The 121,591-nt window shown below is 42.0% G+C and overlaps 9 protein-coding genes across 17 annotated transcripts; 7 read left to right on the plus strand and 2 right to left on the minus strand.

Moving 5' to 3' along the window:
- Positions 1 to 2,322: 2,322 nt before the first annotated feature.
- On the minus strand, positions 2,323 to 17,977 carry sbk1 (SH3 domain binding kinase 1). Its single transcript, XM_086196499.1, has 4 exons — positions 17,087 to 17,977; positions 10,243 to 10,484; positions 8,402 to 8,604; positions 2,323 to 7,989 (listed from the first exon to the last, which is right to left on the minus strand). Exons 1-4 carry the CDS (start codon positions 17,122 to 17,124, stop codon positions 7,162 to 7,164), a joined length of 1,311 nt encoding a protein of 436 aa, XP_086052625.1. The 5' UTR covers positions 17,125 to 17,977; the 3' UTR covers positions 2,323 to 7,161.
- Positions 17,978 to 18,304: 327 nt separating this feature from the next.
- On the plus strand, positions 18,305 to 23,925 carry LOC147239511 (retinol dehydrogenase 13-like). 4 transcript variants are annotated; one of them, XM_086196503.1, is made up of 7 exons: positions 18,305 to 18,407; positions 20,809 to 20,927; positions 21,014 to 21,169; positions 21,273 to 21,377; positions 21,542 to 21,754; positions 21,895 to 21,996; positions 23,438 to 23,925. In XM_086196503.1, the coding sequence occupies exons 3-7, from the start codon at positions 21,028 to 21,030 to the stop codon at positions 23,743 to 23,745; spliced, it is 870 nt and encodes a 289-aa protein (XP_086052629.1). In that variant the 5' UTR covers positions 18,305 to 18,407; positions 20,809 to 20,927; positions 21,014 to 21,027; the 3' UTR covers positions 23,746 to 23,925. The 4 variants fall into 4 exon arrangements, with proteins under 4 accessions (XP_086052629.1, XP_086052626.1, XP_086052627.1 ...); XM_086196500.1 differs by lacking the exon at positions 18,305 to 18,407 and adding an exon at positions 19,369 to 19,550; XM_086196501.1 differs by lacking the exon at positions 18,305 to 18,407 and adding an exon at positions 20,314 to 20,496.
- A 1,264-nt stretch (positions 23,926 to 25,189) lies between these two features.
- On the plus strand, positions 25,190 to 29,523 carry decr2 (2,4-dienoyl CoA reductase 2, peroxisomal). 3 transcript variants are annotated; one of them, XM_086196505.1, is made up of 10 exons: positions 25,190 to 25,244; positions 26,285 to 26,389; positions 26,527 to 26,595; positions 26,948 to 26,999; positions 27,081 to 27,216; positions 27,581 to 27,705; positions 28,370 to 28,463; positions 28,581 to 28,685; positions 28,823 to 29,011; positions 29,198 to 29,523. In XM_086196505.1, exons 2-10 carry the CDS (start codon positions 26,286 to 26,288, stop codon positions 29,230 to 29,232), a joined length of 909 nt encoding a protein of 302 aa, XP_086052631.1. In that variant the 5' UTR covers positions 25,190 to 25,244; position 26,285; the 3' UTR covers positions 29,233 to 29,523. The 3 variants fall into 3 exon arrangements, 2 of the variants coding, with proteins under 2 accessions (XP_086052631.1, XP_086052630.1); XR_015111692.1 differs by lacking the exon at positions 25,190 to 25,244 and adding an exon at positions 25,251 to 25,401 and having other exon boundaries at positions 28,823 to 29,104; XM_086196504.1 differs by lacking the exon at positions 25,190 to 25,244 and adding an exon at positions 25,251 to 25,401.
- Positions 29,524 to 30,317: 794 nt separating this feature from the next.
- On the plus strand, positions 30,318 to 57,676 carry rab11fip3 (RAB11 family interacting protein 3 (class II)). 2 transcript variants are annotated; one of them, XM_086194491.1, is made up of 14 exons: positions 30,318 to 33,065; positions 40,290 to 40,383; positions 43,291 to 43,367; positions 45,792 to 45,964; positions 48,747 to 48,947; positions 50,853 to 50,990; positions 51,865 to 51,900; positions 52,049 to 52,142; positions 52,292 to 52,536; positions 52,974 to 53,055; positions 53,342 to 53,479; positions 53,619 to 53,774; positions 53,849 to 53,989; positions 54,081 to 57,676. In XM_086194491.1, the coding sequence occupies exons 1-14, from the start codon at positions 31,500 to 31,502 to the stop codon at positions 54,192 to 54,194; spliced, it is 3,255 nt and encodes a 1,084-aa protein (XP_086050617.1). In that variant the 5' UTR covers positions 30,318 to 31,499; the 3' UTR covers positions 54,195 to 57,676. The 2 variants fall into 2 exon arrangements, with proteins under 2 accessions (XP_086050617.1, XP_086050618.1); XM_086194492.1 differs by lacking the exon at positions 50,853 to 50,990.
- A 949-nt stretch (positions 57,677 to 58,625) lies between these two features.
- telo2 (TEL2, telomere maintenance 2, homolog (S. cerevisiae)) lies at positions 58,626 to 65,979 on the plus strand. 2 transcript variants are annotated; one of them, XM_086194494.1, is made up of 20 exons: positions 58,627 to 59,495; positions 59,568 to 59,845; positions 59,967 to 60,035; positions 60,418 to 60,565; positions 60,651 to 60,753; positions 60,836 to 60,904; positions 61,001 to 61,142; positions 61,241 to 61,377; positions 61,474 to 61,565; positions 62,315 to 62,419; positions 62,530 to 62,618; positions 62,717 to 62,808; positions 62,939 to 63,055; positions 63,161 to 63,232; positions 63,310 to 63,480; positions 63,558 to 63,649; positions 63,728 to 63,827; positions 64,020 to 64,084; positions 64,210 to 64,325; positions 64,892 to 65,978. In XM_086194494.1, the coding sequence occupies exons 1-20, from the start codon at positions 59,161 to 59,163 to the stop codon at positions 65,011 to 65,013; spliced, it is 2,514 nt and encodes an 837-aa protein (XP_086050620.1). In that variant the 5' UTR covers positions 58,627 to 59,160; the 3' UTR covers positions 65,014 to 65,978. The 2 variants fall into 2 exon arrangements, with proteins under 2 accessions (XP_086050619.1, XP_086050620.1); XM_086194493.1 differs by having other exon boundaries at positions 58,626 to 59,495; positions 60,836 to 61,142; positions 64,892 to 65,979.
- Positions 65,980 to 66,196: 217 nt separating this feature from the next.
- Positions 66,197 to 90,145, plus strand: ift140 (intraflagellar transport 140 homolog (Chlamydomonas)). Its single transcript, XM_086195239.1, has 30 exons — positions 66,197 to 66,332; positions 66,999 to 67,162; positions 67,667 to 67,888; positions 67,970 to 68,091; positions 68,180 to 68,310; positions 68,729 to 68,904; positions 69,085 to 69,176; positions 69,262 to 69,368; positions 69,482 to 69,624; positions 69,697 to 69,900; positions 70,016 to 70,088; positions 70,236 to 70,327; positions 70,548 to 70,675; positions 70,753 to 70,870; positions 71,004 to 71,125; positions 71,206 to 71,341; positions 71,459 to 71,590; positions 72,176 to 72,411; positions 83,558 to 83,735; positions 83,976 to 84,166; positions 84,250 to 84,345; positions 84,477 to 84,609; positions 84,833 to 84,976; positions 85,163 to 85,291; positions 86,283 to 86,465; positions 86,545 to 86,748; positions 86,843 to 87,055; positions 87,156 to 87,322; positions 87,478 to 87,619; positions 88,263 to 90,145. Exons 2-30 carry the CDS (start codon positions 67,016 to 67,018, stop codon positions 88,440 to 88,442), a joined length of 4,341 nt encoding a protein of 1,446 aa, XP_086051365.1. The 5' UTR covers positions 66,197 to 66,332; positions 66,999 to 67,015; the 3' UTR covers positions 88,443 to 90,145.
- On the minus strand, positions 73,603 to 82,729 carry tmem204 (transmembrane protein 204). Its single transcript, XM_086196026.1, has 4 exons — positions 82,393 to 82,729; positions 81,417 to 82,272; positions 80,520 to 80,675; positions 73,603 to 75,816 (listed from the first exon to the last, which is right to left on the minus strand). The coding sequence occupies exons 2-4, from the start codon at positions 81,694 to 81,696 to the stop codon at positions 75,572 to 75,574; spliced, it is 681 nt and encodes a 226-aa protein (XP_086052152.1). The 5' UTR covers positions 81,697 to 82,272; positions 82,393 to 82,729; the 3' UTR covers positions 73,603 to 75,571.
- A 2,637-nt stretch (positions 90,146 to 92,782) lies between the features above and the next one.
- Positions 92,783 to 100,310, plus strand: LOC147239517 (pre-mRNA 3' end processing protein WDR33-like). Its single transcript, XM_086195240.1, has 13 exons — positions 92,783 to 92,803; positions 93,742 to 93,909; positions 94,103 to 94,171; positions 94,378 to 94,482; positions 94,971 to 95,066; positions 95,535 to 95,686; positions 96,352 to 96,449; positions 96,580 to 96,706; positions 97,618 to 97,772; positions 98,038 to 98,852; positions 98,936 to 99,030; positions 99,361 to 99,497; positions 100,054 to 100,310. The coding sequence occupies exons 2-10, from the start codon at positions 93,784 to 93,786 to the stop codon at positions 98,133 to 98,135; spliced, it is 1,026 nt and encodes a 341-aa protein (XP_086051366.1). The 5' UTR covers positions 92,783 to 92,803; positions 93,742 to 93,783; the 3' UTR covers positions 98,136 to 98,852; positions 98,936 to 99,030; positions 99,361 to 99,497; positions 100,054 to 100,310.
- Positions 100,311 to 102,365: 2,055 nt separating this feature from the next.
- On the plus strand, positions 102,366 to 107,570 carry ccdc78 (coiled-coil domain containing 78). Of its 2 annotated transcripts, none has more exons than XM_086195271.1 (14): positions 102,366 to 102,854; positions 103,089 to 103,220; positions 103,298 to 103,384; positions 103,694 to 104,050; positions 104,169 to 104,219; positions 104,331 to 104,419; positions 104,666 to 104,744; positions 104,831 to 104,956; positions 105,034 to 105,230; positions 105,428 to 105,602; positions 106,171 to 106,226; positions 106,311 to 106,392; positions 106,520 to 106,617; positions 106,700 to 107,570. In XM_086195271.1, the coding sequence occupies exons 3-14, from the start codon at positions 103,331 to 103,333 to the stop codon at positions 106,785 to 106,787; spliced, it is 1,452 nt and encodes a 483-aa protein (XP_086051397.1). In that variant the 5' UTR covers positions 102,366 to 102,854; positions 103,089 to 103,220; positions 103,298 to 103,330; the 3' UTR covers positions 106,788 to 107,570. The 2 variants fall into 2 exon arrangements, with proteins under 2 accessions (XP_086051397.1, XP_086051398.1); XM_086195272.1 differs by having other exon boundaries at positions 102,367 to 102,854; positions 106,186 to 106,226.
- The last annotated feature ends 14,021 nt before the right edge of the window (positions 107,571 to 121,591 follow it).

Below are 121,591 nucleotides of genomic sequence, written 5' to 3' on the forward strand. Positions count from 1 at the left end.
TTTTTGAAAAGAGTGAACTAGATGCTTGTGTAACTTAGGCAGGAAAATTCTGGAATTCTCCAGCTTAATGAGCCACAGGACCACATGTTTTTGCCTCATAAAGCTAAATAAAAATGCACAGTCAAATATAAACGCTTGTAATGCGGCGCTGGTTTCTTGTTTTTCTGAGCTCTTCTCGTCTCTGTTGCTATAGCAATGGTGGCAGACGACCACACACTGTCTGAGAGTTTATGTCTGGAATTGACGAATTTTAGCGGCATACCTCGGGCAGCACACATACTGTGAAGAAGGGGTTTTTAATGGAGTTTGCAGTGACCTAAAAACAGCTGGCAAGGATTTGTCTGCCTCTCTGATTACTATGCTGCAGTGAAAATGCATTATTCTGCACACACTTACTCATGTTGTCCATGTGTGACTCTTTCTCCTGCACACGCAAACACATTTGTCCCAATTGACATATCCCTTCCTGCTTTCACTCTCCTCCCTCTCTATCTCTGTTTCTCTTTTTCTTTCTCTCCTCAATTCTCCAGCTGTGAACAGATTTCACATGAAGCCTCAGTGTAGATCTGAGAGAGGAGGGGGGGGGGCATCCCTTCCACAGTAAGCCCCTGCTGAGATCACTATCCGTGTTTCCGACTTTCGAATCGTCTGCTGCATTCTCAGCGTCATGCCTGCAGCTGTTTTTGTAAAATACATCAGGGACGGAACGGTGGTTCACGGTGCAGCCGTCGGTTTCAGGGCTGATTCATCTTGTAGGTGCAGACGCAGGAAGCTGAGATGTACAGTCTGTTCCCTTTGGTGTTAAAATAGGTAGAAATAATCTCCCCGCAAAGTGTGCAATTTAAGATATCGACCATCTTTTGTTTACTATTTTTAATTACACCATTAAATTCCACTGTAGAAAACATCTGTAAAGACAAAACAACTGCATCATTTTATTGTTAACCGATGTAATGGAAACGTTCCACAGTTACGTGCCAGTGACCTCTGATACGCCCTCATTTTCATCTGTGAAATATCTCTTGGAGGGATTTCTGTTGCCACAATTTCTAGGATGGGAGCTCTGTGTGCGGCTCGACGCTCCAGTTAAAAATACTTCACCCAGCTCCATCTGACCACGTTCAACTTTTCATCGATTTCCAATTAAATTTGGTTTCACTTTGCGAAGAGAACATTTGAATGATTAATTTCTTGTTGTTCACTTCCATTCATATACCCCAGGGAGGCTACATAACAATGACAGCCTCTTTTATTCTGCCAAACATTCCACGCTGCGCCGCCATCAAGTCGAGCATATGAGTGGGATCCAGTTCTATTATTATTTCACATCTGCTGGCAACTTCCTTTAAATGTTGTCATATTTGTCCCAAGCAGCGCATTGTGAAATAAACCTGCGAAAGTGACAGTTGAAATTTAGCGGCGTGAATCAGGATATAAATGGTCTGCCTGCCCGTCACACAGTCACCTCCTGTTAGTGACATCAGAGCAAAACTGAAGAGGATTTAACACATGATCTCATGCAGACAGCTGCATCCTTGCCGATCACTTTTCCTACCCGTCCCTGTTCCTACAGAGGGCTTATAACCAGCTTCCTCCAGTCCTGCGAATCAATTTGCTTTAGCCGAGGGCCACTTAAGCGCTGCAGCCGAGGTCTAATCCAGCGTTTCTGAACCTTTAAAGGGTTTCTTTCCCCCAAATTGCAAAAAAAGTACTTTTTTTTCCCCTGCTTAACCCCAGAGGTATCAAGCAATGCAGATGTGGAGATAAACAGCATCTGAACTTTTTTTTTTAAAATCAGCTGGTTTTTGGAGCTTATGCAATTAGGACTGATACGCTGCAACAATGCTGCTATAGCCCCCGAAGGGAGAAGCTTCCACCTAAGCCCCGTGCGTCTTGGATGACCTTTCCTTTCTCTTGCACTGTCTGAACTGATTAGCTTTTCTCAGTGGCAGATACACCATAGCTCTCCACTGCTATTTAAACTCAGGCTTTAGCAAACGATGACACCCCAGCTAAGGCGCAGCATGAAAGGGGCGGTGGGCTGATAACTCTTCTCATCTTCAGTGACATACTCGAAACCACCCGTGAACTTATTGGCTGTTTGAGGGCAGTTCATGATCTCCTATCTGCACATGTGTTAATTGGGGCTTTCAGAACGGATGTCGGCATATTAATGTAGTTTGGAGGCTCATTGGCGGACGAGACCAAAGCCTCAGGAAATCACACGTGATTCAAGATGACCTTCATCTCATGTGGAATTTGCTTTGCCAACACTGGCTAAAACAAAATCCCACCATACAAATACCCAGGGGCCAAATGATGTGGTGCATAATTTTATTTGAACATATATTAACATTTCGTTTAGTTTTTGTTTTATTAAAGACACAATACATACAGTATTTACATACTTAGTTTCAACAGCAACACCTGCTGGCAGAAAAAAAGTTGGATTATTAGATCGAGATAAAGTGGGTAAATGGAAGGCTACCCTCTAGAGTTTGTATAAAATTTGTCACCTTATCATTGAATTTGACAATTCCTGTCATAACAGTCCATGAAGAACAACACTGATCTACGGATTGTATTACAGAGCCGCAGCTGCTCACATCAGAACGCTGTCACTCCAAGTTGGGGGCTTCATGTAAGTTTTATGTTGTTTTGCATTATGTAATGATTGATCATGAAGTTGTGTCATGTGGTGATTGGTCATTTTATGCACCAGTGTCATCAATGTAAGACATATGCGTGCCGTCTAATCTGACCCTGGCACCTCCTATGATGTAAGTCTGGGCTAATTTACAACCTCTACAACCGATTTAAAGATTAACTTTTGACAAATCCGATGAGATTCACTACTTCTCTCAGACAAAGTTTCACTATAGAGTCAAGAGTGAGGATTTAGAGCATCAGAAGGGAGGATTCTAAGTCATGCGGGTTATCTGATGAAGGATATTCACTCATCCAGGGGGGCTTCTGTTTCACACTGCCTGCAGGAGAGTCTTGGGTATTTAGCCTGTGTGGGGTTGTTCTCACAATCGTTCAAATCAGTTGGTTTGTTTGTGCTCCTGGCTGTTGAAATGAGATACAACAGCCATTAGCATCATCGGAGTCACCAGAGGCCAAGTGTAAACAGCGGTATTCAGAGCATATGGAGCAAAATAACTCCAACTCATTACCCCCAACTATGGAAAATGAATTACCTTCATAAACATTGAGTTTTAATACCTGAGACTCACTTCCTTTCAGCAGGTGGTTTGATCAGAGTATTGGACTTGGATGAAAGGTCCAGCCACCCTCAATTCACTCTTCCTAGGATAACCACGACTAAGACGAGTGAGAGCCTTCACAGAGATCTTGCTAAGCGTACGCATACCAATCAGCCTTCGTCCAGCTGAAATGATCCTCAAAAGAGTGCAGAACCAGCCATCAAATGAGAGACACGGGCCAACTTTACCACTGAAGGTCTAACTAAAGATTTCCCATATGCCAAGGGCAGTCTTGGTCATGGACACTGATTTAATTGAGAAGGCACAACTATCTCAATATGCCCAAGTAAGAAAAGACAGACATAGGAATTACAAACCTTACTGTTATGAGCAAATAACACCAAAAATACACAAGAGCTCACCTGAGGTCAACTGTTTCAACACCGAAAGATACAAAAGCTTGGCGAGGAACCTGTCAGACAGGGAACTTATCCAACCATAGAGATATTCTAGCCAACGAATTTACTGACAGGTGGCAACCATTTTCCAGAATTGAGGAGAAAGGTGGTTGAAGCACCTTCCAATGCAAGACACCCTCCTCGAACCCTAACCCTTCATAACGGAAGGCTGTGGTGTCAATGGATTCCCCATAATTGACAAAAAAGGCCAATCTTGACATTCAGTGAGCAAAGTCAAAAACTGGACAAAGACGAGGCCATGTTGCTTACCTGCATCTCAAATATGGAGGCGTTAAAAAAGGAAGGAAACGGCTGTTACCCAGAACCACATCAGAACAATTCTTTGACCAGATTAGGGAACTCTGTCTGAATACATCCTGGTTCTCTGTTGAATCGAGGGACACTGGACTTGGTTGGAAATACTTGCAGACGTGTCACCTCTCATCAAAGATGCTTCTTCAGCTCTATTTGACTAGACTGGAGGGAGCGCCAGGTCTTTAGTCTTTGTGGGGTCATCCTCAAGGTGATTGATGCCACCGTTCATCAGTGCTCCCGCAATCGCTGAGGTTGTTTGAGTTCATCCTTTCCCACGGGATTCATCAGACACATGACTCCAAATAGTGGTATGGATGACCTCGATTACAACACCACAGAAACTAAATACTTGCCGAAAACTGATCTTGAGTTTTAAGTTTGTCTCTCAGCCAGTTTCCCTCGATTGACTTTATGTGGGAGAATTGCGTAAAGCCTTTTAGACTTAATATCAAAAACAGCACCTTAATTAGTTAGCTTCTCTAAGCTGGATTTTAAAGCATTTCAAAAGAAGATAAAGACAGCCAATATTTCAGATGAGAATGTTCTTCTCTGTGAGGAAAAATGAAAGAATGTGATGCAGCTGTAGAAATTTGCTCAAGCAAAAGATGTAGGAAGAAGTAACAGCCAAAACTACCATGAGAAATCTTACTGTCAAGAAAACCTGGGAGAAACAGTTGAGAAATATGAAAATACAGTAAGTCAGGACCAACAGATTTCTTTGAAGGACTGAAATTAGGGAAGCTGGTTAGGTAGCTAGCTTCTTTAGTTGCTTGAGTGATCAACGTGTTCACATGGTCCTCCGAGTTTGGTGTTCAAGGTTTATAGAGATATTTATTATAGACTGACTGTTTAATCTCTACTCTATAACAAGCTGTGTATTGCTTGTTGTGTCCAGAGGGGTTTTCTCTGCCTTGAAATATGCATCTCGTCATCTTCCCCTCTTCCCTCCCTAAATTCAGCAGTTTGACTGCTGTGATTCCCTCAAAATGGCCTAAGGGAAACTTACTGATGTCTAAATTTAAGGTTTTAAGTTAAGGGCAAACATTGACAGATCAAGGTTGTTTTTTTTTCCACTAACAACATCTTTAGGAAATCCTTATGTAACTCATTTCTTCTAAGTCATCCTTCAATGAGAGTTTGAAAGCAGACCTTAGCTTAAGTGGTTTTATGCAAGCCGGCACTGGGGCATGGGACACCTCTCCTTTCCGTTTGAACTGAAGAGGCCACTTGGACGAGAGGTGAACATCTGTCTACAAGCAAATCTAGTTTCCCCATATTGGATGATGAGTGAACATAACAGGTAAAATGATTGTGACCATCAAGAGCTTTCGATAAATACAAAGATTGGTAACCTGGCTCATAGAATGAATTCCGCAGGTATGTCTTACCTCCTATAATAAGGTAAGTGACTGTCATGAAAAACAGTGGAAGGCTGGGAGAGGGGCGAGTGATTTGGTCTCAATTAGATTGGATGTTCAAGAGGAGGACAGAGGCTGAACCAGAGGACCACCGCTACTGTCACTATAGCAACAGAGCTGATGGGCTGTCAAGGGGAAGGAGTGGGGAAATGAAGACAAGCACACGCAAATACACACACACACACACACACACACACAAACACACACACACACACACACACCTGACTGGCATAACAGCGATGCAATTCAAGCAAGAAAAATAACAGTAATGAGCACTCGCTGATGCATTCCTGCTTCGCCTTTTACATCTAGTCATAATTAGCAGTAACTCGTTGCTAGCTGAATGTTAGGCGCTGGTCAGGATCAATCACAAGGTGAATTTCATTCCTACAGACAAACACTTGCTGCTTTAAGTCATACATTTGGATGCACTTTCAGCGAGTGAGCACGGGAGATTAGAAACATATGTCTTGATTATCAAATATCAGAAAACCTTTTGTTAGTTGTCAGCGTGAAAAGCAGCCCCTGCAGACAGAGCCGACTGAACGTCGATGGAATGGGCTGCACTCAACCAGGAAGCACTGATGATTGTACACAGGAAATTGGTTATGGTGACAAGGAAATGCAAATGTCTACTCGCCAATGAAGCTTGGTCAAATGCAGATAAAATCATTAACAACTGCAGTGGCTACCATATTATACATCATGATAGATCATATTTTTCATCGTGACGTACAGTACTGTACATTCTGTCATATTTTGTTGCTACATACAGTGCATTGCCCTGACAGTAACTGCAAAACCCTTTAATCCCTGTTGTAGAAAATTAGTACAGCTACATAGTTGAACTACCTGATATTACTGTGCACTCCTTCAAATATCAAATTATTTACAATATATTTTTCTCTTCTTCTTTTACAAAAATCTTGTGCTTTAGCATTTGAAACACACACACACACACACACACACACACACACGCACACACATCCAAACAGCAAGTAGAAAAGAAACAATAAAAAGACATTTCTTCTTCTCCTCCTCCTCCTCATAAAATGTACAATCCCTGTATTCTATTGTGTCTCACTGGGAATGGATCTCATTGAGAGGAGTTCAAATGTGACAGCTGTGTCTTCCAGCCAGACAATGAATTTCAGGAAGTGACCCACTGAAGTGTCCTGAGGTGATGTCGATCACTGAGAACCTCTCAGTCTAGACACAGAAAACATGTTCTTTTACAAACTGCTACATCACAATTCCTTTTTTTCTCTTTTTATGATGCTTTTTCTAAAAATACCGATGACTAACGTTATTCGTGACATGTTGAAAAGAAGTGTGAGAAATGGCAGTCGAGTTGCGTAGATTGCCCTCAGATCACTGGCCGCTGCATCGACCTCCTCAGTAGAACTTTGGCCTCCTTGGAGCTTGTTCTGATACGTCAAAGTAAAATAATGTGAAGTGAAAATCAAGGAGAGTTATTTTTATGGAGTACCTAATTATAGAATCATTAGCACCACATATGGGTGAAAAAAAACAACAACAAATGACTGGATGGCAGAATGAGCTGCAACATCAGTAGACTCTCAGCTTGTGGAGTTGTCTTTGGTCACAAATCAAAACCTAAAAAAAAAAATGTGCCAGTGATGTCCCGTCCGAGTCCGCACAGCTGATTGATGATGTCCATTTCCAGAGCCAGGGGCTGGAGTCTCTTGATAGCTTGTTTTTACTGTGAAAAGCCATCTAGGTCCATTGTCAATATCACTGTGGTCACACACAGATTTCTATGGCCGTCGCCATCACCATCTGGCTTTTGTTCTTATCTCGGCCCGGGGACTGGTGCTGTCCAGACTCCTCTCTGGGAGACAGTGGGTCAGAGAGAACACTACGCTTGAGAGGTGCAGGACGGAGACAGGATGTGCCTGGAGGAGTGGAGGGCTCAGGGTGTCTCTGCGAGGAACGTGATGAAGAGGATGATGAGGAGGACGTGCAATTGCCAGTGCACACACCTGAGCTTGACCGTTCACTCCTCTTGGCTCTGCAAGACGCTCGACGCCTGAGCTCGCTGACCAGCTCATACTTGACGAAGCAGAAGACGTCCTTGACTCCGCAGCGTTTTTCTGGCTCAGCAGCTAGCAGCCTCTGAAACATGCGCAAGGCATCATCAGTGAAGCGGCGCCACTGTGATGGGTACGTCCCCACAGGACACCCTGCTTTCTGCCAGCGCCGAAATTCCTCATAGAACGCATCTGCTGGCAGTGCTGCCTCCCAGGGGAAATTACCCGTCAGCATACAGAAGACCAGCACACCAAAGGCCCACACATCCAGACTGGTGGTCACCAGGAAGCCTTCGGCACGGCTAGCACGGCACACCTCAGGTGCTGTGTAGGGGATAGTGCCGCTCACCCGTTTCACACGGCAGCCTACACGTCGAGTCATCCCAAAGTCGGCTAGCTTGATGCGGCGGCACTCGCGGTCGAATAGGAGCACGTTCTCGGGTTTGACATCCCTGTGTACCAGGTTTTTAGTGTGCATGAAGTCCAGAGCCAAGCCTAGTTGTTGCATGCAGCGTTTCACCATCTCCTCTGGCAGACCCACCTGAAAAGAGAATGAAGGGAAGAAGTTGACAAAGATAAATTAATTAGCCTCATGAAAAGAAAAAGAACATGATGGGCCGGTTACTGGGTTGTTGACAACACAACTGTCAAAAGTCCAGGGTGAAAAAAGAAACGCTCCAAAAAAGGAAACCCGATATAAGAGTATAAGTTCCGTTGCAACTATTTTAATGAGTGCTTAGAGGAATCATGAAGTCTAGCGCTCAGAAAACATCAATGGGTGAAGCACTAAAGCGAAGTGAGAGCTCTATGCAAAAAGAAAACTGAAGATGAAGACGAGGCACCAATCCCAGGAGAGCTTGTTAAAATCGCCGTGTCGCAACATGGCGACTGATTGGAGCTTCTCAAGCTGAGAGAGCTCAAGCGATTGGTGGAAGGAAGCATGATAACATTACCTGTGGGGGAATGATGTCGAAAAGGTCCCCGGCGGGGGCATATTCTTGGCCAAATACATAGCTGTCCTCCGTCTCAAAAAGCACATCCAGGACTTTGATGACGAAAGGGCTGCAGCTTAGTGAGCCTGTTAGACTGTATTCCCGCAGGAAACTCTTCAGCTTTGTCTTGTTCTTGGTAACAAATTTCAGAGCCATTTTGGTACCTACACAAATGAGATAAAATCATGAAAAAAAAAAACATGTATACAGTACGTAAACTTCCCATATTAGCCTGTTGGTTGTGCTTTCCAAACTACACCTGTTATTTAAAAGTTCAACTGGGAAATGATTCTCTGAGGGAGCCGGGAGATGACAACGAAATCAACCCCAGCTGCTTCTTTCATTCTTGTATGTATGTGCAGTTTATATATGACTGAGGGCATCTTACCTCTTCTTCCCCATTAAACACATGCAAAAGAGCCTGTGTAAAATGTGTGTACAGCTATTCTAATCTCACACGCCCTCTCCGACTCACTCAGCACTGCTTTCATGTTCGACTCAGTCGCACTGCCAAACTTTTATTTCCTAACAACCAAGGGTTAAACAAAAGATGTTGAAAAAAAATCCTTAACAAACCCTTTTAACTGTGTCTGGAGACTTTCTGATCCAACTAAAATATACTTACCGACCACTTCATTAGATTCAGTCTAATGCGATTGAATACAACACAACGCCTGTTTGGGATTATAAAGTTCATGTTTGATTGATGCAGTCAAAATTGAACTACATATTTATAATTGAGGTCGTAGTTTGCAGTTGTGTGAAGCTGAATGGATTTCTATTCGTAGGTGTTTCAGATATTTTGGCCACCCCATTTACATAAATGAAAGGGGCAGAATCTTACAAACACCGTTCATACGGCACCCCCCCCCCCCCCCCCCCCTCACGATGACCTCAATAACAAACAAGAGGACACCCACAGGGGATTTGTCTCATTTGTTCATGTTAGTAAATTTTTGTTTTTACAGCAGCTCTGACTTTGGTTTTATTATTTGTGTGGATAATTAAATGCAATTCCAAACCCTTTTTTTTTGGGGGGGGGGGGGGTTCACAAGTGTTTATATGTGAAAATTAGTAACTGGCTACTATTCAAATTTCTGCATTTGAAAGATTTTCATTCTATAAATGTTTCATAGTAAGATCTTGGAATCTGCGAGTAATTTATAGGTCTTTATTGGCAACTCGAGGTGCCAAGTAATGACTGTAATTCAGGTAGATTACATCAAATTTAATTCTAGCTATACGAGATCAATACACTTGCACGGTAAAACAACAACAAAATGTTGGAATTTATTTACAACAATCTATTTAATGCACTGTATTTTCATTTTACTGCAAATTGCAACAATTTTATATGATATAAACTGGCAACTTTTTGCCAGATATTTACTGTATATTTTGTTTACAGTGTAAAGTGTATACCTCTGCAAAGTATAAAAATCCCATTTTTTACTACACTTCCCTACTATCTCATAGGTTTTATTTTAAATGTAATCCTGCTAACAAACAACTTTGCCCATTGTAACGGTCACAATACAGCAGTTCTTGGAGACTGTAACCAATCTATTGCAAGTCACCTATGATGTATAGATATTTGTGTAACTAGAGAAAATGTACTACTAAGTACAATCACAGAATTTGATGAGGCAACATACAACAAAGTGTACATTTTTAGCTTGTTCATATGCTGTGCAACAGTCAAAATGGTGAAGGGGAATCTGTAAAAAACACCAGCTGTTTATCTTGATATTTGGCACCAGTGTATTGATGATGCATCAGTATTTTCTGCTCTCTGTTCTCACCCTGCGTCCTGTGTGCCACCAGATCCACCTTGCCGTACGTTCCCTTCCCCAGCTCACGAATGTGCTCATATTGTTTGTTCACATCTGCTGCTGACAGAGAGGTGATAGCCAGGGCCTGCATGTCCTCCACAGGAACCCCTCCGCAGTAGCCCAACTTGGATGTCGGAGAGCCCCCTCCACTGCCCACCCGTCCTGGTCCGGATGGAGAAAGAGACAGGCTCGCCTTGACGCTGTGGGGCAGACTGACGAGAGAGGAAAACACTGCTTTGAGTCAAGTTTTGTTCTGTTGTGATGATTGCAGGTGATATAAATTTTATGCGCATGTGTTTATGACTGAGGGCTTATTTGCTGGCATGTATCCATAATGTGTGTCCCAGAGGATGGCTAAATCAGGATGGCTGACAGTCATTTCTATATGATCAATTCGGGGAAGGCATCAGCAGAGGGAAGTGCTCTTAGTAAATGTATTGGACTTCCTGCTGTCCCTCTAGATCACTTTGGCTGGCTATAGATGCTAGAAGGGCTGGTGTCAGACTGCACTTACTGGCAGGCAGCTATGGGAAAATCAATACCACCAAGTAGATGGAACAACAAATGGAAACACATGGAAAAAGCTGAAAGCCTCAAGATGCATAGATGCTGGTAAGGCATGCCATGTAGGCTTTGACACGTATGTTTGCTAAAGCTAAAAGAGCACTGCAACAAAAATGTAATTGCTGAAGAAATGAATCAAACTGATCCTTGGAGAGGAGAAAAAAAGAGGTTTGAATTGCCATCTAAGATAGAGTCAGACACACAAACAGCTCTGTTACAGAGCCAACGGTAAGTAAAGTGGAGGAAGAATAACTCAATTTAACAAACGACACAACATCAACCTTTTGATGAAATGGAGTGAATCCCACTAATGATCTTATCCATTGTCTCTGTCTCACCCCCCCCTCCCTTCACGCAAAAATCAAATTTAATCATCCAATCATGCACAGCACGCATATGCACATACGCACACTAATAGGCAGAAAATCAGCACAAACAATTTTGCTGATGGCCTATTTCATCCATCATTCAAAGCCAACCGCTTTGCTCTGCTCTGCTTTGTTCCTCCCTCCCTTTAATTTCTCGGCAGCACCAGATTCGAGATGTGTGTCAGCCATGAGGTAGATTTAAGGAAATAATGCTGAATTTCCGCACATCCTTTTATATACAGTGGCACAAAGATAGCACAGCAAGTTTTGTTCAGACATTCTGGAGGTGTTGAGGTTCTTCAGCATCGGATCATGTGGGAAGAGCATAATAAATATAGCTATTAGATGGGGAAACAAAAATAGGATGTGACCAGCCTTGTTCTTGGCTCCTCATTCTGCTGCAAATAGAAAGAGTGGCCCCGTGTACCATATGTATCTCTGCAGATCACACTTGCTTCTTGATTTTATCATAAGCATCGAGATGGTTATGTAAGAGACTCAAATATTGTAGCCTACTCATGCTCTGTGTGCCCACTGCGTAAAGCCTTCAGGGAGTCCAAAAAAACAAAAAAAAAAGTTGATTTTTTTTAATCTACCAGTCTGTGGTCCAGGTTTGGTGATTAAATATTTAAACAGGACAGACAGACTGGAAGCATTTCCTATGACCGCCCACCCCGCATGGCCCCACACCAGTCACACCAAACCCAGCAAAGGGAGCGCTTGTTTACTGGCACCCTTTCCAATCTGCTCCGGGGCAGAATGTGCACCGCTCCAGCATGGATCTTAATCACATTACTCAGCTCCCACAAAGACAAAAGCCCCCCCACCCAACAGCACAGGATGCTTTGCACTCATTTCCTCTGCAGAACTGGATTAAGAGTCCTGAAATGTGATGAGTGGTTGGGAGACGGTGCTCTCCGCAGCTGCGATGACGTTGTAAATATGAACCAGAAACTGCAGTATTGTGCCTCGGAGGTGTGAGGATGAAGTAATTTGGTTTCTTGAAGATTGTTGTGTGTGAGATTTGGAAGAGGAGTCAAAGGATCTGGTGGACAGTCACACAGTGACACACTATAAAAGACCCTTTGTGCTCTTTCCTCTGTGAGAGAGCAGCTGTAGCCTCCGCTCAACCCAGCACTCGTGCTAGACCACAGCCACATGCCCCACTGAGCTCTCATTCTGCCCTGCTGTCCACTCAGGTGTCTCAAGACAAGGCAGCATTAGCATTCTCCACACTTTCGAAATCATCAGCAAAAATTTTAAAAGCAGATCCCCTGCCTACTTGTTTATTCATGTATTGTGTGTCGCGGTTGCTTGAGCAAAGACCTGGTGGACCTCTAACAGACACTTGCACCAAAACCAGCTAAAAACTCTAATTCTAAAATCTGAAAACAAGAATAGTCTAAAAATAAAGCTATTGTCTTAATTCCTGAAAAGTGGAGACATGGGGTTTGCTCTTGACAAACAATCCCCTGATTTCTCTAAAGCAGATTGAAAATCTCACTCCATTTAGCAATAACGCAAATCGAGATGTGGGCATTCGAAGTGAATCCCTCTTAGATGTAGGTTGTTCCCAGAAAAAGGCTAAAACATCATATTTTACGCCCTAATAACCACAGTGATACTCTCCCAACCTGTTGGGCTTGACTCCACATGTTTCCACATGAGATTTGAATGCAGAAGCAGTTTCATCTCTTTGAACGCTTTAAGATGTGGACAGAGATAAACCTGTGATGCCAATGGGATCTTTTGTGACAGATTTTTCAGTCTTTCTAACCTCTGGGTGCGCTCTCAACACGAGCCTTCCTCAGTGTGACCCAAACAGCTACCTCTGACTTTAAAGGTACTATATGTAGGATTGAAAACCAGCTAGCGCTTCATATGCTTCATAAATACACAAGGGGCAGCAAATGTGATACATTTTATGAGGCTCGGCCTAATGAGCACTGCTGGAAAGACACATTTTTATAGGTCAACCTGGAAGTTTGCATTACCTTGTACTCCCTTGAAAAAAAAGCCACTTTTGATCAATGCTCTTTAAGTCAAGTTTAAGTTTCTGAGACTTGAAGCGTAACTGCCATCATTTGAGGTACAAAGCTAACATTAAGCTACGGAAAAAAAATTACATGGCGGACGTATGACTTCACCACGACTAGCATTGCACAGCCTCTGTTTTTAGCTCATGATTTCTGTAGTCTTGTTTAGGCGCCTTATCGCAACCGTCACAGGCTTCTAAATTCAATAGTGCAATATTGCTGCCGGAGAACAAAATTTTATGCTATTGTGAACCACACATCATATTGCAGGCATTTAACTGAAAATCCATCTGAAAATCCCATTGACTTTGAAATGAGGAAACCTGCTGTTCAACAATGCTAACTTATTTCCTGGCTTTAGGACTCATTCCCATATCACTCTATAGAGCGTGACACAGTTAAGCTCTAAACAGCTCTAAACTACGTGTAAGATGTTAGCATATTTTGAAAAAAGAACTTTTGTGCCAAAAGGCCTCTAGCAAGGCTGTTCACATTATTCAAAGTTCCTAAAGATTAACTTTAGTAACATTTATCACCATGTCTGCTAAAATCCTATATTCAGTAAGATAGTGGCTCCCTGAGAGTGATACTGCTACAGTTAACTGTGGCTAACATAAAGACTCAATAACAGAGAGGTTTCGATATTATATTAGAATATCGTAAACTAGTTCACTTGCAGGTTTGGAAATGATAAAATGTTGATTACACACTTTCATCCGTAACAAATGTATTTTACTGTTTAGCAAGCAGATTTAAAAGGGGGATCAGCCGTTTTGCACACACATTATTATTTGCCACTTTTTGTCCGGCCAGCCCTCATTTTTCATTTCCCTTTTTCCCTCTTGTCTGTTCCTGAAAATGTAAACAAGGGACTAATGAAAGAAATAAATAGATTTCAAGGCCTGCCTCAGTCTCTACCTCTCTCTATTACTAATGGACTACTTGCTTTGCTCTCGGCAGAAGAGTCATTATGGAGGAAGACTGATCTCTTGTGTCCAATTTACTGTCAAAATGCCCAGTGTGCCTTGTCTCCAGGTCCCATTTATATGAATTAGGTTTGACAAAATATTTGGAACTTAGTATAACCCAGCACAGTTAAACAGGACTCCAAATCAGCCCCCAGAATGAGCCTTAAAATCAATCAACACCTCTCTAAAACAATAAAATCTGAACATAATAATCCTCTTGTATTGCAGGGTTGTTATATTTCGTAGTTTTATCTACCTAGTAAAGTGGCATGGCATGTATTTCTGTGCATCTGTCAGTGTCCCTCTGTCTCGCCGTAAACAGGTTAAATAAAAACAGGCTTTCTTGTGACAGTCAGCTGCAGTCGGGACACTCTGTTCCCAATTCAGGCAGGGGAAAACTGAACCACCTTCCTCAGCAGCACAGAGCACCAGGACTGGGTCTCCATCAGCTGAAGATATACCCCCTGCTGTGTGGTGATAGGTGATCTTGCGGTCCCAGGCACGGACGCTCACTTTGACAAATCACCTGCACTCAGCTGTGCCTGGCTGCCCTTATGGAGACACCCTGCTGGGACTGACTACTGTGTACCCCGTCCCTGACTTGACACAGACTACCTCCTATCAACCCTGCCTTGCTAAATCCCTTTCACACACACCCATGGAGCTACTACGTGTGGTAACACTGGCAGCTATTGGCCTCCTGCTGAGATGACCTGAGACCCAGGAATGGATAAACCAAGGGTGAATGAATCCAAACAAAGACTGAGATTAGGTTTAGGTGCAAGTACTGTCCCTTGAGCATAAATAAGAAAAAAATAAAGAGACGGGGAGACACACACCGAAATCATCAACACTGAAGTTTGAATTAAAGCTAGACTGCACAACATCTGAGTGTAAATTTTGATCATACTCTGCGTAATCATCACCCTCATTGTAATTATGTCCTGCAAACATGACTGCAATAAGCCACAAAGGGAACATACTGTACCTAACCCCCCACTCTCACAGTTCAATAGCCTCAAGTTCTAATAGGGAGGCTTCATGAGAGAGAGGGACTGAGATAGTGTCACTAGTGAAATCCAATGAGCTGAAGCATCCCTCTCTTTGTACCACATGCTATAAACCGCATCCCTTTGATGTCAAATTCGTGGGGGTAGCGTTCTTCTTGTAAGAGCTCAGAAAATGGGGTCTAAATGGGGGCGTGGCTAAATGATATAACAGCTAAAGAGGACATTTGCACATTAAAACTTGTGTTGATTTGTGATGCTGCACGTATGCAATGACCTCTACACTACAATCGATACAAAAACGTTGATTGCTGCATTAAACACCTCCCTTGCCATCTTAAATCTCTAAAATGCCTTGATTGTATGTATGGTGCAAAAACAGGTAAAGGAAGCATCAAGCACATTATAATACAAGAAATAATAAAGATGCTGCATCAGTCAGTTATGGTAAGTAAAATATATAAATATAACATCTAGTGAATGAATATATGAATGCAATTTACATATGGTATTCACTCAGCGAACACACACACATGCAGGGCCAGAGTTTGATTGACAGGGCTATCATTAGACAGCTGTTTTTTTCATTGATGATGGTAGGTCGGTTGGGATATAATCCGCTTTTTCTTTATTTTCACCCGGTACGACACACACGCTTTGCAAGTCTTATTTGATGGGAATAATGAATTCTAAAAACACATTTCCTTATCAGACTTTGTTCAGGAGTGTCAGGAAGAGTCTTTTATGTATGTTAATTGACAGTATCTTATATCTTTTGTCATTTTAATTGTCTTGGACTGTAATTGTTTAATCTTTTGTTTTGCTACAACTCATCATTACGCTGTTAAGCTGGTGCTGGCGATTTCTTTGGAGCCGGTGGCTAAAAAGGATGATTTCACAGGCGTTTGTGTGGTCCCTGTTGGATAGAATCATCTGTTGTTTTCACTTCGTATGAGCTTCATATTGCAGAAGCCATTAAACCTACATGAGGCTAGAATTAAAAAAGATGTAAAATCCCGTTTTCATTAAGGGTCACCTGCTTAGTGATATTAATAAGTAGAATTAATTTCATTGTTGCTGAGTATTAATGTGATGGTTAGTTATGAATATTCTATTTTCTTGTCATTTAGTATCAGGAAATGACAACATTCTGTCTGATAAAGGCAACATCTCGCTGGCTATTAAGTCGGAAGCTTATTTCCATGCATTACATGGCATGAATAAAATCACCTCTCAGACCTGGATGAAGTATACAGGCGGACATTAAAAGTGAAATGCCACGTTGCCCTCACATCCATCCAGCACAAGACAAATAGGCTACATAATATAGGGCTGCTGGATTAAACGTGACATAATGTCAATTCACACATCTAATTCCTATTTCTCTCTCATAAATGAGAGGTAATACGTTGATATGTTGAAGTCAAACACTGACATATGTTTGTTTAAAGAAAGAATGGTGAGGGAGAATTTGGATTTTTACAGGGGAAAAATTGTGATATAAATAAGGATTACATATAATGAGGTTGAATATACAATTGAGGAAACACTAGCTTGTTAGTCATAATGTTAAATTATTGTTATTATTATTTTTTTACCGTTATCACTGCCGCTCTATGAGGCTTTACACCAAGGTTTCCATACTGATGAACGGCTGCATTTCAATTCAAATATAGGTGAGTGAAAATGGGTCAAAGTTCAAAGAAGAGAAAGTTATAAAGAATAAAAGTGTGAAAGAAATTCATGATAACTCCAAACAGGTTCCTTTCCTTATCATCGACCCTTTAAAGCTGATCAGTCTGATCAGTCTTTCTGCCTGCTGATGACAGCATCTCGAGGCACCCCAGTGCATCTAGGTGTTACTCGCTCACCTGCTGGCGACCTGTCTCTCTCCTCCATGGTCCTGCATTGAGCTGACTCGCTCCGCACAACGCCGAACCGCCGGAGTCTGCAAAAAACTGGACCAAGTTATCGATCTACTAGAATCTCTAAGAAACCCGTGCAGCTCCTCCAAAGACAGCTGATAAACTGATGAGGTCCGCCGCTGCGCTGTGCTCGCCGACTCCTCGTCCAGTTTCTGGAGATGCTGAGATACTTGTTTGGTAGGCGGATTAAATCACAGCATCACTCATCCAATGCTGGATGCTGAGATGAGGACACAGGCTGGGATCCCTCCTCTGAGCGCCCACCATCTCAACCTGCCGAACAGCGGGGGGAGGGGGTGTGTTTATCTCGCGCTCCTCCAGTGGTCCGCATGACCCAGTTCAGCACCACACACACTGACACGGACCCGCTCATTCACAACCTTCTCCCCGCAACCTCACTGGACTCTTCTGTCTTCCAGCCCAGCTGCTGTCTACTGTCACTGTCAATCTTGTCGGTCGGTTCCGACAAACTCTTAGGTTGAAGGGGGAGAGGGGGGAGGAGGAGGACGGGGAGGTTCTGTTCTCAGATGCTCCTCTGCTGGTCCTACCAGTCAGCTCCTTCATTGTTCACGGTCTCCACCCTCTGGCACATTAATACGCTCACGTGTCCCGGGTCCTAGCGCCGGTGCTAACTTCCATTTTATAGTTTTGATTCATTCTGAAAAGGAACAAGCTGCTCCACTCTTGCATAATTCAACAGCTTCTGGCCTCAAGAACTTCACAGGGTGACTTTGCCAACTTGTTCTTATTATAGATAATAGCGAGGCAAGACGTTCAATTAATTCACAACCCTGGCATCTCCCCTCATACTGTACATGTTTGGTAACAGGACTCCTGCCAGACATGTTTGCCAACAACAACAGATTGGACTGAGAAAACAGCACTGACATAACAGGGAGAACCTTGATGCATCATCATCATCATCATCATCATCACCGTCAGAGGGCTGATCAGATGGGTGCAGGTTTGGAAGGATGAGATGCTGGGAGGCTTCTTTTTTCTTCTTCTTCTTTTTTTCAAAGGCCATTTTAAACACATGATGTCTTTGATGTTGGTAGATGATTCTGTGTCACCTTCTGCCATCTTGGTCACACCGAATCCGAATGCCTCTCACTGAATGACGTTGCTCTGATTTCTCTGTCTCCTTTGTTTGTGTGCTTTGAGCTGAGGATCCACCAGAGAGAAGGATTAGCCGCGTTCCAGGAGTCCGTGATCAGGATGAGATGAAAAACGAAGCCTAGAAAAAGGGGTCGATGTAGGGGATTAGGTAATTTTTTTTTTTTTTTTGGAAACAAACTTATTTCACCCAGGGTGTTGTGTTGCTTGTTGAGCAGAAGGGTGGGAGGATACAGAAGAGATGCATCTTTGCACCATCGTCACATTCAGGTGTCGCACACTGCAGATTCAGGCCAGTATCCTTGGGGATATCGTGGGAACAGGGCTGTTATAAATCACACTGAAGGTCAAGCACTCGGGGCTGACAGAAGAGATCACCACGGGTCAAATACATTGGGACAACCACACACACACACACACACACACACACCTCTGAGCAGTTTACAAATACAGCAGGGCTGCTCCTCTGCTCCTTCTTGCCCCTCCTCTCCACCCTTTCAGACACTCACGTCCTAGTTTTTACTTTTTATGTGTCACCTCAAGTTTCCACCTCTTTTGCAAAGGGGTGGCCTTGTTTTTTCTCTGTTCACAGGCACGTCTTGCCGCAGAGTGTGACCTAGTATGTCCTAGTTGCCCCGTAAGCTTAGTTTCTAAAAAGTTTGTTATTTGTTTCTCTACCAAAGTGCTTACTGTGGTCCACAGTTAGATTACAGTTTCATGTATTCTGCTCTTCTGCTAGAATATATGGATAGAAATACAACACCAACAGGAACTCCAATTGGCTGATATGCAATGTGCTGCAGAACAAGCTTTTTCATGGTTTCATTAAGAGACAAAATCAGTTTTAAATTATGTGTAGTAAAATACAGGAAAGTTTTTTTTTAATACAAATATTGATCAGTTATTACAAGAGACCAGAAAAGTAATATTGTCCGAGTGAAACATCAAATTATCGTAGTAATTTCTGGGGGCATGGTACCTTGATATTTCTTTCATCAATGATGTAAAAAACAAATCTTTTCAAGCACATTGCTTGCTTTTGAAGTATATTTGTGACATGGAACTCCATTTCCCACAATGCCTCACGAGTTATTATGGCTTGATGACGCCGAACACAAACGCCGGCGTAACCTTGTGCTAGCTGGCTAGGAGCGTTGTAAAATCATCTGTGGAGGCAAAGTTCTAAGATTTGAAATGCTGTATTTTATCGTCGATATTATTACGAAATAATGAAGAGGTATATTTTACCAGTTTCTGTCTTTGGAACATTTATTGGAACCGCTGTCTTACTGAAGTAAGTGAGCAACTCTTCATTGGTTACATAGCGTTTCTACTGTCACGTAACTGTAACGTTACAGTACTCAGTTACTCGTGCTGCTTAAAAAAGTCAGACATATATCGAAATTCAAACGATAAACATGTATTTTCACGTTTTGTACCGTTGCTGTAGCCTGTTACCTTTCTGTGTCAGTTATTTTCACATATCTTCCCTGTACTATAGTTGCCCTGTTCGTGAGCCTTCTGCAAGGCAAGACTATAATAGAGCTAAATTCGAAATATATCCAGTTTGAATTCGTCATGGTAGATTACAGAGATCAAATCACTTGTTAATGGTAAGTATGCGCTCTTCACAGCATTTCTCCACCTTTTAGCAGGTTAACACAGGTGGGGGCGTAATTGTTATTAATTTCACCTGTGTTCACCCTGCTGTGACGTGTCAAATAGGCTCCTCCTGTTGCTTCTCCTACTCCTCCTCCTCCTCCTCAAAGCACAATTTTTCTCACCTGCATATGAAATATGTGACCCAGGGTTTGCTGAGAAATAAAAAGTAAAGATAAAGGATTAATGCCAGACATAAATATACAACAGAAATAATGAGTGTCTCAGATTTTGACACAGGTGTTCTTGATTAAACATTCTCCTGAGGCCTGTGGATTCTTGATTGACAGCCCCGTCGTTCCCTTCCTCCTTTTATTTTGCGTGTGTGACAATCTTAATTGGTACCATTGTTAATTCATTGAGTTTGTTTATGTAATTTAAATTATCTTTGTATGTGAAGTCAATCCTGATAAGGGGTGGAGGCAGCCAGAGCAATTTAAAACACCTGTGCTGGGTTTAAAGGCTCTTAACATGTCAATTCATATTGTGTATTCACAACTTTAATTAAATGGGCAGAACACGGTTTGCACACTGGATGCTGGGAGCTTTTGGAGCCTCTGGAGCCCGTTTGCCTGCAGTTGGTAATTCAGCCTTGGCTGGATTAGAGTTTCATAATTTTTTTTTCAAGCATGTAGTGGGGAGAATGGTTAAGATTGAAAAGGAAAGTGTAATGAAACAAATGTTGAGTCATGGTCTAGCGGGCTGGGGCGGCACGGTGGTGCAGTGGTCAGCACTGTCCCCTCATAGCAAGAAGGTTCCAGGTTCGAGCCCAGGCTGAAGCACGGGGTCTATCTGTGTGGAGTCTCCATGTTCTCCCTGTACCTGTGTGGGTTCTCTCTGGTACTCCAGCTTCAGTAAGACGACCCTAAATTTGGATTTGACTCTCCTCACAGGAACTATGTCACTGGTGGCCGCTGTCCTAGTAAAGCCAAAATTGATGGCAAGACTGTGATTATAACGGGAGCCAACACAGGCATCGGCAAACAGACGGCTCAGGAACTGGCCAAGAGAGGTGTGAAGAGACACTATGAGTAAACATATAAGATCTTAACTGTTTTGTTTCCCTCACTGACATAATTCCTTTTCCTACATGATCAGGGGGCCGGATCATTATGGGATGTCGAGACATGGAGAAGTGCGAGGCGGCTGCTAAAGAAATCCGAGGCAACACTCTTAATCCCCACGTCTACGCGTGTCACCTGGACCTGGCCTCCATTAAATCCATCCGAGAGTTTGCGGAGGTAATCAAACAAAGTAAGCAAACAAGAATGTATTTCACAGTTATGAGTTCTATAAATAAACAAATAAATACAGCTCACTCTGAAACACTTCCTCAAATATTATTGTTGCCTTGTAGAGGAGCAGCGTGTGGATATACTAATAAACAATGCAGGGGTCATGAGATGTCCACAGTGGAAGACAGAGGATGGCTTTGACATGCAGTTTGGAGTTAACCACTTGGGTACGTTGCTTGAATTCGTGCGATTAGATTAAGTTTGACTTCTGTGACCTGAAACTATTTTCCCCCACTAAGTTTTGCTCTGTGAGGTCCAGTACATCCCAATTATAATGAACAACTCCTCGCTCCTTCACTACCTGATTCCAATAGTTTCTATCTGCCTCCAGGCCACTTCTTGTTGACAAATCTTCTGCTGAATAAGTTGAAAGAGTCCGCCCCCAGCAGAGTGATCAACCTGGCCTCACTCGCCCACATCGTTGGAAAGATTGACTTCGAGGACCTGAACTGGGAGAAGAAGAAGTTTGATACCAAGCAGGCGTACTGTCAAAGCAAGCTTGCCAATGTTCTGTTCACCAGAGAGCTCGCCAAGCGATTACAAGGCAAGTCTAGTGGCTGCTGCATACGTGGGCATGTGTGGGAGGGTTTATGGCCTGTTCTTATTTGTAATTGGCCCATGGATGCATATTTTTAACAATTGTGTGTGTGTGTGTGTGTGTGTGTGTGTGTGTGGGGCTAACAGGCACAGGAATCACAGTGAACACTGTACACCCAGGCGTTGTTGCCTCAGAGCTTGGGAGGCACACGGGCCTGCATCAGTCCCTATTCTCCAGCTCTGTGCTCAGTGAGTATCATCCACCCTTTAACTGAATTCTGAATTAGAGGGATGCAGAGGCAGCTATCAAAAGCTCTCATTTTTGCCAGACGTCTGTTCAGGCAATTCCTGTCAACCTGTTTTCATTAAATGAGAATAAGTTATAACACAAATGACCGTGACTTCTATCATGAATATCTTTGTGTCACGTTAGCGTCTTGATTTGGGCCTGTTATAATTCAAAGGTTTTAGCAAGTCCTGTCAAATAGTTCAAAAGCATAAAGTCTATACTCGTGAAAATCTGCTTCACGAGGTTCTTAACCCAAATACCCTTGATGTAGAGATTCTCTTATAGTCCATAATACACCAGTGCTGCCAGCGTTGCTGCTGACACATGTTTGCATTGGTCGTTCAGTATACACGTTTTCTTCTGTTTTTTAGTGACAGTGTCATTTTTTAATTATAGGCGATCAGGGGTTAAAAACAGCCTCCTCTTTGGTGATTAAAGTCTTTAGTGTTGAAAAAGATATTAACAGTCATCATGCAACTTGAGCCAAATTTCAATATGAACTAGAGGGCACTCAGAGAGCGCCTACATCTGCCAAGATGAACTCAGCCAAACCCGATGTTTAAAAAAAAAAAAGTACTCTATAATAGCTGTCATGGGCACACAATGAAGTTATATTTTCCTCCTGCATCACTTCTTTGTGACTCACGAATGCAGAAAGAGCCAACCACATGCATTTAACTTGAAGCTACTGGTTTTTGTTCAGTACTATCATGATCATCAAACGGGAAGGGCTGTAGTTTGTTTGTTGTTGTTGTTTTTAGCTCAAATCAAAGTCTTTGTGGATGATTTAGCATACAACTGAATTGAGAAGAGATGGATAACACTGGACAATGCACTTGAGAGTTTCTAAACAGGTTATTTATTTACTGTACTGTTTTGTTGTCGTTTGTGATTGGTGGGTCCAGGATGCCTTAGTTGAAGCTAAATAAACATGGCTGGCTCGTTCTGCGCCCAGGAGTCACAAAAATATGATGCAGAGAGGATTTGTTAGCTAAAAAAACAAAACAATTTATGACTAATTTAAAGACAAAACACACTTTTGGGTGACCTACTGCTATAAACAGATCCCACCCACAGTTCAGTGGGTGCCTCTTTGGCCAAAGCTACACCCTCCACCATTAGTTGAAACTTTTTCTCATGGTTTTTGTGGAAACCTGCTGAAAGATAGAGAAACACCATCAAAACCTGACCTCCTCATCCGCTAATGTGATTATATTAGCTCCTTGGCGGAGGTATAAATGTAATCAACATAGTCATGCTGTCTGTAGTACTCCACAGACAGCATGACTCCATTGACTCGATTGGTACTTGACAGCAGCTGATTCATCCAATGAAACGCTTGAATCGAACAGTGATATCCTATTGAGTTAAAACCATCGAACCTCTCTCTGCTGCCTCCAGGTCCTTTTTTCTCCCTGTTGGTGAAGAGCCCAGACTTGGGGGCCCAGCCCAGCGTCTACCTGGCCGTGGCTGAGGAGATGGAGGGGGTGACGGGACGCTACTATGACGTGATGACAGAAAAGGAGCCAGCACCTCAGGCCCTGGATGACGAGGTAGCTCGCAGGCTGTGGGAGGTCAGCAGCAGGCTGGTGGGTCTGGAGGAGGAAGGACAGGCCAGCAAGTCAAACCTGCCAGCAGAAGGCGAGGGTGAAGCTGACCAGACACATGGACAGAGCCCTGGACCAGCTGTCAGAGCTGTGGGGTCGTAGATCTGCTCTGGCCTCTGGGCCAGCGGGGGATAATGGACCTTTATTACTTGAGCTGTGCCAGACTCAACAAAACAATGAAATATCTGAGGCTGCGATGCTGGGTTTTTATATGAAACAACCAAGTTTGTACATGTCTTTATCTTCCTGTATCAGGATATTATAAAACATGTAAAACAGCAACCTCTGACAATGGACTTTTTTTTTAAGTTGGGTGCATTACAACAATGACAAACGAAAATTAACTATACAAGTACAGAGTTGACAAAGAGACGTGTATAAAGGAAGTTAAAAAGACTCAAATAAATATGATAAACGAAAACACCACTATCATCAGACATTTGTTCAGATTATTTATAGATATTTGTTATCATGCTGGAAGCTTTCAACTCTACCATTTTATTACACATGAAATCATAACAGGAAGAGGACAGTCTGAGGCCGCAGTCGTGTGAAGCGTCTTTGTATTTACAGAGAGAGGCATTCCTGTCCAATCTTGTTACAGGTACACAGAGTGCTGCAAAGGGAAAATCTGCAGAAAATACTGACTGACAGCGCCATCTGGCTGTTCAGCATGAGCTATTGTCAGCCTGTAACTTTTCCATTTAATGACAATATTAGTTTTTCATGTTTACACTGTGATTTATTGAAAACTTGTAATGTTCCTCCTGGTAAAGCCACCAGTGGTTCAACATTTTAGCATCCATTATCACTTATTGTTGGTGCTTTTTCACATGCATTCCTCTTTTGCCCTTGTTTACTCGTGCCTCTTGAAAAACAAATTAAGTTACAAAAGCACTCCTCTTACATTGATCTGATCCTCTCGGGATGATCTGCAGAATCACTGCGGGAAGAGAATATCCATCCCAAAACTATTTGAGAGATCCGTTGCATGGCTTCTTCCAACAGTAAATCCCAAAGCAGAGATCAATAGAGGTAACTCTGCACTAATGCACTCTGATCAGCATCGACCTGGAAACTGTAGACCCTGGATCGTTGAATTTGGTGTTGGTTTACCAGTGTAGATGGTCGTGGATCAAGCTGAGGGTTATTGGAGATCAGCAACATAATTATCAGGCTTCCCTTTCCTCAGTAGGAAACCCCTGGAGTGTCTGGTTTGAGGTTTGTTATTCTGAGATAATTTGAATACATTTCGACATCTAAACCTTTATTTACACTTGTGTAGAAAGATAATTATTATATCATTTAGAGCCCTGCCGCTTTGAAACTCCTACCTGCGTTAGCAGACCAATTTTAGAGCTTATTTTAAATTTGTAGCATAAATCTGCTACTTTATGTGTTGTACTAGTTTTACATGCACGTCATTTATTGATTAATCAAGTTTCATGATATATGTTTTTAAAGTCTTTTTTTTTCCATTTTGGCCTGCGTCTTAAACAAATGGGGACAGGGGAAACGATTACGCTCTTGAGCGTACGCTCGGATGGACTTCATTGCCCACAATGCATCACCACATGACGTGGTAAAAATAAGCGTCCAAGGTACAAAAAGTTTCTACTGATAGACGCACACAGAAAGTGAAAAGTTGATGCAAAATTGTTCGGCTACACATCGACAACCGCTTTGTGTGCAATTTTTTATTAAAGTGAAGTAGTTCGAGTGATTTTTCACCGCTAACTAACGCGTTGTCGTCCAAAGGTAAGCTAAAGTTAGCTACGTTTCTCTGCTCGGTCATGTTAGTTTACCATGATGCTGCTCCCTGACACTGCTAAAGACTTTACTTCAGGGTAACTATTTACTGTGTTTACCTGAATAGTCAAAGTATCCCAAACATTATGGTTGACCTACAGTATGTCAAAACTCTTGACAGTCGTTTAAAATCAAATCAGTCAGGTTTTTACGTTGCAGTGATGTAATACAGTAGAAATGTCTTTTGCGAGTTTGCTAATGCTTGTGTTTCTTGCACTCCAGGAAACAAATGAGCATCAACAGAGATTTTAATGCTAATTAAATGATCAAATGATAGTCCCATTTATAACACCACTGCTGCTTTAAAATGTTATTCATAGTTATGCTCTAAAATCATTGGGGCGCGCATCTCCAAGTGCTATTTAGAAAGTAGTAGTGGTGGAAATCGCTTTTTTTCATCATGACACGATAGTTTACTGATTTTCTGAACAACTATTCAGTGTTTGCTGATATTATAAAATCTGATACAATTTTGATTTAATTCACATGCCTGCAACCGATAAATGATAAGCTGCAACACAATTAGTTACGTATATATCCTCGGCACACATAAACCAACGTATTTTATTTCCTGAGCTCTTGAAAACATGACAGTGAAAATATAAACAGTAAATAAAAATGGGAAAACTATCGTCTTTGAAAAGATTGTAAAAACAAAAACAAAAAAAAAGGTTGATTGTTGAGCTGCAGAAAAGGTCAAGTGGTCTTGTCACATAAATTTCAAAATAAATGTCAACTTATTCCTTCTGCTGCAGATGTTATTTTACAGTGGTCTCGGTTCTGCTGGTGCTGATTTGATTACAGACATTCACCATGCATTGTTTTTTATCAGCATGGCAGAACCAGTAACCAGTAAGGGAGAACTGCTGCCGGAAGATGTTGGTACAGATGACTGCCTGACTTCATACACACACATCTACAGCCCGGATCTCCTAAAGTAAGCATACAAGTAGCAGTTGAAGATGTATTTCCACGTTTGATCGCTGTTTTTCTGATAGTTGACTGCCTTGAATAGTTTTTTTCTTCAAATACTTGCCACAGCAATAAGAACATGAAGTAACTCTGCACTTTCAGAGATCAGGTTGCATTCATCACAGGGGGCGGATCTGGAATTGGACTCAGGATAGCAGAGATCTTCATGAGGTGAGGGGGATTGACCGTTTTGTTTTTTCCACGTAAAGTTTTACTCATTTTAACTTCTCTCTTTTGTGTTTAAATCAGTGCTGTCACCATTTTGTCATCACTTGTTCACCTGAGCTAGCAGGCAGGTGTACTTTAAACCTTCTAGTTGAGTTATCTGGAAGTGTGTGTGCATTTGTCATTCATGTACCTCACGCCCTTTTGACCTTGCATTCCGTACATCTAGTCTTTCATTGTACATGACTTCCAGTGTTGTCACTTGTGTGTCAGCCAACCAGGGAATACATGTTTGCATTTATCACTTCAATGCATCTTATGCAATGTCTGAGCCTGCATTCTTGTGTGTGTTCTGCAGACATGGCTGCGACATTGTAATTGCAAGCAGGAACTTGGACAAGCTAAGAGAGGTTAGGACGTCTGCATAGTGTACACCGATGGTAAAATGGCGACATGGTGTCCTCATGTAATTTGATTTCACGTGTCCCCAGGCGGCTAAGAAGCTGTCCGCTGTGTCAGGACGCCGCTGTCTGCCTTTGTGCATCGATGTGAGGCAGCCTGAGAGCATTACAGCCGCCGTGGATGAGACTCTTAGAGAACTGGGCCGCATTGACATCCTTATTAACAGTATGTTACCTCTTAGAATGGATAAATCTTGGCTGTAGCACATTTCAAGGTCCATTTTGAAGTGTCCAGAGGATGAATGGGTACAAATGTTCTTGGGACAAAGGTCAAACGTGAAAGGTTTGGGCTTAATCAGCAACTTTGTTGGTGTTGCATCTATCTTTATCTTCCATCTTTACACCCCACGACCCCATGACTAGTTTCCTCATATCAAATACAGATCAGTTCAAAGTAATCATTGACTATATCACAAAATTATAGCATGTCTCATTTTTTTTAAACATTAATGAAATATGGAACATCTTAGCGAGGTTTGTCAGATTTTTTTTGTTTTGTTTTGTTTTGTCTTGGTTGTGTTTTTGAACAGATGCTGCTGGGAACTTCCTCTGCCCCGCTACCTCACTCTCCTTCAATGCCTTCAAGACGGTTCTGGAGATCGACACTATGGGCACATTCAACACTAGCAAAGTGGTTTATGAAAAGTGGTTTAAGGTCTAGTATTTTATCTGTCTGCCTATTCCTAAGTGATCAATACTGGTCAGGGTTGTACAGACGGCCGGAGTGTGCCATATTTGTTTAGTTTTTGTTTATTGTTTTTTTTAAGGCATTTTTATTCATTCGTTGTGATGATGCAGATCGTCGTACTTTACACACTCAAGAAAACGCCTTTGTTTGATCGAGAAATACTCACAAAAAAACACACCATGATCATTTTAATGGGTTTTTCAGTCAATATGAGAATAATTACGTCAAAATTAACACATCCACATACATCATGAATCATATCGCAATTGCAATGTCAGTCAAAATAACCGCAGTTACACTCTTTCTCATTTTCATTTACGAAAACAAATTACTGACAGTTGCACCTTGACACTCATAAAATCTGATAGTATATTTATTTGCTTAGTGGAGATCTAAGAATGACTGAACAAAACTATTAAAAAACTATAACATGTTATAAAAATATTCTTATATTAAAAAGATCTTATTGAGCAGGCTGCTGTATCACATAATTTGACACAATTATTACAATTCTCCCTGTTCACCAACAGAGGGCAGTAGAAATGGCACATCTCTGAACAACTTCTGCACTCTTGATTTATTAATTTACGAAATGCATTTATTTTTGGTCTCCTGACATTTTTGTATGCAGGATCATGGAGGCAACATAGTCAACATCTCTGCAACACTTGGCTACAAGGGACAGGCCCTCCAGGTGCATGCTGGTTCTGCCAAAGCTGCCAATGGTAAGAAGATTTTTATTATTAGGGCCTGAGCCTGAAGGTACTTCTGTTTTTATTATTATTATTTTATGGTATCAACATGAAAGCCTGATTACAGCACCTTTCCTCTCCTATACCCAGATGCCATGACAAAGCACCTGGCTGTGGAGTGGGGGCCCAGCAGGGTGAGAGTGAATGCTGTCGCCCCAGGTCCCATCTCTGGCACGGAGGGCTTCCGGAGACTTGGTAATGTTTTAAACAGGAGAGGTTAATGTTCATGCAAAAAAGCTAATCATTTAATTTGTGCATTTTATTGTCTCATCCATAATTTTGGCATGTCAAGAGAATCTAAATGTGGATTTTTCTCATTTTCAACCTCTCAGGTGGGCCCAGAGGGGAGGCTGCTGGTGCCTTCCAGTCTATCCCTCTGCAGCGAGCAGGCAACAAGACCGAGATGGCCCACTGCACTCTTTTCTTGGCCAGCCGGGCGTCCTCCTATGTGACAGGAGCCATCCTGGTGGCGGACGGCGGGTCGTGGCTGACCTCCGCTAATGACGTCTCCATGCTGCTGGGTATAGCCTCCTCTCAATCTGCTAAACTCTGAAGCTGTCCTCCTCCTGACCTGGGTGTGTGTAGGAGGAGGTTCAGCTTTCAGGATTCATGTGGTGAGAAAGAACGTGAATGAAAGTGGCTAAATTCTGTTTGTTTGAGAGAATAATTCATATTGATCTATTATTGTTCTTTTGTGTCTCTTTTAGGTTATTGGTCATCTGAAATGAAAAGAGACAAGTAAAAGCTGAAAACACGAGTCATTTTTAAGCTATCTAGCACTAATATGCTAGTATTTGATTGTCTCCCCACCCACTGCTGCCTGATGTTTAACATGAGTGGCGAGAGGAGAACAATACCAATATACCAAGTGAGGGAAAAAAAATCATGTCTTTACAGTTTTAACAATGGCTAAATGATATAAGAATTATTTTTTTTCATCTCTTGCAGTGTTATTATGCATTGCATGTACAGTCATGTTTATTTCATGCCCTTTTATGTGATTATTACTGCCTATCTGTTAATAAACCATTTTTAAAAATTACATTTCAAAGTGTCTGTCATTATAATTTTATTTTCTAAATAATATTTTCTGGACCTAGAACAGGGTTTGTTTGTTTATGGGGGGGTTGTATTGTATTTAATGCACGAATAATATTGATAATAGATTCAAATGTTAAAAATGTCAACTTTGTTTTTTTGTTGTTGTTGTTCAGTTTTGTTCTTGAAATATGTAGGATTATGCATATCAAGAAATGAAGAGGCAATGCTTGTTGTATATATTTTACTCTTGCTATATCCAAATATGAAACAGCTAGAGAAGGAATAATTATTCATTTCTGCTTGCAAGTCACGTTGACGCCATTGAATCGCCAATCAATACCATTGTAAGTAGGGTGGGGGCGCTGTAACATTACTCTTGTAAAAAATGACAACTCGTGTGTCCACAGCGGTTGACCTATCACGTTAATTGGCTCTACATGTTGTTATATACAAATACTTAAGTCAGGTTTTTATTGAAAAAAACGACCCTTTGCTTGATTTAATGGCCACGAAAACAAGAAGCCAGTCTGCTGAAGTGTTTTAGAGCAACACACCAGTCCCTGCCAGTGCCTCACTGTCAGACTCAGATCGTCACAACAGCGTCAATTCCCATCACATCGGAATACATAAATTCATTCATCGGTGAGCTTGTATGTGTAAATAAACCATAATGTTCCCACTGCTATAGAGCCAGTGATCCTGCGGTCTATTTTGTACGCTTGCGTGAAACGTCAGTGGTGTGTATGCGGCTGGAGGAGGAGGAGGAGGAGGAGGAGGAGGATGGAACACTGCTGATGCTGATGCGAGAGCTGTCCGTGTGTCTGTGACCAACGTCGGCTGAGCGCCTGTCAAATGATGGAACTTTTTGGACTCCATTAACATCTTTTTCGTCTGAGTATGATTGTCAACGAGGGGCACAGAGGCAGATGTCTTCTCGGGGACGAGAATAAGAGAAAAATTTGTGGAGGAATGAACGGTTTCGTCTCGTCACTCGTCTGGCCTGTCTTGTGACTGACACAGGTGGATTTCCGCTGGAATACGGCAAATGCAGATATATTGGACTGTCGCCGAGGTGACATTTTCCGCAATTAGACTTTGAATCGTTTGGTATTACTTCTAACATTGGTTTTCATTTCATTGACATGGCTAGAAGGTGGACTGTTTGGCCTGTTAGCGAGCTAATAGGCTAATTTCGCTAGCTAGTCAGTTAGCAGCTCGCCTGGCCAATGGTTGGAAAGACGAGGGATGCTCGAAGGAGGAGTTAATGGTAGTTGCTAGCATAAATTCATTTGAGGATAGCGTTTGACAGTCGGTGTTATTTTAGGTGACTCTGACAGCCCGGTACTGAGCAGCTTAATGTTGCAATTTTAGCATAACTCATGTATTCGTAGCGTCGTTCGCACCGTTTCCTCGCAGCACTGTTTGCCCCTCGGCAAATTAGCTTGCGATGGATAAGATTAGGTAATCGGCTAAGAAAGCTAATGTTGACAAACACCATCTTAACTCGTTTCAAACTGGCCTCTTAGCAGAGATGCTGTCAGTCGTGTTAGCGACTTTCCAGAGTGATTTCGCAGTTTTCCCAGCTTTCTGACCCAAGTGAAGCATGTTGACGTTGGTTGCGATGAAACGGAAAGATTTGGCAACAACCAGGAGTGGACCTAGTGTGACAGAGGGGAACGAAGTGAGTCAAATCAGATTTATATAAGTAGGATTTGGAATAAGAAGTTAATATGACCTTTGAATTACCTAGCAGGCTTACAGTATTTCTATAATCTGTCACAAAACCTGCCGCTAACCTTATATCTTGAAATTTACAATGACTGCCAACGTTTTTTTTACTCTTAGACAATTAAAGCTTTCCGTTTAAAAACATGACATTAAAATTAAAGAACTGGATCTCGAAAACGGCTGTGAGATAAAGGCGTCACCAGCTTACTCTTAGTTTGCAAGGGCGACCAGCCAACACAAATGGAACCAACAGTTGTGTCTGGCCCTCTGGGGCACACACAGTGGGAGCCAGAACAGCCATTTCCTCTGGGATTTCTCACTCTAGATTCAGACAATGGAGGTGTGCTTTGTCAGAGCACAACTGGTCAGACAGGTTTGGATTTCACAAACGATGACCAGGATCTGACATCAGGACAAAGCAAAGAGGTTTTCCAGGACAAACCGATGAAGTTGGACAACCTTATATATATTTCAGATTATTCTTGTGAAGATTTATTATTTGAGGAAAATTCCCAAGCTTCTATTCATAAAAAACAAGTCGAGGAATTGTCCTGCACAGAAAAAAAGGAAGGGGCTGATGAAGTCAGTGACTTTACTCTGTCATGGTTATTTTCTCCAAGCCTCACTGATGTGGTTGGGAAAAACTTTGCCTTTGAGGAACTGAGTCTGTCAGAAGAGGCCTCTCTCAGGGGCTCAAGTGCCCTCAGTGGTCAGGCTGAGGTAATCCTCTGTGAACCGTCTTCTCCAGAAAAGAGGAATTCTGAGACAAACCCAGAGAATCCAATTTTGTTTCTCCTCTCGGATGAACAGTCTTGCGAGTCCTCAGATGTTTTGGATCCACAGGGTGTCAGTGAGGAGCTGGTAGACCTGCCACGGGAGGATCAGGCAGATACCCCTCCCACACAGAGCAGGGAGGCTGTGTCACCTGAAACTGGAGACAAAGGTTTATTCCCTGATCAAGTGACTGATCTGACTGTAACCAGTAGCTCAACCCTGCAAGGTCTACCTGAGAGTAGTCTCCTGCATAACCACACCAGCTCCCCGTCCGAGTGGACTGAAGGATCTGTGCCTTTGTTGGATTTTAAGATTCCAGATTGTGACAGCAGCATAAGCCTGTGTCCTGCTAGTCCTGCCTCTGTTACCTGTGCAGGTGCACCATTAGATTTGTCAGCAGTAGAGTCAGAGGTGGAACATGCTGGAGCTACCCCAGTTACAAGTCAGACTTTAGAGCAAAAAGGTGAAAGTGACTCATTCGTTCTTAGTTCGCCAGCTGAACTTCCATCGCCGTCAGGGCCTCTGGCTGAGGATGCCTTCATGCTGGAGGAGTTGACAGAAACCAAAATATGTTCTGAAGCCAAAAACCAAGGGGATGAAGCAATGGCCTTGGATCCGTGCTTAACCACTGAGGTCCATGATGACGAAACTTGGGACATCAAGCCACTGGAGTGTGTACAGAATAAAAGTGTTCATGATCTGACAACCGAACTGAACGAGGAGGAGAGGTTGGCGGATATTAACCAGCTCCAAGGATCAGATGATCATGAAGTGGCTTCCTTTGAGTTTTCAATTCAGGAGTTAAACTGTTCTTCACATGAGGCTGGATGGACTACAGAGCAACCCGTGGAGACAGTTTCCCTCTCTAAAACGGTGGTAGATGACTCACTGCCGATGGTTTCATCTGTGAATACGAGGGAGGAAGATTTCTCCCCGCTAAAAGCTGTGTTCGATGCTTTAGACCAAGATGGGGATGGTTTTGTTCGCATTGAGGAGTTTATGGAATTTGCTGCTGCCTATGGGGCTGATCAGGTAAGATGCCTTTATTTTTTTATTTTTTTAAAAAAATTTAGCCGATCTCCTTTTTGAGCAAGGAGCTGCATGCTGAGTGATACTCCTTGTAAATCATAAAGAGCACCACATCCATAAATGATTTATCATTGATTTTTCTGCTGAGCCACAGAGAGCTTCCTGCATCAACCACTTTTTAATGGCATCATTTAAAATCCATCTGGATCATGTTGCTCAGTTGTCCGTGATCTTAATCAATTTCCATTTTCTAGTCATGTTAAAACAAGTAAATCAGGTTTTACTCGTCTTGATTAATAAACCTGATACATTTTGTTAGAGAGGCGAGAATAATTGTGTTAATATTTCTGTTGTTTCCTCAACTTATCCCTTATTGTCTCTCAGTATGTAAAAGAAAAAAAAAACCTACATCAGGTTTACATTGCCCTGACTCATCCTAAATTAGAGGTAACACAACCCCCCCCCCCCCCCCACTAGGGTGCTGTTGCATTCCATTTGTTAAGTTGGCGCGACTAAGCAGCTCACTCCAAGTTTGTTTATTTCTTTCAAGTGTCGAGTTTGTATGTTTAGTGACAACTCCTACCTTCAGCAGCTCTTACCCTGTTGACTTTGTGGAAGCAGCCCTTGAAATGTGCTCCAATAGATTTGGCCTCACATGATTGAAACCATTCCTGGATTAGTTCGTCGTGTATTTGGTGACCATTCAAAAGCTAGGATTGGGGTTATCGCCCGGATAAGTCTGTCAAGCATATTGGCTGTTGTGAATTCTGTCAGACCTCCATATGTCACATGACTTAACACTCATTTTGCTGTTTGCATAGTGTGTTGATTTGGGGTAATCTCATGAGGCGGTTGATGCATCTCAGTCCACCTGGGACCCTCTTGCACTTACAGCGTCTCACCCTGTGCGCCAATATTCCTTTACTATTTTGTAACAATAAAAAGTAGTAACTATCTGGTTATGATGGAACTAGCAATTCTTAAAAAAAAATCAAACCTGATTTGCAGATGCCCCATAATATTTATGTTATATTCAAATTTATTATCTTAATCAGTGTTTCTCTTTTGTATTTCCACCTCATTCTTGACTCCTGGGGATAGTATTTTTTACCTGGAAACTTATATTGATATTTGTTGAGATTCGTATAAGCTGAGCTGACAATAAAAGGACACTGTCACTGTGTCCCTGCAGAATCATTTCATTACGTAGCCAAGCTGCAATAGAGTGCTGCAGGGCTATGGTATATTTTTTTGGGCTGACACGGTAGTTAGCATTGCCACGGGTTTCCTCGATCCACAGCTAATGGCATTTTTACATTTCCTCTGTATAAAAATGAGCTCTCTGGCAAAATAGAGTTTATGTTTTGGGTTTTGTTTCACATGATAATCTTCACTAATGAACACTGTTTCTATGACTTTTGAAGTGTAAATCCAATCATGAGAAGTCCAAAGCTGACGTTAGGAACCAACCACACCACAGACGCATGACTCTCTTTGCCCTTCTTCTTGTTTTCGTTATTATGATGTTTAATATCCACAACAACTTTTTCAAATATGGTGATAATTTCCCTGAGGTCAGTCAGGGAAATTACTTTGAATGCATTTGGTGATGTAGCCAAACTACTAACTTAAGAAAAACAACATTTGTGCCCATACGAGCACATATTTTCAATTTCTTGAGCGGTTTCTGAAATGTTAAGAATAATACGATCACTTGCTATGTTAATTAATTCTGCAGCATCTCCTCCATAGTCTTCAAATGCTCGTTTGAAGAAGAGGACACTTTAGGATACATAGATTTAGAGTATTACTTAATATCAGTTTAACACTGAAGAAAACATGATTTTAGGGAAGGTACTTGTTGGTACCTCACATACTAATGCTGCCTCACGAAAGCTTTTTAATCCCCTCTCTCTCTCAGTTCAAAGCACCTCTGTTACTCTTATCTGTCCCACGTCCAGCCATACATACCCTTGGCTCCCTAGACAGGGAATCATGGAGGATTTAAGAGTAAAAATGGATTTTGTTTCATGAGTCAGACAGATTTCATGGTTCGTTTGCTCCCAACAAACTACTCATGACTTTATTTTTATGGACTTTGGTCATGTTTGTGGAATGGATCTCAGTTCCACCTGTTATTGTGTTCAGAGCGCTGATACATTTCCATGACACCGGGTGAGAAATCAGTGTGACAGGTGGGGCCTGAAATGACTGTTTTTCTTGATGTTTCACTTTAGATCTCAGATTATCAGAAGTGTAGGAGCCAACTTCGACTTCACTTAGAATTGCCACTCAATTTTCTTTTTGTAGTAAGACAGACACACCGGACTTGGGAATTTTGGGCCTTTTTCATTCACATAAACCTAAGTAATGCAGTGTGTACTTTTTCCAGACAGAATTACTGGAATGTTACATAAGTGATTATTTGAGAGTATTTGGCAGAACTTGAATCCAGGGATCAGAAAGAGAGTCACGTCTAATTGGGTGTACATGCTTTTGCCTGAAGTCAGACTCTTATTGTTTCTTTGAAATTGTAAAATCAGTTGGACATACATATGTTTTCTTTTTTTCCCCCCATACTTTTTTAAGGTTGTCCCTTATTTGAGGTTGTGTTTGTCATCTGGATGCTAAAGTGGTTTGATCACATTAATTACATTTTACAGTTGACCGTGGTGGTAACGCAAGTATTTTTGCAGTTTTTCAGAAAACCATCGAGCTAATATGCACTGACTCACGAGGACATCCATAAATAATACTTCGATATAGTTATAGGATTTAAAGTGCCAGTAGATATGCATGCCAAATTGAAGTGGAGATTATTGGGCTCCAGTCAGGGTGTCATAGGAAGGTTGATTAGGAGTTATTGTAATAATTATTGCTGTCTTAAAGGCAATTCTCTCTGCCAGACATAATCAACAACAAGCATTTGTCACTTAATTTCTGGCATAGTTAGTCAAGGCCTCGGATAAGGTCTTACATTTGCAATATCTTCTACCTCTTTGCAAATATCCCAGTGACATGCCAGAGACTGCACGAAGGTATTCACAAGGTATTTGCATGCATGTTCAATTTCTGCTTGTATGCCAAGCATGCAAATGTTTCCTCCAGAATTATTCCAGGATGTCGTAGTGCCCATGTGCATATACACATGGTGCGTTGTGCCTAGTTTGAATGTAAGAACAGTGTGATGTAGAATCTCTAAGCATTTGGGATCCATTGATCCCGTCAGTCCTGATAGTTGTAGGAGAGTACATGTATCAAGTAATGAGCTCTAGGCCTCAACGTGTCTGTGTGGAAGAGATAACTGTTCCAGTGTCAAGGAATATGCAGGTCTATACTCTACCCTGATACAGACCCTGCTACTTTCCACTCTTAGCTCTTTTATCTCTGCCTAATAGTGCACACAGGAAATCAATTCCTCTTCACCACTCTAGAACAGTTCTGCTTTAATTCCGCTGGCAACTCCTGTTTTAGTACCGTAAATAAAAATGAATGTCCTGTTTTGTAACATTAATTGGACAGAACAAAACAAATGTCAAAGGTGCAGTATTTTACACTGGAAAAATCCAACAAATAACACAGCAAGCAAGCATAATTAATCCAGTCCCCTGTTTAACAAGCATGTCAAAAATATTTTTTACTGATTAGTTTTTAAAGAATTGTCATCAACATTAATGAAACCCAGTTCATTCAACCGTTTGATTTAGCATAGTGAGTCTTGCCTGTGTTCGGAACGCTAAAAGCTGACCTGCCATTACAATGTTTTTGTGGAGAAAAAAAGAAAACTGTCCTCAAACATGCCATGTTCTGCAGGCATGTGCAAAATCCGAGTTAAACTGTTGAAAAGATCTTCAGAACCAACACACACTGGTTTTAACTCCCTGGTTTTGACCCCGATTCTGCACAAAAGCCACACTGAACCCCATTGTGGCGGCAGCTCTCATGTCAGTCGACACTCCCAGCCCTACTTTAGCCAGCCAGCCTGCCTCCCCTCACCCGCTGCTTTTATGTGCTGCCCCTCTAATCCACAATGGAATGTCCCATGCCCTGAAACCCTGAAACGTCCCCCCCCTCTTGAGTTTACTTTCTGTTAGTCCATTAGTGTTTTATGCACTGAGATTAGTCAGATTTTTCCCATCATCTTTTTTCTTTTTTCCATTTACAATCATGTTATCAGTCCTTTTTGAATGGGAACTATTGTGAAATCCCCACTACTGTAGGAAACTCTGACCAAAGAATATTCTTCCCCATGGGGTTATACACAACAGTGGTCTGTGTGGAGGCGGTCAGGCGTGCCCCATCATTGATTAGACACAAATAGAGGAAACCTAAAAACCACAATGCCTTCACTGCTCCGCTAAGCAGAGCGTTTGAAAGGAACTCCTATTTTAGTTCAAATCTTACAACTATCTCTCAGGGCAGTGCTTGTTTGGTATGATAACACAAGTTATTACACAATATTGTAATGCTGATGATACTTCAAAAAAAAGAAAAACGAGTTAAGATTTCACTTTCGGCATTAAATGATAGAAAAGCAAAACAAGTCTTTTTTTTTTTGTGTATTTTGGAGAATATCAGAATTACGTCTGTAGTCGGTGTCGGCCTGCTGGAGAGGCGTATCAGTTGTGTTTGACAGTGCAGGTGTTACACAATACAGGGCAGAGACAGTAAACAAACTGCTGTGCCGTCAGGTTGTGGGTGTACAGTACTATGAGTTTCTAGCAGGGATCTTGATGCACAACTTGATGTGGAGCATCTTGATTTTCATGCCTGCGAAATTGATATTGGCAGCGCAGTTTTTCCCTGGTGTGTGTGTGCGTGCGCTCGCGCTCGCGCCCGGGGGGGGGGGGGGGGGGGGGGATGTGATTCAACTAGCTAAGGTGCAGGAATTCCTCTTCATGAAGAACATTTTCTGCTTCACTTTACAGTCATATCTCATTATATCTTGAGCAGATTTCCTTTAGGGAGTAATGCTTAAAGCATTTTTTTTCTTTGCTCCTTTTAGATTTTCCAAAAGTAGGTTCAATTGTGCCAAGTATATACAACTGTTTTGTTTTTGTCTTTTTACTATCAGCGTTAGTAGGGTTGTTATTTGAAGTACTCTGGTTTTTCTTTTTCATCCCACTTGTGCATGTTTGTAAGTTATTTTATTAGGGCCCCAGTTGTGAAACTGCTCGTCTTCTTCTGTTGTGAGATTCGATGCTCTGCTTGAGAACACTTCCTTGATTCTTAAGTTTTGTTTTACTTTCTAAAACTATGAATTGTCACACTGCGCCTTGTATTATGCATATTGTATTGGAACCATTTATTATCATCAGATCCAGTGGATCAAGCTGAGTTTAACACACCCAATGACATCACCTGCGTCAATATCAGATTTTTCCCAGTACTGGATTTCAGGGATGAAGCCAAATCAAAGGGAAAACAACCCAAACTCTACGTGAGCTCACATCTTAGCTACACCCAATCTTTGTTTCATTGAAATGAAAGCCATCACTGCTCTGCACATGATCAGTTCTGCCCTGCTGGAATGTTTTGTCCTCTCATAACTGCTTGCAATAAATGAAAAAAAAAATTAAGAGCCTAGCCAGCTAGGAAAGAGACTTTAGACTTAATGTAGGTCGTTATTCTCAGTCTCAGGCTCTTGTTTTGTGTAGCAGGCTACTGTCTGACTCAGTGTGACCATCTGCTCTGCTTATGAAAGAACAACACTTTAATGCTTCATGTAGATTTGATTTGCTCTACAACTCTTTTTTGGATAACAGAACACCTGTTTAAGTTTATTATCTCTTAACCAAAATAGTTAGTTTAACTTTACACTCAGTTATCCTCCTCTTCGTGGTTTGTTCCACTCCCCCCGTCTCTTCCTGTAGATATAATCACTAAAACCTGTTCCCTGATGATTGTAAATGCTATGTAAAAATGTCTTCAGAGCTACAGATTTTCATGGTTAATTCTTCATCATAACTCGGTCTTCTCACCTTGCCCTGCAGAGGTGTTTCTGAATAGCTGCATGGAACATAATTACTTCCTGTCAGCTGTGAAATGGAAAGCTAAAAACTGTAGCCACATTTATTTTTACATGCTTGAGAACTTGTCAGACCCTGTCTCGAGGATGGAGATGTTTTAGAAGAGCAATATTAACTACCATTCATTGAGATCAGCTCCTCCTCTCACTAAATTCAGATGTTTTTGATTCATCAGACTTGCACCGTAAGCCGTCAGAGTGACTGGATTCAGTTTATTAGGAGTTTTGAGCCTTCTTAGCCTCCTGAGTGTGAGATCAGTGTTACTAAGCAGATCAGCTTGTTTGAATGTGTAACAGATATAAAAAGTAGAGGACGGAGAAAGGTCTCAGTGAAATGTTTTCACATTGCGTGCTTCCTTCCTCAAGAGCAAGCGAGCTGAAACCACTGAAACCTCACCCGACATACTCTCGGGCTCCCTCCCAGCTTATTTTGTCAGTGATACACGCCTGGAATTATACTGTAATAATGGGTTTGTGTAATTTTGTGATGAATGGCATTTGGCATAGTCTCTTATTTGTGTAAATAGATTTGATTGCTTGGCGCCACTGACATTTCTGGAGATGCATGTGATGCAAGTATTGTTCCCAGGTTAGATCCTTGTGAAGTCGGGAAACCGGCGTTATCGTCATTGATGTGTTGCAGAATGACTCGGCTCTCAGGATTAGATTAGAGAAGATTTCTTGTTGCTGTCTTTTTTTTTTTCTCTGAGGATCTGTAGTTACTGAAGCCCCCATCTGCTTGTTGCCAGGTTACTACTGGAATATACAGTACTGTATGTAGGTGCTCTTACATAACCCATTTAATTCTTGAAAGCAGAAACATTCCTGTGCACAAAGGGGTATATTGCTTCATATTGTGAGTGCACACGCATTTAAAAGCAAGGCCTTGTATGCACATACCCTTATGAGATAATTTAAACATTCTGCAAGCCCTCTTTTACCTATTGCTAGAGATTGTAACCCATCTGCAACATTTATTTCCTTTTTTTTGGTTTTGTTTCTTGCTGAATACAGAGTGCATGAAAGCGGTGCTCTTGGTACAGTTTAAAGTCCTCGTAACCTTATTACTACCCTCTACAATCCAATAAAAGCCAAAAAGCATGACACCTGCAAACATTGACTAAACCCTGGAGGTCAGCCATTTTTCCTACCTGTTACATCATCTATACCTTTTAGTCTTAATTATTTTTGTCTTCCAGGTGAAAGATCTGACCAAGTTTTTGGATCCTAGTGGCCTGGGAGTAATCAGCTTTGAAGACTTCCACCGTGGAATCTCAGCAATTAGCAATGGAGGTGAGTTACTTTTTACCGCTTCGAGAATGCTTGTCTTTGCTGTATACTTTTACTTTATGTGGTACAGCTGGAGTGTCTTCTTTCATTCATCTTAACGATGGATGTGGAAACAATTCAAGCTCAGTATTTCAAGAAGGCATCAGCTGCAAATTCACACACCTACAGGACATTCACTCTCCAGCAGTTGGCTTCATCTTTTTTATACCCCATATGGTGCCAAATGTTGTTGTCAACACAGTATGTTCAAATCTATTATTCAGCTGAGGTGACGGTTTGGTAGACTGACCCAAATACTTAGAAAATGCTGTCTTTGGTTTCCTCTTCTACAGATCCCTTTTTAATTTTGTAAACCTGCTGTCATTTGTACTGAAAAAGTAGAAAATCTTTTACTGTGGTGAACGCCATGTCATCAATTCAATAGCAACCAGTTTTAGACTTTCCCTGTGTGCAGAATATGTCAAGATTAAATTTACTTTTAAGTAGATCCCGTTTTCTGTTGTCGTACCAGAGTGTGGAGTGGGCATGTTGGATGTATTTATTCACATCCCCAAAGAGACATCATTACAAAGAATTCTCCGCAGCAGCCCAAGCTGTCTGTCGGCTCCGTCCAACTTGTGGTGACGTCAACACAATAGTCACAGTTTCTCCCAATCTGCTTGGCTATTGATATGCAGAACTCTTTCCCCAAAGCTTTCAGGGTTGCATAGCTCCGGTTACTCCAAACATTAATAAGTCATGCATTGGAGGGCAAGAGCTGCACAGACACATGGGCTGCTTGGTGAGGTTTTGGAGCTTGAGCGGGAGAGAGATGGCATTTGAGCAGAGAGTCCTATTCACCTAAATTATTCACTGTCCTCTCTGTCTCTCCCTCCATTCTCTCTGTGCTCACCAGTTGCTAAGCCTGGTTGTAAAAGGAGCTTCAGAAATCTCAGACATGTCCGTGATGTTGGCAAATCTGAAAAAAAATATGGATCCTTCGAAAGTTTTTTTTATTTATTCATTTTAGAAATGTAGACAAATATTTTCAGTAATACAGTACAAACTATTTGAAGACAGGCTTTCCATCAGCTTTACAAAATATCCAAGTCCTTTTGGTGTGAGCTTGGGTTGCTTGTTTGATCATGTCACCATGATCCTGTCTGGGGTCACTGTGGTATGTTTGGGCTTAAAATCATCTCAAAATGTGCTGCATGTTCCTTATTTTTGTGATTGAAGCATATCTGTCCTGCACTCAGGCAGGTTCCCATGTGAGCCTGTGAAGCTTTGTCACTGCCAAGTCACTCACTCACAGCTGTGAGAATTCCAGTAGGCGCCCCCCCCCCCCCCCATCCTTCTCCACTCAACTATTGATTTTCGGTGTGCTATGTCCATGTGATGTTCTCTACCTTTGTTGCTCCTGTAATCTGAGAACTAAACCCTCTCACCCAGCTCCCAACTGGCTTTCTAGTTTAACAAAAAATAAACTTCAGTCTGTTTCTTTTTGATTTTTACTTCTGCGCCACTTGTTACTGGCAAGAACACCTTTCAATAAAGTCATGGCCTCAGGTTATGGAAATGCCTTGTCCCCTGTAGTGGCGATTGCATGTCTGGAACAACAGAGGTTGGTCTTGGGAAATATGTGTTCCCTGATATTTTGACATCATGCCAAGAGAGGCTGCAGGTCTTCTGCTCAAATGGCACCAACTTGTTTCACTCGGAACAGCTTTCGGTGTGTGTACGAGTATCAAAGACTAACAGGTTATATAAGACCGGGGGGTATAAAAACCTTCGGGTCTACTGGCTTGCTTTCAGAAAACAGTTTGTGTTCTATTCTCTCAGCTGGGTGCTATTCACAGCTCTGTTTACTAGATACAGGAGCTGCAGTGGCTGATGGGGCTCCCATCTTAGGTTACACCGCTTCTACAGGTGCTTTCAAACAGAGGTCTGCATTTGCACTATTGAAAAGGATATGTGGCGCCCTTTTCATCAGTTTACTCGGTTCAATCTGTTGTTACACAACATTTTATATCCCCTGAAATGCGAGTATGAAAGTTACATGTTTACTGTCACATCAAACTTAGATTGCTGACTGTAAACAAGCTGAAGCAGGGCAGCAAGGGTACAACCTCTAAAATGTGCTGATTGTGTACTTGAACAAACACAGCGGAGGAAGATTGTTAAACATGAATATCTCTAATTACACTGTTAACAGTGGAGTCCCTTTTACTTCAACAATGATGCTGATAATCAGAACAAGCAGAATGAATAAAACCTTAGATTGCTGTGTCATTGAAGCACTTCGGGAATAATGCTGGTACGTTGTGTCTGTCCATGTTTGACACGTTTCAGTTGTTAATCCAAAGAACATTTATGATTTCATTTGAAAATAAGAAATATAAATCTTCAGTATGCAATTTGCGTAAACTCAACACTAAAATAATTGCGCAAGTATGAGCATGGTGTCTTTTTACGTAACATTAGTGCTGGCAAAATAACCGTTTGATTTTGTTCCATCAATCATGGAAGTAAACAAAGAAGACATCATTGAACATCTTGGGTTTTGTCATGTTGACGATTGTCTTGGCCATCATTGATCATGAACAGAGAAAGTGTTCCACCTCTAAGATTTGTTTATGCACAAATTCAAACATTTATCAGTTATTTAGATTGAAATATTTTAGATGCATTTCACTTCCAAAATTGATTTATGTCATTAATTAATTACAGAATACGTTATTAGATGCATTTCTTAATCGCTTGACAGCCCTGTAAAACATTCAAATGAATAGATCAACATTCAGCTTCTTTCTCCTTCCTCCAGGGGTTGTTTGTCCACACAGTACACAGTTGAGCTAGTTTTGTATGTGGACATTATACATTTTTATCCTGCACACAGTAAATCTGTCCTCTTGCTCTCATATCTTCCAGGTCCAGAGCCACAGCTCTACAGTGTAAACTACAGTCCAGGGGATGGAGCTGTGGGCTGTCCAGAGGAATACGATGAGGTGAGGCGCCACACAGGAGGCTTATCCTCGTTCTGGTTGTGAATGCGGTCCAGTTTTTGTCCCTTCAGTTCCCATTGGTGTACACAGCAGTGCAGTGTGAAGGTCACGGGCTGAACTCCCAGTGCACTCTCACTTTGGCCGCTGTAATTCACAGAGCGGCTTGCAGAGCTATCATTACCACTGTGTGAATATTCCACACGCTGAACAACCTGGTTTGGCTGACACTGAATAACATCTGGCAAGGCAAGGCTTTTTAGTATTCTTTGACAAATATTGAATTAGGTGGAATGTGCCCCAGTTTTTACATCTGTGGTTTTACAGTTGTGGGGAGCATATCTGGAATTCCTGCCTCCCCTTGTGCACGGAACTTGTATATTTAACTATCATTTTGTTGCTGGCCTCTGCAAAATTGAAATATTTCTGCTATTGTGCGCACTTTCAGCCATGTAGACCTATGAGTGCAGATTACATCTAGTGGCACAGTATCAGCGCCCTCACTTGGTATGACGTGGAAGTGCAGGCACCTATAGTGAAGGCAAGAGTAGAGACAGTATTTGTTACTGCATGATTGAACTGAGTGATGATGTGAAGTACTGTGCCACTAGAAGAAGCACGAATCCAATGCCTTAGGGATTGCAGAGCATCCAGCCTCTGCTCTAAGATGTACAAGGTGTTTGAGATGAAAAGTCAGGCTTTTTATTTCTTACAATTAATGAAGTATCACCATGTTGACATGGGGTAAAAAGAGCTCGTTGGTGTTGGACAGTAAATTGATGTTTGAATGTTTTCAGGTTGGTTCATTAAGAATAGAAATTACCCAGTTGTGTTGCTGTGGATGTTAGAATGTGTGCAGAATGTCTAATTATTGATAACTAGCTGTGTTTATGCACATTATGTTGGGAATTTAATATTTCCTATACAGAACATAAACAAACAAATGACTAAATGTGAATCCGAGTTACCGTTGTGGTAGTTACTCGGATGTATAATATTGCGTGGCTGCTGTTTACTGGAAACTATAAGCACCATTTAGGTTTTGTGCATCTTCTTAAGTAAACGCCACACCTGTGTCCGTGCCCTTGTTTTTCTCTTGGGTTTCTGGCAGAAAAGGGTTCCTCTCTCTCAATGGCTGCACTGTTCCTGCCCTGTTTGCTTTCAAAACAAGCAAGGTGAGACTGTTCAGCAGAGGCCCAGTATTGGAGAAATTCAAGGACCCAGCCACCTAACTTTTCCCTCTCCAAATGTTCTCTCCCATTGCAGCAAACTTTCCTCTGTTTGACTGCTTAGAACACTAAACTGTTATGGCAGCTTGTTCTAATGTAAAGCCATAATTCAGCGTGCAGCTAGAGGCATGAAGAACATGGTTTAATGATTTATTCTGTAACACTGCCAGGAAATTAAGCCTTCAGGATCTAAGAAAGATTAAAGAGTTGTGTGGTGTTTTAACTTGGAGCTGACAGAGAGGAAGCTGGTTGACCGAGCATTACAGCTGACTACTGCTACTACTTTGGACTTTGCCTTCTTCGTTCAGCTCCACCGGGTGGTCAGGGGGTGGAGACAGATTTTACAGTATTCCCCCCTCAAAACACTCTCTCACTCTGAGTGTGGAGGTAAGGAAGCATTTGTACTAGTGATCAGGATGCACTAATGGCAGGCTAACCTTCCTGTCACTGAGCCGGGGCAGAAGGAATGGTTTTGGGCATGGTGGATAGCATTGTAGGCCTGGCGTCCCCTGACTTCAGACTGGTACGTTACATTTCCTCTCAAGAATCACCTGTCTTTCCTTCAGTGCTGCTTTACAGCCATGACTGAACAGCTTGGTCTAGTTGCTTCTGATCATTTTCTCTGGAATTTATGCTGAGCATGTTCTATGTGTTGTTTCAAAGCTGGCTCATTTTGTTTGAACCTGTTGCTCAGGGGTGTCGATGTAGCAGGTTTTGCTTGGAAGGGCCATCTGAGAGGGAGCGGGCTGCCTCTGAAGTGTATGCTCTCTGATTTGTTTGGTTGTTGGTTCATCACTGGATGGACCAGAGGACTCAAAAAGACCATCTGTGAAGAGTTTTGTTTTGTTTTTTAAGCTCTGTGATCAACACAGGCTTGTTGTCAGATTTTTCTTTCATGAAATGCGTTTTCAGATACACTTGATGACAATCTACAAATTTCAAAATTCTTTAAATTTATGGATAGTCAGTCATTGTTAATATGTCAGTATGATAAATACTCGCTGTATGAAGTGTGAAGGTAACAGATTTTTTAATTCTGTGACTAATGGACTTCTTGCAGCATGTTTTTTTCCCTGAGGCATTTTAATCATCATCATTTAATCGAAGGATATTTGTTTGTTTGCGATATAAAGTTTGTCCAGAGTCCAAAGTTTAGCCCAGAAATAAGCTCTGCTCTTACATTTCTATTTTCCCTCTGCAGCAAAATGAGGTGACGGACAGTGCGTACCTGGGCTCAGAGAGCACTTACAGTGAGTGCGAGACCTTCACTGATGAGGACACCGGAGCCCTCGTACCACCTGAGATGCACGAGGATGTTGACACGGATAGCGGTATCGAGGCAACGCTTCATGACACTGAAGATGCCGTGAATAGGTCAGTGTACATTAAAACCCCAACTATGTGTACACAGTTGGCTTATTTGTTTATATTCCCTGTGAATATACTGTACACTCTGTCTGTGAAGACTGGTCATGTCATCCACCGCCATCTATTTCTTATGTGGACAACACAACATAATCCTCATAACAATTTCTTCTGGCTGCTTTAGTAAATGTATGTCAAATGCCAACTAAAGGTTATCGCTGGAGTAGCCCCACACTGACCCTTCACGTGATTTGCGTGCCAGCGCTGGATCAGTGACCACTCGTATTCTATTTGGGTCAGCAGACGAGCAGATTAACAGGAAGCAATAAATAGACAGCAACCACTTAATTGAACTTACGCCTGGATATGTCCGTTTGTAGGATGTCTGACGTTCTTCGTTCTTCTTGACGTGCATTGCATCTCCGTCTGTTCTCGTGCATCACCTGCTTTCACAGGCAGCATCAAGCATGTGCAGCAACAACACTGACAGTTGATGTTTTTTCTTTGGCTGAACCGGACATCTTAGGGATAACTTGATTTTCACTGTGAAAGCGCCAAAGACCTTGAGCGCAGAGGTCCGCCCCTCCATTCCCAAACTATCATAAATTGTCGCATCTTTTTTGTTTTTTTTCTATTCTAAATTCTCAGAGTTTGACATAGTTTATGAGGTGAAATATTATTATTATTATCTATAAGTAGGTAGATGTTTGATGAAGTGTTTAGCACAAAGGCGAGGGAGGAAGTGCTGACTGTGTGACCTGCCTGTTAGGTTTGATGATGGATTGGAATGATCCTGGCATGGATGTGTTAGAACTTCCCATTCCGGCTTTGAATTCCTGGAAGTGTTGAGTTCAGCTATTTTTTATTGTCGTACCTTTTTCTTTTTTTCCCTTTTGACCTGGAATAAGCTGATCCTGCCTCCTGTTCACTCATACGTCTCGATGTTGTGCCTTTTGCCGACACTGTGACAGTATGATGTTATTGTGACGTTTTACCAAAAACGTTGAAACCTGTTGCTCATTAGCTTGCAACAATGAAAACATGCTCCCTCTTGATTCACCAGAGGCTTTGTCATCAACAAGATTATTTCTTGTCTTAACCATGACCTGATTTCTCAGGTGTGTAATTTACGAGGATTTCTTAAAGGATACTTTGAAGTCACAAACAATTTGCTGCTTACAGTGATTGAACGTTGACTGGCGTTAGGTGGAGAGAGGAATAAAAGGTCAGGAACTAAGTTGAGTGGGGTTTAGCCAGGCAACCTGGTTAGCATGGCTAACTAGATCCTGCAGCCAAAAACATACTCTGTGTAGCTGCACATGCAGTGGACTGGGGATTAGGAATCTTAACAGGATTAGCCTCCCTCACCCCTCCCTGTGCTACCCCTCTGTCCCCATACATTCGGCCCTTGGACAGTCAGCAGGACTGTCTGTTGGCTGTTGCTTAGCCTCAAATCTGATTAACCCACTCATAGTCAACCCTTCTGAATCAATCCGAAGTCTACCGGGTGGCAAAGGCGATGCACTGGCCATCATTGGGAATTGTAGACCGGCAGCTCATTAGGACCACAGACTTCAGAGCTTTAGTTTCCTCCGAAGTGGAGCGTTGTGGTTTTATTTTAAATTGGTGTAACCCGTGAAACATCAGGATTCCACTCTGGTTGTCTGGGGTTTTAACTCCAGTTGCTCCAAGGCTTTCACGCCAGGGCAGTGGAGGGCGTTTAAAGATGCGTTCTCTTTCCTCGCCATCCCTCTGTGTGAGGGAACTCAACATGGGGCTCAGTAGTAAGAGCCACAGTAAAGGGTAAGTGGCTTTACGATTGGTAGTGCGACTGTTTAACTAGCTCAGCCTTATTTTTGTCCAGGGTATTACCACCACTGTCTGGCTGACTGTTGAAGAATCAGTATGTTAGGGCAATTGTAATGGTCACACTTTAGTTTGAGATGATGTTTCAGCTGTTTGAACTGGGCAGCCAAATGACATTCTTCTTGTAAACAGACAAAATGAGCTGTGTCATCGTAGGCTGAGAAAGCAAGTTTTTTTTTTTTTCTGCTGATTTTGACATCCTCATCCTTTGTACGCTTAAAGGCATCTAACATATCCTGTCGGAAAACAGGATGAGCCAGCTTTCCAGCTTTCCTGTTTAATGAAGATCAAGGAGCCGTTTTTACTGGAACTCTTGAGACCATGTGAAATGTATCCTCCTGATCGTCCCGTGCATTTCTGATGAACTTTTTTTTTTAATTTGGTCTACCTCTCTGGTATTAAAGGATACTTATTAAACTTGACCCACATCCCACCTCCGCTAAGGCTCCTCTCACATGTCTGAAGTATTGCCACCATGGGTTTACATTGGCAGAGCAGTTCAAGACATTTTGTTTTAACTAAAGCAGCCTTTGGGATTATTGTGAATTAGCAGATTACCTGTAAAGACTAGTGATTGTCGAATTTGTCCAGATTGGCACTCTTCCAAGATTAATTGTACATGTTTGGGATTTACAGTAGGTTCTCTTTATGTCAAAGCTTCAAGGGCTAACATACAAACCAATACTCTCTCTTTTTAGCTAAAGCACTGTTTTCCTTGTTTAGCTGCAGTTGTGGTTTCTTAAATACAAAGTAGCTGTAGCTACTGTAGCTGTTTTTATGTCTAGCAGAATAATCTGAGGTCCATGTTGTCTGAAATTGACTCTTCGTCCTCATGTTTGTGCAAGAGCTGTTGTTTACTGCCCTGTTCTTGTATACACAAATGAACACTCACAGTAAACCATTGTTTTATTTGCCCCTTAAAAAGGTTTTCCCTGAACCCGGAGCTCCATAACCACTCCCTGGTGGGGGTCATTGGTGGAGAGGAGGAGCACTTTGAAGATTTCGGGGAGAACAATCATTCAGAGCTGCTGCTAGAGAGCAGCGTGGAGGGGACTGAGGATGTGGGGGACTCCCCTGTCTCCCACCCCCCAGAGCAGGTCAACGGCTCCTCACTGCTCTCTCCCAGGTACGAGACCTCACACAGTGCTAGAACATCTGGGTACACGTTTAAGGAAGTCACACTCAATCAAATTAATACTAGTTGAGCACTAAATCCATTTAATCTTGTTATGGTTACTGTCAACTTGAATGTATTTAACTGAACATGACTTTGTTGCGGACCGTCAAATCTTGACCGTTTTTAATCAGTTCTACCCATTAAAAGATGCATCATTGTTCCATTCTGGGCTGGGTGCTCCTGTTTCTGTGTAAATACACCAAGGTCATCGGTCGATAGCTATCTGGAGATGTCCTTTGCTCTCCTATCGGTCTCCTTTTCTGGCGAAGGGCGAGATAAGTTTAACAGAACAAAGTCCATTCCTTTAGTCTTACCCTCACTGTTGCAATGTTGCTGAAACTGTACCACACACTGATTCAGAACTGTACTTCCTTTCATTAGCCGCTGTCATATGACCCCGAGTAAATGTTTTATGCTCGAGCCTTTCAAGGGGGGGTGCTTCATTGCGTCAAGCTAGTACATCTCGATAATATCTCGCAAGCATTACTGCCAGGCTGCTAGAGCACTGATTGACTCAGATCGACTCCAGCAGTGAATGACATCTGGCAGTAAACACAGGCTCCCAATGGCACCATCAGAGCCATACTCTAGTGTTTCCCCAGTCCAGTTTCCTCCCTTTTTACCCTCAACTTCAAGCTAGATAATGCATAATTCACACGTGCGATATTTCTGTGATTTGCCTCGCCAGGAAGTTCTTAGCAGCTGATTACTTAGGTTTTGTAACCCATTTGGTGATTTGGCAATAAGCTGGTTTAAATAGCACTGTTGCAATGATAACTATTAAAGACCTCATAAACAGCAAGACGCTATAAGACTATAGTGAAAGAATAATTAGATGAAGGAGGATATGATATAACTTGCCACCGGAGGAAGTATGTAAAGGCCGCATGAGATAGGATGTAACAAACTTTGGTCAAAAGACAGATTTAGAATCACTATATTATCCAGTTATGACATGACATGAATGTTTATTAATTGAACGTTTTAAAATGGAAATTCACAGCATGTAGAGGACGGCATCACATGCCGAAATCTGCTCAGCAGTTAGAAATCATACACAAGTAAAACTGCAACCCACAAACTTCACCCACTCAGTGTGAATGCGTCAGTGTTTGGAACTAATCATGCACACTGTTGCCACATGGAGCAGCGCCTCCTACACACACTCCCACATGTATCTAAAATATTCCAGCACTTTGTCTACATGTTCGCACCGTTAACTTTCCTCTGTTCTACACACACACACACACACAAGCTGTGGCAGTTCTTTCCCTCGGTCGATAGTTTACACCACCAGAGGAAAAGTGACCGTCAAGTGACACTTTGACAGTCTGTTTTGTTGCACTGCATTTCTGCCGACATAAACGGGAACCTGTGCCAGTTTGTTGCATAATTCAGACCTGACTCACTCCGTGAGTGAACAATCAGCTGGTAGAGGTGATGTAAGGAGAGGGTACAGGCTTCCGCACTGGAATACACAACTGGCTTTAATTTCTATTGCTTTTTGTTATTTTGATGTACATTAGTAAGTGGTTTGTCATTTATCTGAGCTTGCTACTAAGATGCCAAGGTTGAAAAGACAAGAATGTGAAGCTCCTGGAAAGATAATGTTATCAAAACTCAAGAGACAGCAACACGTTCTTTCTCCTAGAATGTTTTGTTTCCTTACACTTTGCCCCGGCAGCCACACTGCTCAGTCTGTTTCCTTCCCCCTGTAGCCTTCGCACTTCACTCTGAAATTCACCCGCACCCCCAGAGGTGTCCTTTCCCACCTTGGTGCACCTCTTCTCGTCTTTCACTCACCACCTCCTTATCTTCCTCCTCTTCCCTTGTTTCCTTGTCCCCCCCCTCCAGTGCACCTGCTCCTCTCCCTGACTGCTTTCAGAGCTTCCTCAGGGAGGAGGCGCTGGACTTTTTCTGTAGCCAGTGTCACAAACAAATAAGTCGTCTTGAGGACCTCTCTACTCGCCTCAATTTCCTAGAGATGACTAGGTAACACTTTGTTCACAACTCCCTCAGATCATAGGCTGTGTGAATGTGTTTGCAGTGTTGATTAGCTCACGCATGCGCTCATAATGTGTGCACGTTATGTTGGATTTACAGATTGCATACACACATTATGAGATATTCTCATGTCTATTTTAAACCCATCTTACCTCAAGCTTTTCCTTTTTCATTTGCACCCTCTTTTTGTGTGTTAGCATTTTAGTTTTTCATTGAAAAAAGTGGCTAAGTTCCATTTTTTAGATGGTTTTTGATTTAGTTTTTTTCCCAAGTGTACTCATTGACATTGACCCCAGGTGAGTGGTGTGTTATGGTTTTTCCACGTTGTTTTCTTCATGCTTTATTTGAGTTGTTGCAGAAGAGCCGCTGGTAGTCAAGTGCAGTTTTTTCTAAGGACCTGCTCTTATGAGAACAGACTTGCTGATCCAGGATTACTGGCTTCTTGCTTGATCATGGAAACTTACACCAAAAACCCCAAAATCTGGTTTGATCTGTTCCCCAACTGCATAAATTTGAGATGGGACAAGAATTGTAGCTTATTTAGAAAATTAACGTTAACATCTTTATGTCGTGCAGTCAGAGACCCCTCTGATTTAATATGGTAAGGAAAAACTGATCCTAGATCAGCACTTTGGCAATGGTCTATGTTAGTTTGCTGTGACGTGTGTGTATTCTGCCGCTCTGCTTAAGATAAACATTGAGAATCCAGTTTTAAAGAACCTCCCCATCATGCACCCTTTTTCTAGCGGGGGTCTTCTACTATCAGAGAGAGGGATGGGGGTGGACATGAGCCCTGGTGTCCCTTTCCTCTCGCCTTCTTCCCTTCCTGACCATTTTCCTGTTGTTCTATCTCCCCATCCAGCGCAGGCAAGAGGCTCTCCAGCAAGAAAGTAGCAAGGTAAGCAATATGGTGTCAGTGTTCAGTTTCAGTGGTTCGCACGGTTTTGCAGTTGTTAATAAATGATGTCTGGCATCAGGAACAGAGGTCGTAACATTTGAAATGACTTCAGGGGATGTTGAGTTACAGCTTTTTTCTCCACCTACAGACATCTACTCCAGAACAGCTCCATAACTCTGGACACCGTCAGCGACTTGACACGGGACATCCTGGAGCTCGCCGACAATGACATCACGGATAAGGTGAGAGCAATTACAGATTTCACCTGATCTTTTTCAAAATCCCTCACTTGTTTCAAAACCTACACATGTAAACATACTGAGTTCTCCTCACGTGTCGTCATTGTTAAGAAAATGTAATTTGAATTCCCGTCGTGTCAATGATTTTACAGGTGCTGCTCCTGGAGCGTCGAGTGGCAGAGTTGGAGAAGGAGTCGGAATCATCAGGAGAGCAGCATGCTCGGTTACGCCAGGAGAACCTTCAGCTGGTGCACCGGGCCAACGCCTTGGAGGAGCAACTGAAGGAGCAGGAGGTCCATGCTGACGAGCAGCTACAGCAAGAGACCCGGCGTCACAAGGAAGCCATGAGCAAGCTGGAGAGGGAGAGAGGTCTGGAGATGGAGAATCTGCAGGCCAGGTACATTAAGAACTGATAAACTCTGATCATCTGTTAGTCTGTGTAAGATATTTATGATAAAAACTCACAAGGAAGTGATCCCAAACCATACTATTGCCTAATTAAGAGCTTTCTTTGTAATGTAATAAAGGACTTCTACAATTTCCAAACAAGTGAAGTCACAACAAAAACCAATTTGAGGGTTTTCCGGTTTTCACTCATTTGACATGTTTTAATCACATTACATAGAAGCCAGACGGGTGCTTGTTTATCAGTGCATGTGTGTGAGACTGACTGACTTTTTTTTGGAGTAAGAGTGGCTCTATACTGCCACCACCTGGCACTGATCTGCAACTGTCTAAGACATCTCTGTACCACTGAATCATCACCAAATCATCCGAAAACAGCACCGAGGTGTTCTGATTACGCGTCTGAAACAATTCGTGCTTGTTCCACAGAGTGCAGCAGCTGGATGAGGAGAACAGCGAGCTGAGGTCCTGTGTTCCGTGTCTACGGGCCAACATCGAGAGATTAGAAGAGGTGAGAGCAGCGAAACTGTCCCAGCTCTTGTGTGACCTGGTGTTCCTGCTACAATCCTCACGGTCCACTGGGACAATAACTCAGCCCTGGTCTTTATCTAGACCAGCCCACATACAAGCCCACGATGGCCTATTTTCTTCTTGAATTTAATGGGACAATACTTGATAATATAATGTACTTATTGGACTCATATACTTCTCTACACCTACATTTTAAACTCTACTACAACTCTCAATGGTTTTAACGGTCCTTTTCATTTTCCTCTTTTTATAATTTTTTTTCTTAGGAGAAGAGGAAGCTAGAGGATGAGACAGAAACTCTGACTGACAGGTTGAGGGAGGAGATGGAGTCCCGCCAGAAGATGGCCGACAAGCTGAGCCACGAACGCCACCAGAGCCAGAAAGAGAAGGAGTGCACACAGGAGGTGGGACTGTCTACGTTACATCACCATACACTGAATTATTACATAACGTTTCTGTTGAGGGGCAAACGTTCCTGTTCGAATTGATTGCCGCCTGATGTATTGAATAAGATTCCCACTGACTGATATGATTACATCATAGCTTATTGAAGACCTGCGGAAACAATTGGAGCACCTACAGTTGTACAAGTTGGAGGCTGAAGCAAAGAGAGGGCGCTTACCTGGCGCCGGGCTGCAGGAATATCAGACCCGCACCCGTGAAGCTGAACTGGAGCAAGAGATCAAACGACTCAAACAGGTAGCTTTCCTCAACTCTCGTATTCTTCACTTGTTAATGAGGAATGAGTTACATCTCGTCTCACTTCTGCGCAGGATAACCGCAGTTTAAAGGACCAGAACGATGAGTTGAATGGCCAGATCATCAACCTGAGCATCCAGGGAGCAAAGAACCTGATGTCGGCCTCCTTCTCCGACTCCCTGGCAGCAGAGATCAACTCAGTGTCTCGTACTGAGGTGGGCACCAAGACTAATACCGGTTTTAACTCACCTTTGATCGCCGGTGTCGTTCAGACTAAATCTTACTCCTCTGTTCTCTGCTTTCTAGTTAATGGAGGCCATCCACAAACAGGAGGAGATCAACTACAGACTCCAGGACTACATTGACAAAATCATTGTTGCCATCATGGAGTCCAACCCCTCCATCCTAGAAGTCAAATAGACACCAGCTTGATTAAAAGGCAGTGGCTGGTTAACACAACAGAGACTCTACTATAAGAAAAAAAACCAATAGAAGATGTAAAAAATAACAACAACAAAAACCATTCACTTCGATAGTAAAAACAACAACGCACTCACCCCACCCCACCTCACCCCACCCAAAAAAAAGAGGATTTCTAAGAAGGTCAGAGAAAAATAAGCTATTTTAATTAGAAATCCCTTGAATTTGTTTTTGTGAGTGTATGTGTTGGCCCTCCTGAGTACACTTGGGTTCTTGTGACGTCCATGTTTTTGACTGAAGGGACCTGAGTCCTCCCCTGCTGTGTGTGAGTGTGTGCAGTAACCCGAGGAGTTGAAATCTTCCCCGTCCCTCTCAAAATGTGTCAAAAAAACAACAACCAAAACCCGGAAAAATCTTCCAACAAGCCTTAAAATCAAAGGTGATCACATTAACTCTCCGTACTAAATCATGCCTCAGTTCATTCATCACTGGAATTGTGGCGTGTGCGTGTGTTTGCGTGCGTTACCTCCAGAACCAGGCTGAATCGTGTTTTAATGACAAAACCGTATGAAGCCCTGGTGAGGAGCAATAATTTCTCTTTTTAAATAAGTCTTGAATCAGTTTGCTGTGCTGCCTACGAGCCCCTAAAACCGTGTGTGTGGGGAGTTTCTGTCCTCTGACAAATTTGATTTTCCAATGAACCCAAGTGAGGGACATTTCAAGGGGTGGACGATTAGAAATGCCCGGAGGGTTTGCTCTGTGTGTGTGTGTGTGTGTGTGTGTGTGTGTGTGTGATGGTTGTGTCATTGCAAGCTTCTGCGTCCCAAATGAAGGATCTGGGTAGTTTGTAATTTGCTTCATCTCATTAATTTTTTTGCAATGAAACAGGGTCCTGGAGCTCAGGTGGGCTGGAAAACACTACATCGTCCTATCACTCACGTAACCCAACTCCCCTCTGGCACAAAGGAAAGTAGACTTGGTACTTCAGCCTCCTCATACTGACAAGTTCACTCTCCAAACAAAGAAGGGAATCTGTCGAGTGATACATCGGGAGTTGTAGTTTTTTTGTTTTTGTTGTCTTGTTTTCTTTTCTTTTCTAAGTACAGCCCACCTGATCCCAGTTTTCTCTTGCTGAGTGAAAACAGGAGCAAGTTGATCCAGGTGAGAATATGGTCAGTAAAACTGTTCAAACGCTGACATATCGGTTGTATGTGAAGAATCAAACGGTTGTACTTTTTTTGCACTACGTTTTGTTTTGATTTTATTATCGTTCTGTTAAAAGATTTAAAAAAAAAAAAGTTTTGTGAAGGGATCCAATCGTTTAAACCAAGATGGTGTGGGATTTTTTTTTTTTTTCCCCCCCCCTACAGGTGTGAGTGCACAGCACCAGCAAAGACGTGGCTGGTGTGGACTCCAAACATCCCACTTGTGTTTTAAGACTAATCATAATGCTATACTTAATTGGAAATATTCACTAATACTTCAAAGAGTTGTATAGCCATGTCTTAAGATGAGAGCAGAGGAGACATGGCGGACTTTGGTAGCAATAACGCTGGGCGAGAGACTGGACACTGGTGGAGGGCAGATGAGCTCCTCTTCCCTCTATCTGCTTTCTACTGGAGGACGTGAGGGGTCTGCCTGTTCCGTGCAGCCATCTCTTAACACTTCGGACATCTCTTGACACTAAAAGCGGACATTTTGTGTCAAATTGACCAACCAGACATCTTGGAAAAGGCTCTCTAGTGGACTGCTGTTTGTCTAGCTTGGCACCGACACAGAAGAGTTTCACCTCTGTTCACCTCACTGCTCCTCACCTGCCGCACCACGGAAAAATGGCCTTGGATGTAAATGACTTGTACATGTAAAGTTTTTTCTACACTCATTCTAGATTCTAGGTATTTTTTTAGTCCGAGGGAGAGGAGGAAAAAAAAGAAGAAGCATTTCTCATGTTAACGCAGAGAAAAGGCTGCCTGTATTCTTCTCTAGCATGTAGCGTGTACAGTACTTGTTGGGTTGTTTTGTTTTTTTTCTTTTCTTGTTTTTGATCACGCAGATATATTTATTCAACATATGACACCACGACAACTCGCACTCTCTGATCTGTTTTTGAATATCTTTGTCAGTTGGTATTTTTGAATTTACAAGGGAAGTCAAGGTGAAATGTCTTTTGAGAGAGAATTTATTGAATTTAAAAGAATCAAAAGTTCTATGGGTGACCGGACATGGTGTGCACAAAGCTTGAAAGGTTGGTTGTCAAAGTCGCTGCACTCTATAATGTTGATGCTGCTGTGACCTCTTCAGTACTTTTTAGGTATACATCTGCAGTTTCTAGAGTTGTCTTCCCAAATGGAGTCAGGTGCTGCATGGAAATGCTGATTTTCTTCTCTTTTTTTTTAAAAAAAAAGGTTGTATATCATATTCAGTCGTTTTTCTTGACAAATCATACACTATAACATCCGTCAGTGGAGTTGTAGGTTGTGAAACCTCATCATATCGCCACCGTGGAGCTAATATTCAGGCTTTTGGACTTGTGTTTCCTTCCGTTTAGTGTGACTGGAGGTTTTCCCCACTAGATTTATTACTTATGATAATTATTCTTGCGTTTAAAAGAGGAAACTGTCTGACACCTGAACACAGCAGGCAATATAGCAATTAACTTTCTCCTAGATTGATATTACAGTGTCTGGTTCTGATGGTTGGACGACTAATTACGACGAGCAACGGGAACTAGAACGCGTATGATGAAACATTCCCTTTTAGCAGAGCCGAACGAAGGTGATTGCACTTTAACCAGCTCAAGTTTCATTTTAACTCCTGCTTTCAAATAAATAAATAAATAAAATGACCAAAGACAGATGTTTAATCAGTTAATCTATCAGGGTCCACTTGATTTTTTTTGTTTTGTTTTGTTTTTGTTTTTTTCCTGAGCTAATTCATCATAAAGCACCAGACTCTTGTTTGGATTCACAAAACTGGCCCGCTAGTCTGAACACTGTGCCTCTGTGTCTCAAACTTTTGCCTCTAAACTAACCTGATGACGAGCCCTTGGGAAAGCACTGACCACGTGACTGTCAGTTTGTTAAATTATAAATGATGAAAACCTTACTGTATGAATTGTTTTGTAATTTCTCTCCCCCCCCCCCCCCACACACACTCACTTCCAGTGTCCAAAGAAAGTTTGTTTAAGGCACAAACATCACTACTAGTGTAGTGCATGACTTGCCGTTATGTGACATGGGAAGGAAGAAAAAAAAGAGAGAATATTGTAGAAAACAGAAATTGTAAAACTTAAATTTATTCCTATTTTCAAATATAATGTATAAATTATAAAAGTATTGGTTACAGTTGTATATTATTTTTGAAGTTCCCCACATGATCTAATCCTAATTGTTCAGGGGAAATGTAATTTCAGTTGTTGTAAAAGAGAAAATATAAAGGTAAGCAGTGAAAGTACGATTAGAAAAATAAATGGATTAAAATGACCCTGTTTGGCTGCCTCGTTTATTGCCGAGTTTAATTTTGTGTCATATCTGCATGCATGCAACTTGTCTTCCACCACTGAAACTTGTCTCACTAAAACACATTTCTGTCTTAGCATCACTAATTATATTATTTCATTGCAGGAAGTATAGTTTTCAAGTAATTTTTATGATTTTTTTCACATTATTTGTAGGTTTTCTGTTCATTTTCTTGGATCAAAATTCTTGATCAGTCTAGATATATTTTACTCCAGGTTTGTTCTTTATATTTTTGAATATATATACGTATATAATCTTTAATAAATTTAAAATAGTCTGGAATTGATATACATATCCATCCATCCATCCATTTTCTTCCTCTTATTCCTATTAAGGGTCGCGGCGGGGCTGGAGCCTATAACAGCAGCTTTAGGGCGTGAGGCGGGGTTCACCCTGGTTATATCTATCTATCTATCTATCTATCTATTTATCTATCGCTAGATAGATATATCTATATCTATATATATATAGATATATATATATATATATAGGTATATACAAAATATCAATTCCAGACCATTTAAAAATGATAAATTATATATATCTATATATAGATATATATACTGGTGAATAAAGGTTGGTAAATAAGCAAAACAATTTAAAATATTGACAATAGAGAATTAGAATGGAATGGGGAGGATAAAATTATTTCAGCCAAGGCCAATATCAATAATCACATATTCATTGTCCTTATTCACGATAATACATATTGAAGGTGATGCGTTGAGTTTCTTATTGAACATCATAAGGAGTTGTTTTAGGCAAAACATATTTTTTGTCAAAAACGATTCAGGCCATTATTTTAAGAAGGTGAAGAAAGAACGGATAGATGTACTGCAAAATAAAACGTGTGCATCTTGAATGCCACATCGGACGGAGTGCCTCGGAACCTTTCTTTTCCCCTTGCCAACCACGACCATATTTTGATGGAACACCCAAACACCGAAGTGACACGGCGGGACGTTTCTGTCGTAACGTGGGCTAACAGTAAGCGGTGACATTATTGAAGGGTTTCACCTGACTTCTCTTGGCCATATACGTCATCGTCGCAATAACTTCGAGGTCTCATAGCCACTTTGAACATGTATTCTCCATTTTAACTTGTACAGGAGCGTGTGTCGTTAGACAGCGAATGTTAGCATCTTTGCCAACTCACTGTGCGTTTACCGGTGTTTTGTGTTTTTTTTTCAAAGAAAATCCTGTATTTGTTTACTCATTACAAGGAGTATAAAGAAAATTGTATCGTTTGATATTAATGCGCGATTTCTGCTTTGCATATAGCTATGATTTGTTCGGTATAGAGCAGTCAGTTTTCGCCAAATCCATTTATTAAAATCACTCATGGTTCTTAACGTGGTATCTTAATATTTTTTCTGTCCAGATCATTTCTATATTCTCTATAATGTTCTATTCGGGAATATACGACTAGCTTTTAGTTAGCATGTAAGATGGAACCCCTTGCCCCAAAGACTGAGGTTCGTCAAACAGTGGCCCAGTGTTTCCGGACCCTCACTTCATCCACAGACATAAAGGACATTATCGCTGCTCTTCAAGTACTCCGGTCATACTTGGATGAAGGACCAGAGAGTGAAACAGCTCAGAAAGCAGAGTTCAGGAAAAGTCAATTCACTCGTACCCTTCAGTTTCTGGTTAGCAACATTCATGCTGACTGGGTACACCGCCTGACCCCAGACCAGTGCAGTGACTTCTGGGATGGCCTGTTCCTCCGGGGCCCTCCAGATCAGGCGATAGTGGTGCTGATGGATGGAATGGGACAGCTAAGGTGGGTGCTACTGAAACTGGGCTGTAAAGCGTGTTCATCAGAACACACTAATGGCTGCTTCTCCCCCTACAGACCCAGCACACATCTGGACCATTTGATCAGCGTCACCGAGACGTTCCTTCACAGCGGGCGACTCGCTGACCTGCTGTGGTCGTTCTGCCTCGAGACAGGTCCTTCTGACTCACCCCAGGTCCGAGAGGCTCTGCTGGGACGTGTAGTGGCAGTGCCGGACTTCATTGCCAACAGTTTACATCACAACAACAAACCCCTTTTTCTGCCTCAGCAATACTACCCTCTGCTGGCTGCTGAGATGCTTGCCGCCCTGGAGCGGACATGCCAGGCACTCAAAGGTTGTCAAAAAAGTTTTCTGTAATGCCTTTTTGCACAATGTCCTTCATTTAAAAAAAAAATCATCTGAAAGTTGTAATGTCACTGTCTTTTTCTCTCTCTCTCTTTTTTTTTTTTTTACAGATGGCATAAACTGTTCCTTGATTTTTCTGGCTCAAATACTTGGAAAAGTGTGTATTCAAGGACATAGTGGTGAGTTTAGTGTTCTCATTCACACCCTGATGAGTCTGCAAACCTGCCCACCAGGAACAATGAAGGGTTCAATGTGTTCAGGACGAACTAGAAATCTTCCAGTAAGCAGGTGGCCATGCTACCTCCTGAGTCAAGCTAACTATGTGCATTTATGAAGCTTTTTTATTATCCACCACAATAGAAATTAGGATGCAGGTGATTGTCATTCCACATTGAAATGGACTGAAATATTCAATCGCAGCAAATGTTTGTTGGCTTTGGTATGCAGCTAACCTCTGTATATGGAGTTTTTCTTTTTTTTAACCTGGAAATTAAATAGGCTCTTGTTTTGTTTTGTTTTTTTAATCTCTGACATCCTCCTCCTTGCTTTTTCTCTCTGCAGGTTTGGTGCTGGCAGTGATGGCTCCTCAGCTGTCCGCCCGCACGCGCTCAGACGTGCTGTGGCAGAGGGTTTGTTGGAAGCTGCTGGAAAATGTTCCGCAGCGATGGATGGAGAGCGTTCTCACCGGGCTGGTGCAGGCTGTCCGTGGGTAAGGATGGCAGCTTCGCTCAGCCAGTGAGAGTCAGCTAGCAAGCAGTTGTCTAATGATGAAGGTCTGCTGGCTTTTTTTCCAGGCCTGAAGCTTTGGGAAGGATCGTAGGGAATCTGGTGGTAACTAATAAAAAAGCCCAGTTTGTCACCACACATAAACTTCTGTTACTCCAATACAAGTTTGAGGTAGGAAGGCACTTCTAGCTTGATAATAAACTGAACATGCAGCTCTTAAAAACCGCATGAAGAATTGGTTCTTTCGCCTCAGACTCGGGTCTTGAGAATTATCCTGGGTTACCTTGCAGCAGACAGGGATCGAAGACCGCTGCTCATCCAGGTGAGCGTTAAGAGTATTTTACCATTTCATGATATCGTGGTTTTGACAAGTGGCGTGTGTGTGTGTGTGTGTGTGTGTGTGTGTGTGTGTTCTCAGGTGTTACGGTCTGTGTCCCAGGCCTGGGCTAATCCCAGTGCAGTCAAACACACACCTCTAGAGCAGCAGCTGTATGTGAGCAAGGCTTTGCTGCTGTGCGTGAGTCTGCTGAAGGACTCTGAGCTGCAGGAGCTGCGTTCAGGTAATCTATCATTTACCCATAAACACTCACGTGATAATATTTGGACAGCTATATAGCTGCTCTCTGCTCTCCTCTCATTGTTGCGTGTCTGATGTCAGAGCTGCTGCAGTGCATGCTGGGTGGCATGCAGAGCCACCTGGACAGCAACTTGGTGCGTATCAGGCGTATGGGCATGGTGGTGGGGGAGTGTCTCAGCTCTCGCATGAACATCAGCGGGACCAAGCTCACATTCGAGGTACAGTCAGGGTGAGATGCGGTGGTGAGCTGTCATAACACAACCCAGGATGTAAAATTCCATTTTTTAAAAATTAAATTACATGATGTGTTGTAGTATGAGCAGGATGAGGAAACTGGAGAGCTGCTTTCACTGATGACTCCGATGACCGATGACGAACTGGAAGCTGAACTTGAGCCTGAAAGCGGGTAAATGTTCAACGCCTCTGTGACTATACTTCCTCTTTTGCCAAGATTCTGTGTTGAACAATTCAGAAGTATTAGGACAGTCCATATTTTTTTGCACATACACGATAAGGGATTACTTTTTTTGCCAATATCAGACAACTGATGTTGCTGATAGTCGATGTATTACCTTGATAAAAAAAAGAAACATCTCTGTTCTATTCACATTTTGTACTCCCTGAAATGCACATGGAAAAAAGTGAAATTTTTAAAATTAAAAATTTTTGATTGTTGAAACAATTGGATAAAACATGAATCATATAATTACTCAATTAGCCGTTGTTTAGAAGAAGAGATTTAAAAAAAAAAAAAACTAGGCCTGTGCTCACGATGAATATTCGCAGGTATGTACTAAGTCTTTCCTTCCTACTCGTGTAAATTCAGCGTGTGATAATAGACAATAGTTATCTACTGCTGCTCAGTTGTTTTTACATGGTTTTTTTTGGGGGGGGGGTCTTTTTACATGTTTGAAATAAAGATTTCGATCAGTACCGATAAACCCGTCAATATTAATGTACATTCCTACCATTTCATCGTTTCAGGCAGTTTATTCGCTCTAACTCCATTTTTAATGATGTGAAGATTTTACACGAGATAACGAGCCATTCTGCGAAGTAACGATCATATCTAGAGGTTGTGGGTAACGTTTTTGAATAAAAGCAACAGTTATTTGAGTACACAACCTGCTCCCCCATTTTGTCTCTCGTCTACAGGGTCATCCTTTCACAGGACACCGTGAATCCGTGTCCTCTGAAGGAATCCAACCAAAATCAGTCAGAAACGCCATCAAAAACTGACCCTGAATCTGACCTAGATAGGTGAGTACCTGGTCTGTCACGCAGTCAAATCCGCTGTAATATTTACACGTGTCGTGGGTGGTTTTGTGTGTATTGATGAGATTACGAGACATTCTCTTTTCACGGCGCAGTGATGATGATCTCACTCCCTACGACATGTCTGGAGATAAGGAAATAAATCAAGTGTCCCCACCTCGCTACCTAAGAGACTGCCTGGAAAGTATGACTCCAAACTTCTGACTTCATAGGTCATCGAATTTGTGTCTTTGTTATTCGTTCTCACTGTTGACATCATGTTATCTGCCCCCACACACGCAGCCTTAATTTCCTCCCAGGACCCGGAGCGTGTGGAGCACAGTCTTAGAGTGTCTGAGGGTCTGGTGAGGAAGAACGTCTTTGCAACCAAAGAGGTACGAAGACTCTCACCTGTAGTCGATCATAGGATGACTCGAACAAGGCAAATCACAAGAGCAGTACTTTACTTTTTTTAGAAATGTCAGATTCTTAACTTTCTACTGTGTTCATTTGTGCTGGTTTCAGGTCAGTGTCGAGCTAACCAAAGTGCTTCTTCACATGGAGGATAAATACAGCATCAGCGGCTTCCTGCCTCTCAGACAGGCCACTATGGTGGCGCTCACTGTCACCGACTCTATCCCTGTATGAACCTCCACCTAACTTTAACACCTTCGCTCAGCAACATTTGGGCTGATAACCTCGTCTGTCGCTTAGTCTCTGCCTTTTTTTTTTTTCTCCCCCAAACAGGTGACTCAGTATTTGACCACAGAGTTTTACTCTCTGAACTACAGTCTTCGCCAGCGGCTGGATATCTTAGAGGTGACGGCTTCTCCAGTTTTGTTCACGTCTCTGTGCTTTTACCAATAAATGCTTATTAATTTCACCAATGTCCCAAGGTTCTTGCTCTGGCAGCTCAGGAACTCTCCAAGCCAATACCTGATAGCAGAGACTCGTCCCTGCTTAGAACCACAAGCACTGATTTGACCCCATACTCTGGTAATGACCCTGTCCACTGGCGACAAGTTGTTGAGAAGCGGATTCAGAGTAAAACCAAGCGCCTGAATAAGGTAGCTGACGCACATTCCCAGCCACTCTCAGTCTTAAACTGAAGGCTTAGGATCAGTTATGTATCCTTTTGCTACAGGGAGCCACACAACCTCCAGCCAAGGCCACACCGAACCGCTACGCACCTGTTGCCGGACACTTCTTTTTTCCTCTTCTCAGGAATTATGACAAGTGAGTGTGCTGTCGGCTTTTGTCCACATCATTTACAACAACATGCTCCCAAAATGAAGTACAACACTTGTCTTCTAGGCCTCAGGTGACCTTTGACCTCATGGGCAGTGACCACCTGGTACTGGGCAGATTGATCCACACATTGGGCCTCTTCATGCATCTAGCAGTCAATGCACCGGTACTGTCCTCTCTCTGTCTATGCTAGGACAACCTCATCAATGACCCCCATGCTGTTACATGGTGGATGCTCTTATATTTCATTAGGAACTGTTCTTATTCTTAAACTGAAGCCTTTAACTCTTTATCATGTTCCTAACCTCGTTTTTAAATCACTATGTTTTTCTCATCGTGAGCTATTTTTATCTTGCAGATAGCTGCACAGATGGGTCGTGCTCTGCTCGACTTCGCGTGGGCGATACGCTACCACGTTGATCAGTAAGTACCGCGTATTCCTGTCTTGTGGTGCTTTTTAAAAACATATCTCACATGCAACAAATTCAAATGAGAAAAAAACAACAACATAGACATGAAGATTTTAACTTTGAACGTGTTTGTCGAAGGGTCGTGAGACGAGGCGTCCTCTTCGCTGTCTGCTCTGTGTTCCTGAGCATGCCCTCCCCAAACCTGCTGGTAGACCTTGGCAACCAGTTGTTTGAGACCAGATCCTGGTTGGCAGGTAAGAAAAACAAAAAACAAAAAACCCAGAACATCATTTGAGGAAATGAGCCATGTCCTCCTGGATGAAAATGTATCGGTCAGAGCAGAGCATTTCTTCTAGTTGTGTTATTTCAGGGCCTTTTTTTATACGTGGATATAAAACTTTCGCAAGAATAGAGTGATAAGTAGGTTAATGATGACGTTAAGCGCACTGCACCTGCACCTGCACCTGCATCATGTAATTCTGTCAGGGACTTCCCCTTTGGTCAAGCACATGGCTGGACACCCACATGTACACATACACAGCTGGACTGGACATTTCTGGGAAACGAGTGAGAAATCAGGATGTCCTGTAGTACACGGATAGTCCATGACGTGATTGGTTCATCAGCGGTTGGAATTTTTTATATCCCTCCTGTGGATGAATATCGTTCCACATTGTCATAACCAAGTGCAAAGAACACATTTTCCCTTGAGCGTTGGAACGTAACTTTGTAGAAAAATATGCAAGGACAGCAGTGTCATATCCCAGTACTCACAATTGCTAAAATCTACAATTAATTTTGTGTTGTGTACTGTTCCCAGACATGGCCGAGGGGGACCTTGATGCAGATTGCAGGAGTCTAGCTATGCAGTGTCTGGTCCTGCTGGATAAGAGCCTGAGGAAACATCTACAAGATCCACAAACATTAAGCCTGGAGTCTTGATCCACAATGAACAGGGGACTAGTTTATGTGTCGCACCACCACCTGATCCTCACAGAGCTTGAAGACTGAAGATGATGGAAATTAGATTCTGGCTGTCACCTGCGAGAGGACCTGGATGATGCCGGACAAGGACAAATGTATTTTCATTTCCTGTAACACACAGCTGATCAGAGGAAAACACACCTGAACCGTGCTTGTACATAAACATGTTTATATTCTGTCTTGTCTAGATGAATATCATTTATGAAATCTAATTAAAGAGTGGAGAAAAGGATGTGATTTTTATCGCCCAATAAAATGGATGTCAAGCGGATATCCTGTCAGCCCACTTTCCTGCGCAAGCAGATCTCAGTTCTGTGGTAGTTTGTTTTGAAAGGACATCCTGTTCATATCCATCCTGTGAAAATGTGTAAACCCATGCAAAAATAAATACTACTACTGCTTCCTCTTAGGACATAAATGATTAGTTTTAAGAGAGAGTGGGCATCCTTTTAAACACAATGGTTTCTCTGAAATGTCATCCCCTCTATTACGGGAAACTGCAAACAGAGTTTTGCAACCAATGAACATACTATATCTTTGTCAATGCGGAAAATAATTTGGAATAAGAAAATTTGCACAATTAAATACTTCAAAGATTATATAATGATACACAAACTGAAATATGAGCTACAATTAACTTGTTTTTATTTAAATAACTTAAAAACAAATATAAGGAAAAAGAACAATTCAAGCATAGGATACTTACATGGAGTAGTGACTTGAAAGATTTAATGTGACTCATTTTTACCATTTAAAATCACTGACAGCAGTAATGATACAGCAGTACTGTTAAAAATGTGTACATAGTTGATAAAAAGCGCATAACATCACAAGATTTATTTTAGAAAAGGTATGTTTTAAGTACGATCAGCTTCCTCTTATTTAGACATTATTCTTGTTTGTTGCTCAGCGGTTGATCTAACCAACATTGTGAATATTACTTAAATATTGAAAACAACTCATGAACAATGAAATGAAAATGCACAACATTTTTGAATTTGTGTTTTTACTTTTTTGAGCTGATAATTAATCAGTTGAAATAATTAAAATTAATTATGCGAACAGTTTAGTCTCCATTTTTAACATTCGGCAATGTTCGTACGTTTCCGTAGCTCCTCCCTAGTTCAGCCTTCGAGGTTGTCAGGGGCAACTGGCAGAGACGCTCTTGTACCTACCCACGGTAGCTAGGTGGCTACACAACGACACGAAGTTAATGTTTTAGCCCATTTAACTTTTAACAGCTGAGTTGGCGAAATAGTTGGAAAAGCGACAGTGAGGTAGGTTTAGAATAGCAAAACTCGTTCTCCTGCTGCGAGGGCCAGGAGTGAATGCTAACTTTAGCTAGCTTGGATAGCTAATGCTAGCAGCAGCTAACTTGTCTTGTTTTTTGTAGAAATAATTCGTGTTTTGATCGGTGTGCTTTGCCACTGTCTGTATTGCTTATTTTTTATCGTTTAATATTAGTGAACTACCAAAGTCGGCAGGTTTTCTGTTATATCAAGCCAAATGATTTATTTTGAATCATTCAATGCTTTGTGAGTGTGGAAGGGTTTAGAGTTAACTAGTGGTTTGCGAGTTTATACGACGTAAATTGGGTGAAGTACTCGAGAAAATAATTTCTTTCAAGAAGTTGATTCAAGTAGTATAAAATATCCCAATGTCATACATATCCTAAGTATTAGTATTATTGTTATTCAAGTACTGATTTTAGCTCCCTTCCTTTCACGCCATATCTCCTGCAACCTAGCATTAGTGGTATTGATTTAACACTTGGAACCATTCATGTCTAATGATTTCTAGCAGAATTCTTATTTATTTATTTATATATATCATCTTAATGGAACTCTGTGTCAGTTGCCTTGTAACTCATTAGGCTGTGCACCCAAAAAAAATTGTGTATAGTTCTAACTACCTTCCATTGTATTTCTACTTTTCTTACCTAGAGAGCTACACTGGGGACATGGCAGTGTATTTTGACCACCGTATTGAGGCCCCTGAAAGTAGCGAGGTGCCCTCTCAATTGACTTGGCACTCAGCTCTGACTTTACTTGCTGTGGCCTCTAGCAGCTCCACCGCTGGAGGCAACATAGACCTTTACTTACAGCAGGTAAACAATGGGCTTTGTCATTGCACGCTGACATACATGCTGAAACATTTACTGTCTGTGTTTGAACATGACATATTGCAGCACACTTCGTGTTTGAGCTATTAATAGTCCTTCCTAATTGAGCAATTATATATTTTGTTGTTTTTTTTTTAATGATATGGCTGGGTTAGATGGAATTTCATCATTATTTTAGCTTAACTACTTCTGAAGGTGATAAGCAATCTGGGAAGTCAGGGAAATCCATGTTTTTTTGTTTTTTATCAATGCAAGAGAGGATACTGACGTCATTGTTTTTGTTTGCTTGCAGAAATGGTTAAATATAAATTGTTATGCTTGCCCTAAACAAAAGAGTTTTTTGTGTGTGTAATATTTGTTCCTGAGGGACCTCAGCGGAAATTCACTTTGGACTTTTCTTTTGTATGTTTTTTTTAATGTAGTTTGAGGATAAATATATCTTCTATAATTAATGGAGCTTTTATAATTTTCTTCCCGGTCCATATGCAGGGAGAGCTTGTGGAGAGCTGCCACACTGAACGTCCTCATCAGCCCACAGTTTTGCGCTGGCATCCCACAAAGCCAGTGCTGGCAGTTGGCTGGGAGAATGGCGAGGTGCTGCTGCTGACGTACCCCTCTGGAGATCAAACAGTCTTGCCTAACACACATACAGCCCCCATCTCACTGCTTGAGTGGAGCAGCTCTGGCAGTCGCCTGGTTTCTGGGGATCAGGTGAGTGATCAATCATATACAAGCATGCAATTAGACACTCTATATTTTGTCTTGTAAAACCATATGATTGTCTAATGTCAGATTGGAGCTCTAGCAGTATGGAAGATGGATGCAAGAGGGAGACTTCAAGGAAACCATCAAGTGAAGCATGAATATAACAAACCCCTAACTTGCTGCATATTCAGACCTGCCTCACCTGGGGAGTAAGTCAACAGAATACTCAGTGTAACACTGCTTATTTTTTTAAAGCACTTACTAGTAAGATTATCTTGTCGACAACTGTTCTTACAGTGACGTGGCGATGCTAGCACGAGCATCAGTGAGTGGAGATGAGAGCGCTTTAGACATGTTCAGTTGGAAGGGAGCACCGCTGAAGATGGGGCCACAGGAAGGTCTCGCATTCTACGTCAGCACTGCAGATGGCAAGAATTTGTCTTTTGCTTCTGTTTATTACACTTCAGTTCTGTATGAGGCGTTAATCATTATTTTTTTTACCATTTCACTGATGACTAACAATTTCCAGCACTGTTTTGTGGCTTCAGAATGTGACTAGTTTGCCACCCTGTCCTTTATCAGCAGACTGAAACAAGTTGGCTAAAACAAATGTTGATATTTGAGAAACTAACACACTGAATGAAACCGATTTAATTCTGACAAAGATATAAATGACATCCAAGTTCTTTATTCCACAGAAAATAATGTATTCCCATGTGATCATTTTTCCATAAATAAATGTGATTATTCTTTTTAAAGAATCCCCCAAAATATCAAATGTTCGTGATATGGCAGTGGAACTTTTGCTTGTTTCATTTTTGAACTGTGAGTCCCCTGTCTATACAGGTAAGGTGCACAGTGTGGATGAGCATGGTAAAACAAGCATGCTCCTCGGTGTGGACGGCGCCATCAAGAAACTCTTCTACCTTCAGACAAGAGAAACGCTTGCTGTGATCACTGAGACCCTGATGCTGTCACATTACACTCTGGGACTTGAGGGCGGAGCACAGGAATTTACGAAGGTTTCAAATAATAAACACTTGTATTCAGTAGAAGACCAGTATATGTTTGATGAAGATAGCGTAAATGCCGCAGTGAGATGAAGTACAATTTTTGTGATCTATTTGATATTGCTGATTATATAGAAATCAATAATAACAATGTTGATGTAACTCAGGATTCGTTATTTCATTTTACATCAGGTCAAGCTGAGCGGCAAGAGTGGACAGAATGTAGACATTGTGTGGACTGAGAACGGTCTCCTCATCACAGCAACAGGAGAGCAGTTCATCAGGTTGGTACACATTTATACCCTACATGCTCAGAGATATACAAGTCACTGGACACTTTAATAATGTTCAGTTCTGATCATTTTCTAGGCTTTGGGATCTAGAGCGAGACGAAAACCACGTATTGTCTCTTGATGAGACTCTGGGGTTTGAGAAAGGAGAGTTGATCAACTGTGTTTCATACTGTGCTGGAAAAGGTGACTGAAGCGTTGGTGCTTCTGTGCAAACTGAACTTCTTTTCTCTAATGTTTATCGACACTTTATTTCAAACCTCCAGAGCCTACTCACTTATATATTGTGTGCTCTCCAGAAATCCTGGCAGGAGGCACCAACCATGGACGAATAGCAATATGGAGGATGGTGGTGCCGCCAGACAGCAACAGAAGTGACACCAAAGCTCAGTGGAAGCTACAGACGCCCACTGAAATAGAAGGAAATGTCACTCAGCTACAGGTAGAGTTGACAGAAGCATTTAGTCATTGTACCTCCACCACAAATGAGTAACATTCTGACCTTACTTCTCAGTGGGGCTCCAACCTGAATCTGCTGGCGGCCAACAATTCCAACGCTGTGCTAATACTGCATGAGCATGTGATGTCAATGCACTTTAGCCAGCAGGTGGCAGCAGTGCAGCTTACTCCAACCCAGCTTAGTGTCACTAATTTCAACACGGGAGTGCACCTTGCTTTGCAGTCGGACATGCACATCAAGGGAGTCTGTGTAACCAAGGTGAGCCATAAGAAATTGTTGTTGTTTTTTTTAAATTTTATTTTGTATTTTCAAACTCTACAATGGTTTATTCAAGTAGAAATGCAGGAATTTTAAGTTAATGTCATATCAACAGGATTCAGTGACAGTCTGGAGTGGCAAGCAGGTCAATGTGTATGAGCTTTCAGGCACGGTGCTACGCAACACAGGTACAACACAAACCAAACCCTCATTCAGCAACGCAAACAGCATTTTGCAAATGTGACTCACTGCTCTGATTTGCTAGTTCTTCATCTCTCCATTCCTTTGTAAACATTTTATTTTCTTCCCCACCTGCTTCTCTGCTTATTTCTCAGGATCTTTTCCTTGTGACTCCCACATAGTAGCTGCACATGGCGAGAACCTTTACACCGTGGAACCGAACAGGGTCCAGATCCGCACGCCACAGGTTTGTTCTTAGAAACTACTAGCTTGTAAAAACTAATGATTGAAAAATGTTTGATCTAAAAATTTTAAAAGGCATGACACAAGGCCACATTTAGTTTTTGGAGCTAAATATTGTCAGCTGGGATGGCTCCAGCCCTCCCTGCAACCGTTAACGGATAAGTGGTATAGAAAATGAATGGATGGATGGAATAGGAACTGATTTTCAATTTGATTTTTGATAGGGTACAGTGAAGCAGCTACTGACGTTCTCCAAGGTGGAGGGTAACCCTGTGCTTCTCAGTGTGTGCCAGTCTTACCTGGTTGTGGGTACAGACACAGCCCACATCAGAGTCTTCGACCTCAGCCGCAGGTACGAGCAGTGACAACAATGCAGGCTGAACTCCATCATGTAGTTCTGAAGTACTCACTGACTGCTTGTCTGTATAGAGATGCTAAAGCTCACTGCAGTGCTAAGAACCTGGCAGAGCAGATTGCTAATGTTGGAGCTCTGAGGTCAGTCAAGTGTAGCGCTAACGGCAGCCAAGTCAGCATCCTCATCTCTCAGGTGAATGACCAAAATGCAACAGTCACTCTCCTTTGTTTGTCTAAACAGATTTGATGGTATATTATCCACCTGTATTCGACGGTCATCAGCATCATTTGAACACATTTAAATCTAATCTTTCCACACTCATCAGGTGAACGGACGACCTGATCAGAAAGTTTACTTTTATGATGTTGAGATGGACACTGTGACACACTTTGACTTCTTCATTGGAAGACCATCCAGTGGTGTCTCTCAGCCTGAGGACAGTGAAAGGTAACAGGGGTTCCATTCTGAGCATGTAGAGTGAATTTGCTCAGGTTTCATGTTCTCTGCATGTCTGGTGTGTGTTTCAGGCAGCAGTTTCAGGGGACGGAGCTCAGTGGTCGCTGTCCTGTTACTCACTTCTGGGACGAGTGTGAACCTCGACTGTTTGTGTGTGAGACGGTGCCCATCAGCTCTGAATCATCCTCCTCTACTTACCTGGATACGGTAAAAAAATATATATTGACATCGTAATGCACAGCTCAATACAACAAGTGTCATCAGAGGATTATATTCAACATAAAAGCTCAAAACTTGTCACTTTGCTCCCTTCCTTTTTCCCAGGTGGATGTATCAGTGGTTACACTTTTCTGTAGCCAGGAGCACGGGCTCCTCTTGCAAGACTGCTACCCCAAACCCACAGGCCTGCAGGCCCTCCTCTCTCTGGATGTGCCCTACTATTACTTCAGCTGCAAGGTGAGGGACAACCTGTTTTACTAGTGTGTTGTCTCTTCAGTCGTAAGTTTCTCTTACAGCATGCAAGGTTTCTCTCTGGAGAACTCCTGGTTGGCTTCTTCAAATCTTGAGTTTATATATGTTTGCGACCATCTTTGTTCTAATGTGGAACTCTGTGTTTGGTTCAACACACCCCAGCTATTATTTCGGAGGGGGGGTGTCTTTCGAGCAGAAGTAAGTGTCTCTGCCCCATCAGATGATTCAGAAAGCTTCAATATTTTTTTTCCTGTCTTACCACAGCTGTGATTGTGTATGCCTTGTGCTGCATTCAAGCAGAAATGAAAATGCTGGTTCCCTACAATCAGCAGCACAAATGCATTTATGTGTGGTGCTGTGAGATATCTAGAAATCACAAAGCTTTTTCATTCCCATGCACTTTGTCTTGAGCAGTAGAATTGCTTTGTAATGTTTTGTTGTTGTGTGGTTTGCTCTGACTCCTTACCCATTCCCCAAAGCCCATGTTTTCAATAGGATATTACATTTTAGATCTCTTTCACTTGTGAAATCTTCTTTGTTCATCTCACTGCCTTGCTTGACCACCTGTAGCCCGGTGACATGGATCCAGGAACTGCTGAGCTTTCAGCCACATCAGCCCCACCAAATCAACCAACAAAAGGGTTGGGTGACCAGGTCCCCCATATGGTCTCCAGGAGAGCTCTCAGAGACTTTGTGGGTCTGGAGAACTGTGAGAAATCCACCCGTGATGCCATGCTGAACTTCAGCTTCTACCTGACAATCGGTGACATGGACGAAGCCTTCAAGTCCATCAAGCTCATCAAGAGGTAAGGCTTAATCACGTGATCGTCCCGCGTCTCGGCACAGTGGTTTTAGCAGAGGGGACATTCAGTATGGCAGGCTCATAGTGGGCGCATCCTGCTTAGACTCTCTGTCATCACCCGAGCTCCAGTTCAAAGGCAAAGCAAAAGGAGAGTGTTGTTACTGCAACCTTGACTCGGCTCATAATTCTCCACAATAGTCTGCAAGAGGAGAGCTGTAACACCGTGATCTTGGCTCGTGTTTAGAATGCGGCATTGTTGCCACTGGATCTTCCTCAGCTCATTTCATTCAACACATTGAACATTGACATTGAACACCGCCTTTGTTGTTGTTTTGTTTTGCAAACCTTATTGGGGGTATTGAAGGGGAAGGAACAAGCACATTCACATCCTCATCTTTAAGTATATGTGTGATTTAATAGTCTGTGATTATAACCGAAGCAGCATTTTTATTTATGAATGCATTTTGATGAAGCGATAGATTTTTTTAAACACAGGACATGATTAAGGACTTTGACTGTATCTGCTGAGGGAAGGAACTCTTCACCGTGTGTATAAATGTGGCTGTTTTTGTTAGTTTGCGGGTGTGTTCTGATGGGATGTGCTTTTCTAAACACACTGTGAGACGAAGACACACATACACACACACACACTTAGGAGGTCCCCCTGCCAGTTTGGTCCAAAAAAGGAGTGCCCTTTCCATTCTAGCAAACATTGAATCAGGCCACTAAAAGGATGTGTGTGTCTATTCCTGTGTGTTTCTTTGGAAAAAAGTGTGTGCGATTTCAGTTAAGATCTGATATTATCTGTAGGAGAATACGTGATTTGGGTCACTTGGTCAGAATTCTGGTGTAGCTTTGATTTTGCACGTACAGATCTTTTCAGGGGGAAAAATAGCATTCCAACAAACAAGTCAAGGGACAAATATCTCATTTGCTGGATATTCCACAGAGTTTAATAGGTCCGACGACAGCTTTACTAAGTTCCTCTTTAATGGTTATTTTTACTGCTTTGTCCTTTTTCAAAAGATCAGTATTGTGTTTGATTCCCAAAAATCTCCACCCACAGGAATGTGCATTTCCTGTAGCAGTAACCTGTGTCTACTGGGACTCGTCTCTGTGATGCAGGTCTTTGACTTGACAAATTCTGACTGGCTGTTGATGCTGAGGTCATTAGTTCATTCAATACTTCTATTTGAAGTTGTATAAATACATGTTGGGAACATCAGAGACAATACACCTTCGTCACTGCTGTACTTAAGGCGTCATGTTAGTAAAAACACAGACACTCTGATAATGAAATTCGGCTGCGAAAAGAAACTTAAAAGCTCTCTTTTAATGTATTTTTGAAACTTTAATCAGCTTTTTCCCTGGAAAATCTTAATAAAATCAAGTATGAACATAATAATTCACAGCACTGTCACTGAGCTTTATATACACAGGTCATGGTAAAACAGGTTTGGATGTATTATGATTGTGTGTATTCAGCCCAGACTTCCTCTCATTCATGTTGTCCTTGACTTTAGGTGACACGCTTCAGGGATAACTCTGTGTATTAATGTGTTTTTGCTATCACGCCACCATTTAAAAAGTAAATCTCCCTCTTTCAGGGAATATAAAAACTCCTGCGGATGTGTTGAGAGGCAAAGCTGACAGACTGAGTAATACTAACTGGCTCTAGAACATGTGACCTCCATACTAAGTGAGTTCATGCCATTTGTCAGTGGAATGTCTGTGTCATTATCGGTCCTCCTCCATGCTGGTCCAACATTCTTCAAAGACACGAGTATTATCTTTCCCTGAAGCAGAAATTATGATTTTATTATATGAAGTGTAGATCAGGAGCTCTCAAGCATTGTGTTAACCTCAGCTATCCAGAGGATGAACAACAGTAAATAAGAGTGACGTCCTTGACAAGGTGCGGCTCTGCTGCCTGATCAATTCAGGGAATCGTATTAACAATTTGGGACTCAATATATTTTAGACTCACAAAAAACAGTAAACTGTGTTTTCTTTTAATGTAATATTATTACTTTCTTATGAGACTTTAAAATATTATTATAGAGGCAGGCCAAATTGAACCTTGTGGCCCTACGATGAGCAGTACTGGAGCAGATTTGCTGTTATGTCCCCACCTGTTGAAGCAACAAAACAACCAATTTGACGGGATGTTTTGCCCAAGAGATTTTATTGAATTTATATGATATATTATTATTTTCATCTGCCTGTATGTTCGGCAAACCACAGGAGTTCTTTGCAGAAATATACCATCAAAATACTAATACTGACGATAGCACTTTTTTTAATACAACCATGTAATATTAATTAAGTATACTTTATGTACCATGAGCAAGCAGAGTTTTATATAAAAGGGATCATAAAAATGTGATGAAACTGTTGCCCTTAATTCTCTTTTGTATTGGAGAAAAAAAATCTAAATTGATTTGCATAAAATAATCAGACAGTAATTCTCCCTGTTTTTTGATTTATTTGAAAATATTTATCTGGTCATAACTCAGAGAATAAGGAAAAACCTTTCTGTTCTGTTGTAGTCAATACATTTTTTTTTTTTTTTTAATTTTAAATGGCAGTTTGCTAAACTTTGCGCGGACGGACTGACTGTAACACTCGAACTTAAAAGATGTATCATTAATATCTAGATGTATTATCATTTTAATAAGCTTTAAAGAATGCAAACATATGAGGTATTCTGGTATTATATTTTAAACGTCTTAATTTCATCATTTCCAATTTATAATTTTGCTGGATAAAGTTGATGTGCACAAATAACAATAAAGGTCAAGTTCCAGCTTGATCTTTTCCTTAGCGGAATCTTTTATATTTCATGACCTGTGTCCAGATTCCATAGTGAGCTACCAATTGGAGCAACCGAGTGTGAGCATATATGAATATGATTGTGTGTTGCTTTATGCGTGAACTTTGGATCAATCTGTGACTTCTTGATGCTCAGCAGCAAAATAATTAATTGTTGTTGTTTTTTTATGCTGGGAGGAGTTGTGAGATATAGACTTGAACAAATGCAGGTACATGTTAGTCTCAGAGCCATTTGGAATGTCCTCTTCTCACTGGTCACAATGGAGGCACCTAACAGGATTAGATACAAGTTAAAGCAGTCTTGTTGATGTTGTCCTCTCCTGTCACGCAATTCAACATGGCGACTCCACATAGTCATTGTCCAGGCGTGGGTGGAAAGGTGACGCCAGTGAGCGACTGATGATTATAACACGAGGTGCGAGGCAGTCGTCACGGCGGTGTAAAATGTTCCAGATGAGCATGGCTGCAGCTATTGTAGCCAGCAGGCAGGCAGCTATGTCCAAGTAACAGGAGTAGGACAGGTGTGTGTAGGGCCCGATCCTGTAGAAGGTCACCAGCCCAATCACCAGCACAAAACCTGCACGGGAGTAAAGTGGTGGAACCAGTTGAATATATCAAATGGTAAAATACTGGTGATGTCTTTAAGCACTGTGGTTTCACATTTAAGCATCGTATCATCATATCATTCTTGTATCTTTCAAAAATGTTTGATTCCGGTATCATTGTCATCACCTTGACTTTGACGGCAGTTCTCAGAAAAGATGCTTGCCTAAACAAAATTAAATGACATTTTATATATAATGCTACAAATACTCCGTTTTAATTTTTAGCTCCCTGGCATTTTTACACACTAAACATTTTTCGTAATCTGAAAACAACAGGGATCATACTTTAATGAAAAATCAGGGAATTGTGGAATTTCCAGTCTGAGAAATTTTCTTTTTTTTTTTAAAAATAGAATCAAGACAGAAAATGTTGAAAAGGTTATGGGGATTTGCATCAAAAATATGTGAATATTAAATTTTATACGCTTCAGTTAAGGGGCAGCATGGCTTAGAGGTAGCGTGGTCCTCTAGTGTAGGGTTGCTGGTTCGATCCTCACTTCCCCAGGTGACCATGTCGTAGTATCCTCGAGCAAGATACTGAACCCGTACTTGCTGGCAACCCATCCAAGGTGTACCCTGCCTCTCGCCCAGTGTCAAGTATAGAAAATCGAAGGATGGATGTTTCAGTTAAGATCAACTTAAATAAAACTCTTTTGGCTAAAATTAACCACATGTTTGTCAGTGTTTGAGTTAAATGTACGCTGATCAATTTTTACAGGAGTTTCTCTGTTTATTTCTTACGTGTAAACAGACATTTCTGAGAAAGTACAGTCATGAAATAAAAGTTAGGGGGGAAAAAACATCATTGAAATGTTTTGGTTAAAAAAATTGTATGAACCCTGAAACATAAACTTGAATACCAAACAAAATAGGAATTCACTTCATGTGTGTTTTAACTGCAGGTATTGGAGGAATAATTTCAACTACAGTTGAAAAATACAGTATTTGACAGAATATGAAGAGGCTGGACCAAATGTGTCCATAAGACCTCTTGATTAGTCCTTTCCTTTCATTGTTAATACAAAAGTAACTACCAAAAAAAATCTCTTCTAGTCATTTATCCCTGTAGCCTTGCATTTCATAGTTCAAGAGGGCGCTCTGTCTGGCGCCTTTGAATTTAGAAATCTGTTTCCTCCGAGGAAGGATTTCTCAGATCTAAAAATATGAGAGAATGACTATATGCTTGGAAAAGCCTTTGAGATGCTTTATCTCCTGAAATGTTCTTTGATTCATGCGACTCACGCTATGAGGAACTCCTGTTTGCATGTGAAGGCAGAAAGCCATGAAGTCTTCAATTCCATGCTGTTTCTTTGATCTGGACTTTATTTGTATGAAAACCAGCTGCAGTGGAACGGCTGAGTGTTGCCGTAGCCCTCACCTTTCCTCTTTCTCTACCTTCCAAAATGTCTCACAAAGCCCACACGCAGTAGATCCAAGCTATATCAAGTCTAGTCTGGAGCCACTGAGTAGTTGAACAATAATACATCTCTGAAAGCTTGCCCCATCCTCAGTGGTATAGTATAAATATAGGGACCTTAAATAATCGCTGGAAATAGGGATGTTGGTGCTTTAGGATATGAATCAGTCCATTTCCTGTAGCAGTCACCGGCACCGAGGGTTGGAGTTCATTTATATTTCTTTCTCTACATCTGCAGCAAGACGGCTGTCATTGTTTGAAGTGAGGATGTGGATAATTGTGTCTGTGTATCATTGCGTGTCTACCACTGTGTGTACGCGTAGGAATGCAACTGTTTGCTCGGTCAGTTCATGTTTAACCTGCCTGGCTCCTTACCCAAGAAAATGAATAATCTCCTGTCCAGGTTCCAGCCAGGGTGGGCTGTGTGAACCTCTTTTTTTGGCATGGACTTATCTCTCAAGCTTCCTTCCCCTTCTTCCTCTTTCCATCCTTCCTTCCTTCCCACCCCTCCACACCCCGAGCTTCAGGGTTAATACATTTACTGGACTTTTGACATGATCTGTCTCAGGGAAAATCTAAACATGTTTTATCTTCTGGCTAAATCTTGGAAATTCATCTTAATGGTGTGTTTTTCTTCATGTGTCGATCCATTCTTAGAGGGACAAGCCACTCCCATTTTATCAAGAATCTCTGGAGGTTGACTCCTTCCTGAGAGAGAACTAACAGCTCTGAATAAAGTTGTAGAGTTGCAATCCCTTACTTTACAGAGAGTAAGAGGACATTTTTTAAGTTTTGAGTAGAGAGACATTATAGAATAGCTTCAATAACGGTGTCTTCTAAATATCTCAAGCATTTGAACCCTCAATAAATGATGTACTCTGTCTCATGTGTCTTAACCTTTGACATCTTGGAGCTGTACCCATTCAGAAAGTTGCTCCCGGGGTGAAACGGCCAATATTGTGCTTATTGAGCCTGGACCTGCCAACTCTATGGAGATATCACTGAATGGAACTGGATATTGTTCTTCCACAGTCTGCTTGCAATAGCTGAACATTTTGGCACGTTTGAAAATGAAAACATTCCTGAGAAAGAGGGGGATGGGTAAAAATATCTCCATTCATGCATAGCTGAAGCCCATTTATGGACTCAGTGGGGGAGGTCCAAGGGAGGAGTGAATGGTAGAGGCCCATGCACCTACTAATGAAATTAAGTTATTCTATTAGAATACATATTGAAGGAAAGCCTTATAATCCTTATGTTCAATCTGTGTTTGTTCTTTTAGATTCTTACTGAGAAATTCAAGTTTATCCCACGTTTTCCCCTCGTTTATATGCAGATGAGTCTGCTCAGTTGTGATGGGAATTGATCTGTTTGACATTTGAGCTCCTTAGCACACAAATTGACAACAATTTAAAACTAATAATCGCTCCCATAAACAACTGGCTACTACTATTTCCTTGAAAACTGAGCTTTTTTCACATATTGGGAAAAATCCTGACATAAAAGCAGATGTTTCCAAAACTTTTCGGGCCCTGACCACAGAAATAAAATAGTCACCAACCCTTGAGGTGGTTGAAGGATACAACCATTGGATTAATAGGTCTAAAAAACAACAAAACCCAAATTTAAATAAACTATAATTTTTTTCTTTTTTTTAACAGTTATGGCAGAAACAGGCCATTTACAGTTAAATTTTATTCAAAAAAATCCAGATTACCAATTCCTTTCAAGGTGTAGTGGAAGAAGCGTGGCAGCATTACGAACATTAATTTCCTTAACGTGATCCAGATTTCAAACAATGCCAAGATGACCACAGTATGTGGCTCTTCTGCCAAGATACATGTCATCTTATTGTTCAGCAGCAACTTTGATGACCTTAACAATTTTCCCAGAAAGCACAGTTATTTTTAGATCCCAGAGAGAGTGGGGCATGCTGGTAATTTCTGTTTAAAAGTTCCTTGCTAACGCCAACAATGGTGACTCACAGAAAGTCTCATAGATCATCACTGACCAAGTTATCACTGGAGCTATAAATGCCAACATCCAGGACACATACCTGGACAGTCATTGTGTTTCATAATGAATTAATGGGTTTGCAATGTTCATTTTCACATTGTCATTATTAATTGTGATGTAGCGACAGGAGTTTCGGGGGTTTTTCAGGCGTTGTCTAAAATTGGAATCTACGGTTAAGTAGGGTGGGTCTCCACTGAGATAAAAGCCATCGTCTTAGCTCAAATGCATGCTGAAAATTATCATAATAAAGGGGGATTCTTTATTTCCTGCTGCTCTTGGACATTCAATAAACACAGACATAAAAGCTCAGCCAGTTTATCGAGAGACAGAGGCAAGTCCCCCCTGCTGCTGTGTGTTCTCTTGCAAAATGCACAATAAACACACACTGGTAGACACAAACATACTGTATATGCACAAAATCCCTCCTGCCAGTGCATACACAAACACACACAGTCCTTGTCGAAACTGTCTTTCCCGTCTATTCCCCCCTCCCCTCTTTTTCCTTCTTGAGCTCGGGGTTTGCATAACAGGTAGTCACAGACATTTCCTCGTCCTGAGCAGGGATATCCTGGCGCCCGACAGTCGCTCCCTAGCTCACTGCAGCTCTGGCCCGTGTGCTCTGAACCAAGACTAAATTTAGACCTAGAGCAGACCACCACCATGCCACCATGCCACAGTGATACTGTACCAAGTGACCACTGTACACAATGCACTTCCCTAGCACGGGTACTGGGACATGCCATGCCAACCACCTGTCACTTCCCATGGTAATGAACCCTAAGGAAGGCCTACCTCCATGTTAGTTTGGCTAATCTGTTATTTGATCAACATTAGAGACACAATGGTGTCAGTCAACCGTTCCAAAATGATGAAGAATACAATAAATTAAACTATAGTATGCAAACATCCTTAGTTTCGATGGCTATGCATGTATTTTTGTATCTTGTATATTTTTCAATGGATTGAATTTTACAACTACACCATCTATCTTTAGACAGACAACACCGGTAGAGTCTGTGCCTTCTGCTTGTTTTGGAAGCTTTATCACCCTAAGTTGAGTTTTGAGCTCTTCCTTGATTTGATCCTGTTTCTATTGCAGTCTATTAGGGACCATTTCTAAATCAGAATATCAATCTACATAATTGGCAGATTAAAGGTTGTCAAACTTACATTAGCTTCTCTAAAACATGTCTTTCCGCTGACACACAGTGCTTTAAATTTCGTTTGAAAGCTGGTACTCACTGGCTAGCTGGAAGAGTGCAGCGATGGCCTCCTCCCACCACTGTGACTCCTGTGTGATGAAGGGCAGCCCCATCAGCCCTAGAAGGAAGATCAGCTGACCACTAGTCAGGGCCACTGTTGCCATCAAGTTACAGGCCCGCATCATGTCAAACTGCACTTGAGGGACCACAAGAAGAGTTGTGTTATACTTCCAGCACCATGACGTAAAAATATTCATGTGATCATTCCAAAGGAGCTCAGGTTAAAGCAGCAATCTTGATCAGTGATGTAAACAAAATCAGAAGGCAAAAAGCTTGTAGAATATTTATAGCAAGGTGCACAACACTATTATCATGAATGGTCTGGCATCACTAGACTGCACTGACCGTTGTGCCCAGCTCAGCATTTCCTGAACTTCTGCTTGAATGGAAATTTATCAATGGTGCTTTATTTAGTAAAGCACATAAATCCCACGCTGACTGAAAGCTCAGTGCAGATAAACCCTATCAGCAGCAAGTAGATGTACTTTGGCATTCACAACACTACTGGCTGCAGTTGGCTAATGTTAACACTAGTTTCATTAAGCTATATAATTTAGAATTAGTTTTTGAGGTGATTTGTCAACTGGATCAGAGATGTTTAGATTTCTGACGCATAGCTTATCTTTTATTCCCCGAATGGATGCTGATTTATGATGTAATTATTTTTCAGTGGTTTTCAGGTGGAATATTAAAATACAAAATAATCAAAATGTGCCGAAGAAATATATCTTGCATGGTTGTGCTGAATATTTCTCCATTATTTATCTGTGTTCTAATCAATATGATTAAAAAAGACAGCATTTTAAGGATGTTAATAAATGTGACATTTTCCAAAAAGATGAAATAATATGAAACGTGGACAAAAATTAAAACTTACATTTGACAGTACTGCGGGATTCTTGGTATCCTGCATACTCGGAGCCCCATCCCAGGCCTTTACACTCCCTCTGTGTTCCCTGCTCCTTCTGTCCAGCCTGAAGGTCATCACGACCCCTTTCCGCTCCAGTAGGGCACATCTTCCATAATCCCACACTCCTCTTGCGTCCGTCCTCCAAGGCCTGTAGGACCCAGCTGGGGGTAAATGCGGCAACATTGTTTAGAACAAGGGAAAGCAGGGCTACTGCCACCGCTGCTGCCACTAGCCTCTGCATGGCCATGCAGCGCCCGATACCTGCCACCTCTCCCCCTCCCTCGTGTCCCTCCTCAAACCCCTGTCCTTCTTCAGTGCCCTGCCTGCTCCCTTGCCTCTCCTCTGGGGCAGTAGCACCAGCAGTGCCCTGGGCCCCGTGGCACCTGTGCTCCTCCACCTGCTCCTCCAGCTAGCTTGTGCTGTCCCAGCTCACGCAGAGGTGGACTTGGCAAAGATGTTGTCTTGAAGCTTAGCTAAAGAACATCTCCATTCATCCTCATTCATCAGTTGGTTGTCGTTGCAGCAGATCCTCAGCCCTCTTCCTCAGACAGCACTGTGGGTATGCAGGGATTAATCCAACAGGCACCTAGGTCCATACCACTGGCTTCAACTGGCTGCAGCTTGACTCTTGGAACTGGCTCCTTAATGTTTTTTTTTTTTTTTTTTTACTATAGTTTCTCGTTCTTTATCGTCTCTTCCGTCAGTGCTCCCACTGTTGCACTGGTATGACTTCTGTGTGTGCAGCTGGCTTCTCTTTGTAGGCAGCAGTATATTTTTACTTTTTTCCCCCTCTTGTCTTTTCTCTTCAGCCACAGTCCAGTCCCTTCAGAGAAGTACAGATGCAGTGAATAGTGTTGCTAGGAGCAGGCTTGTTGATTACTTTGCTGAGGAAGACTGTCTCTCAACAGTCTGACTGCTTGGAAAAAGAAGTGCTCTAACCCACCTCCCTCAGCTTCCTTCTATCGTAGCCCCTTTCTCTTTCTCTCGCAGGCACTCTGCAGATCCTTTTAGGTCAGAGTTGAAATGTAGGGGAGTTGCTGTACGTCATAGTCCCAGACATCAGTTTGCTGCTTCAGTAAGCTTCAAACAGACAGCTCCCTCCTTCGTGATCACTTTAAAAGTGTGTGCATGTCAGTGGTTTTGTGTGACAGAATGTCCAAAAGACACCCTCTTAGACGTCACTGTTGTGTATTCTTTTGTCTGGAGCCCAGGGGGCGTTCACTGAAGTCCTCTCTCTTGTGTGCGACAAACATATTGGCCACCACAGTCAGCCAGCAACAGGATGTGTTTCCTGAGAGGAAAAGAGGCTGGGAAGAGGGGGCCAAATGTAGACCTGTTTCTTCTCTTGTCTTTCCTTTTCTGTCTCTCTAGATCTTGCCGCACTGTGTGCAGCAGGATCTATTTTACCTCTGAATTCTGTGTTATCTCACAAACTGTTTTCAGAGCCAGTTTTCTGTGACCATATAGAGCAGGATTTTGGCTGACATTTGCCTCAGAAATTTGTGATTATCTGGCTCTCAGGCTCTTACTTTATTTTACTTCACTTGGATTCCATTCCCCCTCTTACACTAGGGCCCCTAAAGATTTGGAGTATTTCCTGTTGCCTAACTTTAATAAACAGCCCACATCTGTATCAGCTAATGTGGGGGGGGGGGGGGGGCACAAATAGAGACCAGATGGCTGAGGAATTTTAAAATTTAGGAGTGAAGAAACAGAAAAGGGGGCTAAGTGGTTGATTCACATCAGAGAGACAGAAAGAAAATGGCAAAGACATGAAGAAGTAAGCCTCCACATCTGAGTTTGAAGTTATGCACACATTCTGATCAGGTTAATTATGTGCAGGATGTTTTTGGTGGAAATTTGGCACTAATCACAATTAGTGTTAAAAAAAATGCTAGAATACTTGATGTCTGGCCAGAAAAACACGTGAATTTCTAAATTTAGGTCAGTTTTGTGATTGTTCTCTCACACACACACACACTCAGGCTGTGAGTCAGAAATAACATCTGTCAATGTTGTATTACATTGAATACTGAACATTTCTCACTGTTTTCAAATAATAAAATATTAATTCAGTCAACGAGTCATTTCTCTTTTCTTCCCTGTAGCAAAGTGGTGTGGGAAAACATGGCACGGATGTGTGTGAAAACTCACCGGCTGGATGTGGCACGAGTGTGTCTTGGGAATATGGGAAATGCCAGGGCAGCAAAAGCACTGAAGGAGGCGGAGGCAGAGCCTGAACCAGAAGCCCGGGTAGCAATGTTGGCCATTCAACTTGACATGCTGGTAAGATATTTAAGTCATCAGGTGTGAGCTGATGAGGCAACTTTTAGTGGCTGCTGAGTTGATGAAGTATTTTTTGTCCATTTTGACTGAAGGAATAGTTTTCCCAACAAAAAGCCATATTCCAACAGCTACAAATAGAACTCCTTGTTAAGGGTCGTAGGATTTCACTACACAAAGATTTCGGGACTTTCCACAAAGATAACATTTATATTTCCGTTTTCTTTTCCTGTCTTCCAACAGGAGGATGCAGAAAAGTTGTACAAGTGCTGTCAACGCTATGACCTGCTGAACCGTTTCTACCAGACCTCTGGCAAATGGCTGCAGGCATTAGAGACAGCTGAGAATCAGGATCGCATCCATCTACGCACCACCTACTACAACTATGCCAAATACCTGGAGTCCATGGGAGATAAGAGTGCAGCCCTGATCTAGTAAGACTACTGTGACAAGGTTTTGTGTTAATGATACAAAATGGCCTTGGAAACAAACTGTGACCATCATCCTTTTGTGTCAGTTACGAGAAATCAGGTTCTCACAGAGTGGAAGTACCCAGAATGCTCCAGGATGACATACCGTCTTTAGAGATCTACGTGAACAAGATGAAGGACAAGTAAGTCCAGAGGTTGTGAGAACAATGTACACAAACTTAAGTTGTCAGATAAATGATGTCACTTCATTCCCTGGAGTCGCCTAGAAGGTCCTACTTCATGTTTCCAAAGCCTAATCCTTCTGTTGATCCAGGAACATCTATAAGTGGTGGGCCCAGTACCTGGAGAGCCAGTCAGACATGGATTCAGCGCTGGGCTACTATGAACGTGCACAGGATTATCTCTCGCTGGTTCGAGTTCACTGCTACATGGGGAGCATTCAGAAGGTGACTGTTTGTAGAAGGAGGATTTCCATGAAAGATGAATCATATCAATGAACAATTATATATTCAGAAGTTAATGAAGAAATTAATCAAACAAAAACAATCTCTCCCTGCTATGATGATAAAATGAGATTGACACAGTAACTTGTTCTTTTGAATTAAATTTCAGTAAAAAAAAAAAAAAAAGTGGTCCAAAAATGTGTCACTGGGTTCAATTCCTCTCCAGGCATCTGAAATAGCCAATAATACAGGTGACAGGGCGGCATCATACCGCCTGGCGAGGCACTATGAGGGTCATGATGACATCAAACAGGCTGTCCACTTCTATACTCGAGCACAGGCCTACAACAATGCCATACGACTTTGTAAGGTAAGTTCATCACTTGAGCCCATCATGATAGTTTACTTTGAATAATTGTCATGTTAAGATTGTGATATTCAGTAGTATAAGTACTACGACAGTCGTTTTACAGTCGATACCAAGTTATCTCCTCAGCATGTGTGTTACCAGTGTTCTCCTGACCTTTGTTGACTTGTGTGTGTTTCCTCTGAGCAGGAGAACGGTCTGGATGACCAGCTGATGAACCTGGCTCTGCTCAGTAACCCAGAGGACATGATGGAGGCCGCCTGTTACTACGAGGAGAAAGAAACCCATATGGATCGAGCTGTCGCACTCTACCACAAGGTCAGTCGGGCCATTTGTTTGTACCTGAAACTGAATGAGTTCTCAAGTATTCCACCAGAGGGCAGTATTGTACACCGACAGGTTTAAAGAAGGAGGGTAAAATGTAGACTGAACATCCTTCAATTCCTTCCACCAGTCAAGGTGGAAGGTTTTTGAAACTTTCAGAACCACCATACAGGGGTGGGAGTCAGTCACACATGTACAAGTCTCAAGTTGTTGTGGTGAGAATCAAGCAGGTCAAGTTGAGCAAGTTACAAGTGAAGAAGGCATATCATCGTTGAAAATATAAAATCCAAATGAAATTTTCTGGATTCCATGATTATTGCCTCGTGCTCTAGGGCTGTCAAAGAATATCCCATATATGAATATATTGAATAAAGGAATATTCAAATGTAAAAATTATATTTGAATATGTTAACATTTAAAATAAATCTACCTTGCATTACCTGGGAGACCCGGACCATAGCACCTGAGCTGATCTTACGAGATTACAGTTTGTTCTTCTGCCACATGGCTGCCAGTTGGTGGCGGTAATATGCCCTTAAGCTAGTTTTCTTGTGAACCAGCATTGAGCTAATGGAAGAAGTAGCCACTTGGAATCACAAGCTGATATAATGTTGGATGTTCCGGTTGTGATGGCAAAGACAAAGACTTCTAAATCAGACGGGACTGAAGAGAGAGTGATTTGTACTTTTTGCAGTTTGAGAAGCCCCATTTGAAATTACGTCTGGTTTTGAGCAGTAAATGGCAAAATCATAGAACCTCATGAAAACATTTTATGTATTTAAACTAGCTTCAGTTAACCTACTATTCTTCAACAACAACTAAAGGCAATATCTCGAAACTCTGCATCCTACTCAGCACTGTGTGAGGTACAGAATACCCCCTCCCCCCCAAAAAAAACAGTCAAAACAATGTATCATGTGACTCAAGTCCTCAACCTCTGCCAAGATATTAACAAGTGTGAGTTCTCCTCATGTCTCCCTTGCAGGCTGGTTATGTCTCCAAAGCGCTGGAATTAGCCTTTGCTACCCAGCAGTTCTCTGCACTTCAGTTAATTGCTGAGGATCTGAATGAGAACTCGGACCCTGCTCTCCTGGCACGCTGCTCCGACTTCTTTATCAAACATTCCCAGTTTGAGAAGGCTGTGGAGTTACTGGTAGCAGCAAAGAAGGTACCCGTGAAGCCCACTACCATATATGTGTGAACATTTTCATACACAGATGCTAATTGTTCTTTGCCCATTTGCCCAGTACCATCAAGCGCTGGAGTTGTGTGTTAGCCAGAACTTGACCATCACAGACGAGCTTGCAGAGAAAATGACTGTGACTGATTCCAAAGATTTGTCTGAAGAGGCTCGCAAGGAGCTGATGGAGAGGATTGCTGACTGCTGTATGCGTCAGGGTAATTACCTGCTGGCCACCAAGAAATACACGCAGGCCGGAAACAAGCCAAAGGTAACGGTGTGATAGCACTACATCGTAGCTGTGCTTCTCAGAACATCTTACGTGGTTTTCATTTGTAATACCATTTATATTTTTTCCTTACTAGGCTATGAGGGCGCTCCTAAAATCAGGCGACACAGAGAAAATCATATTTTTCGCCAATGTTTGTCGTCAGAAGGAGCTTTTCATCATGGCTGCCAACTACCTCCAGTCTCTAGACTGGCGGAAAAATCCTGAGATCTTGAAGACCATCATTGGTTTCTACACCAAAGGAAGGGCCCCAAACCTGCTGGCTGGCTTCTATGAAGCTTGTGCTCAGGTTGTACATTCCAGCATGTGAACATCAGTCCTTATGACCACTGGGGTTAATTAAGTTGAAATGCTGAGTAAAATATTTTCTCTGGTTTTTAACTTGAAAGGTGGAAATCGATGATTACCAGAACTATGAGAAGGCTTTGGATGCTTTAACAGAGGCTTTCAAGTGCCTCTCAAAAGTGAAGGACTCTGTAGCAGGGCAACAGGAAGCAAGACTGGCCGACCTGCAGCACAAAATCACTCTAATCAAGAAGTTTGTCCACGCACGCAGGTAAGAGTTGTTTCTTTTCTAACACCTTCCAGATCAGTTTATCGTCAGGTTGTCGGAGTTGTTTCTTCTTCTGCTCACATGTTCCACATTTTCCCTTATCAAGCGAGGGAAAAGATCATTCGTATCCTCAAAATGTTTGTGTTTTGTTTTTGCAGGTTATATAGCGAGGATGCTGGCGAGGCAGTGAGGATATGTGAAGCCTTGCTGGAGGAGCCAGAGCTAGATCCTGCAGTCAGGGTCGGGGATGCTTTTGGTTTCCTCGTCGAGCATCACTGTCAACGTGGCAACTTTCAAGCGGTGACTTTTTTTTTTTTTTTTCCCAAGCGCAGAGGAATTCCTCTTTGGTAGCATAACAAATCTGAATCAACTGAAAGAACTTGTGCATATGTGGTTGTAAAAGCCATCCTGGAGTGATCCAGTAACAAGTGGAAACTTAGTTTTGAATTTTCCACGTGTGACCAGTTGAATCTTATCTCTTCCTTAGTGTGTTCCTGATGAACCAACCACGAAAAATGTTGATGCAAACATAATAATCTCTCTATGGCCTTTTCACATGAAGAGACTTTGTGATAGCACACTGCGACTTGCACACTTATCAGTGCGTGTCTCTCCTTTAACAAGGACATCAGCTGATGAGGAGGTCCTTCAGTATGGCCCAGGGTGCATTTGTGTTCACACAAACTCAGAACAGATCAGCTCTGTCTCGTGACTAAACTTCTGGGAACAAGGGCCGCTATTTTGGGGTTTTTGTGGTATCCAGTGGATATCCAGCCCAAGACGTCCTTCTTCCATCCATCACTCATTGTTACAGTCCACTATATGGATGGATCTTAAAATCAGGAGCACACAAGGTCAAAGACAAAGTAAAAGTGAAGTTATAAATTGAAAGGGGATTTGGTCAAACTCTTAGCTCAATGTGTGCTTAATCTGTGTTCTCCAGGCCTACCGCAAGCTGGAGGAGCTCCAGAAAATGCTGCCATCGCAAAACATCAGCTATTACATTAGCCAGGCCAGCTTGCAGGCTTTACAGAAAGAAATGGGTTTACCTACAAATCACAGTGACCACAGGCATACTGTGAAGGAGGACGATGAGGTGGAGGAGGACTTGAATGTAACCTAAAGACCAAAACTTGTCAAACCTTATTTTTCTACACATACACAGTCTCCTTGGCTGGGCGCGTGAAGACCCTGAATTTTCACCAGGGATGCACACTGAGACTGCAGTCGACAGAGACTAAGTGTGGCGTGGTGCTGTCTTTCACCTGAAAGGACCATTAAAGGATGACGACGACTAGAATGTGCCACACAAGTAACCTCTTCAAACATTTAAAAACAAGGCACCCAGATGGTTAGAAAGGCCCCGGCACACCAAGCGGACGTCACAGAGGGATTGTGGACTGTTGCAACGGCTTCACGTTGACTCACACCCATCTGCTGGCCAAAAGCTTGAACACACTGAAAGGACGATAGCTGACAGAGAATATTATGGGACCCCAAACAAAATGGCTGAGCAAAATCGTGATACCCCAGTCCGCTGCACCAGCACCACCCAACTGTGTGAGACACTGCATGAGAGCATAGTCAGGTATGAGTGGCACCAAAGCAGCAGAGATGATACTGAACACTAGACAGTCCCTCCAGGATCATGCAGGGTTGTTGTTGGTTTTTTTTGTGATGATTACAGTTAAAAATGCTTGATTTTGTAGCGTCTTTTCTTAAGAACTGCAACAAAATTTGCTGAATTTTTTTTCCATAATTTTTGTCCAGTAAAAACGCAGGATCTGGCAAAATCTGCTATTTTGTAGTCAAAATTTCAATTCACATAAACGTAGAAAATGTCCCTTGCACCACTGATAAAAGCGGTATGTAGACATGTTGCCATGACAACCTGTAGGTTGAGGCACACAATGCTAATGTATCCGTGAAGTTGTGCGTATGCAATTACATTTGCTTACATCATTCGTGACCATCTGATGGTTGTTTTTACACTGATGCTCTTATATTTTTGTTAATGAATGAGTTTTCCACTTAGGTCAAAAGGATTTTTCGTGAGGTTACCCAGAGGTTAAGCAGGAGTGGAGCGGCTTCATCATACATGCTATTTGCCACGTGCAAAGTATAGTTTATACAGAAAAATCCAACGAACATATAAACAGGATTAGTCACTCTGCTGCTGCACAAATAAATGCCTTATTCTGAATATTACCTTTACCAGAATAAGGACCTTAACCAGGACATTATGTGCACGTTAACGTAGTCATTGTTTACATGTAAATGGGCCCCGAGGCGAAGACGTGTCATGTAGTTTAGTGGGATTGACCTCTGCTCCAGAAAATGGTGGCTCCTACATCAACAAAAATGATTCCACATTTTTTCAGGGAAAACCGCTGACTTTTTGTGATGAAAATGCAGGAATTTTAAAAATATGCAAGCCCCCATGTGTTCTGTAGAGTTTAGTTGCTTTTGCGTTAATTTATGCATTCACAGAATTGTGATTTTCTGGAGGGACTGACTATATGTTCTGGAGTGGTGCACCACATAGGGGTAATAATTTCCAAGTTCACCAACTGTGTGACAGTCATAGTGTGTGAGTATTATGAAAACAAGAAAAACTGTAACCAGAACAACAATGGAAACAGTTTTTAAATCATTCGTTCTCTAAGACTGTATTGTTTTATTACAGGTTAACAGTCTCAGTCACCTCAGTTATTGGGTCTCTCCATTATTCTTCTTATAGGCCCGAAGTACATATGGACTGTAAATCTAAAACACTAAAGCTAAAATGGAAAGTATTATTTTGTCTGTGTGCGAAAGAAAGTACAATGAGCAAAGCGGGGGGGGGGGGGGGTAAAAAATACCAGCAGAGTGATGTTTCTACGGAGGTTGACTCAAATCAACTAAATCCAAAACGTTGAACACTAGACTTGGGTCAGTGTAAAAACTTCCAAAACCCAAAACAGTTGGATATTTAGCAAAATATCAGACCAGAACAGTGGACTGGGATTTAACAACTAGGTGCTGCACTCTGCCTACAGCACTTGTGAGCACGATAACTGTGTATATGATGCTACAGCAGCGCTACAGACAGGAGGACAGCTGAACTGAGTGACACAAAGTGTTCTTATTTCTCACAGCAACCTTTTGGGTTCTTGTTTCTGCTTGAATATCAAACAAAAAATTAAAACATTGCTTTTATAAAATGCCATGTCAAAGCTGACTCTAAATAGCAGACTATATAAATATAATACAATGAAAAATAGAGTCACACATCACCATTAATAACAGTTTTATAAAAGTAAGTTTATATTTAGCTTTTTGTTAACGGCCCTATAAAAGCAGTGTTTTTCCCTGTCAGGAGTAACAGTTCCCTGTAACCTGGGCCACTGATAGACTCACTTTGGTTGTGTTTTTTTAATATATATATATATATTTGCATCATGTCTCTTTTTTAAATTGCATTGCATCTTGTTTATTTGCATCATGACTTTTTTTATTTGCTGCGTTTGTCTGACCTCGCGCCTTTGTACACCTGAGTAGCTGGTTAGCTAATGCTAACACTGAAGCTGCACAGACCAGAGTAGCTGCTAAGCTAATGCTAACACAGTCTGGCTGTCATTCATAACGCGTACGGTCCAACTCTCATTTATCTGTGTTTATAGTCTAAGCAAGAATTATAACATGTTAAACATGGTTTTTATTTTCTCGGCAGAAAGAGTTGGATTTATGTGCGTTGTCTAGCCGCATTGTGGTGGTACATGATGTTTGCTGTCAATTCGATAGGATCTTAATAATTCGACAAATGTTGGTTTAGCTGCTTTTCACAAAGAAAAACCCATTCAACCCTGTTTACTGGACCAGACCAGTACCAGAAACCAACCCAAGCCTAGTGAACACAAAATTAATTTAACCTGACTCATACACAAAAGGGAAGATAATTTTCTAAATGATTTTACGTAAAGTTATTTTTTTGAATCCAGCTGTTTTTTTGTGCAGTCTGGTAAGGGCTGAACACAGGTTTTTATTTCTGAAAAACAAAATCATGAAAGAAGAAAGCGCCAATCAAAAATAAAAAAAAATCACGTCGTCGTTGTTATTCAGGTAAGTATATTTTTATTTTGTTTCTTTTTTAATTCAGCTGCTTATTACTTGTAAATATTCCCTGAATGTCAGTCATGTATTTCTAAAATATTTTTGCAGCTATTTTTGATATGTCTCTGTTCCTGATTTGTTCCTTTACACTTTAATAAATACCACGAATAAAACATTGAGAATTGAAGGGTGCCTGTGACATTTATCACAACTGGTAAACCCTACATCAGGTAGTACTTCACCCCCCCCCCTCCAAAAAAAAAAAAAAAAAAAAAAAAATATATATATATATATATATATATATATATATATATATATATATATATATATATATTTTCCTTTCCAGAATTCACAAACAAGTGTATGGAGTCCTTAAAAATGTTTGTCCAATGTAGCCACAATTGCCTAGCTAGAAACTAATAGCAAAATTTGCTTCAAGCTAAAAATGCAGTGTCATAAATAGTAATGGAGGGAAAATTTCCCTTGTGAACTCAAGAGAACTATTTGTCAGGACTTCAATGGCCGAATAAACATTTTACATTATTATCACTTACAAGGCATTTGAATTTAATTTGCTCATTGCTTTGACTTCCTCTGCATGTTGAAACCTCCAATAAAAAAAAAAAGAATTGTAAACATGACAATTGTGACTACAGGCGACTCACACATTTTACTCCATACGTAAAAGACATATAGGTTCAAGTTTAAAATGTCTTGTTGTCACGGAATGATAAGTATTAATAACTTATTTTCAATCATTTGTCCGTCTTTAAATCGGCAATGAGATAGAGGCTGCAATGTTTTATTTAATTAATTAGCGTTTCCCTTTTATCCGAACAAGCTGTCAAACAAACTGTCGTTTTTCCTTCTTTAACAGAAAAGCAACTGCAGTCCTTAAACTGAGCACCGCTGCGGTTGTCCTGAAGCTGATTTTATTAATATGGAGATGGAGGGAAAAGACTGTAAAAGACTGTAGACAAACTAGAAATGTATCTGTTAATCCAAGGGTGGAATCGAGTATATTTAGTGATATCAGAGTATTTTTACGCTGTGGCATTGTAACTTGAAAAACCCAAGCGTTTTTTACTGTGAATACAAATTGGTTCTAAACATCACCCTCATTAAAAAAAAGACAATATTGTTCGACCCCCACGACAAGAGGGTGAATTTTTTTGAGAAAATGTCTTATATCTCTAATATTCTTGCTGTGTATGCGTTATCATCAAACGCATGTGCATTTTTAGAATCGATACCCCAGTAACGGAAACGACGTAAGTAAGTAAACAAACAAACACAATAAAAGCACATTAAAACTTGCAACGGCGCATCTTTTCATTGGGGCGACCTGCAGTTGCCATCTGGTAAGTTCAACGTATCTTCCAACATATAGAGGTAAACTCTCACAGACTGTTTTAAGTAGGGATAAATGTTATATTCTAAGGTGTAGAATTTGCAGCGTATACCTTAAAAAATAGAATATAATGTGATATGTGATCATGACCGTGTCTGCAGAGCCGCTCCCATTTATTAGTGTCGGTTAGCTTATTGCTAACCGGCGGTTGGCGTATGTTAGCTGGCGATTAGCTTGTCCTAGCTGGCCTTTATAGTGTGCTCCTCGACCATTAACGTGTGCTTGCCGGCGTGTAGGCTATGCTAAGCTGCGGTTACCTTGTTCAAGCGGGCGTTTAAGGAGTGTGCTAGCAGGCGGTTACATTGTCCGAGCCGGCGTGTAGCTTGTGCTAAACGGCGGTTGCCATGTCCTAGCCGGCGTGTAGCATGTGGTAGCCGGCGGTTACATGATTGGTTAATATGACTAACATTTAATGACAGAATCATAACCCCATAATAAAAAGTACCCTCATTAACAATTAAGCATCTGAAGCAGGAGAGTTGGTTTGCCAATGGCTGTTTCAGGCCCGGGAAATGTATCAATCTAAATCCAGAATGTTTCCGACAAAGTCGTAGAAATTTGCTTCAGAATTACTTGGATAGAGAGTATGGCTTTCAAGTATAGATGTGGTTGAGGTAACATTCACTGAGAAAAATAACTCTGAAAATATTGATTGATGGAAGTTGAATATATGTTCATACTTTTGATATTGTTTTCTCAGTTTATTATGAACAGGGAAGCAGAACGGGAATATTTTATATTACATTTTTATATTACATTTGCAATATGGTTTGTGATACGGTTGTCTGACAAACCTGTTCTCCATGTCCTCTCCCATGAACTGAAAAGACGCAGTTCAGTCGTGTTCATAACTTCACCGACATCACCTTGAGATATTAAGAGGAATGAAAAACTAACCGGTTGCTCTATTGTCCTGTAGATTTTGCTGGTGACCATAGCAACAGAGATTTGCTTACCTCACATGCGGTGCTTCAGGAGACAGCGGGTGTTCCAGAGGAGGCACTTGATCTTCCATGGGAGGTTCGTGAAGAGGCCCGTGCACCACAGAAATGTTGACTACACCCCCTCTGTCGTCAGATACCTGGAGGTAACTAAACTATACTGAAACGAACAACACATCTGTGGTTAGATACCTGAGATTAACTGGCACGTTCAGACTTTGTGTTGAGTGGTCAGCAGCGCAGGCATATCACTGGGTCTTCCCGTGTGCATCCTGATGTCCTGAGTGAACTCTACTTTGACGATCCACCGCGGTATCGACCCTTTTGTATTCTCTGCAGAATCGTGTGTGGCAGCGAGACCATCGGGACTTCCAAGCCATCCAGCCTGATGCAGGAAGTTATAACGACGTGAGTGTTTGACATGTGCTCAAAAATGAGGAGGTGAATTCAGTTCATTTCTTCATTCTCTCGAGCAGCAAACTAATGCACAAAACATTTTATTTTGTAATGACCGAAAACCTCCACATTTGCTAAATTCTATTCAGGCTGTTTACAGGGTCAGCCCCTGTGTGTGTACGTGTGTCTGATGTCATTAAACGAGTGGTCTCCTGTAGATGGTTCCTCCTATTGGCATGCTGAACAAACCAATGAATGCTGTCACCACAAAGTGGGTGCGAACCGTCATCAACAAGGTCAGGTGTCCAGTGTACGTCATGAGGGTGAGTGGCAGTGCATCACTTCCTGTTTCTCTTCTCGGCCGCGTTCCATCCAAGGTGTCTGAGGCTGAAGGAGAGGCTTGGACTTGAGTTCCCTTGAATATGACCTATGATTGATGCAGTAACCCTGTGTGGGCAATAAAAATGAGGCTTGTGCTCACGACTGACCACATCATCGCTCCATCTTTTAGATATTGTTTAAAAAAACATTTATGAGTTTAAAAGATGAGTGAACTCATCACAGTTGTCAGTGCACTCTTGATTTTAGATGAGATCACAATCTTGGGATGTAACATTGAGCAAGAGTCAGTTGGTTTGATATCCAGCAGATGAAACGTTCACGTTCAGAGTCGCAGTGCCTCCTGGTGACATGGAAACATGTAGGCCCTTCAGTGGGTTAGATCTTGTGTTAGCGCACTCTAGTGGACAACCTCTGAGGCTGCAGGTGTATGTCAAGCATAGAGATGAACAGGTTCTGCCTTTCTCTCTAGTGGACTCCTGAAGGCCGGCGTCTGATTACAGGAGCAGCCAGCGGTGAGGTCACGCTGTGGAGCGGACACACCTTCAACTTTCAGGGTATTTTCCGGGTAAGCTTTAGCTTTGACCTCACTTCCTCAGAACCCCTGTCACATCAAGGAGTTTGTATTCTGCCATGTAAAGTTGTCAGTACTAAAAATGACAATGCTGGTGTTTATTTGATACCAGGCCACTTGTCAAGTTAGGGGAATTACATGTCAGTGAAAGCAGGCTTGGACCTGGAGAGAACCCACACAGGAACAGGGAGAACATGCAGACTCCACACAGAAAGATCCCGTGCCTGAGCCGATGCTCAAACCCGGAACCTTCTTGCTGTGAGGCGACAGTGCTGACCACTGCACCACCGTGCCGCCGAAGCTGATGCTGTTTCATGCCAGTTTATGCCCTCTGACCTCGGATTTTGTTCTGCTCATGTGCTGCTGCTGATGAAGTCTGAATGTAATGACAGAAATGAAGCTGTCACGTTTATAGTACTGGTTGTAAAAAAAAGTTTTATATTTTTGTGCCTGTGTCTTCAGGCCCACGACACTCCAGTCGGAGCTATGACCTGGTCTCACAACGGCATGTGGATGTTGACAGCAGATCACGGCGGCTACGTGAAGTACTGGCAGTCCAACATGAGCAACAGCAAAATGTTCCAGGCTCACAAGGAAGCAGTTAGAGAAGTCAGGTGAATACCCAAACTAATCTTCTCTTTACTTGAACTCAGTCTCTGCTGGTGACTGTCAGCTGAGGTAGCAGGCTGCAGCCTTGCAGGGGTGCTGCTGCCACATGTTGTGGTTGTTTAGTGACAGATGTATGTGTGGGCTGTTGCAACACTAACGTGATGTGTTGTTATTGTAGCTGATGAGCAGTCATCTCTCTTGATACCTGTGTACATAAATGCTTTATGGGGTTGAATAAAGTGATCAATAATTGTTTAAGTGTTTTGGCGAGGCTCAGTGAGTGGAGCATAAGACCCAATAAATCAGTAAAGGCCCAGGGTTTGGTTTCAAACAGCAGGGATCAGTACAACAAAGTGAAAAAAGAGTTGCAATACTGGTCTGAACCTCATCTAACAGGTAGCTGTAGATGTTTAAATAAAGTTCTGAATGATGCACGTGCCTCTCCGCTCCTGCCACGCCACCAGGGATGTAGTCCGCCACTGTCTTGCTGTTACCTCATAAATGTGGACTCACTAGAGATGCAGGTGATGTTTGAAAGATGGAAGACAAACAGTCAAAGGTCTCTGTGTTCTGTTTGTCACCAGAGAGACACTGCCACCAATCAAGCTTGTTTAGGATCAGGTCCTAGAGTCTCGTAACGTTGACTTCCTGTGCTCTGTGTCTCCTCCAGTTTCTCTCCCACCGATAATAAATTTGTCACTTGCTCAGAAGACAGCACCATTTGCATGTGGGATTTAGAGAGCGGTCACGAGGAGCGGATCCTCAGAGGTACAAGGCACTGGCGGGTCACTGTTGAATGATTCAAATGTTCAGAAGACATTCACAGCAACTCTGAAGCCTGCTTTTGTGTGTGTGTGTGTGTGTGTGTGTGTGTGTGTGTGTGTGCGTGCGTGTGTAGGTCATGGTGCTGATGTAATGTGTGTCGACTGGCATCCAATTCAAGCTCTTGTTGTGTCTGGCAGCAAAGGCAACCAGCACCCAATGAAATTCTGGGACCCCAGGACTGGACAAAATCTGGCAACACTGTGAGTGCACACACATGCATGCACGCGCATGTGTGTCCAGCTGCCATGTCATAAGGACACAATGCCCAACCCCTTTATTTAGTAGTTACTTCCACTAAACTAGCGATGGCAGTGTGTGTAAAAGTAGCCCAGTTTTTCACTGTGGGGTACCTGGGGTGGAAAAGTTCAGAAGGAGCTGTCGTGTCTTTGATTCCATCTTAGATTTTTCACTTTATTTCTCTGTCTTTTTTTAAATGAAGAAAATAATGTGAGTCGGACATCACGATTTGAGCTGAAAATAATCCGAAAAATTAAGAACAAAATGTTTTATAAAAATTTTAGTATTTCTTTGTCCTGATGTATATTTTATAATGTCAGATGTCCCTAAAATTTAGATAATGAATTATGAACAGGGGCAGCACAGTGGTGCAGTGGTCAGCGCTGTTGCCTCCCAGCAAGAAGGTTCGGGGTTCGAGCCCCGGCTTGGGCACGGGATCTTTCTGTGTGGAGTCTCCATGTTCTCCCTGTTCCTGTGTGGGTTCTCTCTGGTACTCCAGCTTCCTCCCACAGTCCAAAGACATCAAGTAGAGACTAGGTTAATAACTCTACATTAATACTCTAAATTGACCGTAGGTGTGACTGTGAGTGTGAATGGTTGTCTGTCTCTATGTGTTGTCTATATGGGCTGGTGACCCGTCCAGGGTGAACCTTGCCTCTCAACCGAAGGGGGCTGGGATAGGCTCCAGCCCCCAGCGACCCTGAACAGGATAAGCAGTAGAAAATGGATGGAATTACTACCCTGCAGTAAGTTATGATTTCAACTTGGTGTCAGTTTTGCTGCTTACAGATGTGGGAAATGTAGGTCAGACCTTTGACCTTTGGAGTTAAATTGTCTCCTGCTGGCACAGTCCTGACTCAAACGTCCTCTTCAGATACGCCCACAAGAAAACGGTGGTGGAAGCGAAGTGGAACCAGAATGGTAATTGGCTGCTGACAGCATCACATGACAAGCTGTGCAAACTTTTTGACATCAGGAAACTGAAGGAGGCGCTGCAGGTATTCAGAGGACACAAACAGGAAGTCACAGGTGAGAGTGAGCACCCCCTTCCCGTCCACAGGCGTAAAACACAAGCCCTGATAGAACACACCGAACACTCGTATCACCTGGAAAGTGGAAGTTTAATGACTTAATGGGTTTGATGTCACTCCACCTTGGTGGTGTTTGTGGCTCCGTCCACAAACACATAGTTTTGCCATTTAGAGGCAGCCTGTTTGTTGTCATGTGAACGCTGTTAACCTGGAGGTAAATAGTTGTGATGTGGATTCTGATTATTTCCTGTCTCCTTCCTCAGCCGTCGCCTGGCATCCCGTCCATGAAGGTCTGTTTGCTAGCGGAGGTTCTGATGGTTCTCTGCACTTCTGGCAGGTTGGGTATGTAAATCAACATTGAAATCAATAACTAATATTAGTTTTGGCAGAAGAAGATGGTTGAGCTGAATAAATGACTATTCAATAATGTTCAGTGCTGCATCCGTCCTGTTGATCCGATGTCTGTCTTGACATTTTTGGCAAAGTTTTTTAGGGAAATTTCTTAAATAATTACCTTTCTATAAGAGTGTACTTGATTCTCTTGATTTATCATTCATTAATATGTTTATGCATCAAACAATTAAGCTGGTCATTAATAATAGTTAAAGATAAGCTGGTAAATGTTAGTATGCAATTTATTTATTTTTTTTTATTTATTTTTTTGCTTATCTACCATGTGTCACCAGATGTTTGGGCATGAAAATATTTCTCAAAGGAGATGAAATGTCTGACTTCTTCAATGGTTAGCTGTTAAAAAAAGAGTTTCAACCTCAAATTCCAGCATTTTTACTTCAAAAAAACTGAAAATGTTGCAAATGGCATTGCGCTCTCTGAGGATTCTTGCTGCAGAAGCACACAGAGTAGATTGCATCAACCACAAAAAAACCCTCTGAGATCCTGGAGGGATTGACGATGGGTTGTATTGACGGTGGTGTGCTGATGTGACTGAGGTGTGTGTGTTTGTCAGGGTGGAGGAGGAGTTGGGGGGGGTGGAGGTGGCTCACAAGGGGGTTATCTGGAGCCTGGCCTGGCATCCACTTGGACACATCCTCTGCTCTGGTTCCAACGATCACACCAGGTACCGCCAAACCTTCCATACAACATGTATGTGGTGTGATGACACACCCTGGTTTCGGTCTTATGCTGTCTTCTGTATTTCAGTAAATTCTGGACGAGGAACCCTCCAGGTGATAAGATGATTGACCGCTACAACCTGAACCTTCGAACAAGGATGTCGAAAGATGTCATGCAATACGGTGAGCCGCACAACTTCGTGACGGTCAACAATTTCATGATGTTTGAGGGATCAAAGAAAATAAGGACAGAAACACAATTTACCATAAAGAAATAATGTGCAGAATGATATTGATCTGTGTTTATTGATAATGGATCAGAGATGTTTGCAAGGTGCGACATATGAGCAGGGCTACCAATTTTGTGTGTGTGTGTGTGTGTGTGTGTGAGTGAGTGACATAGAGAGAGAGAAATGAAGGTGCACACCTCTGCTAAAAGTAGAAGCAAAAAGTTAAACAGGCAGAACCCACTGATAGGTGTGGCTGAGGTGTAACTCTTACTGACCTCTACAGGACAGGAGGTGAAGCCTGAGGAAATGTCCATCCCTGGGCTGGACTGGGGCCTGGATGAGGTCATGGGGGAAGACACTGAGCATGTCCAACAGATGAACCTGTCGTATGATGAATCGACCCCAGCTCTGTTCACCCAGGTGATCGTCATGAATACCTAAGCCCCTAACTGATGGAGTACAAAATAATGATTTCTCTTGTGTGCTGCTAACTTCAAACCTTGGTTAAGAATGACGTGCCCTTGATGCCCCCAGCTGGTGAAGTATCCAAAGACCAGCAGGTAGAACAGAAAATGGACATCAAGAAGGAAACCATGGAGGAGCTGGAGCAGGAGATGGTTGCTCCTCAGTAACACTACTCTATGCTGCTAGCAGCAATCACATCACATGTTAATCATGTGACTTCTTCAGTCGCTTCGGCAAGTCTTTGCTGAACCCGGTACTATCGAGACTCTGTAGTCTGTTCCATTTTTTATTTTGAAAGTCAGCCAGATCTCCGTTGTCTTCATCTGTCTTCCTGTTTGGTTCCATACAAAATAGACTGGACAGTTATTTTCACTGGAGCTAAATGGGGCACTGCATGTAAGATGCTTCTGATGGAAGCGCAGTAAGACAAGTGACTTCGACCAGATGTTAGACCTAGTGGGACAACTTTCTTGTCATCATTGGTATCATGTTTGTGTCTTTGTCTTTTAAGGAGCAAATAAGGATGAACCAGATGGGAACAGACAGGTACCATGGTACAGGTTCCGATGCACAGAATGGGGCAGCAGGGGCTCAACAGCAAAGGTGAGGTTGATCAGGGCAGGACAAGATTCCCTGACTGTCTTGACTGGGCGTCCATTCTACTAAGTCTTTTTGAGAAAAGACTTGTCCGTTCATTCCATCATCTGGCACCGGTTCTTCAGGAGTCAGATTAAAAGGACCCAAATAAAAGGACTTCAACTTTCTTGAGACCCTTGCATATACCTCTATTAATGCAGGATTATGCGAACAGATTCCTTTGCTTTAATCAAGAGAAGGTCTTGGGACAAACAGTGATCTGTCAGGTGCCATTTTGTTTGATCAGTAAGATCAGTAAATTCAAATTTTTGTTCTCCTTCAGTCTCTGCAGTTGTCACTATGATTGGTATGTCAACCAAACCAAAGTTTCTCTGTCTCCTGACTTGAGGGCTGCCTTCATGGCCTTATTAGGAAAAAAAATATGTATCATAGTATTAATATATTTACATATTTTATGAAAAAATTGATCCAGGCACATGTGAGCACAGCCTGGATATAGCGCTAACACATAGTTACTTTTGGCTTCTTACCAACCTGTGTGTATTTCTTCAGTCGCAAGATATATGGAACTCCAAACATGATGGTTAGCCAGTCCAGCAGAAGGTCAGAGATCTGTGCAGAAAACTGCAATAATGGAGGAGGCTCATCCAGAAAATGTCGTTTGGATTCAAAGATTATATTTTCAACGATGATATGCCTTCACTTGTAACTTGCTCAGCTTGACCTGCTTGATTCTCACCACAACAACTTGAGACTTGTACATGTGTGACTGACTCCCACCCCTGTATGGTGGTTCTGAAAGTTTCAAAAACCTTCCACCTTGACTGGTGGAAGGAATTGAAGGATGTTCAGTCTACATTTTACCCTCCTCCTTTAAACCTGTCGGTGTACAATACTGCCCTCTGGTGGAATACTTGAGAACTCATTCAGTTTCAGGTACAAACAAATGGCCCGACTGACCTTGTGGTAGAGTGCGACAGCTCGATCCATATGGGTTTCTTTCTCCTCGTAGTAACAGGCGGCCTCCATCATGTCCTCTGGGTTACTGAGCAGAGCCAGGTTCATCAGCTGGTCATCCAGACCGTTCTCCTGCTCAGAGGAAACACACACAAGTCAACAAAGGTCAGGAGAACACTGGTAACACACATGCTGAGGAAATAACTTGGTATCGACTGTAAAACGACTGTCGTAGTACTTATACTACTGAATATCACAATCTTAACATGACAATTATTCAAAGTAAACTATCATGATGGGCTCAAGTGATGAACTTACCTTACAAAGTCGTATGGCATTGTTGTAGGCCTGTGCTCGAGTATAGAAGTGGACAGCCTGTTTGATGTCATCATGACCCTCATAGTGCCTCGCCAGGCGGTATGATGCCGCCCTGTCACCTGTATTATTGGCTATTTCAGATGCCTGGAGAGGAATTGAACCCAGTGACACATTTTTGGACCACTTTTTATTATTTGAACTTATTAAAATTTAATTCAGAAAAAACAAGTTCCTGTGCCATTCTCACTATATCCTCATAGCAGGAAGAAAACTGATTTTTTTTTTATATATATGTAATAAACAAGATTTATATTTAATAGAACTTGTACAACTTTTCTGCATCCTCCTGTTGGAAGACAGGTAAATAACTTGGAATGGTTCTGGAGAATCCCTAGATCTTTGTGTGGTGAAATCCTGTGACCTTTCACAAGGAGTTTTGTTTGTAGCTGTTTGATGTGGCTTTTTGTTGGGACAACTATTCCTGAAGTCAAAATCGACAACACTTCATTCCCCAAGATACACTCGTGCCACATCCAACCGGTGAGTTTTCACACACGTCCATGCTGTGTTTTCCCACACCACTTACCTATAGGAATAAAAAATCTGAAGTTAGAATTTGGGGTCAGTGGCTGTTCAAAGTGTTCCTGTTTGGAATGGAATGATTTAGGAATCTAAATGTAATCTTGCCTGGGGGCTTTTAACCTCTGATCCCTAAATGTGATCTCCATGTTCCTAACCAGTCTGGATAAACCAACATCCTGCAAAAATGTGAATAGTTGCTGGATGCCCTTCTGGTGCTCCTGGTGCTCTTTACCCATAGCCACACTGATATGACCAAAGACAGGCTCAACCACAAGAGAGCAGTGACCAGAACCCACAAATGGCCGCATCACAGAAGGAAGCAAAGAAACCACATCTCACACACACACACACACACACACACAGCAAATAAAGCTGCAGCTTAGAACAAAGTCAAAGAGGGAACCACAGAGCGGAGCACTGTTGCATCCATCCTGAGAGTGGTACGGCTCAGTGGCTGTTGGTAAATGAGAAACATCCTCACACTTGCTCCTCATAACTTCTTTATTTTCTGCATCATGTCTGCTGGCTACCATCCCACTGTTGACATATATCGGCTACTTGTACTTTTGTTTTTTTGTCTTTTTTTTTTAACATTTTTGACACCTTGTACAAGTCTGCAAAATCCTCAACGAGAACCCTATTAAGAATTAAGAGCTGGAATAACACTTCAGTCAGGCTCTTGCTGCAATGGCATTTGTGTTGTTTTATGTAACCATGGTAACCTACTGTTGGTGGATACTGTGAGCATTTATTGAGAAGTCGCTGACATCGAATGAAAAGGAAAACATGGACCCACAGGACCAACAGTCTTCCACAAACCAACTACAGGAGCAATTTCAAACTCTGACAGAGGAAAACGTAAGTGGTCTTGCTGGTTTATGTTATACACTTGATGATTTTGAGAATTTTTAAAGATTTGTTGCTTTATAAAACTTGTGTCTGAGTTAATATGAAAAAAAGGGGAATGACATTTTTGAGCAACATGAAATGCCCGGTTAATAAAATATTTAACACAGTCAACAGGTGATAGATACGTTTTGGAACTATAGAACCTTTGTAGTAAACGTCTGTTTTCTGTTCACCTCACATAAGATGCAGCTGCGAGACAAAAATGAATGACTTCTCATAAAAGTGGGCCACCTGGAGGGCAGACTGACCCACATTGCCAGCTCTAACACGGACCTGTCCAGCAGACTGGTCCAGAGTGAAGAGGGGAAGCTGAGGGTAGAGTTTACTTCGAAATCAAACTTGAAACAGATGTAAAAGGTCCGACTTTCAATTTTCCTGTCATTCTTTTTCAGATATCTAAGGAGCTTGTGGAGGACAAAATTCAGATGAGTAAGATGAGAGAACAATATGAAGAGGAAACGTTTGAGCTGAAAAATAAGGTGAGGTTGTATCTGATGTGGTTATAAAGGTAGTTCCACAGCATCACTGCAAATGCCCAGTCAAGACTGATTACACAAGTCAAGTAAATATACTGCCAAAGGTGTTGGAAACTGTAGTTTCTGTAAAGCATGCTTGTAATTAGTTAGTTGCACTAAAATAAGAATTCTTCACTTTTTATTTCATTTTATTTATGAATCATAACAAGAGTACTAATTTAAGAGTTGTGCTCAAGGATTAATCACTTTGCCTACATCAGTTTGTTTTATCTTACTACAGGAAGGATTTACTCTTCTCACTTTTTTGTTCAGATATTGAACCAAAATGGTATAGTAACAGAACTTGAGATGCAGCGAGACAAGTTACTTGGTGATCTCCTGTCAGCCGAGGCTCGTTTAAAAGTTGGAGAACAGAGAGGCCAGAACCTGACGGAGGAGAACGCCACGCTCAAGAAGAACTACCTGGCACTGGCTGAGGCTCATGACAAAGAGGTAGGCCAGAGCGAGGAGCTGACTGCTGAGTTACTGGCCTTGGCTCGGGCTCAGGATGCCCTCCGCAGGCAGCTGGAGGAACAACATCAGAGGGTTCAGAGTAATACCCGAGACCTTCACGGGGAGCTGGACAGAGTTCAGACCCTCATCAGCCATATGTCACACAGTAGAGTCAAGGTTAGTTTGTGTGGTTATAGTGGTACTTAAAGGAAATGTTCCGATCACAATTAAGATTCAATAATTCATGAAAAGGAAATGGTTGGTGAAATGTGACACACTTCTACTGTATTTACAGCCCGAGGATCTTGCAGCTTTGGAAAGGGTGCAAAAAAACATGGAAAAAAGTGTGAGTATTTATACAAAGTATTTCTTCTAGGTGGAAGAGTGGCCAGCTTGTATATATTATTGGTCAACTGTTTAAGAGGCATGTCAATAACTTCTCCGTTTCTAAACCCAGCTCCTCGGAAAGCAAGATGAGATCAAAGACATGCTGGAGAGAATGAAGGCCAGCTACGAGAAGCAGCATCAGAGGCTGAAGGAGAGAGTGTGAGGGCGTTTTTCCATTTATTCATGAAACATTATCTTTCCATCTTCAGTCACTGAACGGCCATATTCTTTTCAGGATGTATGTTGCAGTGTTCCGCTCTGTGGTTCCCTCTTAGATTTTTTTTTTTAAGCTGTGGCTTTATTTGCTGTGTGTGTGATGTGGTTTCTTTGCTTCCCCTTGTGATGTGGCCATTTGTGGGTTTTGGTCACTGCTGTCTTGTGGTTGAGCCTGTGTTTGGCCATCAGTGTGGCAATGAGTAAAGAGCACCAGGAGGACAGGACGGCGATCCATAATAGCCAGCAGAAACTATCTGAGCAGAGTGCGGTGAGCACGAAACTACCTTTGATTCACAAAACCATGCCAAAATGAGTGAATGTTGCACAGATTTCCTTTGTTTTGCTTCTTTCAAGGCTCTCTGGTGCATTGAGAGACAATTGAAAGAAGTAGAAGAGGAGAACTCTAAACTGCAGCTGCAAATCAAAGAGCTCAATGAGGAATACCGGGCACGGCTGGTGTGCTACGTACATGACATCGCTGTGAGTGGCACATGCAAATATCTGTAGCACATCTTGGTCTACTCTGCTATAATGTCTGTCTGTATGTCTCTCATTAGGAGTACATTGACAGCCTTGGCGAAGACAGAGTACTGTCACTGGGGAGTAAAATGAAGACGTTTGTGGACAACATTCTGCAGGACGTTCGTTCATCTTACAGGGTCAGAGAGGAGCAGCTTGCCTCTGCTGCTCGCTGCTACAAGAAGAGGCTACAGAGGGTTACCAAGACCCATCATGCCCTACTTATTGCATATAGGTGACTCTGTGACTGGCCTAATTGTAAATAAACATATTTTAAGTTCAATTTTTGATCAGTTTCAACATAAATCATATACAAAAACTATCGCACTGAAAACAGACTTGTGATCTGATTTTAAAAGGCTACAATGCTGGCATGAAGAGCAAGTTTTCATTTCATCATGTCAGAGAAATTAATGGCAGTTGTGATGTCAGGGTCCAAAGGGAGCAGATTTTAGTGAAACCAGGAAGTGGTGTGGATCCTGGACCCCCAGAAGCTCATTTCAGCCTGGAGGTCAGTGAACTGAAAGATGAAAGTGAGAGGGAGCTCCAGCAGCTTCGCCAGGACAAGGCAAGGCTGGAAAGCCAGCTGCAGGCGACCCAGAATAAGGTATAGTGCAAAAGAAAGCTGGCTGCTTTCAAGCAGATTGATGTATTTTTGTTTAGTCTGGTGTGTGCTTGGTCAGTGGGGGTGTCTGTGTCTGTACTTGTTCTGGTGTAGGAGCTTTTCCTTTGTAAGTCGCTGCTGCAGATCATGTAACAACACTGATGGACATGAGATTTGTTTGTGCTGTCACTCATATGTCATCCCAGGAACACGTTTTCACCAGCGAGACGTCCCCCGGATAGGGTTGATTTCTAAAGAAAAGAGCTACACGAGCAATAATTTTGCATATTTCTTATAAACTGTTCTGTTTTTAACTGCTCTGTTTTCATTTGTTGCATCTAAAAAAAAATTGATTATAGTACAAAAAGTGAAAAGGGCTGCACTTGCATGTTTTAATCCTATGATATCTCATGATAATAGGTTAATTTATGTCATTATCTCAATAAAAAGACTTTTTTTTTTTTCAAGATAATGAATTATGATTACAAGTAAAGCCTACATGGGCTTCCATATCATCAGATGGCCCTTTTTTGGTTTAATTTTTATACTTTTTATTTGATCTTGTCCAAAGTCTTCTCTGTTCCAGGTGGCTGCCTTCACAACACCCGTTCAAGTACGCTGTCAGGAGTGAGTGCCATTCTTATATCCTGACGAATATCGTCAGCTGCAGATTCATGTCATCAAAATTCTTGAAAAATGTAACTTCATCAGGGCGGCAAAAGTGGAGAAAATATGTGAGGAATCTTGGCTGGACGTACAGAAACAGCTGAAGGAGATGACAGAATCTTCACTGGTACACAAAACTTTCTCAGTTCTTGAATTTTTGAACTTCCACCTCCCCAAAAAAAACTTAATAAAATCCACTTCACGTAAAAGTACTTTTTTTGCAGAGTTTTTCCATTCTCCCTTTGTTAAACCAGGAGGGAGAGAAGGAGCGTGGTGTTCTCATCAGCAGAGCGACAGTTGCTGAGGCGCAGGTGTCGGAGTTACAGGATTATATTGACAGCCACCTGATCAGGTCAGAACCTTTCTTAATGTGTAAGTCGTGTCAATGGGGAGTTCCAGGAGAATCTTATATTGAGCTTTAAACCGACCTACAGGTATAAACAAGAGATCTCAAAGCTCCACAAGCTGCATGGGATAGAGAAGGCCACACAAGCCCGAAGTGCTCCTTCATCACTCAGTTGAAAAAAAGGAATCTGCACCTAAATATGTGCTGCACATTTTTCATGATGCTTATTTTCTGCATTGTAATAGAATAATGTGACTATTCTTGGAATGGACTCTCTGTATAACTCCACGCTAGTTCTTCCTCACCATCACTAGGTGGAGCTGCTCATGCTCGAAGTTTTTTTTTTTTTTTTTCCCCTTTTTTGTCATGAAAGGCACCAAAGAAATCCAGCCTTGAGAAAAAAATGCCTGGAATGTTTGTAAAGCTTATGTCAATTTCACGAGCAGAGGAGAAGAAAGCGTGGTGACAATGAGGGGTCACCCTGGTGAGAATAATGTCATTACATGTTACCCAGACACATACACGCCCGTGAATACTTTCCCCTCAATGACTGCACTGGGAGCTGTGTGGCCAACAAGAGAGAGAGGGCTCATATTTATTACCTCAGTCTGAATAGATGCGCATTCCCTTTAAATCCCTTTAACAGTGAAAGAGTCCGGAGTTTTGTTTTGGTGGTTTCATACAGCTGATTTAAAGTCTCTCTAACAGTGAAATGAAGTAAGATTTCAGTTAGTTTTAGTGTTGTAGACAAACATCTGGAAACACTGATGGGAAAACTAGAGATGGAAAGTCATGTCACCCCAATCCCCTTTTGAGGGGGCACAACAGCCATAGGAGGGGGTGTGAAAGTTTGAGAGCAATGGGAAGTGGGATTTTGTTGGTAATGTATTATACTCCCATGGCCCTGGGAAAGAGGGTGTGTGAGTGTGTGTGTGTGTGTGTGTGTGTGTGTGTGTGTGTGTGTGTGTGTGTGTGTGTGTGTGTGTGTGTGTGTGTGTGTGTGTTGGGGGGGGGGGGGTCTTCACTTTGGGTCCGTGCCAACATAGTCACTGTGCCAAAGCGCTGGGTGCTCGGGGACCACTCCTCTCGCTGGCAGATCTGTGGGAAAACTAGATTCCAGGTTGTTGTTTGCTGCTGTGCCAACAAAGACAGTGAGGCCATGCGTCTACTGATTCCTCTCCAAACATGTACAAATGTAATATTCTCTTAGGAAACAACAAACGAGCAGTAGAAATAGTCACAAATACATCAAGTAGAAGCTGCTGCACCGCTGCCGCTGGTCCCCGAGGCGGAGGGCCAAGTTTTAGAACAGTTTTGGACTGTGAACAAGTATTTAGTGGCAACTGTATGTAGTCACTGTTAGATGGAAATTACATCAAATAATGGCGATAAACATGAAAACAAATACATTTGGCTTTTGTACAAATCTTGAAAGATATGTGATATGAATATGAAAATAAATAGAAAAAGACGCAGATGATTAGAGTATCTGGTTATTCTAAGAAATGACTATTTCTTTATTGTTGATTTTTGAAACTCACGGTCCTCAATGGCTCTACCTTTTTTTTTAATCAAAAATAAAACAAGGAGGTTTAAAGGTGATGAAGATTTCATGAATAATGAAAAATAAAACATCAGATTGGGTGCCTGTCTACTGCTATTGAGCACAATGTAATTGTAATTTATCTGCATATTATGGGATATTATAGACTGGTTTTTGTGAAAAGCAAATTTATGTGTAAAAGTAAAAGATTATAGGGATATGTTGTCACACGCGCACAAACACAATATGACTTTCTCAGGCAACAGTGTCCTCATCTCCAATGTCACGTACCTGCTCATGTCTGACTACGTGAAGCAACAACATATGAGTCACAAGTTCTTACTTGTTCATGTAGAACTGCAGAAAGTGTTGGCTCTCGTCAATCCACATTTCCAGCAGTGATCGCACATCAGCAGAGTGATAAGCAAGTCAAGTCACGTCAGTTTTATTCATATGGCGCCAAATCACAACAAAAGTTATCTCGTGACACTTTACAAGCAGAGCAGGTTGAGCACTTCACTCCTTCAATGAATTTACACCCAGCAATTTTCCATGAGCGAGCACATCCTGCAACAGCGGCGATGAAAACCTTCCTTTTAACAGGCAGGAACGTCGAGCAGATCCAGGCTCAAAGGGAATGGCCATTTTCGTTGAGTAGTTGGGGGGAAGGAGAGCTGGGCAGAGACAGAGATAATGGAGGAAGACAGATAATACAGAAGGAAAGAGAGGGATAGAGATAAAGTGGAAGAGACTAATGGACAGACAGAGTCATGAACAGGTGATGATAAGGCTGGCAGCTTGAGCCTCTGCAGGTCTGTAGCGTCCTCCAATAGCAGCATCAGTCAGGGATCTGGGAAGTGGGGATGAACAAGGGCACTGGAGACGAGGTTGAGGTTGTAACACGTGAGTATAGGAGGACAGAGGAAGGGAGAGAAGCCTGGTGCATCATGGGAGATCTTTGGCAGTCTAAGCCAATAGCCACATATCTAAGGGGTAGCCTAAGCAGTCCTAACAATAAACTATCAACAAGGAAAGTCTTAAGTCTGCTCTTAAATGGAGGGTGTCTGAATCCCAGACTGAAACTGGGAGACGGTTCCACAGGAGGGGAGCCTGATAATGAAGTCTCTGGCTCCCATTCTACTTTTAGAGACTCTGGGAACCACAAGTAACCCTGCATCCTGGGAGCGAAGGGTTCTAGCTGGATAATAGGGGACCATGAGCTTTTTTAGATATGAAGGAGCCTGATTACTGGGGGCTTTGTATGTTAGAAGGAGAATTTTGAATTCTGTTCTGAATTTGATAGGGAGCCGATGCAGAGAAGCCAGCACAGGAGAGACGTGGTCTCTTCTACCAGTTCTCATCAACATGCAGGCAGCAGCGTTTTGGACCAGCTGGAGAGTCTTTAGGGACCTACTGGTGCAGCCTGATAGAAGGGAATTGCAGTAAACCAGCCTGGAAGTGACAAAACCATGGACTAGTTTTTCTGCATCTTTTTGAGGAAGGATGTGTCTGATCTTAGCAATGTTACATAAATGAAAGAAAGCAGTCCTTGAGATTTGTTTAATGTGGGAGTTAAAGGACAGATCCTGATCCAAGATAACTGGTTCCATACTGTAGTGCTGGAGGCCAGGATGATGCCATCCGAGGTACCTATCTCATTAGATAAGTTGTTTGTTTTGGGTCCAGCACAGTAACATCAGTTTTGTAAGAGTTTAATAAAAGAAAATTATGGGTCATCCATGTTATTATTTCCTTTTAGACAGGCCTCCAATTTAGTCAGCTGATTTGTTCCATGTGGATGCATTGATAAGTACAGCTGCATATCGTCTGCATAGCAGTGAAAATTAATTGAGTGTTTCCTTATTATGTGACCTAGAGGAAGCAGGGATAGAGTGAAGAGGACTGGTCCAAGTACAGAGCCTTGTGGAACACCATAACTGACTGCAGTGGTTTCAGACGGTTTATCATTAGTCAGTACGAACTGAGATCGACCTAGTAAATATGACCTAAACCAGTTTATTGCGGTTCCTTTAATCCCAATGACGTGTTCCAGTCTTTGTAGAAGGATATGGTGGTCAGTGGTATCAAAAGCTGCACTGAGGTCTTATAAAAACAGCACAGATACGAGTCCCTCATCTGATGCCAGTAGGAGGTAACGTTGACGCCTGCTGTTTCTGTGCGATGATGTACTCTGAAACCTGACTGGAAATCTTCCAGTAAGCTGTTGCTGTAAAGAAAGTCCCAGAGCTGTTTAGCAACAGCTTTCTCCAAAATTTTCAAGAGAAAAGGAAGATTTGGTGTTGGTCAATAGTTGGCCAAAACTTCTGGACCCAGGGTTGGGTTTTTTTGAGGAGGGGTTTAATTACTGCTACTTTAAAGGACTGTGGAACGTAAGTGACTCACTGATTAGATCTAAGATAGAGGCACTTGGGTTATAGGGTCTTTAAGCAGCTTAGATGGGATGGGATCTCGGAGACAGGCCAATGGTTTAGGGGAGGAAATTATTGTACTAAGTTCATGGAGGTCAATGCGAGAAAAGCTATCCAGGTGTATGTCCGGCAGGCCGCTCTAGTTTTACAAAGGGCTCTTCCAGTTTGGTGGAGCACCATATTCTCTCCATTTTTTTCAATTTTTGTTTCAGCTGTTGGGTTTCAGAATTGTACCAAGGTGCTTGTTTCTGTTGTTTCGTGGTTTTATTTTTTTTAAATTGAACAATAGACTCCAAAGTTGTTCTTAAGGCGCCTGTTGCAGTATTGATAAAATGATCAGTTTGGGAGGGACTAAGGTTGAAAACAGCATCCTCCATTGTAATGGGAAATGACACTGACTTTAGTGTCAGTGGAATCGCTTCCTTAAATCCAGCTACGGCCTGATCAGACAAACATCTGGAAACTAGTTTTCCTTAGTGGTGTGTAGTCGATTAGTACAAATTCAAAGGTGATTAATAAGCAGGTTCTGCTTGACCTGCCGCTCCACTTCAGCGCATTTGTTATGTTTCATTATCTTGACATTATTCTTGGGAGTGTCATCAGAAATCTCCGACCTCTCGATGTTAAACAACCCAAACAGTATGAAAATGCAATCCTGTTTCCACCATTTAGTGTCATTTGTAAGTAAAAAATGACTTTTGTTTCAAAGTACAAGTGTCAGCCATATTGTAGGGTACTATAATAGACATAAGTAGTTTCCTTCCTTTCTTTGCCAAACAATCCTATGTTGATTCTTTTAGAAAATGTTTGGATGATCTATGAGAATTCAAAATTTGCCACAATGTGATTCTGTTCATAAGGTTTAATAGGAACCCCCTCAAGACCACCACGTTGAGTCCCACTGGTCTAGATTTGTTGTATGGCAATGTCCACAAAACAAGGCAGTACAAGGATTTTGAAGACTAGCGTGCAAGCAGAGCTTCGATCATCAGCCTGCAACAAGTTCCCTCTGTATGCTGCCACCTAGAGCACAAGAGTGTGAACTACAGGGGGATTTTACTAATATAGGAACATGAGGAAATATAAAGGATACAGAATGATGGACTGTCGCATTGCAATATTTGTTGCAGATAGCAAATACTTAGATTTGTCTTCATAGCAAATACCTCTAATTCTTTTATTGTATAATCCAATATACACTTAAATCTACATTGTTCCTTTTCAACAAAACTAAACATAAAGCCTGCAGACTCTTGTATTGGATTATGTAATATTACATGTTTTGCATTTATTGTGGTCATTAGAAGTTAGCAAGACATTTTCAAAACACTTTCATATTCACGTGTCCTTATTTTATTTCCTTTTTCTCGTCGTCTTTCAAAGAAGTACATGATATAAAGTAGATTGTACAGCTTTCAAGTATCTATCACACTTCACTCTTTTCTCCTAGTATGACTGATCGATAACAAAAAATCCTACATGCGGCATAAAATTATTACACTATCAGGTTGTGAAGGCAGCATGTAAACATCTGAGGCTCATTCCCACTTATCTATGTTGCTGCTTATTCTTTGGGCACAGATTTGTTTTCCAGCCAGCTGAGTGGGAAAAAGGTTGGGTGAATGTGTAGTTCTGAGGATGGGAAGCGGAGTAAAGCGATACAGAGGAAGTACCTCACATGGCCTGCGATGGACTGCTCGTCAAGAGGCCCTTTGTTTTAGGAGGTTAATGCCTAATTGATACAGGCTTAATGAGAGCAGGGCTGTGTGTGCAAAGTGTGTGAGCCGGGGGCTGGACGGCCCAGCCATAATTGGAACGGACAAGCCTTGTGTGGAGGAGTGCACAGGCAAGAGATTTATGGGAACACAAGGAAAGAAGAGCGAGAGAGAGAGAGTGGGAATGAGGAAGAAAAGGTGACAAAGAGAACGAAGAATGTGGAGGCAGTGGGAGAGGAATCTGGGATGATAGAGAGAACGCTGCAAGATCATGAGAAAGAAATGCAGTGACAATGGAAAAGTGAGGATGAAGTTCAGCCAGGGCATTCCCATGGGAGTTTACTCATTACACACTGAGGGTTTTTTTGTTTTTTGTGTTTTTTTTTAGTTGTACTCCAGTAAGTTTTAATGGACTACCTCTCGTATGTACACAACACCATTAGGTAAATGAACTTCGGGGTTTGCCAAATGCCAAAATAAACAGTAACGGCCTGTTTTCTGAGACACCTGTCTTTTCTTTTCTGATGAGTTGTCTTTTCGCCCCGTCTCTCCGCCTGACAGTCTCAGACTATTCATGTAAGAGTCTCCAGCCTCTCGCCAGACAAGCTTTCAGTACGAAGGCTGGAGAGGCATTGAGAGGGAGGAGGGAAGGGGCAAGAGAGGGGAGCACACAAGAACCGTGCACTTCAGAGAGCCTTGAAGAATTAGGACTGAAAGCTATGGAGATTCTGGGTGGCTGCGTGAGAGGAGAGAAAAAAATGACAAGAGTAAAATATAAAGGGAGCCAGTGTATGATTAGAAAACGACGAAAGAGGAGATTTACGGGGGAAACAATAAAAATTGATTTTTTTTTTTTTTTTTTGGAAGTGGGGATTAACAGAGTGAGCTACAATGGTGTAAAATAAAAGACAGAATATAGGGTGAGAAAATAAAGGAGGAAGAGTTACAGTAAGGGTGAGAAAGGCAGGGGAGGGAGGCAGCTTGACGAACAAGAGCGAGTGAGAATGAGGCTGGAGTGTCGGTGAGGGAAGGAGAGAGGGACAGACCCTCTGCTTTCCCACACTCGGCTGGTTCCCACAGTGGACCTGGCTAATCCCTGTCTTAATTGGGGGAGAATTCCAGCGCACATGTTCCCCTGGAATGAGCGTAGAGCGTAGAGGGAAAGCAGCTTCTGACACATCAGACAGGCCTCGGCGGCTGGGCTGATGCACAATATGTGAGTGCACTTTGTTGGAGGATAAACATGCGGCGTGACTGTCAACACATCGGATGCATAAATGGCTTCACTAGCTTTTTTTTTTTTTTTTTTCCCCTCACTCGCTCCAACTTGAAAAGTGCCATTAGCTGCCTCTTCATTTCGCCTAGTCACATTCCACCATGATGGAAATGTTTCAGTTCATTGAAAGGATGGATGTGAATCACTTTCACACTGTTAAAAGGTTGCTCCAACCTCATTTCAAAGACCTACTTTCTCTCTCTTGTTTGGTCTGGTTGGCAGATATTCATCTCATATAGTGATATCTATGATGATGTTGGTATATTAATGTTTTGTAGGGTTCTCAAAAAAGGATTCGTGAAAAAAAACCTTTTGCATTAAAGATCAGTTTTATAATTTTACCTAAAGTTTTATGTTTTTGTGTTTGTTTGTTTTGTTTTGTTTTGCTTTTTTAAAATATTTAAAGGAATTCATGAAGTTGTGTTATGTTTCCAGCTCATCTCAAAAGGGAATTTTGACAGTTTTGGAACTTTTTATTAGCTTAATTATTTAAATGTTTTACCTTTTCTTGGGTTAGAAAAGAAAAATCATTCCACAACTCACATTTGGCCGTTAAATCAAATGACTTTATCCAACTGTCAGTTAGCTTAGCTTAGCCGAGCTTAGCTTAGTTTAAGTTAACTACACTAAAGTAACCTCACTAAAACCACCGAACAATGCTTTCAAAACTCAAAAATGGTGACAGTTTGAACAATCTAATCTATCTAATAATACATTTTTTGAGATACATTTTCAAAAATGTCAAACTACTCGTTTAAATACTGACACTGCCAAAGCAAGACAGAGTTTTCTGTTTTCTCATGTGTAGACCAGGAACAAGACAGAAAGAACGAGAGTTCTGGACCAGGGCTTTTTTTTGGGCTTTATTTATTTATTGCACATATATCTTTAACTCTGTTCCACTACAGTTTGCATCATCTTAGTTAGACCAACCCTTTAGTTCAAACCCGTGGAGATCACCCGGTGGTTGGATTGGTCACATTATCAGCATAAACAAACCGTATACCTGAGTTTGTTTGTGTTGTACCAGGAACCGGTCCGTGACCACCTCTAAAACAGGTCTCGGTTGTTTTGGTGTACATTCAGACGTGACCACCAAAACAAACTCCACCAAGAGGGAAAACACTTCATGCTTTGATTCAAATGAACTCAAGGAAGGAAGGTGGGAACGTAGACTACTGGTTTACTGGTCATGCATGTTTACCAGTCCTACAACTTAATGGCACTAGAATGAACCCAGATATAAGTTAGTGTTGCTGAACATCAAGAGTAAAGGCAATTTTTTTTTTTTTTGGTTAAATGTCTGTGGCTAACAAGTTTAAAAGTTTTTGTGTGGCGTCAGTAAACGGCACAGTTGTGAATTCTGAAGCTTTAATGCTTGATGTTGAAGTCACGCATCAGCAGTGGAGCTTGTTTACAGCCTAACGTTAGCTTAGTGCTCCTAGCAACGCAATTCATGCTTCAAAACTCATAAAACTGGTGTTCATTTGTGAAGATTATCTTGCTGGGGAAAGAAAAACAAAAAAAACCCATGCAAGTCTCGTAAACTTCAGAGGTTATTTTCTGGAATAATCCAAAAACGAATGTAAAAATTCCTTTGGCTTTTGGTCGAGGGAACCCATGATGTTGCTAACCAGATGGACCTACAAAAATACTTCATCTGCAGTTCTCTAGAGCTTTCCTCCGGCTGCTAATGAAAGTAATTCTGGGTAATGTAGGATATCACCAGTGTATTTAGTAGCAAGAGAAACGGGTAACAGTAAGGCATTGAAATACATCGTCAATACAAGTTTTTACAAACAAATTTCCCTCATCAAATAATGTTTTTCCTTTAATACTAGTACATAAACATCTGCTCAACTTTTTCATGTTGAAAGGGGCATTAAATGTCACACCATTCTCACATACTGTGCGCAAGGCATATCAGTTGACAAATCTTAGCCTGAGGCTGCAAAACGCAGGAGAAAAATGCAAGGAGATACTAGTAACATAGAACAACTGTGAGTGGTAGTTTCGTTCCTGCCTACCTCTCCCCCTAATAAACAATCCCAAACAATAGGAACAGGCCGGTGTGTTCCTGGGGAGGAAACCCAAGAGTACTCGTCCGAGGAGAAACAGGCAGAAACGGGTCCAAATGCGTCGCAGGATTAGGTGGTAGAAACACAGGGGCAGTGAGAGGGGAGGTTTTTCAGCTTTGTGAGGAAAAGCTTTTATCAGAATGTCATAAATACTGATGTTAATTAGCTGGTTTTAGAGCCAACAAAACACATGCGGGTTTCGCCGTAGCCTCCCTGTGTCGGGTTGAATATCCAGAACGCTGACGTCATCCACGTGAGGACACGTTTGACAGAAAACAGTTTGGGCACAGAAGAGAAGGTTTTATAAAAAGCTGTTTGTTTTTGAGATGATTACATGCCAGTCAGGACACCACGCTAAACCAAACAGATGAAATTTTCTTCAGACCTTCTATTTTTCCAGAGGATGAAGCCTCCAGGTTATGAGCTGTTCCTCCGGTGCCACCATAAGAACTAAGGAGCCGTATTAGTGCATGATGTAAGAGTGTCCAGGTTTTTGTAATCCTGCACCCTGTTGGGGAGTAAAGCTTTACTTAGTAACTGTAATGTGATTTATTTTCTAGTTAACAGAGTAATTTAACACATTATTATCTCCATACAGTAAATAAATCATAGTCACTGCCTTTCATCGTTGCAAACAGAATATAGTGTTTTTTGTCATCTAGACTGTAAAAAGTGAAGATCTTCTCTCACATTTGAAGTCTCATGTCAATGACGTAATACCGATGGATAAAAACAAGCATGGAGTGAGGAGGGAAATACATGTTCACTAGTTCAAGTACTTTTTGATTTTGTCTCGGCCAAAGATGGCAACACTCTTGTCCGTTTCCAACAATGTGGCACCAAAACATCATCAACTTGAGGAAAACTCTGCACGCAATTTGCTACATCAGCAGCATAGTGCAGGAAAACTTGTCGAAGAAATACTGGGGGCAGAGAGCACTGCTTCGACTTCTGCCACCAGGTGCAGCGGTAGTGGATGTCCTCCAGCTAAACAACCCAAGGTGGAAATCTCACGTTCAACACCAGCCGCAAGAGGAGGAGGTCCTATGAAGCCTGTTGCCGGGTAGGCTCTATCATGAAGGAGATGCGGCCTGTTTCCTCTCTGGTCAGTTGTGAAAGGTTGTTCCTGTGTGTGTATGTTGGCGGGGGGGGGGGGGGTGTAAGGAAAAGTAACTGGTAACATTACTACTCATGTAACTAATTACTTTAGAAATCAAGTTCAGTCATTTGACTACATCTCTAGAGTAACTTGCCCAACGCTGATCGTGCAGGCCCGTGTCACCCCAGGCTGGAGTGAGGCGATGGCAGCTGTGCTCAGTTCAAACAGAGGGGTAGCGGGCCTTCATCGGAGGGGGTTGCAATTCATTCCCTCTGTCTTTCCTTTCAATACGTATTTTGGCGGGAAAGCACCAAAGACGCTTGTTTGACCCCCTCCCCTCCTGAGGAAAATGTCGCCCTCCACCACACTCATACACCATGTCCACCCTGTCTTGATTGATTTTCAGTGCGCATTTTGGAAGGGATTACAGCCATCTGCAGGCTCTTGAGGAACAAAAGCAGCTCCTCGCTCTCCTCCCTTTAGTACTTCAGAGGGATAACACGGCCAGATAAACATGCTCTTCCACTGCTCTACACTTGTTTTCTATTCTGCCCTCACCCCTCAACCCACCCAAACTGCCCACTCTGCTAAAAACCTGACCAGCATTTGCACTCCCACCCATAGGCGTATTCGACCCTTTAGAGGGGAGCTGAGGCCCCCACTACATTCGTTCTCAGCACCCCTAAAGAAGACAAAAAGTCTTAACTTTTCAAGGATCCCAAAAATGTTGTTTTGTTCCTCCAAATAGAACCAGATATTGTGGAGAAAAGTTTGCAGTTAATTTTGAGGCATTATTAATATTCATACATTAATCCTGCAAAATGATTTTTTTTTTTCTGTTTATGGTCAACAAAAGACATGCAATGGGGGACTATTTGGATACTCTAAATTGACCGTAGGTGTTACTGTCAGTGTGAATGGTCGTCTGTCTCTATGTGTTGGCCCTGCGATGGACTGTCCAGGGTGAATCTCGCCCGAAAGCCCCTGGGATGGGCTCGAGTTGAATGAAACTGAATCATGTTAGGGGAACATTTCTGGCATCCAATATGTTAGTCAAAGCTAGCTTGTGTTGCTAACAACTACAGTAGCTTATAACTATTACCTAGCTAGCTAGCAGACGTTGGTTCAGCCAATGGTTGTACACTTGCTTACTGATAGCCCTTCACAATGTTTCTCATCCCGATAGAACCAGGCTCTGTGGCGATACTAGCAATAGTAGCGGTAGGGAGCTGACACATGATTTGAACAAACCTCCTGTTCAAAATGATGTTACTTGCTAACGGCATTGCACAGTCTACCAATAAACAAGAATGGTAGAATGGAAAAGTCTACTTCTTATTGAATTATAGTTCACTATTTATGGATTCTGAACACACACACACACACACACACACACACACACACATACATATATACATTTATATATACATTCAGAAAGCAAAATATATTTTTGCCCTTTGGTTGACAGGAAAAAAAGGGGGACACTAGAGAAAGAGGAGAAGGGAGAGCAGAATGGACTGGCACGATCAAGGAAATGGTGAAATAAGTAACATTATGTATAAGTCCTTTGTTCATTATATTGCAACCTGTCTAACTTTAGCATCTCACCACTGTTCAAATCATTTTGGCCCCACAAACACAGGAAGATTGGGCCTCTGTGTTGATAAACAGCAGAGTATCAGCCTGACAAAGAGAATTAGTGGACAGCAGGTTAGATCGTTCACAGAATCTCCATTTTGGGAATCATCACTTCCAGCTGTCCAAGGATGTTATGGGAACAAGAAATCATCAGCTGGGAATCTGGGGTGCCAGTGTGGTCATGGACTTAATGCTCCCTCTCAGCTGGAGCCGAACTGATGGAGGAAAAAGCTGGATGCGCAACCACTGAGTCACAGGACCAGACGGAGACATCACCAGGCTTAATGTTCAGTTGCTATGGACACGGTTGTCTCTTCATCACTACTAATCCACCATAGCAGAGGATGGACAGCCGCCATCAAACATCTTCCTCCTGCTGCCCTCATCATGTTTTCGTTGATAAAAAATAAAGAACGGGGGGGTTTTTTTGGTCAATTTGGGGCTTTGCCAAATCTTATTCTATTTAAAAACAAAATTAGATATTCCTTTTTGGAAAAAACTATGAGTTCCTTACTAATCATCAACATAAAGACTCAAACTGTGAGACTGGTTGGACACCAAAGCCTGAGCTACCAAATGATATTACACACAAATGGTGACGATCTTGTTATGCTTGGATGGGAAAAGAAAAAAAAACAACAACCTAGATTGTTGTGGCTTGTCTGAATATGTCGGACATTTAGAAGGAAAGATGTCATTCTAATCTCTCTCTGGGCTGAGAAACAAGAGAAGCCATAAAAAGGCGAAGAAATAAACGCTTTAATGATTCATACGTACATCTCATTTGGCAAAAACAAGGGCAGGAGGATTTCGTATGAAGTGTGAGTCAGAGCTCCGTGGCCACAGTTTCCAACTCAGCACCCAGCAGACAGAACAGCTGTGGACAGTTTCATTTGGAAAGATTAAATCCATAACTCAAAGTTGAACAGATATGAGCCTTTAAAGAGAAGCGCAGTTGACAAAAGTGAAGGATGAGTTTGAGAGGGGAAGAATAAGGCTGTAGGGGAGAAGGGAATAGGGATTAATTTATGGATGTTACTTTGTCAGAGGGTTTTAAAGTAATACTCCACCCAAAAAAGTGTGTTATACCTTTCAAGTACTCAGAAATAAGTGCCTTGCCTGTACCACTCCAGAATGGAGCAAAAAACAGCTAATTTAGCTTAAAACTAACGGTGTCCCATAGCCACCGATTACCGATAACGGTAGCTGCGCAAAAGTGTTGAGTTACAAACTCTCAAGCGCATCATCCAGTGTAATCCACAAATTCTTAATCCAGCTGTAAATTTAGATCAACACTTGGATTTGAGCACAAAATCAAATGAACTGTAATACTTTGGGTTCCATGCTAGGTCGCTGTACCACCAAACAGGAAGGGTTTAGTTGGTTTTTTTCTTCAAACCAAAGTGTTTGTGGATTATTGAACATGAAGATTATAGTGAACAATGTGCTTCAGAGTTTGACGCAGATGTTTGTTTGTTTTTGACAGTTTGTTGTTATTTGTCCTGACAACGGAGCACTATTTGCTCGAAGCTAAGTATACGTAGCTGACTTTTTCTGCATTCTGAAATCACAAAGGAGTGATGCAGCAGTGAAAAAGATGTCTCTGTCTGAAAGGTGCACTTTTTGGGTGATGTATCGCTTTAATCTACAGTATATAAGAACATATATATATATATGTATATATATATATGTATATATATACACATATATATATATATATACATATATAAAACAAATCCATATAAGAACAGATGTTTTCACAGTCACACAAGTGCAGACAGGCGTATAAAACCCTATAAAGTTCGATATCAGGTAGAATAAAGGCTAATGTCAGTGATTTCATGATGTATTTGTAGTTGTTACTCGGGGGAAGCTTTGACTAGCAACAGAGGACCTATTTGCTGGGTGGGGTGTTGTTGGACTCAACTGTTAGGGAGTGTTCAGTAGCACTTTGCCCCCTGGTTGTGCTCTCATCTCTGGAGCTTTGTCTCTCATCACTTCCCTCAAACTCCCCCAGGGCCTGACGGAAGTCCACACCTAACGTCCCTCCATCCAACTTCTCTTTAGATCCCCTTTCCTGAGTTTTTCACGCTTTGGAGTGTCGACACTTCACTTCACCTCACCTCAGCCACACGGTAGACGGGGTGAAGGTGGGATCATTGTGTTTCTGGAGAGCCACCAAATAAAAATTAAGATGAAGGAGAGGACGAGTGGTCAATGAGGTCATTAATTCACCAGATATAAACACTCGGGGGAATAGCAAGCAATCACTTTGGAGTCTTGAGCAAAAAAATCCGCTGATAGTGCTTTTCTTCTGTTCCTAGAGTTATAATAGTATTCATGAATAACGGTAATTTCCATGTTTCTTTTAACAACTGTGTCACTATGTCATTTATTGAAATACTGATGTGAAAACAACAGTTTTAGGGGTCAAAACAGGGTCGTAAAGACGGGACAACAATGCAGGAAGTTGAGCTTTGTCATTTTGTCACATGATGTATTAGTTACTTTGTTTTGGCTTATCAGCCTTCCAACAATAACCTCAAATGGACCAGAGGGAAGGGGTTGTAGAGGGGTGTGTGTGTGTGTGTGTGTGTGTGTGTGCAGGGCCGAGCAGTGCAGGAGCTCCATGCACCAGGAGTGCATGGAGCATGTTTTAAAGGAGTGCTGGGGCAGTAAATAGCTGGGGAGGTTGGACTGATCCATCGTATGAACTACCGGTGCAGGGACAAACCAGTATTTTAATGGCAGATAGCGTGCCAGACATGAGAAGCATGACAGGTTTTTGTGATTTTTTTTCCCCCATTTAACCTGAACACCGTGTTAATTCTCCAGCTGCTCTTTCCCAAACAGATTTACCGCTTGAGGGTACGGCGGAGATTTTAGAGAGGTGTGTGCAGCAAAGGTTTATGCAGAATTTTGCAAGAAGAGACAGGTGGTGAATTTATCTGCACCTGTTTTTTTTTAATCCACCATGCAGCCCCTCATCTGTTGTGGGTAGAAATATATATACAAGATGTGATGTTGCGCATAAAACCCCAGTGGAGATTTGGGAATAAACTTTTGTTCTTGGCAGAAAGTGTCCGGCTCAGCGTGAATTCGGTGTGCGATCTTGTGTACACGCGGCCAGGAGAGAGTGAGCGACTGTGTGGCACCTCGGTGCAGCCGGGGCCGCCAGGGCACTCCCTTAATGGCAATTTAT

Source organism: Aulostomus chinensis, chromosome 23, assembly GCF_037954235.1.
Source record: "Aulostomus chinensis isolate RoL2024-O1b breed Wild chromosome 23, RoL_Achi_v1.0, whole genome shotgun sequence".
Classification (NCBI taxonomy): Eukaryota; Metazoa; Chordata; class Actinopteri; order Syngnathiformes; family Aulostomidae; genus Aulostomus; species Aulostomus chinensis.

Excerpts from the sequence above, each read along its gene's own strand:
- sbk1 (XM_086196499.1), bottom strand. The coding sequence starts at position 17,124 with ATGCAGGACCATGGAGGAGAGAGACAGGTCGCCAGCAG. Across the intron at positions 10,485-17,086 it reads GAGAGACAGGTCGCCAGCAG|TCTGCCCCACAGCGTCAAGG; the intron begins GTGAGCGAGTAA and ends CTCTCTCGTCAG. Across the intron at positions 8,605-10,242 it reads GGTGGCACACAGGACGCAGG|GTACCAAAATGGCTCTGAAA; the intron begins GTGAGAACAGAG and ends TCATTTGTGTAG.
- LOC147239511 (XM_086196500.1), top strand. The coding sequence starts at position 19,486 with ATGAAGAGGTATATTTTACCAGTTTCTGTCTTTGGAACATTTATTGGA. Across the intron at positions 21,755-21,894 it reads GCTCGCCAAGCGATTACAAG|GCACAGGAATCACAGTGAAC; the intron begins GCAAGTCTAGTG and ends TGGGGCTAACAG. Across the intron at positions 21,997-23,437 it reads ATTCTCCAGCTCTGTGCTCA|GTCCTTTTTTCTCCCTGTTG; the intron begins GTGAGTATCATC and ends TGCTGCCTCCAG.
- decr2 (XM_086196505.1), top strand. The coding sequence starts at position 26,286 with ATGGCAGAACCAGTAACCAGTAAGGGAGAACTGCTGCCGGAAGATGTT. Across the intron at positions 26,596-26,947 it reads ATAGCAGAGATCTTCATGAG|ACATGGCTGCGACATTGTAA; the intron begins GTGAGGGGGATT and ends TGTGTTCTGCAG. Across the intron at positions 27,706-28,369 it reads TTTATGAAAAGTGGTTTAAG|GATCATGGAGGCAACATAGT; the intron begins GTCTAGTATTTT and ends TTTTGTATGCAG.
- rab11fip3 (XM_086194491.1), top strand. The coding sequence starts at position 31,500 with ATGGAACCAACAGTTGTGTCTGGCCCTCTGGGGCACACACAGTGGGAG. Across the intron at positions 33,066-40,289 it reads CTGCCTATGGGGCTGATCAG|GTGAAAGATCTGACCAAGTT; the intron begins GTAAGATGCCTT and ends TTTGTCTTCCAG. Across the intron at positions 50,991-51,864 it reads AATTTCCTAGAGATGACTAG|CGCAGGCAAGAGGCTCTCCA; the intron begins GTAACACTTTGT and ends CTCCCCATCCAG.
- telo2 (XM_086194493.1), top strand. The coding sequence starts at position 59,161 with ATGGAACCCCTTGCCCCAAAGACTGAGGTTCGTCAAACAGTGGCCCAG. Across the intron at positions 60,036-60,417 it reads GTGTATTCAAGGACATAGTG|GTTTGGTGCTGGCAGTGATG; the intron begins GTGAGTTTAGTG and ends TTCTCTCTGCAG. Across the intron at positions 63,056-63,160 it reads CTGTCACCGACTCTATCCCT|GTGACTCAGTATTTGACCAC; the intron begins GTATGAACCTCC and ends TCCCCCAAACAG.
- ift140 (XM_086195239.1), top strand. The coding sequence starts at position 67,016 with ATGGCAGTGTATTTTGACCACCGTATTGAGGCCCCTGAAAGTAGCGAG. Across the intron at positions 70,871-71,003 it reads TCAGCATCCTCATCTCTCAG|GTGAACGGACGACCTGATCA; the intron begins GTGAATGACCAA and ends CACACTCATCAG. Across the intron at positions 71,591-72,175 it reads ACTATTACTTCAGCTGCAAG|CCCGGTGACATGGATCCAGG; the intron begins GTGAGGGACAAC and ends GACCACCTGTAG.
- tmem204 (XM_086196026.1), bottom strand. The coding sequence starts at position 81,696 with ATGGCCATGCAGAGGCTAGTGGCAGCAGCGGTGGCAGTAGCCCTGCTT. Across the intron at positions 80,676-81,416 it reads ATCCCGCAGTACTGTCAAAT|TGCAGTTTGACATGATGCGG; the intron begins GTAAGTTTTAAT and ends TGGTCCCTCAAG. Across the intron at positions 75,817-80,519 it reads TGCACTCTTCCAGCTAGCCA|GTTTTGTGCTGGTGATTGGG; the intron begins GTGAGTACCAGC and ends ACTCCCGTGCAG.
- LOC147239517 (XM_086195240.1), top strand. The coding sequence starts at position 93,784 with ATGCGGTGCTTCAGGAGACAGCGGGTGTTCCAGAGGAGGCACTTGATC. Across the intron at positions 95,687-96,351 it reads GAAGCAGTTAGAGAAGTCAG|TTTCTCTCCCACCGATAATA; the intron begins GTGAATACCCAA and ends TGTCTCCTCCAG. Across the intron at positions 96,707-97,617 it reads GGACAAAATCTGGCAACACT|ATACGCCCACAAGAAAACGG; the intron begins GTGAGTGCACAC and ends CGTCCTCTTCAG.
- ccdc78 (XM_086195271.1), top strand. The coding sequence starts at position 103,331 with ATGAGTAAGATGAGAGAACAATATGAAGAGGAAACGTTTGAGCTGAAA. Across the intron at positions 103,385-103,693 it reads CGTTTGAGCTGAAAAATAAG|ATATTGAACCAAAATGGTAT; the intron begins GTGAGGTTGTAT and ends TTTTTTGTTCAG. Across the intron at positions 105,231-105,427 it reads GCCCTACTTATTGCATATAG|GGTCCAAAGGGAGCAGATTT; the intron begins GTGACTCTGTGA and ends TTGTGATGTCAG.